Source organism: Eptatretus burgeri, chromosome 11 (genome assembly GCF_056783735.1).
Source record: "Eptatretus burgeri isolate ZD-2024b chromosome 11, Ebu_testis_v1, whole genome shotgun sequence".
Lineage (NCBI taxonomy): Eukaryota > Metazoa > Chordata > Myxini > Myxiniformes > Myxinidae > Eptatretus > Eptatretus burgeri.
In genome coordinates, this window is record NC_140971.1 from 17,999,477 (window position 1) to 18,143,655 (window position 144,179).

The 144,179-nt window shown below is 45.0% G+C and overlaps 2 protein-coding genes and 1 pseudogene across 5 annotated transcripts in view; all 3 read right to left on the bottom strand.

The window, feature by feature from the left end:
- Positions 1-26,743: 26,743 nt before the first annotated feature.
- On the bottom strand, positions 26,744-26,884 carry LOC147016593 (signal recognition particle RNA; annotated as a pseudogene).
- A 16,133-nt stretch (positions 26,885-43,017) lies between these two features.
- LOC147016594 (uncharacterized) lies at positions 43,018-103,481 on the bottom strand. Of its 2 annotated transcripts, XM_085845406.1 has the most exons (21): positions 103,281-103,481; positions 96,315-96,425; positions 94,967-95,077; positions 83,857-84,018; positions 81,901-81,990; positions 78,886-79,047; positions 77,883-77,978; positions 75,303-75,392; positions 73,800-73,961; positions 71,503-71,598; positions 70,035-70,196; positions 67,738-67,833; positions 64,654-64,743; positions 62,810-62,971; positions 60,703-60,798; positions 57,421-57,510; positions 55,666-55,827; positions 52,111-52,206; positions 46,743-46,803; positions 44,416-44,505; positions 43,018-43,060 (listed from the first exon to the last, which is right to left on the bottom strand). In XM_085845406.1, exons 1-19 carry the CDS (start codon positions 103,332-103,334, stop codon positions 46,756-46,758), a joined length of 2,136 nt encoding a protein of 711 aa, XP_085701532.1. In that variant the 5' UTR covers positions 103,335-103,481; the 3' UTR covers positions 43,018-43,060; positions 44,416-44,505; positions 46,743-46,755. The 2 variants fall into 2 exon arrangements, with proteins under 2 accessions (XP_085701532.1, XP_085701533.1); XM_085845407.1 differs by lacking the exon at positions 64,654-64,743.
- Positions 103,482-118,337: 14,856 nt separating this feature from the next.
- Positions 118,338-144,179, bottom strand: part of YDJC (YdjC chitooligosaccharide deacetylase homolog) — a 47,427-nt gene continuing 21,585 nt past the window's right edge. For all 3 annotated transcript variants that reach the window (XM_085845410.1, XM_085845409.1, XM_085845408.1), the window contains 5 exons: positions 136,676-136,850; positions 124,915-125,014; positions 120,666-120,843; positions 120,348-120,475; positions 118,338-120,158 (listed from right to left, as the gene is read on the bottom strand). In XM_085845410.1, coding sequence (XP_085701536.1) covers positions 119,734-120,158; positions 120,348-120,475; positions 120,666-120,843; positions 124,915-125,014; positions 136,676-136,850 — 1,006 coding nt within the window. In that variant the 3' untranslated portion in view covers positions 118,338-119,733. The remainder of the gene's footprint in view (positions 120,159-120,347; positions 120,476-120,665; positions 120,844-124,914; positions 125,015-136,675; positions 136,851-144,179) is intronic.

The window sequence follows — 144,179 nt, forward strand, 5'->3', positions numbered from 1 at the left end:
TTACGTGGGATAGGGTTAATTGCCAACTTCAACTTACCTAAGTACCCACGTGATCCAGCTACCGGGGCACTTCACCCTCGGCGGAACTCGTACGGAAGCGAGCCCGTTCCGTGTGCGATGCCGAGCGGTTTTATTATCGCCGAATTCCGCCGGCCCGATTATCCTGTTACTCCGTTACAGCGGCAATGGCTGCTCACTTTCCCACACGCACGACACACCCAGTCAATGGAGAAATGACACGACGAGCTGAGTACATTTAAACAATTGGGGGTAGTTATTTATAATAGGCAGGGAATGAGGCAAGCACAGAAGAGCAGATTTATACCGACTATCAAGCAATGCACGTATGTACAGGCAAAACACTTATACAATTCACAACTTAACAGACTGGCACCACAAACAGACACATGCACACCCAGACAGAAATGGACCTCCTGGGTCTTTAATGGGACCTCCAGCCCGAAGGACAGTTGGGCTGAGGGTCAGGGTATGACCTGGCCATGAGCGCGCAGCTGGACGTCCCCTGGTCTTGAGACTGGTGTCGCCGTACCAGCCAGGCGGAAGGCGATGACCCGAGGCTCTGGAGCCGGGAGGAGGTCGTTGCAGAAGCCAAAGTGATGAACCGGGCAGAAAAGAAGTGGGAGAAGACAAGCAGGAAACGAACGACGACGAAATCTCCTCAGAACACACCTTATATCAGCCCCCTCCCGCTCAACGAACGCTTCTCTCCTCCCCACTCGCCCTCCCATTGGACCGGAGGCCCCATGTGACTCCTCGTCCGTTCCCGATTGGACAGGCGGTGGGCGGGGCACTGCCTCCCTTGGGCGGAGTCTCTCGGGGGGGGGGGCGTTTGTGGCTCCGCCTACGGCTTCATCTTAGACCGCGTGGTTAATGGCGACGGTGCTGGGTCGGAGGCGGAACGCGGAAGACGCCGGCTCCCCGCCGATTGGCCACGGTGGCGTGGTGACATCACCTGGACCCGCCCCTGGCACAGGAAGCTGAGCAACATATCTCTGCAGGGCTCTGCCAACCCTTAACGTCAGCCAGGGCGAGGTGAAGGAAGCGAGGCGAGGGCGATGCGGTGTTGTCAGCGGCGACGTCGGTGGTGCAGTCAGTGGTGTAAAAATAACGGAAAGAAAACCTGACTATTAAAACAAACAACTTCACAGCGAAGGAACATTGAATTACCCGTTAGACTAGGGTCGGGACCCTAACTGGCAACATGTACTTACCGATATAACTGAACTAAAGGACCTGAATGTTGAGTGCGATAGCTTTCTAAATCCGCAACAATATATACAAATATATAATAATATAATAAAATTATTACAATGTATAACCTGTATACATTTTACTGTATACAACGAATAACATTTTTGTCTTTTCTTTTGCAGGCTCTGAACTGATGACAATAATCATTTAGGAAGATTCTACCAAAAGGACCACCAAGAGGCAGGACACTGACTCTGAAAACAAGAATGGGTGCTTCTTTTGACAGAGCGATTAGTGGATCAAAAAGTGGGATTTCATGACGCGCTCCCAAAAATTCGGTCCAAAACATTAGCAAATATCTACAGCATGACTGTCTCAAGTAAACAGAATGTCCAAAAGACTATTAAAGCAGACCGAAAATTGCTTCAACATCTTTTGAATGCGGTGATTGCAGGTAGAACAGTGGAAATGACAAATATCCTGAAATACAAACTGTCACCAACCCCACTCTCCTTGGAAAACACTGGAGGAGAGATGAATTCAACAAATAAAGCAGAACTGATCAGTGTTTTGATTAACAAAATTGAAACTGCTTCAGAACTTCCAGAATCTGACATGAAGACTTGTTTTCTCATTGATGGTCATGCACTCATCCAAGCTATGGGAAAGCCTCATGGATGTCAGACATTTGGAGACTATGCTGCTGCTTTTACTCGCTCAGTGACACGTTATTTTGGAGATAACACAACATGAGTTGACATTGTGTTTGATCGCTATCTGGGTGGGGATTCAATCAAATCTGGTATCAGAGCAAAACGAGTGAACAAGAAGAAGCCTATTCGAAAGCTGATAGATGGACCAGATGTTCCACTGCCTCAGGTTTGGAGCCAATTTATTGCTATTGATGAAAATAAGGCAGACCTGGCACATTTCCTCTCTGAAATGATCATCCAGAAAACCAAAGATTTTCCAGAAGAATACGAGATGGTAACTGGAGGTGGATTCATGGACCACACTGGGGCAAAATCAACCAGGAGATCCAAAGATAACCTAAAACTTAATGGGAATCATGAAGAAGCAGACGCAAGGTTGGATTCTTCATGCCTCTGAAGCAGTGGATTTGGGCTATCAACGAATTATTGTGAAGTGCAGAGATACTGATGTCATGCTTATCCTTTTGCACTTCACCACCCCGAAAGAAAGTGAAGTCTGGATGATCTCTGGGACTGCAAAGAAGCAGAAGTGCATTCCCATTAATCAAGTAGCAAAAAAAGTTCCTGATGCAGAGAAGAATAACCTCTTCAGTTTCCACACACTCGCAGGTTGCGACACAACCTCTTCATTCAGTAGATATGGAAAAAAGACCTGCTGGAATTTATTTTTGAAAAACCCACGACTGGTAGAAGGGATTGGCCGTGATGGTGAGCTTGGACCGGTTGAACAGTTTGTTTGTAACCTCTATGGAAGTCCAGGGTTGCAAACAATTGATAGTGCAAGATTGAAAATGTTCAGCAAAGCCAAGACAGGCCTGGAATTGCTTCCTCCAACACATGATGCTTTAGAGCTTCATGTGCAACGCGCCAACTACCAGGCCAAGATTTGGCTTCAGGCAGAGATGGAAACTATTGTTGTGACATTGACCCAAGATGCTTGGAAGAAGGAGTCAGGTTGTCTGAAACCTCAATGGACCAGGCTCCCTCCTGTACCATTGTCCTGCCTCGAACTTGTGACCTGCTCTTGCAAAACTGCGAGATGCACCTGCTTCAAAAACAATATGAAATGTACAAATGCCTGTGGCTGCAATTCTATTGACTGTTGTAATCCATCAGATTAAACACTATTTCTGTCAAATACATATTGCATACACATCAAATTTTTGTTTAAAAATATTGCTACAGTTGTGGAAATTCACAGAACACCAGTCAGGTTCCCCAGAGGTCAGTTATTTCGGTAAGTGTGTGTTCCAGGTTAGAATTCCCCACCCATGTATAACGGGATTTGTTCGTGTGCCGGGCTGTGAATCTTTGAGTTAGCCGTTATTCTTTTCTATCTTTATTTTAAAACAAACACATCGTGACGACACCCACGGCCGCATTTGACGGTGATTTCCAACACGGCCGCGTTTGACGGTGATTCAGCCTGGGTGAAGGTTCAAAGGTGAAAAGGGGGAGGGCGCTGATTCGGGTGAAAAAGCCCACGGCGGCTCCTCCCCTTGGGGCGATAAAAAGCCGCGTTCGCTGGCTGAAAAGGCAGTTGGTGTGGGGAGTTCGGAGTCGGTGGGAGTTTGGAGTGGAGAGATGCCCCGTTGAGACCTGGAGAGTTCGGAGGTGGGAGCTGCGTTCGGAGTTCGGAGTGTTGGAGTGCGGGCAGTTGGTTCGCCGGCGCAACCAGGAAGCCGGGGTTGAGACCCGTTCACTCCTCCAGCACGTCGTCGGCTAAGCCAGGCCGCAGTGAAGGCAGGGCGACCAAGGGAGCCAGTCGGAGCTCGGGGGTACGGGCAAAGACACCGAGGGTCGCCGAACAAGAGCCTGTCGAGCTGCCAGGGGCGGCCAGGTAACCTGCCCCAGCCTCTCGGAGCCCCTTCTGTCATCCCGGCTCTGAGAAATAATAAAGGCTTACGAGCCTGTTCTTTCTTTCTTGGGTTTTACATGAAAGTCTGTGGCGCCTTGTCCTTAAGTAATGAATTGTGTAAGTGCATGTACATAATAAATAGACATCGGCTGTAGGCTTTTTGCTCGTGTCTTTTTCCCCATCCCCCCCCATTCATTGCATTGCCTGTATAGAAATGAATGCATATTGTTTGAATGTCAACCCGCTCGTTGCGTCCCTTTCTCCATTAACTGCCATGATGCGTTCAGGGAATTAGCTGGCTGATTATCAAGCCAATAAAACGTATATCTGGTCCGGCAGGACTTGGCGATATAAAACCGCTTGGCAATCGCATACGGAACGAGCTGCTTAAGCGGCTCGTTTCCGTGCAGGCCCCGTCGAGGTATAAACTCCCGGTATCTCTGTGCGCAAATAATTAAGTACATCGACAATTCGGCGATCGACCCTGTAGCGCATGGACAGAGGGATTGGCTGGTTTATGGTGTGTTAAAAACACCTGTAGCTGGGTTTCGGCGTTGATCCGGAAGCTTCGACTAGATTGTGTGTGCAGTGGGTGTGTGCGGCCGCAATTGGGCTAAGTCGGTAGTCCGCACGCCGAACGGGCGGAAATCTACAACAATATATTCATTTGTTCTTATGTGATATTCTAATGCCATTTGTTTTTTTAATAATACGTCAAAAGATGCATCTGTATATATTAATTCTTGGCAATTTATATAAATATTATATAAAAGTAGTAGTATTTTTTTCCTGACTACTTTTCGGTATTCTACAAGGGTGGACTATATGTTATTATACTAGGGTGGACTTTGACCTACATGACCTACTTCTGAGATCAATATTCTGACCTAAAAATAGTACCAAACGCTTTGTCTCTTCCATACCTTTCTTTTGATATATTACATGACTATATTTGGATGACTGAAATTTGACCTTTTTGGGGGCACAAAATGACCTTGAAATGACGTTTAAGGTCAAAATCTTTAGTGGCATCCACCCTAGTATTTCTGTCTGACCTTTGACTGATTGATTTAGCATGGGTGCCGGCTATTAACATTCCATGCAGGTAAAAGTTACAATTTTGGTCCTTGGCTGGTCTACTATAAATGATGACTTGGGCATGAAGAGCAGAGGATGAGCACAAAGGAGGAAGAGACAACAATCAAGCTCGTATTGTGAAAGGAAATTAGTTAGGAAATGAAATTATTGAATTAAATAAGGAAAATAAGAAAAAGGACATTAAATAAGGAAAAGATAATAATTGTTTCATGATATTAGTTAATTGCTGGTGGACAGGAAAATATTCACCTCCTTTGGATGAAGCACCATTTGTTCAGCCACCCTGGTCAAGCATTCACCGAACTCCAATGGGCTGGTGCTGCTGCTCTGCTGCTGTTCCTCTTTGAGTTCACCCAACTCTATTGGGCTGATGCTGCTGCTCTGCTGCTGTTCCTCTTTGTGTTCACCCAACTCCAATGGGCTGGTGCTGCTGCTCTGCTGCTGTTCCTCTTTGTGTTCACCCAACTCCAATGGGCTGGTGCTGCTGCTCTGCTGCTGTTCCTCTTTGTGTTCACCCAACTCCAATGGGCTGGTGCTGCTGCTCTGCTGCTGTTCCTCTTTGTGTTCACCCAACTCCAATGAGCTGGTGCTGCTGCTCTGCTGCTGTTCCTCTTTGTGTTCACCCAACTCCATTGGGCTGATGCTCGGGCTTTGGCTTCTGTTCTGCTGGTGCTCCTGTTTTGCAGAGTCGACATCTGCTTGGTGTTCTACTGGAAATAAAAAACAAAAAAAGAATCTCCTGTAGGAACTAAGTAAACAAAGGACAGAACTCTTTCATGAACCTTATGATGGACACAATAAAATAGTAATAATAAAAATTACCCCCGTGCGGGAGTGACGGTCATCTCTGCGAGAAATAATACCACAAGTTCTCAATGTTCAGTTATGACCGAAGACTACTGCACAGCTCGACTGCACAGCTCCACTGCGCAGCTCGAACTGCGCAGTTTGGTTAAAGATGACTCGGCATTTTGGCGCGCATGCACAAAATTATATTTTGAAAATAAATGCTGACGTTTACATTTCGGGTTTTGAAATTTTTCGGAAAAGCACCTTCGGCGGAAAATGTATAAATATAATATACAAGGTCAGCTACTATGCAATGACACCATTCACTAACTTTTACCATGCCCAGTAGAGAATATATAGCCTCCTGAATGTAGGGCAGTTTTTGCAAAGTTTGAAGTCACGTGACACGAAAACAAAAGTGAAATTCGAAAATCCGGCCCGACCAAATTTAGATATTGTCCCATAGATTCATATGCCACAATCAAATTCAAGATTGCTTGAGAAATGTCGGAGGAGATAGATTTTGAAAATCGTCATTTTCGCATTTTTTGCCAACTTTGAAGTCACGTGACACGAAAACGAAAGCGAATATCGAAAATTCGGCCCGACCAAATTTAGATATTGTCCCATGGATTCAGATGCCACAATCAAATTCAAGATTGTTTGAGAAATGTAGGAGGAGATAGATTTTGAAAACCGTCATTTTCGCATTTTTTGCCAAATTTGAAGTCACGTGACACGAAAACGAAAGAGAATATCGAAAATCCGGTCCGACCAAATTTATATATTGTCCCATAGATTCATATGCCACAATCAAATTCAAGATTGCTTGAGAAATGTAGGAGGAGATAGATTTTGAAAATCGTCATTTTCGCATGGAAATCGTCATTTTCACATTTTTTGCCAACTTTGAAGTCACGTGACACGAAAACGAAAGCGAATATCGAAAATCCGGCCCGATCAAAATTTAGATATTGTCCCATAGATTCATATGCTGCAATCAAATTCAAGATCGCTTGAGAAATGGCGGAGGAGATAGAATTTGAAAATCGTCATTTTCGCAACTTCAAAGGCCTCGTGACCTTGACCTTCGGTGATCTTGAAAGTCATACCATCGTGCACGTCTCGTCGACCTCTATCAGGATCACAAATGACCAGATCTCCCGCTTAAACTTCATTGTGAACGGACGGACGGACGGACCCATATTACCCTTTCTCTCACCAATATTATGAGGTCATTGGAAATGACCTAAAAAGGTCAATATTCTCTCTGAGGTTCACAGCAGTTAATGCACCACCATATCAGGTCAGATTCCAATCCATAAATGCGACCTTTCTCTTCCCATTGAAGGTACTCAACACCTCTTACTTTGAGGTTACCGAGTCCAGCCCTCACCTCACCCAATCTCACTCCATCCCACCCTCCTTCTTCCCCCACTGCAATATGCATTTTAATCTGATGCATTACTCACCTTAGTGTCAGTCAGCTGAAAGGTTTTACAAGCATTTGTGATAATGCAATAATGTAATAAATATTTACCCTGCCCACACAAAGTGAAAAACTGGGTTAAGCTATTGGTTCATGTCCATCCATCTGTCTGTCTGTCTTACCAGTTTACGATCAAGGAACAACTCATTGAAATTGAATGTTCTATTTCGAACACAAATTGGAACAGGAATAGAAAGATATCTGCTGTTTATTGAACTTTGTCTCCGAATTCCTCCCGACTGCACATGTGAAGAGAGGAGTGAGATAATATTTTTACTCTGTCTGCTTGTCTGGCAGTCAAATAAAATTGAAAATAATTCCAAACAGGAATCCTGCTGTTTTTCAGGATGTTAGAAAAGGCACAAACAACAGGCACAAAGAACTAATGTGATGTGTTGGAGAGGGCGATTGAATAGACCCTGGGTAAAAGGGTGATAAAAGCTGGAATCAATATATTTATACGCCATTAAACATCTTCAAACCTTCATTCAAATTGAATTACATACTTGAATACTGCAGAACAGAAATTGTCTTCATAATATTTCCAAGAACCATGTCATTGTTATATAGTGCCAACAGAAAGTCTACACCCCCTTTCAAATTTTTCACCTTTTGTTGCCTTATAGCCTGGAATTAAATTGCATTAAATAAGATTCCCCCCCACCCCCACCTTTATTTACACATCGTAACGCAAAACTTCCAAGTGAAAATCAAATTTCAGAAAATTAATTAAAAATACAAAACAAGAATACATTTGCTGGATAAGTATCCATCCCCCTTTTCATAGCAATTGTAAATGAGCTCAGGTGAACCAATCACCTTCAAAATCACACACCAAGTCAATTGGCCTCCACCTGTGTCCAATTATAGCGTATCTGATTATTTCAGAATAAAACTAGAAGGGCACTTGTTAGAAAGCATACCTCCACCACGTAATGCCTGATCCACGAGAACATATCGGGCCCAATACATCTCGTTTTTTGCCTGATCTCTCAATGGTGAAGAATCACTTAAAAATTCAAGTAGCCGGATCTGGATCCAGATCTTCCCCAAAACCTAATCATTGCGTTCTTGTCACACACCCAACCTGCCCACAAAATTTCATCCAAATCCGTCCACAACTTTTTGCGATATACTACACACAAACAGACAAAGAGACAGACAAGCCGGTAGGCGATGAGGGATTCGCGAGGATTGAAGCGCTGGATACGATCGATGCTTTTCATTCTGACCGATCCACTGACGAAGATTCATTGCCAAGACGTATTTGGTTCACATAAAATTGTTCCTCTGGCTGGCAAGATTTTTCCTATTGCGTATTTTGCCAACTGGCACTCCTCATAAAAAAAAATGACGGTAAATAGACACTATTTTTGAAGGACTACCATTTGAAAAATAATCGGTTTGCTGGTTTGTGCTGTGGAGCCTCGCATTGCAGACACACACACACACACACACACACACACACACACACACACACACACACACACACACACACACACACACACACACACACACACACACACACACACACACACACACACACACCACCAAAACAAGCCAATCACAGTCATCGTACAGTGGGTGTCGTTGTAATGCAATGTAACAAAGAGCGAGTAAATCTATGCGTAGTACGACGAGACATGGAGTGCTGCATGCATTTGGTGGACCAATCTGCAGACAAACTAATTAGTTTTTCGGATGTTAGCTGGAGAAAATTTCGCGAATGTGTCCATCAGTGGAAGGACTTGAATACCAGAGAAGGTGCCATTGCTACCAAAGCTATCCAAAGATTCCATTTGGAGCTCGTGTTGGTGGAAGAACAACTCGATGTTGTCCCTGCTGGCCCTGGCCACTCTGTTGGGTATCATCATGCATGCTATATGCGATTTACTGACAAAACAAAGATCGAGAGAGCCAAGAAAAGACAAGAACGAGAAAATCAAGCTAAAGAGTGCAAGTACTGTTTATTGAGAACGAGAATCCTATTTTGTTTACCTTTTTTGAATGAAATGATTCGGCCCTTTCATCTTTCCCCCCAAGTGTACAATAATGACGACTATTGTCTCTCGCTTGTCCTACGTATTGCAATTTATGTTAGTTGATAATGATAGTTATGCGATTTGCGGTGACAGTATTATAATTGTCTACAAAAATTATTGTATGAACATTTTAATGAACTTATATCCATCTCCACGTCTCATAAGAATCTTCTGACACTATACCGTTGTATTGTATGGTATTATTAATATTATAAATATCATTCCAAGCAAAGGCAATGCCATACACATGATACTCGTGCTTTCTCCATACACACGTGCTTTTCATGTGTATACTCCATACACATGATACTCGATTGCGAGCGGCTTAATCGCCGAGAACCGTCGGTCCAAATTTCCCCCTTTAACGGCAAACCAACGGCTTTCTAACTCCCAACACACGAAATGCTTAGTCAATGAAAGAATCGACGCGACGAGCTGAAAACATTTAACAATTGGGGTATTTATTAATAATAATGGGGAACTAGGGAAGCACGTAAGAGCAGAACTATACCGACTTCCACTCTTACTCTTAATCCTATTTCTGAACAGCAACATTTAAATCTAAAAATGCTAAAACTTTAAAGTTGAGTCTAACTTAGATCTACATCTAAGAACTTAGATCTAGTACTAGTAAAAGGGTCTAGTCAACGAGTATACTACTACCACCAGTAGCAGTTACAGGTCGAGTAACTTGTAGTAGTAGTCCATAGGCCTATACACATTTCATCACGTTTTGATTGTTATGACCATGGAATATTTCATTTTCAAGAGTATACTTATGTTTGTGAGGGAATGAATGACACTAGTTTTAGAAGTATCAAAGACACCAGTATTTTAAGTTTATGAAATGATGGCAGACCAGGAGTTTTAATCTTTCTGGAATTTATGATTCATTCATTTAATATTGTTACGGGCCAGGTGTCAGCCGCCAACCGACCGCTCTGAACGGAGCCGCAAGTCGAATCGGCTCGACCGATCACCCGGAATATAGATCGCCGCCTGGATAAGTCTGAGTCTACGGGTCCTTGTACGAGAACCGAAATACGCTAATGGGCAGATCACGTGGGGTAGGGTCGATTGCCAATCTTCAATGTACCTGAATACCCACGTGATCCAACTACCGGGGTATTCCACCCTCGACGGAACTCGTACGGAACAAACCGCAGAGGCAAGCCTGTCCCGTGTGCGATTCCGAGCGGCTTAATCGCCGAGAACCGTCGGTCCAAATGTCCCCCCTTTTACGGAAAACCAACGGATTTCTAACTACCAACACACAAAATGCTCAGTCAATGAAAGAATCGACGCGACGAGCTGAAAACATTTAACAATTGGGGTATTTATTAATAATAATGGGGAACTAGGGAAGCACGTAAGAGCAGAACTATACCGACTTTACGAAATGCAATGCAAACATTTACAGCACACAAAGCACTTAACAATTTCCTACTTATTAGACGGGCCCACGGACACACGTATGCACACACACACACACCCAAGAAATTGTGGCTGAGGCCTTTAATAACGAGCTCCAGCTCGGAGGACAGGTGAGCTGAAACCCAGAGCCTATCTCGAACCTCTCCACCTCGTGTGGTCTTCAAGTTGTTCGGACCCGGGCTCCAGCGAGAGAGAGCTGGATCCAATCGCCGTGAGCCGCGATCGGTCCCGAGCTCCCGCGAATCCTCCCGCGCTTCTCAACACGTGCTGGTGAGACGAGGCGCCGATCCTTCCCGTCGATGCGTCGCTTCCCCGAGGAACCACCTCCAAGAAGCGGCCGATGAGTCGCACCAAGCCAGGAACCAAACGGAGAACAAAGAGCTCCACGAACGAAGAAGAAGAAGAAGAAGAAGAAGAAGAAGAAGAAGAAGAAGAAGAAGAAGGAGAAGGAGAAGGAGAAGGAGAAGGAGAAGGAGAAGGAGAAGGAGAAGGAGAAGGAGAAGGAGAAGGAGAAGGAGAAGGAGAAGGAGAAGGAGAAGGAGAAGGAGAAGGAGAAGGAGAAGGAGAAGGAGAAGGAGAAGGAGAAGGAGAAGGAGAAGGAGAAGGAGAAGGAGAAGGAGAAGGAGAAGGAGAAGGAGAAGGAGAAGGAGAAGGAGAAGGAGAAGGAGAAGGAGAAGGAGAAGGAGAAGGAGAAGGAGAAGGAGAAGGAGAAGGAGAAGGAGAAGGAGAAGGAGAAGGAGAAGGAGAAGGAGAAGGAGAAGGAGAAGAAGAAGAAGAAGAAGAAGAAACCATTCGCAGCTCGAGCCGAGCAACAGGCTCGACTTTCTTCCAAAACAAAGCAGCTCTCCAAGAAGTCTACCGAGCCAAGCAGAAGCCGAAGACCCACTGAACCACCAAAGCAAAAAGCCTCCAAAAAGCCTCCTCCCGAGCCAGGCCGCAGCCGAAGCTCACTGAGCCAGCCGAAGCAAAAAGCTTCCGAAGGCCTCAACCCTAACCCAAGCCAAACAGGACCCGAAGGTCTGCTGAACGACTACCCTCAACTCCACTCTCCAATTCAGAACACGAACCAAGAAAGGATCTCCTCTTTATCCTTCTCTGCCCCCCTCCTCCGCACCCGGCGTGACTCATGCCCTCGTGATCCATCCCCCGCTCAACCACCGGTGGGACGGAGTTGTTGACATCATGAATCACGGGACGGCAGGGTTCTTCTTCCTCTTCGCAGAAGAGGGGGAGGGACGTCTCCATTGTTTCATTCTCTAACTATTAAATCGATCCGCAGCGCATCTAATCGATTTCTGAACATTTAAACAATGGAAGGTGAGCTATCTAGGGAACAAGCACTTATCGACATATCTGACTAAAGGAACTTGTATGTTGTGTGCAATCGAATTCCAAATTCGTAACACTATCCCCTCCCCTTTTTACAGACTCGTCCCGAGTCAAATTTTCGTGTGACCAGCATGTGTAAGTTTTCCCCTAGTACGTTCTACCTTCGGATCCCTGAGTGCGACATTTCTTTATACGTGTCCCAAAAAATAAATAACCTAATGCGCTGCGTAACTAACTAAACAAACTCTCACAGACTCATTCGGACAACTTAACTAAAACTGCAGGAGCTAAAACAAACATGCAGGCGAGGTTCCAAGTATTTACAATTTTTATTTGACTTATCCATTACTTAACCATGGCCAGGACTTGTGATCTGTGAAAGGGGAGAAGGTAAAAGTCATTTCAAAGTTCATTGATGCAGGGGAATGGATGGAGATGGTCGCAAAACACAAATGAGCATGATGGATGCACGGGCTGCCTGCAGGGCAGTCCTTGCAAAACTGGATGTTCCTGGCGCACAAGGTGATGGATGGACACAGGGGCAAACGCAAACAAGGGCTCGCAGGCATGGGGTCATGGCAGAGGCAGGCAAACTAGGCATGGCAAGGCAAGCCCATGCAGAACAGGCGGCTGCAGCACAACAGGCCAGCAGGTGAAGCTGGCCGGCCTCTGGTGTGGTTCCATCAGGTCTGGAGGGAGTGCGGTGGTGCCGGCCGCTCTGAAGGCGGGCTCAGACCGAGCCTACCGTCTCCCCCCACTCTATTGCCTTTGCCTGTCTCTGTCCATACCCACTCCCTTAATTTGCCACAAAACACAACAAAATTTCGCCCCTCTTTATTTTTATTTCCCATTTATAATCGGCTCCCTCAACCCCTTTATCGTCATTGTCCGGCTCACCTATCATGTCCACCGAGCCTACTCCCAACCCCTACTTTCCCTCTCTGGAAGGGAATAGGGAGAGACTAGAGTCCTGTCTTGAGGCCCAACAAAGCCTCAGAATGGCCTACTCAGAGTTCAGCGATCTACCAAGGTGAGTCCAGCGGCCGACAACGAGCGAAGGGATGGATGGTGCGAAGGGGGTACATCTATCTACCCTAACATTCATTAACCTGAAACTACCCCGGGGCTTTCCAAAAACGCCTCACACTTTAAAACTATCGGTTCTAAAAACCATGATTCCCGTCGCCTGTGTTGGTGTCCATTATAAATTTGGGCCTTGCCCTCAAATTTTCATACGTGCCCTCGCACAATTTTCTGGCTGGGCAACGTGGCTCAACAGGCAGGAACTCCCCCTCTGCCGAACTCTAACCATGGCATCCCCAGGCCCGCAGGCTGCCTCCAAGCCAAGCTGCTCCCTATAAACGCGGGGGGGGGGGGGGGGGTTGCCCTCTCTGGCATTGCCCCCCTCCGATGCCCCGGGTCCCTTTCCGAGGGTCGCCCTTGCCCACTACACTATCCCGGCCCCTCTTGGGCCCTTGGCCTACTCTGGCCGACTAGTCCGGTGCCCGGGGTGCCCATTAAACAAAACTCACCTTTCCACAGCCACGCTCCCAGCCGGTCCATGAACTCTTGCACCCCTCCAAACGGGTTTCGTACCTTCTCTCGACACCAACAACGAAACGACCTTTTCGTAAATTTGAATAACCCACTAGCTAACATTAAACTGACCCCGGGGTCACTTGGGTGGGAATCACTCCTCCCCCCCAATCAGTCATCGCACCATGCATACCACATTCGCTCCACTCACACACTTGGGCCTGCTGTCCCACACTCACTCATTCTACACTTTTCATTTCACAACTCACACCAACACTCGAAACTGCCATCCTTCCTAACTAAATTCCCTTAACTAACTCGTGCTCCTCGTCATCCCTTAAAACTCATGCTCGTTCCATTTACTCTACGTAGCTAAGCTACGTCTCCACTACACATTTCCAGTTTGTCCATGTCTCCAAAAATCCAAAAATTCCCATTTCCTATATCTGAAGTAAAATCCCTCCAACGAATCCATTCCACAGGTTCCATGAGGCCTTGTCCCTGCCCCATGAGGCCAGTCTAACTATCACTAACCCATCCCCCTAACTAGTACTTCCTGTGCCCCCTAGCAGGGGGGTCTTCCACCACCTGCCTGGGGCTCGTGTCCACTCGAAGTGGCGAGGCTTGCTCTTTTTTTTCTTCTGCGCACACCAGCGCGGTAATTCGCAACCTGCCCGTGACGTCATGGCAACTGTTCGCGTTTCGCGTCCCTTCCCGGACGGTAACGCCCGGCAGGGATTCCCTTCTGCCGGATTCCAACTATTCGTGCAGCCACGACGTCACTGCTTATCCCAAGCAAGCCTCGCGTTTCGAGGGGTTCCCCACGCGAGCACATGTGCTCTGCCTGTCCGTAACCCGTGCCGCGGAATCTCCGATGACGTCATTCGCACCCCGAACATGCGCGATCTCTCGTGCAAGCCGGGGTAAGCTCAGCGCATCGGGGAAACCGTTTCGCACGCTCTGCGAACAGAACGCACGGCGCAGGCCACATGGAGCTTTACAAACACACTCGCCCGGAGAACCCGTCCGAATCAAATTCACATTTCCAGCCTAACTTTTGTCCGTCTGCGGGGTCGGCTTGTATCCACCGCGGATGTTTCCGGACCGGATTTCACTAGTGCAGGCGCGCACGTGGCAGCCTCGTGCAAAGCACGGCACGGACCCCGTGCACACTGCTGTGCCAATCCGGCACGGTCCTCAAAACCACTACGGCCGTGACACGGCCTTTTGTCCCTCGTCAGGCACCGTCTTTGTCGCACTCCTACGCGCACATTCTCACGTGCTCTGACACTCACACACTCCACCATGGCACTCGGACACGCGGTTGTGCCCTCTCGCATACCAACCGCCATTTATCTTTCATACCGCGACCTCACACACGCGGTTTCTTTCACACACTGCGCTTCTCCCTTAAACACCTTTTCACTCACGCATCGTGCTTCTTCCATACACGGGGTTTCACTCACACATGGGGAATCGCTTACACACACCATAACACTTACACACGGGGTTTCACTCACACAATGCGTGCTTTCCAGCACGCATTTTTGCCACACTCGTAACCACACACACCGGGATGACCACGCTGGAGATTTGCGCTCCCTCCAGCACTCCCGGGCTCTCCATACCCCCCCAAGCTCCGTGTGCACCAATTCACAGCACTCGCCCCCTCTACCTTGCAAGGCTCGACCGGACTCTCCTCGTCGCGATCCGCCTCAAGGGGGCACAGTCCCTCCCCTCGTTCCTGAAGGAGGCCAACCTGCTGCTTGCATCAGGTCCCAACACATTCCTCAATCTCAACTCCATTGTCCTCCACTACCTCCATGTGTTTGTGTTCATCCTTATCGTGTAGTTTCTCCGCGACTGATTCTATCTCCTGCGTGTCTGTTATCTCCATTTCCTGCGTCTCCGTCGTTGTCACCGCTAGCTCCTTTATTATTTCCTTCGCCTCCACGTGTCTCTCCCGACACATCTCAGTCACCCCATTTAATTTTTCCCTCTCTGTCACCGTCACTTTCTCCGTCACCTCCAGGAGTCTCGCCCAACACGTCTCCCTTATTATTGTGACCGCCCGTCTCCATTGCGGGACCGACACAATCCACACTCCCCCCAAGCTCGTTCGCTCCAACACGTGGCGCCGCCGTGAGTCCTCTTATGCCCGTCCATATTGCCTTCAATTCCCCCTTTGTTTCCTGCTGGAGATTCAATCGCATACTCTGCATTTCACCCCTCAGTGTCTGCATATTTGCATCCATTTTGTTTTCCAGTCCATCCATTTTGCCGTTCATGGCTTGTATATCGCCCCTCATCGCTTGCATCATCCGCATCATTTCCCCCAACCGGTTGACCTCACTAAACACCTGGCTCGGCTCGCCTTGGCTGAACATTTTGCATGCTGGGAATAAAATTTATAACGCTCATAATTTGGGGACGGGGACGGGGACGGGGGGGCGGGGGGGTTGCTCCGTATACCCCTGATCCGACTCCGTGAATTTTGCTACGGAGGCGGAGGGGTTCGTATATCCACTCGTGACAACGAATGTTACAGGCTGGGGGCGTCGGCAGCCAACCGACCGCTCTGAACGGAGCCGCAAATCAAGTTGGCCCGACCGATCGCCCGGAATATAGATCGCCGCCCGGATAAGTCCGAGTCGACGAGTCCTTGTACAAGAACCGAAATACGCCAATGGGCAGATCACGTGGGGTAGGGTCGATTGCCAATCTTCAATGTACCTAAATACCCACGTGATCCAACTACTAGGGTATTCCACCCTCGACAGAACTCGTATGGAACAAACCGCCGAGGCGAGCCTGTCCCGTGCGCGATTCCGAGCGGCTTAATTGCCAAGAACCGTCGGTCCAAATGTCCCCCTTTTACGGCAAACCAACGGTTTTATAACTCCCAACACACGAAATGCTCAGACAATGAAAGAATCGACGCGACGAGCTGAAAACATTTAACAATTGGGGTATTTATTAATAATAATGGGGAACTAGGGAAGCACATAAGAGCAGAACTATATCGACTTTACAAAATGCGATGGAAACATTTTACAGCACACAAAGCACTTAACAATTTCCTACTTATTAGACGGGCCCACAGACACACGTACGCACACACACACACACCCAAGAAATTGTGGCTGAGGCCTTTAATAACGAGCTCCAGCTCAGAGGACAGGTGAGCTGAAACCCAGAGCCTATCTCGAACCTCTCCACCTCGTATGGTCTTCAAGTTGTTCGGACCCAGGCTCCAGCGAGAGAGAGCTGGATCCAATCGCCGTGAGCCGCGATCATTCCCGAACTCCCGCGAATCCTCCCGCGCCTTCTCAACACGTGCTGGTGAGACGAGGCGCAGATCCTTCCCGTCGATGCATCGCTTCCCCGAGGAACCACCTCCAAGAAGCGGCCGATGAGTCGCATCAAGCCGGGAACCAAATGGAGAACAAAGAGCTCCACGAACCAAGAAGAAGAAGAAGAAGAAGAAGTCACCATTCGCAGCTCGAGCCGAGCAACTGGCTCGACTTTCTTCCAAAACAAAGCAGCTTTCCAAGAAGTCTACCGAGCCAAGCAGAAGCCGAAGGCCCACTGAACCACCAAAGCAAAAAGCCTCCAAAAAGCCTCCTCCCGAGCCAGGCCGCTGCCGAAACTCACTGAGCCAGCCGAAGCAAAAAGCTTCCAAAGGCCTCAACCCTACCAAGCCAAACAGGACCCGAAGGTCTGCTGAACGACTACCCTCAACTCCCTTCTCCAACTCAGAACACGAACCAAGAAAGGATCTCCTCTTTATCCTTCTCCGCCCCCCTCCCCTGCGCCTGGCATGACTCATGCCCTCGTGATCCATCCCCCGCTCAACCACGGGTGGGAGGGAGTTGTTGACATCATGAATCACGGTACGGCAAGCTTCTTCTTCCTCTTCGCAGAAGAGGGGGAGGGACGTCTCCATTGTTTCGTTTCCTAACTATTAAATCGATCCGCAGCGCATCTAATCGATTTCTGAACATTTAAACAATGGAAGGTGAGCTATCTAGGGAACAAGCACTTATCGACATATCTGACTAAAGGAACTTGTATGTTGTGTGCAATCGAATTCCAAATTCGTAACAATATTATGAAAATCAGCACAACCAGTTTTCTATCCAAGAGAAATCTCATTGTAATAAAAAGTCATAACAGTTAGCAGAGATTTTTTTTTAAAAGCGACAGTAACTGTCTGATTTGAGATGTTCAAACATGAACAGAGACATTGTTTTTTAAGAAATGTGATCAATTCTGTTTTGTGACTTTCATCGTAATGTGTGTTTTCATAATCTTAAAATCTGTTATTGCAACACTGACCATATTGTATACACCTTAGTTTTTAAAAATTATGACACATATAGGTTGCACATGAAGTGCAATTAGCCTGGTGTTGGCACAGTGGTTAGGGCAGTGGCTTGGGACCCAAAAGGTCCTGAGTTCAAGCCCCGTTGGGACACTGAATTAATATATATATATATATATATATATATATATATATATATATATATATATATATATATATATATATATATATATATATATATATATATATATATATATAACCAAGTCGAAAACACCAGGGGGTTGACTAAGCCTGCCATCCTTCCGAGGTCGGCGAAATGAGTACCAGTTGTACTGGGCCCGGTGTATGCCCCGGTTAGAATAGGTGTACCATATCCCTGTGTGTCGTAAGAGGCGACCAGGGTTGCGTCAGGAAGGGCATCCGGCATAAAAACCTATGCCAAATCATTATGCGGAAAACAAAACGAATTTCCATACCGGATCGGTCGAGGCCGGGGTTACCAACGACCGCCACCGGTACCGGTGGTCAGCAGGGTACCAGTGGAAATTGTGCTACTGCTGGGCGAAGGAGGAGAAGGAGACGGGGAAGGCGAGTCCGGAGGCAGTGGGAGAGGGGGAAGGGTAGAAGTGTGGAGGTGAGAGTTGGAACTCTGAATGTTGGGACGATGACTGGCAAAGGGCGAGAGTTGGCTGATATGATGGAGAGAAGAAAGGTGGACATACTGTGTGTACAAGAGACCAAGTGGATTGGGAGTAAAGCTAGGAGCATTGGAGGTGGTTTCAAACTGTTCTACCATGGTGTGGATGGGAGGAGAAATGGTGGCGGGGTAATCCTGAAGGAAGATTATGTCAAGAGGGGGTTGGAGGTGAGGAGAGTGTCTGACTGAGTGATGAGTGTGAAGTTGGAAATTGAAGGGATGATGATGAATGTCATCAGTGCATATGCCCCACATATGGGGTGTGAGATGGAGTATAAAGAAGATTTCTGGAGTGAGTTAGATGAAGTGGTGGAGAGTGTATCCAAGGATGAAAGAGTGGTGATTGGAGCAGATTTCAATGGGCATGTTGGGGAAGGGAAGAAAGAGGATGAGGAGGTGATGGGTAGGTACGGTCTCAACAAGAGAAATGTGGAAGGGCAAATGGTGGTAGAGTTTGCAAAAAGAATGGAAATGGCAGTGGTAAACACGTATTTCAAGAAGGAGGAACACAGGGTGACATACAAGAGTGGAGGAAAGTGCACACAGGTGGATTACATCTTAAGCAGGAGATGCAACCTGAAAGAGATTAGTGACTGTAAGGTGGTGGCAGGGGAGAGTGCAGCTCGACAGCATCGATTGGTGGTCTGTAGGATGACTTTCGAGGTGAGGTTGAGGAAGAGAGAGAGGGCTGAACCAAGGATCAGATGGTGGAAGCTGAAGGAGGAAGACTGTTGCGTGAAATTTAGGGAGGAGGTGAGACAGGCGTTGGATGGTGGTAAAGATGGGTGGGATGATTGGGCAACGACAGCAGAAGTTGTGCGGGAGATAGCTAGGAAGGTACTTGGTGTGACATCTGGACAGAGGAAGGAAGATAAGGAGACTTGGTGGTGGAATGAGGAAGTACAGGAAAGTATAAGGAAGAAGGGGTTGGCGAAAAAGAAGTGGGATAGTCAGAGAGATGAAGAAAGTAGGCAGGAGTACAAGGAGTGGCGGCGAAAGGCAAAAAGAGAGGTGGCAAAGGCCAAGGAAAAGGAATATGACGAGCTGAATGAGAAGTTGGATACAAAAGAAGGGGAAAAGGATTTATACCGATTGGCAAGACAGAGAGACCGAGCTGGGAAGGATGTGCTGCAGGTTAGGGTGATAAAGGACGCAAATGGGAATGTGCTGACAAGCGAGGAGAGTGTGTTGAGAAGGTGGATGGAGTACTTTGAGGAGCTGATGAATGAAGAAAATGAGAGAGAGAAGGTTGGAAGAGGTGGAGATAGTGAATCTGGAAGTGGGGTGGATCAGTAAGGATGAAGTGAGGACTGCTATGAAGAAGATGAAAAGTGGAAAGGCAGTTGGCCCAGATGGCATACCAGTGGAGGCATGGAAGTGCTTTGGAGAGATGACAGTGGGGTTGTTAACCAGATTGTTTAATAAAGTCTTGGAAAGTGAGAGGATGCCGGAGGAGTGGAGATTAAGTGTACTGTTTCCGATTTTCAAGAATAAGGGTGATGTGCAGAGCTGTGGAAATTACAGAGGGATAAAGTTGTTAAGCCACACCATGAAGTTGTGGGAAAGAGTAGTGAAAGTGAGGTTGAGAGGAGAGGTGACGATCTGTGAGCAGCAATATGGGTTTATGCCAGGAAAGAGCACGACTGATGCAATGTTTGCTTTGAGAATGTTGATGGAGAAGTATAGGGAAGGCCAGAAGGAGTTACATTGTGTGTTTGTGGATTTAGAGAAAGCTTATGATAGGGTGCCAAGAGAGGAGTTGTGGCATTGTATGAGGAAGTAGGGAGTGGTGGAGAAGTATGTGAGGATCGTGCAGGATATGTATGAGGACAGTGTGACAGCGGTGAGGTGTGCGGTAGGAATGACGGACCGGTTTAAGGTAAAAGTGGGATTGCACCAAGGATCGACTCTGAGCCCTTGTGTTTGTTTGTTTGCAACAACGACTCTGTTTGCAACGGTGATGGACAGGTTGACGGACGAGATCAGACTGGAGTCCCCATGGACTATGATGTTCGCGGATGACATCATGATCTGTAGGGAGAGTAGGGAGCAGGCTGAGGCGAGCCTCGAGTGGTGGAGGTACACACTGGAGAGAAGGGGAATGATAGTCAGTCGGAGTAAGACGGAGTACATGTGCGTAAATGAGAGGGAGGGTGGTGGTATGGTGCGGTTGCAAGGAGTTGAGGTTGGGAAGGTGGATTGGTTTAAATACTTGGGATCAACTGTCCAAAGTAATGGAGAGTGTGGGAGAGAAGTGAAAAAGAGAGTGCAGGCAGGATGGAGTGGGTGGAGAAGAGTTGCAGGGGTGATTTGTGACAGAAGGGTATCTACAAGAGTGAAGGGGAAAGTATATAAGACGGTAGTGAGACCAGCTATGCTGTATGGTTTGGAGGCGGTGGCGCTAACAAAAAGACAGGAAGCGGAGCTGGAGGTGGCAGAGTTAAAGATGCTGCGATTCTCGTTGGGAGTGACGAGGATGGACAGGATAAGGAATGAGTATATTAGAGGGACAGCGCAGGGAGGACGGTTTGGAGACAAAGTGAGAGAGGCGAGATTGAGATGGTTTGGACATGTGCACAGGAGGGAAGCGGAGTATATCGGGAGAAGGATGTTGAAGATGGAGCCGCCAGGCAGGAGGAGAAGAGGAAGGCCAAAGAAGAGGTTCATGGATACGGTGAGGGCGGACATGCGGGTGGTTGGAGTGTCAATGGAAGATGTGGAGGATAGAGTGAAATGGAGACGGTTGATCCGCTGTGGCCACCCCTAACGGGAGCAAGCCAAAAGAGGAAGAAGAAGAAGAAGAGGTTGCACATTAAGTTTCATTGTATAGTTGTAAAGAGTAGTGATAATGTGATACATGTATGTAATTGCTCCACCCTGTGCTTCAGGATCAACAGTAGGAATAAAACACATATCTTCCGTTGGGACAGTCAAGTCAAGTTTTTAAGATTTGGCATTTCTATTTATTATAGAACAAAGTTATATGTATTCAATCTTTATTTAATGACTTTACATAGCAAATTAGAATTGTATGCTTGTAAAACAATTCACATCATGACATCCTCTTGGAAATAACATGCTAATTTCAGCAATGAAATGACAGTAATATACCTGTAATAGCTTATGCAGCATTTGTGTGGAAGCATTACTTTCACATGTATAAATCATAAAATGTATGTATGATTCCTGTACAGCATAAGATATCAGAAACGACTGAGAAAGTAGTATGCATCAGCAATGAGCTTGTATATAAACGTTACATGAATGGTATCTCTTGAGTAACTTTTGATTATATGTAAGATAGTTTTAGATTAAGACAAACATACATGTAGCTTAAGAGAGAAAAGGGAATGGTAGCAGAGAGTGAGAGATAGAGAGAATAAGATTTTAAAATGAAACCAACAATATATGAGTTGTTTGTATGATTGATGTGTGTGTGTGTGTGTGTGTGTGTGTGTGTGTGTGTGTGTGTGTGTGTGTGTGTGTGTGTGTGTGTGTGTGTGTGTGTGTGTGTGTGTGTGTGTTAAATGTAGCAAAATGTAACAGTCACAAGTAAATAGTGATCTTAAAAATGAAAGAACAAGATCTGTGTGTGTTGGACTGTGTATATATAGTTATGCATTTTATCAAAAAGAGGGAGTGGACTGAACAGACATAATGCAATACTCAGGTGATTAGTACACAATATTTTTTTGGTCATTATAAATATAAGAATATGTGTGGTTGGTAGGGTACGAGGATTACTTGTCCATTCAAAAGTTCTATCTCGAGTCTAAATATTTACCTAACTTACTAAGTGATTCAATTTATGTGTTTCACCAAAAATGGTTGCTCGGGAAATTTTTCTCATAGCAACGACCATCCAAATGGTTTTTTAATATAAAAAAATTCACAGAATTAAATCTTCTATCATTTGGTGATCTGCACAATTACCAGTTTGCTTGACCATTCAATTTTAGTTCTCAAGAAAACGATTAAGAAGAATGAATATCGCCGTTGCTAGGGAAAGGAAAGTCCTTAACAACGGGATTTAACTTTTCCTTTGTTTTGAACATTCCTAATGTAATGTGCAAATTTCAAACGTGGGAACACGTAATTTATGTTTAATACACACCTATTTAACATACCTAACACACTTGTAAGTACTTCTCAGGTGTAGATCACGGAACTCAAAAACTAAGCATAATTTTTGGGCTTGGCCCATGGTCTAAAAGTTATGGAAAGACACCAATCAAGGGATAGGTAAAAAAAAACATATTTCAAAGGCCTTGAATATCCCTTGGAGCACAGTCAGGACAATCATTAAGAAGTGGAAGGCGTATCGAACCACCAAGACCCTGCCTAGATCAGGCAGTCCCTCCAAACTGGATGACGAAGAAAGGAAACTGATCAGAAAGGCCACCAAGAGGCGAATGGCAACTTCAAAAGAGATACAGGCATTTATGGCAAAGACTGGTCACTGTCTGCATGTGACAAGAATATCCTGAGCACTCCACAAGTCTGGCCGATACAATAGGGTGGCAAAAAGGAAGCCATTACTCAAAAAAGCCCATCTTCAGTCCCGTTTGAGGTATGTGAAAAAACACTCCGAAGATTCTGAAACCATGTGTCAAAAAAGTTTTGTAGTCTGATGAAACCAAGATGGAACTTTTTGGCCTATATGCAAAATGTTACGTTTGGCGCAAACCCAATACAACACATAATCCAAAGAACACCATCCCTACTGTGAAGCATGGTGGTGGCAGCATCATATTATGGGGATGTTTCACATCAGCAGGGACTGTGGCACTTGTCAGGATAGAAGGGAAAATGGATGAAGCAAAATACAGAAAAATCCGAGAGGAAATCCTGCTGCCCTCTGCAAGAAAGCTGAAATTGGGATAGAAGTTCACCTTTCAGCATGACAACGACCCAAAGCGCACGACGAAAGCTACACTGGAGTGGCCAAGGAACAAAAAGATAAATGTCCTTGAGTGGCCCAGTTTGAGCCCCGAGCTAAATCCAATCAAAAATCTGTGGCATGACTTGAAGATTGCTATCCATCAACGCTCCCCATGCAACTTGACTGAGCTTGATCAGTTTTGTGCAGAAGAATGGGAAAATATTGCCCAATCATGGTGTGCAAGTTGGTAGACACCTATCCCAACAGACTCACAGCTGTAATTGCTGTCAAAGGTGCTTCCACCAAGTATTAATTAACTCAGAGGGGTGGACACATCTTATCCAACCAAGATATTCGAGTTTTGCGTTTTCAAGTAATTTTGTAAAATTTGTGGAATTTCTTTTTCACTTGGAAGTTGTGGGTTACGATGTGTAAATAAAGGTAGAAAAAAAAGTCTGATTTAATGCAATTATATTCCAGACTAAAAGGCGACAAAAGGTTAAAATTTTGATAGGGGGTGTAGACTTTCTGTAGGCGCTGTACAGCATGTGAGGGCATAGCATGCGAGAAGGTACAGTATCCGGGTGAAGATGAGCCCACCAACATGGCTATGTACGATGCCAATTAATGCTGCTTCTATCGCGATCAATAATTCCTTTATCATCGTCATCCATCACAGGACAGTGTACAAGGGTGATGTATAAGACTGCTTTAGTGGCATTAAAATTACGGATTTTTAAAACGGTATTCAAAATCATTCTTTTATTAAAATTGAAGTATTTACTTGAACAATGCATGGGGTATCATGTTCTATGAACTCTCTGAAGGTAATGTGAACAGTTTAAGGAACAAATCTGTTCATCCTGCAGGACTCGACTGGAAACAAATCGGCCAAAGCAAAATAAGTTTGATGGCGTAATACCTGCTTAGCTGAAGATCCTCTCTGCATTCAACATTGTTTACAATGCGTTTGTATTGTAACAACTTCTGTCACAAAAGGTTTTGATAAAATTATGTGAAATTAAAAAACTGCTTCAGTGACAAAATAAAGAATCTCACTTTTACTGAAATTGGTGCAAAGTTTGTGACTTGACATCTCAGTTTATCTTTCACCTCAAAAGTCCTGTGCTGTGAAGACAAACTAACAACTTGGCCACCATTATCCCAACTTTTCTTATGGCATGAGCTGGGGGAAGCTTCGCCCAAGTCTTCATCAACTGGATGGCTACGCCTGACATTCGATTATTCTGGCAGGAATTGGGAATTTGGCCGTGGTGCCGACGATAGCTCACCGACTCTTTGCGAAGAACATCATGGAATCTTTAACATCCATCAATGAATGCTGGCAGACGGGATGCCTGTTTAACGTCTATCCGAGGGACGGCACACACATTGATGAATCACGCTTCCTATAAAACACTGAACTGAATTTTTAGCTAGGTCGGGAATCGAACCCAAGCTAGACAACTTGGAGGTGAGTGTGCGTACCTCTAGGCCTTCCATTCAGCCTTAATAAAAGAAAATAAAATTGCATTATTGAAGATGTTCTTACCTTTCTTATCCGAGCAGCTCAGATCTTCCATCATGGTTAGCAATGAATGCTGCAGAAGGAACACACAATGACAAAATCATGACAATAATGTTTTTTTTTACAGAAAAAGAGAAAGTACATTGCTTCAATCTCTTAAGTGCATGAAGGATGGTGAAAATAAGAAACAAAAATGAAAAAAGGCAAAATATTTCAAAGGAAGATTATGTGTTGATGTGAAAAGATTGAAATTTTAATGGATCACCATGGAGGTTAATGGTGTCTGTTTTGAGCAAAAAAATGATTTTTATCAACCAAAAGTTTGCATTTGATTTATCTATATACAAGCTCAGAGAAGAGCATGGTGACCAAGGAGAAAAAGGCAAGGTACGAACAATGGAGCAATGAGTCAACAGGAGGACCCTATAAGCAAGAGGATGAATTAACCAGAAAAGAGGACACAGATAAGTAGAGGAAACTCTTTAAGCTGAAAGGGAAAAGGTTGCATGGGTTTTGGTGGGTTAATGGGGAAGATCGGTTCAGAAGTTGGGATGAAGGAAGACATGAGATGGTGCTGTACCACTTGCTCGATTCCCTGGAGGGAAGAGTGCAGTTCAACCATATCCGGAAGTCAGTTTCACAAACGTGTGAAAAGAGTCACAAAAGAAGTGAGATGGGCTGAAAGCCTTGATTTTGGGGAGATTAAAGTGGAGAGTGTTCCTGGGAGAATGTGTGCATCACAGAGGAGCTGGGAGGAGTCGTATGGCAAAGCGATGGAATACTGCAGATGAAGCTGGAGCACAAGCGAAGCAATAAAAAAAAAATAGAGGCCACCAACCTGTTTGCAACGTGAGAGAAACAGACCTTGTGCTTTTGCCTCATCATAAGAGATGCTAATATGTTGAAAGCTTCAGAATTCCACAGAATCCAGGAGAAGAAGATGGGATGATAGGGCCCCAACCCACGTGAGACAGTAGTACTTTGATGAGCTATGCCTAAACAGCTTTGTGAGGTGTGGGTAGTTCTCATCTTTCAAGGAAAGACTTGGAAGAACAGAAGACACTGTTTTTACTGCTCATACGAGAGGCCAGGATTCCTCATACATTTGACTTTGGCGAGGTCATAGTTGACGGTGCCAAATTGAACTGAAAGAGAATGAACCTCTTCCAGTGTATGATGTTTGTAATTGATGGGTGGAAAGATAGGAAAGATAGGAAAGGTAGATAGGTTGTTACCATTGTTTGTATGAAGCAAGTGGCTGTAGGTTAAACAAGTGCACTGCAGTGCCACTGATACAGCACCCCCCATAGGTGAGAACAGGAACTTGAATTTAGACAGGTTTAAGGCGAAAGCTCGCCTCATCATTCACAAAGGAGAGTCCATCAACGAATGCTGTCAGACGGGTCACCTAGTTTAATGTCAATCTGAGGGACAGCACACAAACTGATGCCTTGCCCTGCCTGTAAAACACCAGCTTGACAACGCATAGCTTGGGCCGAGTTTGAACACCCATGCAATACAGATCAGAGCCGAGTATGCATCCCTAGAGGCTATCCACCAGCCCAGGTAGAAAGGTAGAAATAAACAAACTAAATTGGACAAGGCAGATCATGGAACACGAAAATCTTTTATGATCCTTGTGGAACGACAGAATGAAACAGATTTTCTGGGATTAAAGAACGTTGTTGTTCTTCTTTCGGCTGCTCCCGTTAGTGGTCGCTACAGCGGATCATCCGTTATGATCCGCATACTGATTTGGCACAGGTTTTACGCCGGATGGCGTAATGGCACAGGTTTACAGAACAAAACAGATAAGGATTGGGTTTCGCCATGATTCCAGGCTGCCCTACACCCTCTCATAGCACGGCCCAGTACAGAGCACCCGTCATCAAGCGATCCTCCAACCCAAGCCTCCGAGTAGCTGGATTACAGGCGCACGCCACTACGCCCGGTATTTTCTGGGATTAAAGAATATGTTCCAATTTTAGATAAGCATCTGATGACGTCTTGTTGAGCATAAAGAGATGCAGCAACTGCCTGCCAATCATTGGGATGTGGTACCATGAAGCACACAGTGGATTCGTGTGCTTACCAAATGTATGGATTAAATTGATAAGGCACCACCATAATTTTAAGGAAGAAGAATGGCTAATTGCTCATCTTTGAAATCAGGAACATTATGTTTTCTGGCTTCCTGAAGGATGGGCACATTTGTTGTGAGCCACACACCAAAAGTTACCCTCAATGAAAATGTCCTTGCATGTTGAAAAATAAGCTGCTCCACTGTTATGGCCTCCCCACAAGTTTAAGTGTACCATTTCCAAGAGGATGTATAGCATAGCCGAAGAAAGGTGGGATAAACAGGTGCATGAGAGAGAGAAGGCTTTTGTGACAGTATTAGCAGATGGAATAATAAATGTCAAATTCTGTGGAAATGGCAGCTCAATCATTTTGTCAGAGGGCAGAATGTAGTTCCCGATAGTTGTCCTGTGCAAACAGCCATCTTCTGTGGCATTGGGCTAGCCTTCCAATAGCTACAGATATTGGCTTTGACAGGAACATGGTCAGATGAGTCACAATTTGGAGAGGAGGAAAGATGGGCAGAGAAGGAATAGCTGAGAGAATGGATGTACAGTGAGGCTTGACCTGGTCAAGGAGGAAGGATGTACTTGTTGAAGAAATCCATGATGAGAAGTTTACAAGACCATTTGAATATGCTAACTGATACATGGAATGAGGTGTGGTTGACATTTTGATTGCCAGGTCGTGGTCAAAGCAAATTAGCTCTGAACTTCGGCTCATGCTCAAAATTAAAGTCGCATGTAATTTCCCACGACATTAAACATATTCCTATCAACTAAACTTTGATAAAAAATATTTTATTTATCTTTTCCGGTGATACAGACTGAAATGATAGCTTTCAGAGAACAGAATTGTGGTGTGTTGTGATAAAAATGTACATACCATTGCAAACTTTTTGTTGGCATTGTTGAAATGTTCGATGGACTTTTTATAAAGAGCATGAAGAACCTCTTCCTGATCCTTGATGTCCGTTTTGTGCTGCAAAGCAACGTCATATGTAAACTATATGTAAACAGTGCATACTGCTTTGGCACAAATGGCGGCGTAATGGTCAGAGTGGACGCTCAGTGTCTGGGAGTTTGATGGTTCGAATCAAGGACAAGTCACACAAAACATTTACAAACTGGTACGTGCTGATATATTGCTTGTCGGTCAGCAATTAAAAAGGGTAGAGGATGGACAACCACAGGTTGGCAATCATAGCACAGGCTTTGATGGGCCCAATGGCCTCCTCATGCATTGAAGTTACTCGTCAGGGAACTTGCATTATTATTAAGAATATTTTTGTTGTTGTTATGACAACAGTGAGTGTTGAAGACTGCAGTTGGTGGAATTGTTTTGGAATCATCTCCTTTTGTTTGATATTTGTGGTGAAAATAATATCAACAGATTTTAGGATTTAACACATTAATATTTTTAGTGAATCTTTGGGTTGCCTCCTTTGGTGTTTCCCCCTCATCACAGAGGACATGACGTTGTTACCCCCTGATTCAAATCCAATACACTCGATTTGACCATTGTCTATCCATGTGCTTTGTGTCATGGTAAAGGTAGAAGCACCTATGAGCCTTCGTGATTGTTTAATTAAAAGTATAAATTGACAAACTAATAAAATCTTTTCACAGAAATAAAAATTTGCAAAAAGAAAAATACAAAAACATACATTTACTCGTCACATTCAACAGTCTGGTTCTCTCATGCTCGTTCACTTTACCTTGACATCCATTTTGCCACTGTTTTTATCCACCGTCGAAAGAGCCTCCTTTTTCAAAGCTTCTTTGTGCCTCAGCATCACCAAATGGGAATAATTCTGCAATGTAAACATGCTTTATATAAACCAACAGCACTGCATGGTTAAGCATCAACAAAAAATGATTGCTTAAGCATTATATTCAAACAAAAACAGAACAAGGGATTTTGAATTTTGCCAGGGTGACGGTGATAACTCGTCTGCTCTTCACGAACACATTCTGGAATCTTTAACGTGCACAAAATAAAGCCAGGATGCAAAGACGGTCTATACAGAGTTAGTTTAACGTCTATCCGAGGGATGGAACACATTAATGCCTCACCCTGCTGGTGAAACAACAGGACGACAGTTCATAGCTGGGATGATACAACATCATCACAGAAGTGGTAAACAATAGTTACATCATTGCCACTTCAGGAAGCAACATAACTTTAGGAACTAAATCTACAGTTTCAGAATGAAGAAAGGGTGTTCACAACAGCTCATAACTCTGTATTTAAAGATAATGTGGGATCATATGCAGTATATCAAATAGAGAACGCCAGATGACAAATCCCCAGGTTAACATCCATCCAAGAGGACAGTGAACTTCCTGATGCAACACCCTGCTTGGGAAGCACCATTCCGACGGTTGAACGAGAATCAAACCCTGACAAGACAGTACAAAGAACAGTATGATAATGCTGCACCACCTTTTGAACTGACAATTACCAGTGAACAGGATATTAATAAACAAATCAACAAGCAAAAATAAATTACAAATGGAGAACAAACCGTTTTGAATGACAAATTAATTTTCCAATAAACTATCTAATTTAATTATCGTCCCCACAAGTGTTACATGTAAATGTCAATGTCGGGCCTCACAAGGCAGAGGTTCATCCAATTATATTTGAAGATTCCTCCAAGAGTGAAAAGAGAAACCACATTCTCTTCACATGCAGAGCAAATAATAAAAGGAATACCTGTCTCCTTTGACTGACGGTGTCGTCAATGACTTCAAAGCCCGTGTATAAGATGCCAGTGTTTCCTGACAGCGTTGCAGAAACTGATTTTTTTCTGGATGCTTCCACATCCTTTTCAAATGCTCTCTTCTTCTCCTGTCTAGAGCCCTTTGAGGAAGCATGCTGTAGGAGCATATTAACATAATCAAACAGGTGGACAAACCAAGAAAGCTGGATTAAAAAGGAAATATCAGGGAAACCTTCATTCATAGCACTACAAACAAGAATATACAAGATGTCAATAATAAAGGCCTCCTTGTCTTTTTCTCCAAAACAGGGAAAGAAATGAAACAGAGTGAAGATTGTTGTTCATATCAGTATTTGTTATGATGAATGTGTAGTCGTTAACATAATCACAACTGCGGTCCGCACATTTCTCCTTACGTTCAAGTAGTTTTGTGATGCTGTCACGATATAAGTCTGTGTCCTGCTGACTAAAACGGCGCTTCACAGCAGCCCTCACATCGTCGCCACAAGAAAACGTACACAAAGATGTTCCTTAAGCTTGGGAAGAGATGAGAATCTGACAGAGCCAAGTTAGGGCTGAGGATCCTTTGTAGCGGAACTCCATTGCCCGCTCTTCCTGGCAGGATCATTATGGTGCACCCAATTTTCATCTGCAGTAATCTCATCTCCAGTCAATCACCAAAACAGTCAACTTCAGCACAAAGCTTAACACCCAGTGGGAGGAAGAAGTAATATGTGAACTGTGCTTTGTTTAATTTGAATAACTTTACCAGTATTGGAAAAAAACAAGAGGAAGCATGACATTTTCAACATGCCCCATACATTTGCAAGTTGATTTTGAGAAATCCTGTCTTCCCAAAGAACCTCAAACTCGAAACATATAATTAAAAGGAACAGCTGAAGTGTGGAAAATAGCTGTTCATGGATTATTTTGGAAGGATTATATTTTGTTCATGGATTTCAATTGCCTTTGTCTCACTGTTGCCTTCGATCCTCGGTAAGATTGTGAATATGCTGCCCTCTGTCATTTCTCTCCTCCATAAATCGAGATTTCAGCACAAAACTAGAACGGCACTCAGTGCAGCGCATGCATTCCTGCAGCAGGCTGAACAGTTTACCTTTTCTATCCCACCGAGAGGCCGGATCTGCATTCACACCTTAACCAAAATCTAATCGGCTTGTTCTTGTCACCTCCACAACTCATCCAGCAAGGTTTGTCTGAATCTGTCCCCAACTTTTTGAGATATCGTGTTTGGTCATCTCTTAATGTTGAAGAATCACTTCAAAAATTATCGTAACTGGATCCGGATCCAGATCTTCAACAAAATCGAATCAATTAGTCCTCATCACACACCCAACCTGTGCACTCAGTTTCGTACGAATCAGTCCATAACTTTTTGCAATATCCAGCTCAAAGAGAGAGAGGGGGAAAAAAAAAGAGACAGACAGAAGGGGATGAAAAAACAACTTCCGTCCACCTTTGGTGGCAGAGGAAAAATGGTAGTTTTAACTCACCTGAGTTCCTCCATATTTTTTTGAATCCATTATGTTGTTTCTCTTCCAGTAGTCATTATACTCGTTGAACCTGGTTAAAGCACAAGGGACCTGAAATGAAGGAGGTTCCAAAACTGTCAGGGAACATGCACATTTACTCTGAATTCATATTGAAACACTTACACCAAATACTGTTGCATTCTCAGTGTTGTAATTATTCTGGGAGAGTGATGTTACTCATCATCTCAGCAAGGTTGAGGTATTCACCTTCTTGGTACAACTACCCAAAGTGTCATCAGAGACCATGAGCATCTGGGGCCACACCAACCTTTGGGGAAAGCCCTCTGGCTGGCTGGAACTAAAATGCCCAGCAACGATTGGAAACCATTTCATAAAGACACTAAAAGGGCAAAGACACCTCCTCGGAGACTGAGACCGAAGACCTTGCAACAACACCGAGCAGCCAGAATAAAAACAGTATCTTCGCCAGTGAGGAAGAAGATCTCAACATTATCAGAAGACAAAGTTCCAACTGAAGCGAGAAGTGAAGAAGTGCTGTCTAGCCAAAAACAAAAAAGAAATTTGCTCCAGATGAATACAATGAGAAGAACTGGAGCATCGGCGAGAGGGCGACCATCCTCCACAGCAAAGCGTATTCTATGGATGAGGCACCGGGGACGCACAAAAAAGGAGAATGTTTCAGGAAGTTACTGAAGAAGTCCTGCAAAAGCTATTTCAAAGGATTATTTGGGGCTATTCTCAAATTTAACCCCGTGGAGGCAGGCACACAATGAGTAATACTCTTTCTCTTTAGAACGTCTCTTTCTTCTTCAGAACGTCTCTTTCTTCTTCAGAACGTCTCTCTATCTCTTCAGAACGTATCTCTTTCTCTTGAGAGCGTTATCTCTTTCTCTTGAGAACGTTATCTCTTTCTCTTGAGAACGTTATCTCTTTCTCTTGAGAACGTATCTCATTCTCTTCAGAACGTACCTCTTTCTCTTCAGAACGTACCTCTTTCTCTTCAGAACGTATCTCTTTCTCTTCAGAACGTATCTCTATCTCTTCAGAACGTATCTCTTTCTCTTCAGAAACTATCTCTTTCTCTTCAGAACGTATCACTTTATCTTCAGAACGTGTCTCTTTCTCTTCAGAACGTATCTCTTTCTCTTCAGAACGTATCTCTTTCTCTTCAGAACGTATCTCTTTCTCTTCAGAACGTATCTCTTTCTCTTCAGAACGTATCTCTTTCTCTTCAGAACGTATCTCTTTCTCTTCAGAAACTATCTCTTTCTCTTCAGAACGTATCACTTTATCTTCAGAACGTGTCTCTTTCTCTTCAGAACGTATCTCTTTCTCTTCAGAACGTGTCTCTTTCTCTTCAGAACGCATCACTTTCTCTTCAGAATGTGTCTCTTTCTCTTGAAAACGTATCTCTTTCTCTTCAGAACGTGTCTCTTTCTTCTTCAGAACGTATCTCTTTCTCTTCAGAATGTATTGTTACGAATTCGCGCCTGCCGACGTGCGATCGGTCACGTAACTCAAATAGCGACCGCGTCGCTCACCGGACGGACAATTCAGTCGTGACCCTCCTGGAACTACCGCCAGGAGGCAGTCACGGGTGGGAGTTTAACCTCACCACAACCCAGTCCGCATTATTCCCACGCAAAATATGGTGAATCGCCGAATGTCGATATACCTAAGTACCCACGCGGGTAGCGTACCGAGGAGTTGTACCACGCCGCAGGTCGTCTCCGGACACGAACCGCTCAAGCGGCTCATTCCGTGCTTAGGGGATAACCGAGCGGAGTTATCGCCGACCTCGACGGTTCAGATTACTTACTGGGTGTCTAAACCCACTACCAATTCCTTCTGTGATGCAAGATGGAACTTTCAAACAGGAAAAAGACGACGAACGGGATACATTTCACACAAGGACATTTATTATACAACACGTAAGCAGGCAAATAGGAACAACAGGCAAGCACGTATACAGGCAAATAGAAACAAAAGCAGGCAAACAAAAGCAAGGGAAAGCACTCTGACCTAATATAATTCATAAATGTACAGTCACTTAAGCAGTTTTATTTGACAGGACGGCGCCACGCCAACAATCATTCAAAAACCCAAAAGAAACACAAGAAAAGACCCCCTCACAGACAAGGGGGTCAGGCTGGACCACTTGGGTCTTTATGACATGGGACCTGGGAGACCGAACGGGTCCCGCGAGACCGTAGCAACTTACCTGCACCCTCGAGGTGCGATGGTCGGCGAGCTCTCTCCGGCACTCTCCTCTGGTGCGCGCCTCGACCCTGGACCACCACTTGCAACCCTCACGACTTGGTGCCCAGAGGGAGAAGACGACCTCGACTATCCAGAGAGAGAACCCGAGTTCGACCTCGACCACCAAGAGATGAAGGAGCGCGAACCTCCGACAACCACCAAGAGAAGAGGAAGCGCGAACGTCGAGAGCGAGTCCGAGTTCGACCTCGACCACCAAAAGAGAGCAGATGACGTCGACGAAGAGGAAGCAGAGCAATCCAGCACGAAGAAGAGAGAGCGAGCCCCGCGTGTGGTCCGCCTTTTTTGGCACGGGGCTCCGCCCCTTCGCTCCACCCCCTTTTCGGCTCTGCCTCCCTTCAAGCTCTTTCGAGAAGCTCCTCGAAAAGGGGCGTTCCCCCTCCCGACAACCTCACACCCCGTGTCCACCAATCGCGAGCGAGTTCTTCGCCGCTTCTCATGCCAGCGTTGGCAGCACAAACCAGTGGGAAAACTCGCGCGTTGCTGCAGGTCTTCCACGGGGCCTTCGTTCGACGGTTTCGGACGGTCCAAAATAACGATCGCGAAAGAAAAACGGCCAACTCAAAGGACCACAGCCCTGTGAACACGGAAATTCCCTCTAAACAACGGTGGGGAAATCTAACTACACAATTACTTATCGTCATAACTGATCTAAGGATCCTTTATGGTGTATTGCGAATTTCCACAGCCGTAACACTACCCCCTCCCCTTTTTACAGACTCGTCTCGAGTCACCGAATTTTCGTGTGCCATCATGTGTAAGTTCTCCCATAGTACGTTTTATTTTTGGATCCCTGAGTGCGACATTCATGGTATTCGTGTCCCCAAACTAAATAACCTACGGGCTGAGTAACTAACTAAACAAACCCACTCATACGGACGACTTAAATAAATTGCCGGTGCAAAGACTTACAAGCCGGGGGCGCACTCATATACAATACACAACTTAACAACATAACCTTATAATTCACACTATTTCATGGCCCAGGATCGATGGACTCTGCAAGAAAAACAACAGTCACAAGCAGGGGGCCAGGCTGTTTCAGCACAGTCCAAGGCCTCCCCCTTCTTAAAATGAATGCAGTGAACAAACAAACGGTGCACAGGCCGCCAGTGCAGTCCCGTGTTGCAGCTGCCCACAGGGCAGTCCCTGCAATTTGCACGAGGATCCTGGTGCACATGGCAATGAACAAGGGGGGGGGGGAATGCAAAACAGAACGGGGCTGGTGGACATGGGCAGCAGGCAGGATGGCAAAGGTGGTCAGGCAAGGCATGGCAAAACAGGGCTGTTGCAGCAAAAAGCCAGCAGATGATCGACCGGCACAGGCCTTGAAGCAAAAACAGCCGACAGACGATCCGACCGGCACAGGCCTTGCAGTAAACAGCCGGCAGACGATCCGGCCGGCACAGGCCTTGCAGCAAACACCAGCAGACAATCCGGCCGGCACAGGCCTTGCAGTAACACAGCCAGCCGATGAAGTTGGCCAGCCTTTGCCTTTCAGTGGAGGTTGGTGGGGGGAGTGCTGTGGTGCTGGCCACTCAGAGGGCGGGCTCGGACCTACCCTACTGTCTCCATCCCAACCTCTCGCCTTTGCCTGTATCTGTCCATACCCACCCCCTGAATTTGTCAAAACCAATTTCGCCCCAACTTATTTTTTTGTGTTTTTATTTTTATTTTCTACCTCCCCCACTATAATTTCGTCTCCAAACCCCCTTTATCGTCCTTGTTCGACTAACCTATCGTCTCCTACCTACTCCCAACCCCTACGTTCCCATCCTGGAGGGGAATATATGGAGAGCTCGCGTCCTGTGTCGAGGCCCAACTCAAGCCTCAGGATGGCCTCCTCGGAGTTCAGCGATGTAACCCAAGGTGGGTCCAGCGGCCCACAACGAGAGCGAAGGGATGGATGGTGCGGAGGGGTACACTTCCTAATCTACCCTATCCATTTCACTTTTGAACTACCCCGGGGCTTTCAACAAGCGCCTCTCGCTTATCTACTGGTTCTATCAACCCAGATTCCCGTTATCTGTGTTGGTGTACTCGCAAATTCCGGGCCATGCCCTCAAGTTTTGCTCCCGTGCCCTCACACGTTCTCACGGCTGGGACGTGTGGCTCCCTTGGCAGGCACTACCCTCTGCCGATTCTGTAACGATGGCATCTCCAGGCACTACACTGCCTAAGAGCCTACCAGCTCCCTAAACACCGGGGAGTGCCCTCCCTGGCGACTCCCCTGAAACGCTCACGTAGCAGGCTGGCACCCCGGGCCCGTTTCCGAGGGTCACCCGTGCCCACGACACTGCCCACGCGGCCAATGGCGCCCCGGGCCCCCGCATCATGCGGGGGCACCCGTGCCCACGACACTATCCCGGCCCCCCCATGGGGCCTTGACCTACCGCGGCTGACTAGCCCGGTGCCCGAGGTACCCACTCAGCGATACTCACCTTTCGCAGCCACGCTCCCAGCCAGTCAACAGGGCTCCTGCACCCCTCCAAATGGGTATCGAGCCTACTTTCCAACCAACAACAAAACGACCTCCATTTTTGTCAATTTAACTAACCCAGCTAACTCACTCGACACTGACCCCGGGGTCCCTTGGGCGGGAGTCACTCCTCCCCCCAATCGCTCATCGCACCATGCATTCCACAATTGCTCCATGCACACAGACCCGCTGGCCTCACTCACTCATGTCTCCACCTCACAACTCTTCAACACACACCGCTGAATTCTGCCATCCTGCTCACTACATCCCCTAACTACCTCGTGCTCCCACGTCGTCCCTTAAACTACAGCACGTTCCTTTTAATCTACGTAGCTAAGCTACTTCCACACTGCACATCCACAAGTCTGTCTCTGTCTCCAAATAATCCCATTTCCCATCTTCCATCCTTAATCTAAACTGCATCCCTCTACCTAATCCATTCCACGGGCTACATGAGGACTTTCCCCTGCCCCATGAAGCCGGTCAAGCTATCACGAACCCATCTCCCTAACTAGTGTTCATCCTGTGCACAGGACAGGGAGGTTTCTCACCTCCTGCCTCGAGAATCCTGTTCACCCGAAAGCGAGGCTTGCTTTTGTTTTTGTTTTTTTTCAAATGCGCGTGCACCAGCGCGGAAACTCGCAACCTGCGCTCTTCCCCCGTGACGTCATGGCAGCTGTTCTCGTAACTCGTCCCTTCTCGGACGGTACCATCCGGCAGGGATTCACCCTCCTGCCGGATTCCAACCCTACGTGCAGCCATGACGTCACACTGTGCATCAAAAAAACAAGCCTCGCGTTTTGAGGGGTTCCCCACACGAACACATGTGCTCTGCCCATTGGAGCTTAACACACACTCGTGTGGAGAACCCGTCCGGTCCAAATCCGTAATCCAGCCGAGCTTCTGTCCGTCCGCGGGATCGGCAACATCCACCGCTGGCGTTTATGGACTGGGCTTCACTCCCACAAGCGCGCACGTGGCGGCCTCGTGCGCTGCACGGCACGAACCCCGCGCTCGCTGCTGGGTAAACCCGGCGCGGTCCCCATTACAGCTACGGCCGCTACTCGGCCTTTGTCCTTCTATCACCGTCGTCATCGCCATTCGACCCACGCACACCTGTGCGTCACGACGCTCACACATCTTACCATTACACTCACGCCGGGAGACACGGCTGCATGTTCACTCATGCCCACCGTCATCTCCCTTACATACCACTCTCTCACACACATGGTCTCCCTTGCACTCGGCCGTTCACTCACGCATGCCATTTCCCTCGCACACGTGGTTCCACTCACACACAGTGTGCTGGGAGGCACGCACTTTGGCCCACTCGCAACCTCGCACATCATTTTACTCACACACGCGGTTTCCTTTACACACAACCTTTCACCCACGCCATGCGCGCGTTGCAGCACACATTTCGCCTCACTCCTGAACACACACACCGGGACATTCGCACTGGGGATTAGCGCCACCACTATGGGTTCCGGGGCCTTCAAACCCCCCAAGCTGTGTGTGCACCTGTCCACAGCACTCGCCCCCTCAACTCTGCTTGGCACGACTGAACCCACCTGGTCGCGATCAGCTTCAAGGGAGCATCGCGTCTCCCTCCGTTCCCGAAGGAGGCTATCCAGCTGCTCGCACCGGGTCCCTAAACAGTCCGCCAGCTCACCCTCATGGTCCTCCACTACCTCAATGTGTGTGTGCTCGTCCCCAACCCCGCCTTTATCGTGCAGTCTCTCCTCTTTTTTCTGTTTCTTTCTGGCTCCTTTTTCCTTCCCATCTGAGTCGTTCTTCCTCTCTGAGCCCCATTAGCTGTTCGTTCTCCCTCCAGAGCTCCTCAATCTCCGCTGACTCCAATCTTGCTCTCTGTTTTAGTTGTTCAATTTCAAACTCACATTGTTCTTGTTTTCTATCCCACAGTTTCTCCTGCTCTTCATTCTCCAACCTCATCGTTTCTTTCAATTGGCTCATTTCCTTCCTGTGTTTCATTCGCTGTTCTCTCACGACTCTTCCTTGTTTACTCTCCTGTCCTTCCTTCTCCAGTTTCATGGTTTCCTTCATTTGGTTAATTTCCCTTTTGTGTTTCATTCGCTGTTCTTTGTCTATCTCCTCGCACTCCAGCCTTGCCTTTTCTTCCAATTGGTCAACCTCGGCTTCATGTTCTTTTTTTTTCTATCCCATTGTTCCTCTCGTTCTTCCCTCTCCAATCTCGTTGTCTCCTTCAATTGACTGATTTCTCCTTCCTGCTTCATTCCTTCCTCCTTCACTTTCTCCTCGTACTCCAACCTATTTTCTCTCCTTTTCTTGTTCAGTTTCAAATTCATACTCTTTCAGTTTTTTATTCCACTGTCTCTCTTGTTCCTCATTCTGCAATCTCGTTATTTCCTTCAATTGGCTGATTTCCTTCTCCTGTCTCATTTGTTCTTCTTTTTGTTTTTTATTTCACCGTCTTTCTTGTTCCTCATTATTTAGTCTGGCCTTCGCTTCCAGCTGTTCGATCTGTACAGTGTGGTTCCTTAACGTTTCATCCTCCATTATCGTTCTTTCCTCTCTTAACATCCTCAGTTCTTTTTGTAGTTCCCTCTCTTTGTTTTGGTGTTCACGTAACTCAAAAGTTTTCCCATTTTTCCTCTCTCTGCCTCTCTTCCTCCTCACTCATTTCATCCCTTTCCTTGCGCATCTCATCCCTTTTCCTCCTCATCTCATCATACTCCAAGCTTGCTATTTCTTTCAATTGTTCCCTATCTTCCTGTTCTCTTTTTACCTCTTCTTCTAGTCTTCTTCTGTCTCGAACGCCTTGTTGCTTTACTTCCAAATTGTGTTCGCATTCTCTTTCTTCCAACTTATGGATACTCAATTCTATTTTCCCCATTTTTCCCTTTAGTTCTTCGAACTGTCTTGACTTTTCCAACCATTCTTCTTCCCTCTGCTCCAGATGTTCCTCTCCTCTTTTTATGGTCTCTTCTCGGATTTCTATTATCTTTTTGCCTGCTTCCACCTCTTTCTTTAGTTTTTTTAAATTCCCAATCGTATTCGCATTTTTCCTTTTCTAGCTTTGTTTGCCTTTGTTCTTCCTCCCTCCTATCTTCCTCTACATCGGCCCATCGTTGTGACTCCGTTCGCACGTAATCCTCATGAACCCTGTCTCGGCGCCACCGTGCCTCGTCCAACTCAAAGGAAAACGAGTGTAATTCCCCTATACAAATGTCACCATTCCTCCACCATTGCAAGGACTTCAACACTTGTCTCCGAAGCCCGTCAATGCATGCTCTGGCCTCCTGCCACGCCTGCCATGACCCCATGGTTTGAAACAGTTGTTGGGAGTGCTCGCCTCATGTCGTGCCGTTCGTAGCGCCATTAATAGCGGCCTGCTCACGCCTCGTGCCGCGCTGATGTGCAGCCGCGCCGCCATCTTGCGACTCTGTTTGCCGGCAAAGTTCGTGCTCAGAATATGAGGGTGAGCTCCCCCACGGATTGTAATTAGTGGTGGAGTTATAAAAAGAACCATCCCGGGCCATGGATTCTACATTACTACACATATACATTTCTACCCCCAGCACCCGCTTGCCTTGAAACTCCATCTTATTTCTCGGAAGAGAATTAATTTAGATTTGCTCGTAATTTGGAGGGAACGGGGGTGGGGGGGGGGGGGTTGCTTCGCACACCCCTGGTCCGATCCCCATAAATTTAGTTGGAGACTGAGGTGGATTTGAATCCCACTCCTGACACCAGTGTTACGAATTCGCGCCCGCCGGTGTGCGATCGGTCACGTAACTCAAATCGCCCACCGGACGGACAATTCAGTCGTGACCCTCCTGGAACTACCGCCAGGAGCCAGTCACGGGTGGGGGTTTAACCGCAATACAACCCAGTCCGCATTCTACCCGCGCGAAATAGGGTGAATCGTCGAATGTCGATATACCTAGGTACGCGCGTGGGTAGCGTACCGAGGAGTTGTACCACGCCGCAGGTCGGATCCGGACACCAACCGCTCAAGCAGCTCGTTCCGTGCTAAGGGGATAACCGAGCGGAGTTATTGCCGACCTCGACGGTTCAGATTACTTACTGGGTGTCTAAACACACTACCAATTCCTTCCGTGATGCAAGATGGAACTTTCAAACGGGAAAAAGACGACGAACGGGATACATTTCGCACAAGGACATTTATTATACAACACGTAAGCAGGCAAATAGGAACAACAGGCAAGCACGTATACAGGCAAATAGAAACAAAAGCAAGGGAAAGCACTACGACCAAATATAATTCATAAATGTACAGTCACTTAAGCAGTTTTACTTGACAGGACGGCGCCACGACAACATTCATTCCAAAACCCAAAGGAAACACAAGAAAATAACCCCTCACAGACAAGGGGGTCAGGCTGGACCACTTGGTTCTTGAAACACGGGACGTGGGAGACCGAAAGGGTCCCGCGAGACCGTAGCAGGTTACCTGCACCCTCGAGGTGCGACGGTCGGCGAGCCCTCTCCAGCACTCTCCACTCGTGTGCTCCTCGACCCTGGACCACTGCTCGCAACCCTCACGACTTGGCGCCCAGAGGGAGAAGACGACCTCGACGATCCAGAGAGAGAACCCGAATTCGACCTCGACCACCAAGAGACGAGGAAGCGCGAACCTCCGACGACCACCAAGAGAAGAGGAAGCGCGAACCTCCGATGAACATCAAGAGAAGAGGAAGCGCGAACGTCAAGAGCGAGTCTGAGTTCGACCTCGACCACCAGAAGAGAGCGGATGACGTCGACGAAGAAGCAGAGAGCGTCGACGAAGAGGAAGAAGAGCAATCCAGCACGAAGAAGAAGAGAGAGCAAGCCCCGCGTGCGGTCCGCCTTATATAGCGCGGGGCTCCGCCCCTTCGCTCCACCCCTTCGCTCCACCCCCTTTTCGGCTCTGCCTCCCTTCGAGCTCTTTCGAGAAGCTCCTCGAAAAGGGGCGTTCCCCCTCCGGACCGCCTCACGCCCCGTGTCCACCAATCATGAGCGAGCTCTTCGCCGCATCTCATACCAGCGTTGGTGGCGCAAAACGGCGGGAAAACTCGCGCGTTGCTGCAGGTCTTCCACGGGGCCTTCGTTCCACGTTTTCGGACGGTCCAAAATAACGATAGCGAAAGAAAAACGTCAAACTCAAAGGATCACAACCCTGTGAACACGGAAATTCCCTCAAAACAACGGTGGGGAAATCTAACTACACAATTACTTATCGTCATCACTGGTCTGAGGACCCTTTATGGTGTATTGCGAATTTCCACAGCCGTAACAGTATCTTTCTCTGCAGAACGTATTGCTTTCTCTTCAGAATGTATCTTTCTCTTCAGAACGTATCGCTTTCTCTCCAGAATGTATCTCTTTCTCTTCAGAACGTATTGCTTTCTCTTCAGAATGTATCTTTCTCTTCAGAACGTATCGCTTTCTCTTCAGAAAATATCTCTTTCTTCTTCAGAATTATGATTATTTTTGTTGTTGTTATGACAACAGTGAGTGTTTAAGACTGCAGTTGGTGGAATCGTTTTCGAATCATCTCCTTTTGTTTGATATTTGTGGTGAAAATAATATCAACAGATTTTAGGATTTAACACATGAATATTTTTACTGAATCTTTGGGTTGCCTCCTTTGGTGTTTCCACCTCATCACAGAGGATATGACGTTGCTACCCCCTGGTTCAACATCAATATACTCAATTTGACCATTGTCAATCCACGTGCTTTGTGTCATGGTAAAGGTAGAAGCACCTATTTGCCTTCGTGAATGTTTAATTAAAAGTATAAATATGACAAACGAATTAAATCTTTTCACAGAAATAAAAATATGCAAAAAGAAAAATACAAAAACATACATTTACTCGTCACATTCAACAGTCTGGGTCTCTCAAACTCGTTCACTTTACCTGAACATCCATTTTGCCCCTGTTTTTATCCACTGTCGAAAGAGCCTCCTTTTTCAAAGCTTCTTTGTGCCTCATCATCACCAAACGGGAATAATTCTGCAATGCAAACATGCTTTATATAAACCAACAGCACCGCATGGTTAAGCATCAACAAAAAATGATTGCTTAAGCAATATATTCAAACAAAAACAGAACAAGGGATTTTGAATTTTGCCAGGGTGCCGGTGATAACTCGTCGGCTCTTCACGAACACATTGTGGAATCTTTAACGTGCACAAAATAAAGCCATGTATGCAAGGACGGTCTATACCGAGTTAGTTTAACGTCCATCCGAGGGACGAAACACGCGAATGCCTCACCCTGCTTGTGAAACAACAGGACGACAGTTCATAGCTGGGATGATACAACATAATCACAGAAGTGGTAAACAATAGTTACATCATTTCCACTTCAGGTAGCTACATAACGTTTGTAACTAAATAAAGAAAGGGTGTTAACAACAGCTTATAACTCTGTATTTAAAGATATCGTGGGATCATATGCAGTATATCAAATATAGAATGCCAGCAGACAAATCCCCAGGTTAACATCCATCCAAGAGGACAGTGCACTTCCTGATGCAACACCCTGCTTGGGAAGCACCATTCCGACAGTTGAACGAGAATCAAACCCGGACAAGACAGTACAAAGAACAGTGTGATAATGCTGCACCACCTTTTGAACTGACAATTACCAGTGAACAGGATATTAATAAACAAATCAACAATCAAAAACAAATTACAAATGGAAAACAAACCGTTTTGTATGACAAATTAATTTTCCAATAAACTATCCAATTTAATTATCGTCCCCACAAGTGTCACGTGTAAATGTCAATGTCGGGCCTCACAAGGCAGAGTTTCATCCAATTATACTTGAAGATGCCTCCAAGAGTGAAAAGAGAAACCACATTCTCTTCACATGCAGAGCAAATAATAAAAGGAATACCTGTCTCCTTTGACTGACGGTGTCGCCACTGACTTCAAAGCCCGTGTATAAAATGCCAGTGTTTCCTGACAGCTTTGCAGAAACTGATTTTTTTCTGGATGCTTCCACATCCTTTTCAAATGCTGTCTGCTTCTCCCGTGCAGAGCCTTTTGAGGAAGCATGCTGTTGGAGCATATTAACATAATCAAACAGGTGAACAAACTGTGCAAGCTGGATTAAAAAGGAATTATCAGGGAAACCTACATTCATAGCACTACAAACACAGCTATTCAAGATGTCAATAAGAAAGGCCTCCTTGTCTTTTTCTCCAAGACAGGGAAAGAAATGAAAGAAATATTGATATGAACAACAATCTTTACTCTGTTATGATGCATGTGTAGTCCTCAACATAATCACGACTGCGGTCCGTACATTTCTCCCAACATTCAAGTAGTTTTGTGATGCTGTCACGATCTAAGTCTATATCCTGCTGACTTAAACAGCACTTCACAGCAGCCCTCACATCGTCGCAAGAAGAAAACGTCCACAAAGATGTTCCTTAAGTTTGGGAAGAGAGGAGAATCTGACAGAACCAAGTTAGGGCCTAGGATCCTTTGTAGCGGAACTCCATTGACCCTCTCTTCCTGGCAGGATCATTATGGTGCACCCAATTTTCATCTGCATTTATCTCATCTCCAGTCAATCACCAAAACAGTCAACTTCAGCACAAAGCTTAACACCCAGTGGGAGGAAGAAGTGCTATGTGAACTGTGCTTTGTTTAATTTGAAAAACTTTACCAGTATTGGAAAAAAAACAAGAGGAAGCATGACATTTTCAACATGCCCCCATACATTTGCGAGTTGATTTTTAGAAATCCTGTCTTCCCAAAGAACCTCGAATTCCAAACATAGAATTAAAAGGAACAGCTGAAGTGTGGAAAATAGCTGTTCATGGATTATTTTGGAAGAATTATATTTTGTTCATGGATTTCAATTGCCTTTGTCTCGGTGTTGCCTTCGATCCTCGGTAAGATTGTGAATATGCTGCCCTCTGTCATTTCTCTCCTCCATAAATAGAGATTTCAGCACAAAACTAGAAAGGCACTCAGTGCAGCGCATGCATTCCTCCAGCAGGCTGAACAGTTTACCTTTTCTATCCCACCGATAGGCCGGATCTGCATTCACACCCTAACTAAAATCTAATCGGCTTGTTCTTGTCACCTCCACAACTCATCCACCAAGTTTTGTCTTAATCTATCCATAACTTTTTGAGATATCGTGTTTGGTCATCTCTTAATGTTGAAGAATCACTTCAAAAATTATCTTATCTGGATCCGGATCCAGATCTTCACCAAAATCGAATCAATTAGTCCTCGTCACACACCCAACCTGTGCACTCAGTTTCGTACGAATCAGTCCTTAACTTTTTGCAATATCCAGCTCAAAGAGAGGGGGGGGAAGAGACAGACAGAAGGGGATGAAAAAACAACTTCCGTCCACCGTCGGTGGCAGAGGTAACAATGGTAGTTTTAACTCACCTTAGTTCCTCCATATTTTTTTGAATCAATTATGTTGTTTCTCTTCCAGTAGTCATTATACTCGTTGAACCTGGTTAAAGCACAAGGGACCTGAAATGAAGGAGGTTCCAAAACTGTCAGGGAACATGCACATTTACTCTGAATTCATATTGCAACACTTACACCAAATACTGTTGCATTCCCAGTGTTGTAATTATTCTGGGAGAGTGATGTTACTAATCATCTCAGCAAGGTTGAGGTATTCACCTTCTTGGTACAACTACCCAAAGTGTCATCAGCGACCCTGAGCATCTGGGGCCACACCAACCTTTGGGGAAAAGCCCTCTGGCTGGCTGGAACTAAAATGCCCAGCAACGATTGGAAACCATTTCATAAAGACACTAAAAGGGCAAAGACACCTCCTCGTAGACTGATACCTAAGACTTTGCAACAACACCGAGCAGCCAGAATACAGACTGCATCTTCGCCAGTGAGGAAGATCTCAACATTATCAAAAGACAAAGCTCTAAACTGAAGCAAGAAGTTGAAGAAGTGCTGTCTGGCCAAAAACAAAAAAGAAATGAGCTCCAGATGAATACAATGAGGAGAACTGGAGCATCAGGGAGAGGGCGACCATCCTCTACAGCAATGATTCTCAACCAGGGGGTGGGGAGATTTTTTTCGGGGATCGCGGGAAGGTTGTCAAAACAAATAAACAAAGAAATATATAATTAAGAAATTCATAAATATTTTTTGAAAATGATTTTTCAATTAAATCTCCCATACCAATGTTATATGTTGTCATTATGAAACAGATTTGAGCAGCAAGTGAAAAGTGTGTGTGTGTGTGTGTGTGTGTGTGTGTGTGTGTGTGTGTGTGTGTGTGTGTGTGTGTGTGTGTGTGTGTGTGTGTGTGTGTGTGTGTGTGTGTGTGTGTGTGAGAGTGAGAGTGAGAGCACGCGTGCAGCACAGTGGCGCGTACTGAAAGTCAATGTTAGCGCTAGCTAACGACTGCAAGGTGGCTGAATATGGATCGGTGGCTTGTCAAAAAACGTCTGCCAGCTCAAGATGCGGACCAAGACGAGACATGTGAAGGTGGGGCCAACTGTTACGAGTTCAACTGAAAAACGTAAGGCGCCGGCAGCAGATATGGCCGCCAACAAGCGTCGGAAACATCAGACTGACTTTCTGCAGTATGGAATCACATGCCGAGCCAAAAATGAAGTGGAATATCCACAGCGTGTTCTGTGTTCAGAAGTGCTTGCTCACGAAAGCTTGAAACCAGTGAATTTGAAGAGACATTTACAAACCAAAACACCCATTCTACATTGACAAACCATTAGATTTTTTTCGTCGTAAGGAGGGAGAACTACAGAGCCAAAAGATGACTGTATGTGAGCACTCTACAATCCCTGTCAAAGCCCTGTTGGCTTCATATGAAGTGGCATACCTGGTTGCTCAATCCAAAAGCCCCATGCTATTGCAGAGAGCCTGATCCACCCAGCAGAGATTGCAATGACCAGAGCTATGCATGGTGAAAAAACAGCTGGCACACTTGAGACTATTCCACTGTCTAATGACACAATGGCGAGGCACATTGGTGAAATGGCCAACGACATTAAAGAGCAGCTCATTGAACGAGTGAAAAAAAGTGGAAGATTTTCCCTCCAAATTGACGAAACAACGGATGTTTCCAGTGATGCACAGTTACTTGTTTTTGCAAGATACAGCTACGAGGGGAAAATGTACGAGGATATGTTGTTTTGCTCGACACTTGAAGGAACTTGCACTGGTCGTGACATTTTTCACAAACTGGACAGTAAACTGCGCAAGGAGGGGCTAAGTTGGGAAAATTGCATCTCTGTGTGTACAGATGGAGCTGGTGGCATGCAGGGGACAAGAAGGGGACTGAAAGGTAAAGTTTTGGAAGTGGTAGTTTTGGTAGTTTTTGTTTTGTCGTTTTGTTTTTTGTATATTTTTGGTCAGTAATGCAAGGTTTGTGTACGTCTGGTAGCTGTCATGTGTGATAGTAACTTCTGTCTGCAGCAGAGGGTCGCTCAATCTTCCAGTCTGTGTCCCATGCATAAATAGGCTACATACCGCTCTTTGCAATTACAGAAGCCTTTGTTATGAATGTGGCTGGCTGTTTTTACTGTGTTATACATCACAGTGTAAATAATTAATTTGTGATGCCAGTTTAGTTTAGTTCTGTTTAGTTTTAACAGCTGGTAGTACCTAGGCGTTGACCAATGTGCTCCAGGCACTGGGGATTTTTTTATGCGCTCTGTGACATCACTGCAGTGTGTTTCAAGTGTGAATCGGGAGGGAGGTCGCGAACCCAAACTTACATTTTTTGGGGGGTCACGGCTCCAAAAGCTTGAGGACCACTGCTCTACAGCAAAGCGTATTCTATGGATGGAGGCACGGGGGACACACAAAAAAGGAGAATGTTTCATGAAGAAACTGAAGAAGTCCTGTAAAAGCTATATAAAAGGAATATTTGGGGCTATTCTCAAATTTAACCCTGTGGAGGCAGGCACACAAAGCATAATACTCTTTCTTCCTCTTCAGAACGTATCTCTTTCTTCCTCTTCAGAACGTATCTCTTTCTTCCTCTTCAGAACGCATCTCTTTATCTACAGAACGTCTCTTTTTATCGACAGAATGTATCTCTTTCTCTTCAGAACGCATCACTTTCTTCTTCAGAACGCATCTCTTTCATCTTCCGAACGTATCACTTTCTTCTTCAGAACGTATCTCTTTCTTCTTCAGAACGTATCTCTTTCTTCTTCAGAACGTATCTCTTTCTTCCTCTTCAGAACATATCGCTTTCTCTTAAGAACGCATCTTTTTATTGACAGAACGTATCTCTTTCATCTTCCGAATGTATCACTTTCTTCTTCAGAACGTATCTCTTTCATCTTCCGAACGTATCTCTTTCTCTTCAGAACGTATCTCTTCTTCCGAACGTATCTCTTTCATCTTCCGAACGTATCTCTTTCTCTTCAGAACGTATCTCTTCTTCCGAACGTATCTCTTTCTCTTCAGAACGTGTCTATTTCTTCTTCAGAATGCATCTCTTTCTTCTTCAGAACGTATCTCTTTCTTCTTCAGAACGTATCTCTTTCTTCTTCAGAACGTGTCTATTTCTTCTTCAGAATGTATCTCTTTCTTCTTCAGAACGTGTCTATTTCTTCTTCAGAACGTGTCTATTTCTTCTTCAGAACGTATCTCTTTCTTCTTCAGAACGTGTCTATTTCTCCTTCAGAATGTATCTCTTTCTTCTTCAGAATGCATCTCTTTCTTCTTCAGAACGTGTCTATTTCTTCTTCAGAATGTATCTCTTTCTCTTCAGAACGTGTCTATTTCTTCTTCAGAATATATTTCTTTCTCTTCAGAACGTGTCTCTTTCTCTTCAGAACGTATCTCTTTCTCTTCAAAACATACCTCTTTCTTCTTCAAAACATACCTCTTTCTTCTTCAAAACATACCTCTTTCTCTTCAGAACGTGTCTCTTTCTCTTCAAAACATACCTCTTTCTTCTTCAAAACATACCTCTTTCTTCTTCAAAACATACCTCTTTCTTCTTCAAAACATACCTCTTTCTTCTTCAAAACATACCTCTTTCTTCTTCAAAACATACCTCTTTCTTCTTCAGAACATACCTCTTTCTTCTTCAAAACGTACCTCTTTCTTCTTCAGAATGTACCTCTTTCTTCTTCAGAACGAACCTCTTTCTCTTCAGAACGTACCTCTTTCTTCTTCAGAACGTATCTATTTCTTCTTCAGAATGTATTTCTTTCTCTTCAGAACGTGTCTCTTTCTCTTCAGAACGTCTCTTTCTCTTCAAAACATACCTCTTTCTTCTTCAAAACGTACCTCTTTCTTCTTCAAAACATACCTCTTTCTTCTTCAAAACATACCTCTTTCTTCTTCAGAACGAACCTCTTTCTCTTCAGAACGTACCTCTTTCTTCTTCAGAACGTATCTATTTCTTCTTCAGAATGTATTTCTTTCTCTTCAGAACGTGTCTCTTTCTCTTCAGAACGTCTCTTTCTCTTCAAAACGTACCTCTTTCTTCTTCAAAACGTACCTCTTTCTTCTTCAGAATGTATCTCTTTCTCTTCAGAACGTACCTCTTTCTCTTCAGAACGTACCTCTTTCTCTTCAAAACGTACCTCTTTCTCTTCAGAACGTACCTCTTTCTTCTTCAGAACGTATCTCTTTCTCCTTCAGAACGTATCTCTTTCTCTTCAGAACGTACCTCTTTCTCTTCAGAACGTATCTCTTTCTCTTCAAAACGTACCTCTTTCTCTTCAGAACGTACCTCTTTCTCTTCAGAACGTACCTCTTTCTTCTTCAGAACGTATCTCTTTCTCCTTCAGAACGTACCTCTTTCTTCTTCAGAACGTACCTCTTTCTCTTCAGAACATACCTCTTTCTTCTTCTTCAAAACATACCTCTTTCTTCTTCAGAACGTCCCTCTTTCTTCTTCAGAACGTATCTCTTTCTCTTCAGAACGTATCTCTTTCTTCTTCAGAACGTACCTCTTTCTTCTTCAGAACGTACCTCTTTTTCTTCAAAACGTACCTCTTTCTTCTTCAGAACGTATCTCTTTCTCTTCAGAACATATCTTTCTCTTCAAAACGTACCTCTTTCTTCTTCAGAACGTATCTCTTTCTCTTCAGAACGTACCTCTTTCTCTTCAAAACGTACCTCTTTCTCTTCAGAACGTACCTCTTTCTTCTTCAGAACGTATCTCTTTCTCTTCAGAACGTACCTCTTTCTCTTCAGAACGTACCTCTTTCTTCTTCAGAACGTACCTCTTTCTCTTCAGAACGTACCTCTTTCTCTTCAGAACGTACCTCTTTCTCTTCAGAACGTACCTCTTTCTTCTTCAGAACGTACCTCTTTCTCTTCAGAACGTACCTCTTTCTTCTTCAGAACGTATCTCTTTCTTCTTCTGAACGTGTCTATTTCTTCTTCAGAATGTATTTCTTTCTCTTCAGAACGTACCTCTTTCTCCTTCAGAACGTACCTCTTTCTTCTTCAGAACGTACCTCTTTCTTCTTCAGAATGTACCTCTTTCTTCTTCAGAACGTACCTCTTTCTTCTTCAGAACGTGTCTCTTTCTCTTCAGAACGTATCTCTTTCTCTTCAGAACGTACCTCTTTCTTCTTCAGAACGTCCCTCTTTCTTCTTCAGAACGTACCTCTTTTTCTTCAAAACGTACCTCTTTCTTCTTCAGAACGTATCTCTTTCTCTTCAGAACATATCTTTCTCTTCAAAACGTACCTCTTTCTTCTTCAGAACGTATCTCTTTCTCTTCAAAACGTACCTCTTTCTTCTTCAGAACGTCCCTCTTTCTTCTTCAGAACGTATCTCTTTCTCTTCAGAACGTACCTCTTTCTCTTCAGAACGTATCTCTTTCTTCGTCAGAACGTACCTCTTTCTTCTTCAGAACGTATCTCTTTCTTCGTCAAAACTTATCTCTTTCTTCTTCAGAATGTACCTCTTTCTCTTCAGAACGTATCTCTTTCTTCGTCAGAACGTACCTCTTTCTCTTCAGAACGTACCTCTTTCTTCTTCAGAACGTACCTCTTTTTCTTCAAAACGTACCTCATTCTTCTTCAGAACGTATCTCTTTCTCTTCAGAACGTATCTTTCTCTTCAAAACGTACCTCTTTCTTCTTCAGAACGTACCTCTTTCTTCTTCAGAACGTATCTCTTTCTCTTCAGAACATATCTTTCTCTTCAAAACGTACCTCTTTCTTCTTCAGAACGTATCTCTTTCTCTTCAGAACGTACCTCTTTCTTCGTCAGAACGTACCTCTTTCTTCTTCAGAACGTTTCTCTTTCTTCTTCAGAACGTATCTCTTTCTCTTCAGAACGTATCTCTTTCTCTTCAGAACGTATCTCTTTCTCTTCAGAACGTATCTCTTTCTCTTCAGAACGTATCTCTTTCTCTTCAGAACGTATCTCTTTCTCTTCAGAACGTATCTCTTTCTCTTCAGAACGTATCTCTTTCTTCTACAGAAAGTATCTATTTCTTCTTCAGAAAGTATCTATTTCTTCTTCAGAATTATGATTATTATAATGATTATTTTTGTTCTTGTTATGACAACAGAAAGTGTTTAAGACTGTCGTTGGTGGAATTGTTTTGGAATCATCTCCTTTTATTCGATACTTGTGGTGAAAATAATATCAACAGATTTAAGCATTTAACACATTAATATTTTAAGTGAATCTTTGGGTTGCCAACTTTGGTGTTTCCACCTCATCACGGAGGACATGAAGTTGTTACACCCTGGTTAAAATTAGTGGCGCAGATAACAGCAATTTTTGAGAGGAATCGTGCAAATGATGATACAAGCATCAAATTAGGCACAAGTTCTCCAGGGGATTCGAATCAAATCTGCTTGATTGGCCATTTTAAAATCCAAATTTTGCAAAATTTAAAAAAAAAAGAAAACTTCAAAAAAGTCAAGATCACGAATCAATGTTAGATGCTGGCTGAGATTGGTGAATGTTTCAGAAACCTAATCAAAGACGTTCCAAATCTGCCATGCAGTTTTCTTCCTTTTACCGTGGAAGCAGACACAATGTCACATCCAGTGAACGCATGGAAGTATGGGATCCCTCGAGCTTTCTCAGGCCCTATTGAAGAAACTACCTCATGGACTGGAATCCATCGCACCTTGGCTCCTTGCCCAAAGGCAATCCACATGTTCTCAAGACCTCGTTCCTGTCAGGATGGCAGTCCAGATATTGCTATGACTAGTACATCCATGTCACTCGCCTTCAAGAAAATGGACTTGCTACCATCCATCGTTGCATCCCTGGCAGGTACAAATATTCTTGTGTAAACTTCTTCATGGCAACATGGAGACACTGCATCCAGTGACTACCTTGTGTTGATAATGGCATCTTCTCCTTTTGTGACAATGACTGTGCTTGTCTGTGCTTCACACATATTTCCCGCAAGGAAGTGAAACAGCTCAGTCTTGTTACTATCATCTCGAAGAAAGTATCTCCAGTTACTTGGGGTCTTACTGGTGCCTGTCACACTTCTTCTGGTTCCTTGCCAACTTTTCGACCTTGCCTCAGACTTCAGACTTGACTTCTTGTACACATCAAACACGACGTCCACCCTCTCGTAGCTGGCACCATAGGATTCCACCTTTGGGATGATGTCTTCTTTAGAATAGTCATCAAATATCTTTGAAGTGAGTGGAGGTAGGGCATTGATAAGTGCTGAGCCATCAATGATGACTGCATCTCCCCTTGGTTCTCTGTCTGGGATGTTCACTTGCACTTCAAGAATTTCAGCCAGCTTTGATTTCAACTTTTTTTTGAAGTTTTTTTCTCTTTTTTCAAAATTTGGATTTTCAAATGGCCAATCGGGCAGATTTGATTAAAAAGCCCTGCAGAACAGAAATGCCAAATTTGATGCTTGTATCATAATTTGCACGACTTTTCTACCATGTACTACACTAAATCCAATATACTCGATTTGACCATTGTCTATCCACGTGCTTTGTGTCATGGTAAAGGTAGAAGCACCTATTTGCCTTCGTGATTGTTCAATTAAAAGTACAAATATGACAAACTAATAAAATCTTTTCACAGAAATAAAAATTTGCAAACAGAAAAATACAAAAACATACATTTACTCGTCACATTCAACAGTCTGGCTCTCATGCTCGTGAACTTTACCTTGACATCCATTTTGCCCCTGTTTTTATCCACCGCTGAAAGAACCTTCTTTTTGAAAGCTTCTTTGTTCCTCATAATCAGCAAACGGGAATAATTCTGCAATGTAAACATGCTTTATATAAACCAACAGCAATGCATGGTTAAGCATGAACAAAAAATGATTGCGTAAGCATTATATTCCGACAAATATACCATCAGAGATGGGGAATCCCCCGCCATTGAAAAATAATTGAAATCAGAAAAGCAGTTTTCCATTTATTACAAAAAACATTTTTTTCAAGATGTCCGCCATCTTGGATGTGGCCAATCCCAAAATCAACAGGGTTCTTCCTTTTCAGGTGTAAGATGTGTGACCCAAATTTCAAATCGATATGGCGAACAGTTTATGAGTTATCGCACTCACAGCTATAAATGTTGACGCCCAGCCAGCCAGCCGGACTGACGGACCGCCCCAGTCGGCCATCTTGGATCCGGCCACGCCCAAAATCAATAAGGTTCTTCATGTTCAGGTGGTACATGTGTGACCCAAATTTCAAATTGATATGACAAACAGTTTATGAGTTATCGCACTTACAGCTATAAATGTTGACGCCATAAATGTTGACGCCCAGCCAGCCAGCCGGCCGGACGGACCGCCCCAGTCGGCCATCTTGGATCGAGCCACGCCCAACATCAATAGGCTTCTTCCTGTTCAGGTGGTACATGTGTGACCCAAATTTCAAATCGATATGGCAAAAAAAATTATGTTCAAGATGGCCGCCCCAGTTGGCCATATTGGATCTGGCCATGCCCAATATCAATAGGGTTCTTCCTTTTCAGGTGGTACATGTGTGACTCAAATTTCAAATTGACATGGCGAAAAAAATTATGTTCAAGATGGCCGCCCCAGTTGGCCATATTGGATCCGACCATGCCCAAAATCAATAGGCTTCTTCCTTTTCAGATGGAACTTGTGTGACCCAAATTTCAAATCGATATGGCGAACAGTTTATGAGTTATCGCACTCACAGCTATAAATGTTGACGCCATGCCAGCCAGCCGGATGGACGGACGACCACCCCAGTCGGCCATCTTGGATCTGGCCACACCAAAAATCAATAGGGTTCTTCCTTTTCAGGTGGTACATGTGTGACCCAAATTTCAAATCGATATGGCGAACAGTTTATGAGTTATCACACTCACAGCTATAAAAGTTGACGCCCAGCCAGCCGGACGACCCGGGTGATAACAATATCCCCCTTCCGCCATGCGGCGCGGGATAAAAACAGAACAAGGGATTTTGAATTTTGCCAGGGTGGCGGTGATAACTCGTCTGCTCTTCACGAACACATAGTGGAATCTTTAACGTGCACAAAATAAAGCCAGTATGGAAGGACGGTCTATACCGAGTTAGTTTAGCGTCCATCCGAGGGATGGAACACATTAATGCCTCACCCTGCTGGTGAACCAACAGGACGACAGTTCATAGCTGGGGTGATACAACATAATCACAGAAGTGGTGAAAAATAGTAACATCATTGCCACTTTAGGTAGCTACTTTATGTAACGAAATCTACAGTTTCTGAATAAAGAAAGGGTGTTAACAACAGCTCATAACTCTGTATTTAAAGATATCGTGGGATCATATGCAGTATATAAAATAGAGAATGCCAGCAGACAAATCCCCAGGTTAACATTCATCCAAGAGGACAGTGCACTTCCTGATGCAACACCCTGCTTGGGAAGCACGATTCCGACGGTTGAACGAGAATCAAACCCGGACAAGACAGTACAAAGAACAGTGTGATAATGCTGCACCACCCTTTTGAACTGACAATTACCAGTGAACAGGATATTAATAAACAAATCAACAAGCAAAAACAAATTACAAATGGAGAACAAACCATTTTGTATGACAAATTAATTTTCCAAAAAAATATCCAATTTAATTATCGTCCCCACAAGTGTCACGTGTAAATGTCAATGTCGGGCCTCACAAGGCAGAGGTTCATCCAATTATCTATCTATATCTATAATTCCAGCAATCTGTGTGTGTGTGTGTGTGTGCATCTGCGACCGCCGTTTCTCGAAGACCGCCGGTCCGATTGAAACTTGCTAGGAATATTGCCCGGGCCCCGCAGATGTGCCTTTTCGAGGTTTGATGTCAATCGGACGAGCGGTTCCCAAGTTACGACCGTTTTATTGTTTTTTTCAGTGTTGAAAAGGTGTATATATGGCAGCTGAAGTGTCGTTCCACCTTATCATGCTATTTTTTCTCAGAATAATGACAACAGACAATAATAATAATAATAATAATAGCACAATAATTGGCAGTGCACAATAATTGAATAAAAAGAATAACGTGATTCAATGACCAATGTCTATCAACCAATAACGACCTTTATATTGTCTGTCAACCAGACAGGACACGGTGCTATGACGTCACAAATGACGCCACGATGCTTCCGCTTTGGATTGAAACTTGCCAGGAATATTGCCGGGGCACCGCGGATGTGCCTTTGAGGTTTGATATCAATCGGACGAGCGGTTCCCAAGTTACGGCCATTTATCTGTCGACCAATGACATGACACGGTGCTATGACGTCACAATTAATGTTTATTTATTTATGTTTTTTAATTTTTTTTTTTTGCACGATTGATGGTCCGATCTGATTGAAACTTGCCGGGAATATTGCTGGGGACCTGCGGATATGCCTTTTCGAGGTTTGATATTAATTGGACGAGCGGTTCCCAAGTTACGGCCATTTATCTGTCGAGCAATATCTGCGAGAGAGGGGGATGGGAGAGGGGGGGATGAGAGTGGGGGCGTGAGAGAGGGGCGAGCGAGGAGGGGGAGAGAGGAAGGGCGAGACTAGGGGGGAGAGGGGGCAAGAGAGGGGGAGAGAGAGGGGTGGGAGTGGGGACGAGAGAGAGCGAGAGAGGGGTACAGGAGAGGGGGTGTGACAGGGGGTGAGAGGGGGTGGGCGTGGGGGCGAGAGAGAAGGGTGAGAGAGGAGGGGGAGAGAGGAGGGAGAGAGGGGAGAGAGGGGTTAGAGAGGGGGGAGAGAGAGAGGGAAGAGAGGAGGGGTGAGAGAGGGGTGGAGAGAGTGGAGGGAGAGAGAGGGGGAGGGGGCAAGAGAGGGGTGAGAGAGGGGAGGGAGAGAGGGGGAGAGAGGGGGGTGAGAGAGGGGGTGAGAGAGGGGTGCGTCACAATTCAAGAGAGGGGAGAGAAGAGGGGGCGGGAGAGGGGCGTGAGAGTGGGGGCGAGAGAGGAGGGGGGAGAGAGGAGGAGCGAGACAAGGGGGAAGCGAGGGGGGGCGAGAGAGAGGGGGCATCACAATTCTTCTTCGTTTGATATGACGTCACAATTGACGCTGGGGACCTGAGTATGTTTCCCAGGTGTTTCCCAAGTTATGGCCATTTATGATACGGTTGGTCCAATATAATTGAAATGATGCCCCAATCCAGTCGTCGCTTACGCACCTACGGGCCCGTACTAGTACTTGAAGATTCCTCCAAGAGTGAAAAGAGAAACCACATTCTCTTCACATGCAAAGCAAATAATAAAAGGAATACCTGTCTCCTTTGACTGACGGTGTCGCCACTGACTTCAAAGCCCGTGTATAAGATGCCAGTGTTTCCTGACAGCTTTGCAGAAACTGATTTTTTTCTGGATGCTTCCACATCCTTTTCAAATGCTGTCTGCTTCTCCTGTGCAGAGTCTTTTGAGGAAGCATGCTGTTGGAGCATATTAACATAATCAACAGGTGAACAAACTGAGCAAGCTGGATTAAAAAGGAATTATCAGGGAAAACTACATTCATATCACAACAAACTCAGATATATAAGATGTCAATAAGAAAGGCCTCCTTGTCTTTTTCTCCAAAACAGGGAAAGAAATGAAAGAAATACTGATATGAACAACAATCTTTACTCTGTTATGATGCATGTGTAGTCCTCAACATAATCACGACTGCGGTCCGCACATTTCTCCCAACGTTCAAGTAGTTTTGTGATGCTGTTACGATATAAGTCCGTGTCCTGCTGACTTCAACAGCGCTTCACAGCAGCCCTCACATCGTCGTCACAAGAAAACGTCCACAAAGATGTTCCTTAAGTTTGGGAAGAGATGAGAATCTGACGGAGTGAAGTTTGGGCCGAGGATCCTTTGTAGCGGAACTTCATTGACCCTCTCTTCCTGTCAGGATCATTATGGTGAACCCAATTTTCATCTGCAGTAATCTCATCTACAGTCAATCACCAAAACCATCAACTTCAGCACAAAGCTCAACACCCAGTGGGAGGAAGAAGTAATATGTGAACTGTGCTTTCTTTAATTTGAACAACTTTACCAGTATTGGAGAAAAAACAAGAGGAAGCATGACATTTTGAACATGCCCCCCTACATTTGTGAGCTGATTTTTCGAAATCTTGTATTAACAAAGAACCTCAAATTCGAAACATTGAATTAAAAGGAACAGCTGAAGTGTGGAAAATAGCTGTTTATGGATTATTTTGGAAGATTTCAATTGTCTTTGTTTCACTGTGATGTGTTTTTGATGTCTCGCTGTGATGTGTTTTTAATTTGAATAACTTTACCAGTGTTGGAGAAAAACAAGAGGAAGCATGACATTTTCAACATGCCCCCATACATTTGCAGCTGATTTGTAGAAATCCTGTCTCACCAAAGAACCTCAAATTCTAAACATGGAATTAAAAGGAACAGCTGAAGTGTGGAAAATAGCTGTTCGTGGATTATTTTGGAAGATTTCAATTGTCTTTGTCTCGCTGTTCGCCTTCGATCCTCGGTAAGATTGTGAATATGCTGCCCTCTGTCATTTCTCTCCTCCATAAATCGAGATTTCAGCACAAAACTGGAACGGCACTCAGTACAGCGCATACATACCTGCACCAGGCTGAACAGTTTACCTTTTCTATCCCACCGATTGGCCGGATCTGCATTCACACCTTAACCAAAATCTAACCGGCTTGTTCTTGTCACATCCACAACTCATCCACCAAGTTTTGTCTTAATCTGTCCCCAACTTTTTGAGATATCGTTTTTGGTCATCTCTTAATGTTGAAGAATCACTTGAAAAATTATCGTATCTGGATCCGGATCCAGATCTTCACCAAAATCGAATCAATTAGTCCTCGTCACACACCCAATCTGTGCACTCAGTTTCGTATGAATCAGTCCATAACTTTTTGCAATATCCAGCTCAAAGAGAGATGGGGGGGCGGGGGGGAATAGAGACAGACAGAAGGAGATGAAAACACAACTTCCGTCCACCTTCGGTGGCAGAGGTAACAATGGTAGTTTTAACTCACTTTAGTTCCTCCACATTTTTTTGAATCCATTATGTTGTTTCTCTTCCAGAAGTCATTATACTCGTTGAAGTTGGTTAAAGCACAAGGGACCTGAAATGGAGGTTCCAAAACTGTCAGGGAACATGCACATTTACTATAAATTCATATTGCAATACTTACACCAAATACTGTTGCATTCCCAGTGTTGTAATTATTCTGGGAGAGTGATGTTACAAATCATCTCAGCAAGGTTGAGGTATTCACCTTCTTGGTACAACGACCCAAAGTTTCATTAGCAACCCTGAGCATCTGGGGCCAAACCAACCTTTGGGGAAAAGCCCTCTGGCTGGCTGGAACTAAAATGCCCAGCAACGATTGGAAACCATTTCATAAAGACACTAAAAGAGCAAAGACACATCCTCATAGACTAAGACCGAAGACGTTGCAACAACACCGAGCAGCCAGAATAAAGACTGCATCTTTGCCAGTGAGGAAGAAGATCTCAACATTATCAGAAGACAAAGCTCTAAACTGAAGCGAGAAGTTGAAGAAGTGCTGTCTCGCCAAAAACAAAAAAGAAATGAGCTCCAGATGAATACAATGAGGAGAACTGGAGCATCGGGGAGAGGGCGACCATCCTCGACAGCAAAGCGTATTCTATGGATGAGGCACGGCGGACACACAAAAAAGGAGAATGTTTCATGAAGTCACTGAAGAAGTCCTGTAAAAGCTATTTCAAAGGAATATTTGGGGCGATTCTCAAATGTAACCCCGTGGAGGCAGGCACACAATGAGTAATACTCTTTCTCTTGAGAACGTATCTCTTTCTTATTCAGAACGTGTCTCTTTCTCTTCAGAAAATATCTCTTTCTCTTCAAAACGTATCTCTTTCTTATTAAGAACGTTTCTCTTTCTCTTCAAAACGTATCTCTTTCTTATTAAGAACGTGTCTCTTTCTCTTCCGAACATATCTCTTTCTCTTCAGAACGTATCTCTTTCTCTTCAGAACGTATCTCTTTCTTATTCAGAACGTATCTCTTTCTCTTCAGAACGTATCTCTTTCTCTTCAGAACGTATCTCTTTCTCTTCAAAACGTATCTCTTTCTCTTCAAAACGTATCTTTCTCTTCAGAACGTATCTCTTTCTCTTCAGAACGTATCTCTTTCTTATTCAGAACGTATCTCTTTCTCTTCAGAACGTTTCTCTTTCTCTTCAGAACATATCGCTTTCTCTTCAGAACGTTTCTGTTTCTCTTCAGAACGTATCTCTTTATCTTCAGAACGTATCTCTTTCTCTTCAGAACGTTTCTCTTTATCTTCAGAACGTATCTCTTTCTCTTCAGAACGTATCTCTTTCTCTTCAGAACGTATCTCTTTATCTTCAGAACGTTTCTCTTTCTCTTCAGAACGTTTCTCTTTCTCTTCAGAACGTATCGCTTTCTCTTCAGAACGTTTCTGTTTCTCTTCAGAACGTATCGCTTTCTCTTCAGAACGTTTCTCTTTCTCTTCAGAACGTATCGCTTTCTCTTTCTCTTGAGAACGTTTCTCTTTCTCTTCAGAACGTATCTCTTTCTCTTCAGAGTTATGATTATTATTATGATTATTTTTGTTCTTGTTATGACAACAGTGTTATGTTATGACAAGTTCTCCAGTGGATTCTAATCAAATCTGCCTGATTGGCCATTTGAAAAATTTGAAAAAACAAAACAAAAAAAAAAAAACTTGAAAAAAAAGTCAAGATCACGAATCAATTTGAGATGCTGGCTGAGATGAGTGAATGTTTCAGAAACATCATCAGGGACGTTCCAAATCTGCCAGGCAGTTTTCTTCCTTTTACCGCGGAAGGCAAACACGACGTCACATCCAGTGAACGCATGGAAGTATGGGATCCCTCGAACTTTCTCAGGCCCTATTGAAGAAACTACCTCATGGACTGGAATCCATCGCACCTTGGCTCCTTGGCCTAAGGCAATCCACATGTTCTCAAGACCTAGTTCCTGTAAGGATGGCAGTACAGATATTGCGATGACTCGTACGTCCGTGTCACTGGCCTTAATGATAATGGACTTGCCACCATCCGTCGTTGCATCCCTGGCGTGTACAAATATTCGAGTGTCAGCTTCTTCATGACAACATGGAGACACAGCATCCAGTGACTTCCTTGTGTTGCTGATGGCATCTTCTCCTTTTGTGACAATGACTGTGCTTGTCGTCTGTGCTTCACACATATTTTCCGCAAGCAAGTGAAACAGCTCAGTCATTTTGCTGTCATCTCGAAGAAAGCTTCTCCAGTAAGTTGGGGTTTTATTGGTTCCTGTCACTCTTCTTCTGATTCCTTGCCTCCTTTTCGACCTTGACTCGGACTTCAGACTTGACTTCTTGTACACATCAAACACTACGTCCACCCTCTCGTACCTGGCACCATAGGATTCCACCTTTGGGATGATGTCTTCTTTGGCATAGTCATCTAATATCTTTGAAGTGAGTGGAGGTTGGGCATTGATAAGTGCTGAGCCATCAATGATGACTGCATCTCCCCTTGGTTCTCTGTCTGGGATGTTCACTTGCGCTTCAAGAATTTCAGCCAGCTGTGACTAAATTTTTTGAACTTTTTTTTTTCTTTCAAATTTTTTAAAATTTGGATTTTCAAATGTCCAATCGGGCAGATTTGATGAGAAAGCCCTGCAGAACAGAAATGTCAAATTTGATGCTTGTATCATAATTTGCACGATTTTTCTACTATCGACTACACTAAATCCAATATACTCGATTTGACCATTGTCTATCCATGTGTTTGTATCATGGTAAAGGTAGAAGCACCGATGAGCCTTCGTGATTGTTTAATTAAAAGTATAAATAAAATAAAAATGACCGTTTTTACAGCCATTTTTCCCTGCTGTGCAGGGGTTTGGCTTTTTCTTGAGGCAATGCTTTATGGCCGGATGCCCTTCCTGACGCCAACCCTGGTCGCCTCTTACGACACACAGGGATATGGTACACCTATTCTAACCGGGGCATACACCGGGACCAGTACACTGGCACTCATTTCGCCGACCTCGGAAGGATGACAGGCTGAGTCAACCCCCTGGTGTTAATTCAGCAGCCAACGGGGCTTGAACTCAGGACCCTTGGATCCCAAGCCGCCACCCTAACCACGAAGCCAACACCAGGCTTTAAAAGTATAAATATGACAAACTAAAAAAATCTTTTCACAGAAATAAAAATTTGCAAACAGAAAAATACAAAAACATACATTTACTCGTCACATTCAACAGTCTGGTTCTCTCATGCTCGTTCACTTTACCTTGACATCCATTTTGCCCCTGTTTTTATCCACCGCCGAAAGAGCCTTCTTTTTGAAAGCTTCTTTGTTCCTCATCATCAGCAAACGGGAATAATTCTGCAATGTAAACATGCTTTATATAAACCAACAGCACTGCATGGTTATGCATCAACAAAAAATGATTGCTTAAGCATTATATTCTGACAAATATACCATCAGAGATGGGGAATCCCCCACCATTGAAAAATAATTGAAATCAGATAAGCAGTTTTCCATTTATTACAAAAAAAAATTTTTTCAAGATGCACGCCCCAGTCGGCCATCTTGGATGTGGCCATGCCCAAAATCAATAGGGTTCTTCCTTTTCAGGTGGTGCATGTGTGACCCAAATTTGAAATCGATATGGCGAACAGTTTATGAGTTATCGCACTCAAAGCTATAAATGTTGACGCCATAAATGTTGACGCCCAGCCAGTTAGCCGGCCGGACGGACCGCCCCAGTTGGCCATCTTGGATCCGGCCACGCCCAAAATCAATCGTGTTCTTCCTTTTCAGGTGGTACATGTTTTAGTGTCGTGGCAGAGGTGCGAACAGGCAAACACGAGCCAGAGGGTAACACAACTCCGCTTTATTGCCTCGAGCGAGAGGGTGGGCGGAGGATGCCCGTAGCTCCGCTTTATTGCGCACTCGATGCACTCTTCAGGCACACGACCTACAAGACACCACTAATGATACCACATGCTGCTACTGACGCTACTGGTGCTACAAGTCCGTTGTGGGCGAGTCGGGACATATGAAGCCACAACCACGTGACCACCACCATCCGTGACTCGGGGCTCCGCCCATACAATGTATGCTCCGCACACACACCACACATGTGTGACCCAAATTTCAAATCGATTTGGCGAAAAAACATTTTGTTCAAGATGGCAGCCCCAGTCGGCCATCTTGGATCTGGCCACGCCCAAAATCAATAGGGTTCTTCATTTTCAGGTGGTACATGTGTGACCCAAATCGCAAATCGACATGGCGAACGGTTTTTGAGTTATTGCACTCACAGCTATAAATGTTGACGCCGTGCCAGCCAGACGGACGACCGCTCCAGTGGGCCATCTTGGATCCGGCCACGCCCAAAATCAATAGGGTTCTTACTTTTCAGGTGGTACATGTCTGACCTAAATTTCAAATCGATATGGCGAACAGTTTATGAGATATCGCACTCACAGCTATAAATGTTGACGCCCAGCCAACCGGACGGACGGACGGACGACCCGGGTGAAAACAATATCCCCCTTCCGCCGTGCGGCGCGGGATAAAAACAGAACAAGGGATTTTGAATTTTGCCAGGGTGCTGGTGATAACTCGTCTGCTCTTCAGGAACACATCGTGGAATCTTTCACGTGCACAAAATAAAGCCAGTATGCAAGAACGGTCTATACCGAGTTACTTTAAAGTCCATCCGAGGGATGGAACACATTAATGCCTCACGCTGCTGGTGAAACAACAGGACGACAGTTCATAGCTGGGATGATACAACATAATCACAGAAGTGGTAAACAATAGTAACATCATTGCCACTTCAGGTTGCTACTTTATGTAACTAAGTCTACAGTTTCTGAATAAAGAAAGGGTGTTAACAACAGCTCATAACTCTGTATTTAAGAAAATCATGGGATCTTATGCAGTATATAAAATAGAGAATGCCAGCAGACAAATCCCCAGGTGAACATCCATCCAAGAGGACAGTGCACTTCCCGATGCAACACCCTGCTTGGGAAGCACGATTCCGAAGGTTGAACGAGAATCAAACCCGGACAAGACAGTACAAAGAACAGTGTGATAATGCTGCACCACCCTTTTGAACTGACAATTACCAGTGAACAGGATATTAATAAACAAATCAACAAGCAAAAACAAATTACAAATGGAGAACAAACAGTTTTGTATGACAAATTAATTTTCCAATAAACTATCCAATTTAATTATCGTCCCCACAAGTGTCACACGTAAATGTCAATATCGGGCCTCACAAGGCAGAGGTTCATCCAATTATACTTGAAAATTCCTCCAAGAGTGAAAAGAGAAACCACATTCTCTTCACATGCAGAGTAAATAATAAAAGGCATACCTGTCTCCTTTGACTGACGGTGTCGCCACTGACTTCAAAGCCCGTGTGTAAGCTGCCAGTGTTTCCTGACAGCTTTGCAGAAACTGATTTTTTTCTGGATGCTTCCACATCCTTTTCAAATGCTGTCTGCTTCTCCTGTGCAGAGTCTTTTGAGGAAGCATGCTGTTGGAGCATATTAACATAATCAACAGGTGAACAAACTGAGCAAGCTGGATTAAAAAGGAATTATCAGGGAAACCTACATTCATATCACCACAAACTCAGATATACAAGATGTCAATAAGAAAGGCCTACTTGTCTTTTTCTCCAAAACAGGGAAAGAAATGAAAGAAATACTGATATGAACAACAATCTTTACTCTGTTATGATGCATGTGTAGTCCTCAACATAATCACGACTGCGGTCCGCACATTTCTCCCAACGTTCAAGTAGTTTTGTGATGCTGTTACGATATAAGTCCGTGTCCTGCTGACTTCAACAGCGCTTCACAGCAGCCCTCACATCGTCGTCACAAGAAAACGTCCACAAAGATGTTCCTTAAGTTTGGGAAGAGATGAGAATCTGACGGAGTCAAGTTTGGGCCGAGGATCCTTTGTAGCGGAACTTCATTGACCCTCTCTTCCTGTCAGGATCATTATGCTGCATCCAATTTTCATCTGCAGTAATCTCATCTCCAGTCAATCACCAAAACCATCAACTTCAGCACAAAGCTCAACACCCAGTGGGAGGAAGAAGTAATATGTGAACTGTGCTTTGTTCAATTTGAATAACTTTACCAGTATTGGAGAAAAACAAGAGGAAGCATGACATTTTGAACATGCCCCCCTACATTTGTGAGCTGATTTTTCGAAATCCTGTCTTACCAAAGAACCTCAAATTCGAAACATTGAATTAAAAGGAACAGCTGAAGTGTGGAAAATAGCTGTTTATGGATTATTTTGGAAGATTTCAATTGTCTTTGTTTCACTGTGATGTGTTTTTGATGTCTCGCTGTGATGTGTTTTTATGATGATGTCTCGCTGATGTCTTTTGTCATTCTGATGTCTTTTATGTCTCGATGATGTCTTTTATGATGTCTCGCTGTGATGTGTTTTTAATTTGAATAACTTTACCAGTGTTGGAGAAAAACAAGCGGATGCAAGACATTTTCAACATGCCCCCATACATTTGCAGCTGATTTGTAGAAATCCTGTCTTACCAAAGAACCTCAAATTCTAAACATGGAATTAAAAGGAACAGCTGAAGTGTGGAAAATAGCTGTTCATGGATTCTTTTGGAAGATTTCAATTGTCTTTGTCTCGCTGTTCGCCTTCGATCCTCGGTAAGATTGTGAATATGCTGCCCTCTGTCATTTCTCTCCTCCATAAATCGAGATTTCAGCACAAAACTAGAACGGCACTCAGTACAGCGCATACATACCTGCACCAGGCTGAACAGTTTACCTTTTCTATCCCACCGATAGGCTGGATCTGCATTGACACCTTAACCAAAATCTAACTGGCTTGTTCTTGTCACCTCCACAACTCATCCACCAAGTTTTGTCTTAATCTGTCCCCAACTTTTTGAGATATCGTTTTTGGTCATTTCTTAATGTTGAAGAATCACTTCAAAAATTATCGTATCTGGATCCGGATCCAGATCTTCACCAAAATCGAATCAATTAGTCCTCGTCACACACCCAACCTGTGCACTCAGTTTCGTACGAATCAGTCCATAACTTTTTGCAATATCCAGCTCAAAGGGAGAGCGGGGGGGGGGGGGGAATAGAGACAGACAGAAGGAGATGAAAACACAACTTCCGTCCACCTTCGGTGGCAGAGTTAACAATGGTAGTTTTGACTCACTTTCGTTCCTCCACATTTTTTTGAATCAATTATGTTGTTTCTCTTCCAGAAGTCATTATACTCGTTGAACTTGGTTAAAGCACAAGGGACCTGAAATGAAGGAGGTTCCAAAACTGACAGCGAACATGCACATTTACTCTAAATTCATATTGCAACACTCACACCAAATACTGTTGCATTCCCAGTGTTGTAATTATTCTGGGAGAGTGATGTTACAAATCATCTCAGCAAGGTTGAGGTATTCACCTTCTTGGTACAACTACCCAAAGTGTCATTAGCAACCCTGAGCATCTGGGGCCAAACCAATCTTTGGGGAAAAGCCCTCTGGCTGGCTGGAACTAAAATGCCCAGCAACGATTGGAAACCATTTCATAAAGACACTAAAAGAGCAAAGACACATCCTCATAGACTGAGACCTAAGACGTTGCAACAACACCGAGCAGCCAGAATAAAGACTGCATCTTCGCCAGTGAGGAAGAAGATCTCAACATTATCAGAAGACAAAGCTCTAAACTGAAGCGAGAAGTTGAAGAAGTGCTGTCTCGCCAAAAACAAAAAAGAAATGAGCTCCAGATGAATACAATGAGGAGAACTGGAGCATCGGGGAGAGGGCGACCATCCTCGACAGAAAAGCGTATTCTATGGATGAGGCACGGGGGACACACAAAAAAGGAGAATGTTTCATGAAGTCACTGAAGAAGTCCTGTAAAAGCTATTTCAAAGGAATATTTGGGGCGATTCTCAAATGGAACCCCGTGGAGGCAGGCACACAATGAGTAATACTCTTTCTCTTTAGAACGTATCTCTTTCTCTTCAGAACGTATCTCTTTCTCTTCAAAAGGTATCTCTTTCTTATTCAGAACGTGTCTCTTTCTCTTCCGAACGTATCTCTTTCTTAGTCAGAACGTATCTCTTTCTTATTCAGAACGTATATCTCTCTTCAGAACGTGTCTCTTTCTCTTCAGAACGTATCTGTTTCTCTTCAGAACATTTCTGTTTCTCTTCAGAACGTTTCTCTTTCTCTTCAGATCGTTTCTTTTTCTCTTCAGAACGTATCTCTTTCTCTTCAGAACGTTTCTCTTTCTCTTCAGAACGTATCTCTTTCTCTTCAGAGTTATGATTATTATTATGATTATTTTTGTTCTTGTAATGACAACAGTGAGTGTTGAAGACTGCAGTTGTTGGAATTGTTTTGGAATCATCTCCTTTTGTTTGATATTTGTGGTGAAAATAATATCAACAGATTTAAGGATTTAACACATTAATATTTTTAGTGAATCTTTGGGCTGCCTACTTTGGTGTTTCTACCTCATCACGGAGGACATGATGTTGTTACCCCCTGGTTCAAATTAGTGGGGCAGATAACAGCAATTTTTGAGAGGAATCGTGTTAATGATGATACAAGCATCAAATTAGGCACAAGTTCTCCAGTGGATTCTAATCAAATCTGCCTGATTGGCCATTTGAAAAATTTGAAAAAAAAAACAAAAAAAAAAAACTTGAAAAAAAAGTCAAGATCACGAATCAATTTGAGATGCTGGCTGAGACGAGTGAATGTTTCAGAAACAACATCAGGGATGTTCCAAATCTGACAGGCAGTTTTCTTCCTTTTACCGCAGAAGGCAGACACGACGTCACATCCAGTGAACGCATGGAAGTATGGGATCCCTCGAACTTTCTCAGGCCCTATTGAAGAAACTACCTCATGGACTGGAATCCATCGCACATTGGCTCCTTGGCCTAAGGCAATCCACATGTTCTCAAGACCTAGTTCCTGTAAGGATGGCAGAACAGATATTGCGATGACTCGTACGTCCGTGTCACTGGCCTTAATGATAATGGACTTGCCACCATCCGTCGATGCATCCCTGGCGTGTACAAATATTCGAGTGTCAGCTTCTTCATGACAACATGGAGACACAGCATCCAGTGACTTCCTTGTGTTGCTGATGGCATCTTCTCCTTTTGTGACAATGACTGTGCTTGTCGTCTGTGCTTCACACATATTTTCCGCAAGCAAGTGAAACAGCTCAGTCATTTTGCTGTCATCTCTAAGAAAGCTTCTCCAGTAAGTTGGGGTTTTATTGGTTCCTGTCACTCTTCTTCTGATTCCTTGCCCCCTTTTCGACCTTGACTTGGACTTCAGACTTGACTTCTTGTACACATCAAACACTACGTCCACCCTCTCGTACCTGGCACCATAGGATTCCACCTTTGGGATGATGTCTTCTTTGGCATAGTCATCTAATATCTTTGAAGTGAGTGGAGGTCGGGCATTGATAAGTGCTGAGCCATCAATGATGACTGCATCTCCCCTTGGTTCTCTGTCTGGGATGTTCACTTGCGCTTCAAGAATTTAAGCCAGCTGTGACCAAATTTTTTTGAACTTTCTTTTTTTTCTTTCAAATTTTTTTAAATTTGGATTTTCAAATGGCCAATCGGGCAGATTTGATGAGAAAGCCCTGCAGAACAGAAATGCCAAATTTGATGCTTGTATCATAATTTGCACGATTTTTCTACGATCGACTGCACTAAATCCAATATACTCGATTGGACCATTGTCTATCCATGTGTTTGTATCATGGTAAAGGTAGAAGCACCTATGAGCCTTCGTGATTGTTTAATTAAAAGTATAAATAGAATAAAAATGACCGTTTTTACAGCCATTTTACCCTGCTGTGCAGGGGTTGGCTTTTTCTTGAGGCAATGTTTTATGGCCGGATGCCCTTCCTGACGCCAACCCTGGTCGCCTCTTACGACACACAGGGATATGGTACACCTATTCTAACCGGGGCATACACCGGGACCAGTACACTGGCACTAATTTTGCCGACCTCGGAAGGTTGACAGACTGAGTCAACCCCCTGGTGTTAATTCAGCACCCAACGGGGCTTGAACTCAGGACCCTTGGATCCCAAGCCGCCACCCTTACCACTAAGCCAACACCAGGCTTTAAAAGTATAAATATGACAAACTAAAAAAATCTTTTCACAGAAATAAAAATTTGCAAAAAGAAAAATACAAAAAACATACATTAACTCGTCACATTCAACAGTATGGCTCTCTCATGCTCGTTCACTTTACCTTGACATCCATTTTGCCCGTGTTTTTATCCACCGTCGAAAGAGCCACCTTTTTCAAAGCTTCTTTGTGCCTCATCATCACCAAATTGGAATAATTCTGCAATGTAAACATGCTTTATATAAACCAACAGCACTGCATGGTTATGCATCAACAAAAAATGATTGCTTAAGCATTATATTCCGACAAATATACAATCAGAGATTGGGAATCCCCCGCCATTGAAAAATAATTGAAATCAGATCAGCAGTTTTCCATTTATTACAAAAAACATTTTTTTCAAGATGGCCGCCCCAGTCGGCCATCTTGGATGTGGCCATGCCCAAAATCAATAGGGTTCTTCCTTTTCAGGTGGTGCATGTGTGACCCAAATTTTAAATCGACATGGCGAACAGTTTATGAGTTATCGCACTCAAAGCTATTAATGTTGACGCCATAAATGTTGACGCCCAGCCAGGCAGCCGGCCGGACGGACCGCCCCAGTTGGCCATCTTGGATCCGGCCACGCCCAACATCAATAGGCCTCTTCCTTTTCAGGTGGTACATGTGTGACCGAAATTTCAAATCGATATGGTGAACAGTTTATGAGTTATCGCACTTACAGCGACAAATGTTGACGCCATAAATGTTGACGCCCAGCCAGCCGGAGGACGGACCGCCCCAGTCGGCCATCTTGGATCCGGCCACACCCAAAATCAATCGTGTTCTTCCTTTTCAGGTGGTACATGTTGTAGTGTCGTGGCAGAGGTGCGAACAGGCAAACACGAGCCGGAGGGTAACACAACTCCGCTTTATTGCCTCGAGCGAGAGGGTGGGTGTAGGATGCCCGTAGCTCCGCTTTATTGCGCACTCGATGCACTCTACAGGCACACGACCTACAAGACACTACTAATGATACCACATGCTGCAACTGACGCTACTGGTGCTACAAGTCCCTTGTGGCCGAGTCGGGACATATGAAGCCACAACCACGTGACCACCACCATCCGTGACTCGGGGCTCCGCCCATACAATGCATGCTCCGCCCATACACCACCACATGTGTGACCCAAATTTCAAATCGATATGGCGAAAAAACATTTTGTTCAAGATGGCAGCCCCAGTCGGCCATCTTGGATCTGGCCACGCCTAAAATCAATAGGGTTCTTCATTTTCAGGTGGTACATGTGTGACCCAAATCGCAAATCGACATGGCGAACGGTTTTTGAGTTTTCGCACTCACAGCTATAAATGTTGACGCCATGCCAACCAGACGGACGGACGGACGACCGCCCCAGTCGGCCATCTTGGATCCGGCCACGCCCAAAATCAATAGGGTTCTTCCTTTTCAGGTGGTACATGTCTGACCTAAATTTCAAATCGATATAGCGAACAGTTTATGAGATATCGCACTCACAGCTATAAATGTTGATGCCCATCCAACCAGACGTACGGACGGACGACCCGGGTGATAACAATATCCCCCTTCCGCCGTGCGGCGCGGGATAAAAACAGAACAAGGGATTTTGAATTTCGCCAGGGTGCTGGTGATAACTCGTCTGCTCTTCATGAACACATCGTGGAATCTTTAACGTGCACAAAATAAAGCCAGTATGCAAGGACGGTCTATACCGAGTTAGTTTAAAGTCCATCCGAGGGATGGAACACTTTAATGCCTCACTCTGCTGGTGAAACAACAGGACGACAGTTCATAGCTGGGGTGATACAACATAATCACAGAAGTGGTGAACAATAGTAACATCATTGCCACTTCAGGTAGCTACTTTATGTAACTAAATGTACAGTTTCTGAATAAAGAAAGGGTGTTAACAACAGCTCATAACTCTGTATTTAAAGATATCGTGGGATCATATGTAGTATATAAAATAGAGAATGCCAGCAGACAAATCCCCAGGTTAACATCCATCCAAGAGGACAGTGAACTTCCTGATGCAACACCCTGCTTGGGAAGCACCATTCCGACAGTTGAACGAGAATCAAACCCGGACAAGACAGTACAAAGAACAGTGTGATAATGCTGCACCACCCTTTTGAACTGACAATTACTAGTGGAAAGGATATTAATAAACAAATCAACAAGCAAAAACAAATTACAAATGGAGAACAAACAGTTTTGTGTGACAAATTAATTTTCCAATAAACTATCCAATTTAATTATCGTCCCCACAAGTGTCACACGTAAATGTCAATGTCGGGCCTCACAAGGCAGAGGTTCATCCAATTATACTTGAAGATTCCTCCAAGAGTGAAAAGAGAAACCACATTCTCTTCACATGCAGAGTAAATAATAAAAGGCATACCTGTCTCCTTTGACTGACGGTGTCGCCACTGACTTCAAAGCCCGTGTGTAAGTTGCCAGTGTTTCCTGACAGCTTTGCAGAAACTGATTTTTTTCTGGATGCTTCCACATCCTTTTCAAATGTTGTCTCCTTCTCCTGTGCAGAGTCTTTTGAGGAAGCATGCTGTTGGAGCATATTAACAATCAAACAGGTGAACAAACTGAGCATGCTGGATTAAAAAGGAATTATCAGGGAAACCTACATTCATATCACCACAAACTCAGATATACAAGATGTCAATAAGAAAGGCCTACTTGTCTTTTTCTCCAAAACAGGGAAAGAAATGAAAGAAATACTGATATGAACAACAATCTTTACTCTGTTATGATGCATGTGTAGTCCTCAACATAATCATGACTGCGGTCCGCACATTTCTCCCAATGTTCAAGTAGTTTTGTGATGCTGTTACGATATAAGTCCGTGTCCTGCTGACTTCAACAGCGCTTCACAGCAGCCCTCACATCGTCGTCACAAGAAAACGTCCACAAAGATGTTCCTTAAGTTTGGGAAGAGATGAGAATCTGACGGAGTCAAGTTTGGGCCGAGGATCCTTTGTAGCGGAACTTCATTGACCCTCTCTTCCTGTCAGGATCATTATGCTGCATCCAATTTTCATCTGCAGTAATCTCATCTCCAGTCAATCACCAAAACCATCAACTTCAGCCCAAAGCTCAACACCCAGTGGGAGGAAGAAGTAATATGTGAACTGTGCTTTGTTCAATTTGAATAACTTTACCAGTATTGGAGAAAAACAAGAGGAAGCATGACATTTTGAACATGCCCCCCTACATTTGTGAGCTGATTTTTCGAAATCCTGTCTTACCAAAGAACCTCAAATTCGAAACATTGAATTAAAAGGAACAGCTGAAGTGTGGAAAATAGCTGTTTATGGATTATTTTGGAAGATTTCAATTGACTTTGTTTCACTGTGATGTGTTTTTGATGTCTTGCTGTGATTTTCAGGTGGTACATGTGTGACCCAAATCGCAAATCGACATGGCGAACGGTTTTTGAGTTTTCGCACTCACAGCTATAAATGTTGACGCCATGCCAACCAGACGGACGGACGGATGACCGCCCCAGTCGGCCATCTTGGATCCGGCCACGCCCAAAATCAATAGGGTTCTTCCTTTTCAGGTGGTACATGTCTGACCTAAATTTCCTCGGAAGGATGACAGACCTCGGAAGGATGACAGACTGAGTCAACCCCCTGGTGTTAATTCAGCACCCAACGGGGCTTGAACTCAGGACCCTTGGATCCCAAGCCGCCACCCTTACCACTAAGCCAACACCAGGCTTTAAAAGTATAAATATGACAAACTAAAAAAATCTTTTCACAGAAATAAAAATTTGCAAAAAGAAAAATACAAAAACATACATTAACTCGTCACATTCAACAGTATGGCTCTCTCATGCTCGTTCACTTTACCTTGACATCCATTTTGCCCGTGTTTTTATCCATCGTCGAAAGAGCCACCTTTTTCAAAGCTTCTTTGTGCCTCATCATCACCAAATTGGAATAATTCTGCAATGTAAACATGCTTTATATAAACCAACAGCACTGCATGGTTATGCATCAACAAAAAATGATTGCTTAAGCATTATATTCCGACAAATATACCATCAGAGATTGGGAATCCCCCGCCATTGAAAAATAATTGAAATCAGATCAGCAGTTTTCCATTTATTACAAAAAACATTTTTTTCAAGATGGCCGCCCCAGTCGGCCATCTTGGATGTGGCCATGCCCAAAATCAATAGGGTTCTTCCTTTTCAGGTGGTGCATGTGTGACCCAAATTTTAAATCGACATGGCGAACAGTTTATGAGTTATCGCACTCAAAGCTATTAATGTTGACGCCATAAATGTTGACGCCCAGCCAGGCAGCCGGCCGGACGGACCGCCTCAGTTGGCCATCTTGGATCCGGCCACGCCCAACATCAATAGGCCTCTTCCTTTTCAGGTGGTACATGTGTGACCGAAATTTCAAATCGATATGGTGAACAGTTTATGAGTTATCGCACTTACAGCGACAAATGTTGACGCCATAAATGTTGACGCCCAGCCAGCCGGAGGACGGACCGCCCCAGTCGGCCATCTTGGATCCGGCCACACCCAAAATCAATCGTGTTCTTCCTTTTCAGGTGGTACATGTTGTAGTGTCGTGGCAGAGGTGCGAACAGGCAAACACGAGCCGGAGGGTAACACAACTCCGCTTTATTGCCTCGAGCGAGAGGGTGGGTGTAGGATGCCCGTAGCTCCGCTTTATTGCGCACTCGATGCACTCTACAGGCACACGACCTACAAGACACTACTAATGATACCACATGCTGCAACTGACGCTACTGGTGCTACAAGTCCCTTGTGGGCGAGTCAGGACATATGAAGCCACAACCACGTGACCACCACCATCCGTGACTCGGGGCTCCGCCCATACAATGCATGCTCCGCCCATACACCACCACATGTGTGACCCAAATTTCAAATCGATATGGCGAAAAAACATTTTGTTCAAGATGGCAGCCCCAGTCGGCCATCTTGGATCTGGCCACGCCCAAAATCAATAGGGTTCTTCATTTTCAGGTGGTACATGTGTGACCCAAATCGCAAATCGACATGGCGAACGGTTTTTGAGTTTTCGCACTCACAGCTATAAATGTTGACGCCATGCCAACCAGACGGACGGACGGATGACCGCCCCAGTCGGCCATCTTGGATCCGGCCATGCCCAAAATCAATAGGGTTCTTCCTTTTCAGGTGGTACATGTCTGACCTAAATTTCAAATCGATATAGCGAACAGTTTATGAGATATCGCACTCATAGCTATAAATGTTGATGCCCATCCAACCGGACGTAGGGACGGACGACCCGGGTGATAACAATATCCCCCTTCCGCCGTGCGGCGCGGGATAAAAACAGAACAAGGGATTTTGAATTTCGCCAGGGTGCTGGTGATAACTCGTCTGCTCTTCAGGAACACATCGTGGAATCTTTAACGTGCACAAAATAAAGCCAGTATGCAAGGACGGTTTATATCGAGTTAGTTTAAAGTCCATCCGAGGGATGGAACACTTTAATGCCTCACGCTGCTGGTGAAACAACAGGACGACAGTTCATAGCTGGGGTGATACAACATAATCACAGAAGTGGTGAACAATAGTAACATCATTGCCACTTCAGGTAGCTACTTTATGTAACTAAATGTACAGTTTCTGAATAAAGAAAGGGTGTTAACAACAGCTCATAACTCTGTATTTAAAGATATCGTGGGATCATATGTAGTATATAAAATAGAGAATGCCAGCAGACAAATCCCCAGGTTAACATCCATCCAAGAGGACAGTGAACTTCCTGATGCAACACCCTGCTTGGGAAGCATCATTCCGACAGTTGAACGAGAATCAAACCCGGACAAGACAGTACAAAGAACAGTGTGATAATGCTGCACCACCCTTTTGAACTGACAATTACCAGTGAACAGGATATTAATAAACAAATCAACAAGCAAAAACAAATTACAAATGGAGAACAAACAGTTTTGTGTGACAAATTAATTTTCCAATAAACTATCCAATTTAATTATCGTCCCCACAAGTGTCACACGTAAATGTCAATGTCGGGCCTCACAAGGCAGAGGTTCATCCAATTATACTTGAAGATTCCTCCAAGAGTGAAAAGAGAAACCACATTCTCTTCACATGCAGAGTAAATAATAAAAGGCATACCTGTCTCCTTTGACTGACGGTGTCGCCACTGACTTCAAAGCCCGTGTGTAAGTTGCCAGTGTTTCCTGACAGCTTTGCAGAAACTGATTTTTTTCTGGATGCTTCCACATCCTTTTCAAATGTTGTCTGCTTCTCCTGTGCAGAGTCTTTTGAGGAAGCATGCTGTTGGAGCATATTAACAATCAAACAGGTGAACAAACTGAGCAAGCTGGATTAAAAAGGAATTATCAGGGAAACCTACATTCATATCACCACAAACTCAGATATACAAGATGTCAATAAGAAAGGCCTACTTGTCTTTTTCTCCAAAACAGGGAAAGAAATGAAAGAAATACTGATATGAACAACAATCTTTACTCTGTTATGATGCATGTGTAGTCCTCAACATAATCACGACTGCGGTCCGCACATTTCTCCCAACGTTCAAGTAGTTTTGTGATGCTGTTACGATATAAGTCCGTGTCCTGCTGACTTCAACAGCGCTTCACAGCAGCCCTCACATCGTCGTCACAAGAAAACGTCCACAAAGATGTTCCTTAAGTTTGGGAAGAGATGAGAATCTGACGGAGTCAAGTTTGGGCCGAGGATCCATTGTAGCGGAACTTCATTGACCCTCTCTTCCTGTCAGGATCATTATGCTGCATCCAATTTTCATCTGCAGTAATCTCATCTCCAGTCAATCACCAAAACCATCAACTTCAGCACAAAGCTCAACACCCAGTGGGAGGAAGAAGTAATATGTGAACTGTGCTTTGTTTAATTTGAATAACTTTACCAGTATTGGAGAAAAACAAGAGGAAGCATGACATTTTCAACATGCCCCCATACATTTGCGAGCTGATTTGTAGAAATCCTGTCTTACCAAAGAACCTCAAATTCTAAAAACATGGAATTAAAAGGAACAGCTGAAGTGTGGAAAATAGCTGTTCATGGATTATTTTGGAAGATTGAAATTGTCTTTGTCTCGCTGTTCGCCTTCGATCCTTGGTAAGATTGTGAATATGCTGCCCTCTGTCATTTCTCTCTTCCATAAATCGAGATTTCAGCACAAAACTAGAATGGCACTCAGTACAGCGCATACATACCTGCACCAGGTTAAACAGTTTACCTTTTCTATCCCACCGATAGGCCGGATCTGCATTCACACCTTAACCAAAATCTAACCGACTTGTTCTTGTCACCTCCACCACTCATCCACCAAGTTTTGTCTTAATCTGTCCCCAACTTTTTGAGATATCGTTTTTGGTCATCTCTTAATGTTGAAGAATCACTTCAAAAATTATCGTGTCTGGATCCGGATCCAGATCTTCACCAAAATCGAATCAATTAGTCCTCATCACACACCCATCCTGTGCACTCAGTTTCGTACAAATCAGTCCATAACTTTTTGCAATATCCAGCTCAAAGAGAGAGGGGGGGGGAATAGAGACAGACAGAAGGAGATGAAAACACAACTTCCGTCCACCTTCGGTGGCAGAGGTAACAATGGTAGTTTTAACTCACTTTAGTTCCTCCACATTTTTTTGAATCAATTATGTTGTTTCTCTTCCAGTAGTCATTATACTCGTTGAACTTGGTTAAAGCACATGGGACCTGAAATGAAGGAGGTTCCAAAACTGTCAGGGAACATGCACATTTACTCTGAATTCATATTGCAACACTTACACCAAATACTGTTGCATTCCCAGTGTTGTAATTATTCTGGGAGAGTGATGTTACAAATCATCTCAGCAAGGTTGAGGTATTCACCTTCTTGGTACAACGACCCAAAGTGTCATTAGCAACCCTGAGCATCTGGGGCCAAACCAACCTTTGGGGAAAAGCCCTCTGGCTGGCTGGAACTAAAATGCCCAGCAACGATGGGAAACCATTTCATAAAGACACTAAAAGAGCAAAGACACCCCCTCATAGACTGAGACCTAAGACGTTGCAACAACACTGAGCAGCCAGAATAAAGACTGCATCTTCGCCAATGAGGAAGAAGATCTCAACATTATCAGAAGACAAAGCTCGAAACTGAAGCAAGAAGTTGAAGAAGTGCTGTCTCGCCAAAAACAAAAAAAGAAATGAGCTCCAGATGAATACAATGAGGAGAACTGGAGCATCGGGGAGAGGGCGACCATCCTCGAAAGCAAAGCGTATTCTATGGATGAGGCACGGGGGACACACAAAAAAGGAGAATGTTTCATGAAGTCACTGAAGAAGTCCTGTAAAAGCTATTTCAAAGGAATATTTGGGGCGATTCTCAAATGCAACCCCGTGGAGGCAGGCACACAATGAGTAATACTCTTTCTCTTCAGAACGTATCTCTTTCTTATTCAGAACGTGTCTCTTTCTCTTCAGAACGTTTCTCTTTCTCTTCAGAACGTTTCTCTTTCTCTTCAGAACGTTTCTCTTTCTCTTCAGAACGTTTCTCTTTCTCTTCAGAACGTTTCTCTTTTTCTCTTCAGAGTTATGATTATTATTATGATTATTTTTGTTGTTGTTATGACAACAGTGAGTGTTGAAGACTGCAGTTGGTGGAATTGTTTTGGAATCATCTCCTTTTGTTTGATATTTGTGGTGAAAATAATATCAACAGATTTAAGGATTTAACACATTAATATTTTAGTGAATCTTTGGGCTGCCTTCTTTGGTGTTTCCACCTCATCACGGAGGACATGACGTTGTTACCCCCTGGTTCAAATTAGTGGGGCAGATAACAGCAATTTTGAGAGGAATCGTGCAAATGATGATACAAGCATCAAATTTGGCTCATTTGTTCTCCAGTGGATTCTAATCAAATCTGCCTGATTGGCCATTTGAAAAATTTGACAAAAAAAAACAAAAAAACTTAAAAAAAAAGTCAAGATCACGAATCAATGTGAGATGCTGGCTGAGATGAGTGAATGTTTCAGAAACATCATCAGGGACGTTCCAAATCTGCCAGGCAGTTTTCTTCCTTTTACCGTGGAAGGCAGAAATGACGTCACATCCAGTGAGCGCATGGAAGTATGGGATCACTCGAGCTTTCTCAGGCCCTATTGAAGAAACTACCTCATGGACTGGAATCCATCGCACCTTGGCTCCTTGGCCGAAGGCAATCCACATGTTCTTAAGACCTAGTTCCTGTAAGGATGGCAGTACAGATATTGCGATGACTCGTACGTCCGTGTCACTGGCCTTAATGATAATGGACTTGCCACCATCCGTCGTTGCATCCCTGGCGTGTACAAATATTCGAGTGTCAGCTTCTTCATGACAACATGGAGACACAGCATCCAGTGACTTCCTTGTGTTGCTGATGGCATCTTCTCCTTTTGTGACAATGACTGTGCTTGTCGTCTGTGCTTCACACATATTTTCCGCAAGCAAGTGAAACAGCTCAGTCATTTTGCTGTCATCTCGAAGAAAGCTTCTCCAGTAAGTTGGGGTTTTATTGGTTCCAGTCTTCTTCTGATTCCTTGCCGCCTTTTCGACCTTGACTCGGACTTCAGACTTGACTTCTTGTACACATCAAACACTTCGTCCACCCTCTCGTACCTGGCACCATAGGATTCCACCTTTGGGATGATGTCTTCTTTGGCATAGTCATCTAATATCTTTGAAGTGAGTGGAGGTCGGGCATTGATAAGTGCTGAGCCATCAATGATGACTGCATCTCCCCTTGGTTCTCTGTCTGGGATGTTCACTTGCGCTTCAAGAATTTCAGCCAGCTGTGACCAAATTTTTTTGAACTTTTTTTTTTCTTTCAAATTTTTTAACATTTGGATTTTCAAATGGCCAATCGGGCAGATTTGATGAGAAAGCCCTGCAGAACAGAAATGCCAAATTTGATGCTTGTATCATAATTTGCACGATTTTTCTACTATCGACAACACTAAATCCAATACACTCGATTTGACCATTGTCCATCCATATGTTTGTATCATGGTAAAGGTCGAAACACCGATGAGCCTTCGTGATTGTTTAATTAAAAGTATAAATATGACAAACTTATAAAATCTTTTCACAGAAATAAAAATTTGCAAAAAGAAAAATACAAAAACATGCATTTCCTCGTCACATTCAACAGTCTGGTTGTCTCATGCTCGTTCACTTTACCTTGACATCCATTTTGCCCCTGTTTTTATCCATCGCCGAAAGAACCTTCTTTTTGAAAGCTTCTTTGTTCCTCATCATCAGCAAACGGGAATAATTCTGCAATGTAAACATGCTTTATATAAACCGACAGCACTGCATGGTTAAGCATCAACAAAAAATGATTGCTTAAGCATTACTTTCAAACAAAAGCAGAACAAGGGATTTTGAATTTTGCCAGGGTGCCAGTGATAACTTTTCTGCTCTTCACGAACACATCGGGGAATCTTTAACGTGCACAAAATAAAGCCAGTATGCAAGGACGGTCTATACCGAGTTAGTTTAACGTCCATCTGAGGGATGGAACACGTTAATACCTCACCCTGCTCGTGAAACAACAGGACGACAGTTCATTGCTGAGATGATACAACATAATCACAGAAGTGGTAAACAATCATTACATCATTGCCACTTCAGGTAGCTGCATAACTTTAGTAACTAAATCTACAGTTTCTGAATAAAGAAAGGGTGTTAACAACAGCTCATAACTCTGTATTTAAAAGATATCGTGGGATCATATGCAGTATATCAAATAGAGAATGCCAGCAGACAAATCCCCAGGTTAACATCCATCCAAGAGGACAGTGCACTTCCTGATGCAACACCCAGCTTGGGAAGCACCATTCCGACAGTTGAACGGGAATCGAACACGGACAAGAGAGTACAAAGAACAGTGTGATAATGCTGCACCACCCTTTTGAACTGACAATTACCAGTGAACAGGATATTAATAAACAAATCAACAAGCAAAAACAAATTACAAATGGAGAACAAACCGTTTTGTATGACAAATTAATTTTCCAATAAACTATCCAATTTAATTATCGTCCCCACAAGTGTCACGTGTAAATGTCAGTGTTGGGCCCCACAAGGCACAGGTTCATCCAATTGTACTTGAAGATTCCTCCAAGAGTGAAAAGAGAAACCACATTCTCTTCACATGCAGAGCAAATAATAAAAGGAATACCTGTCTCCTTTGACTGACGGTGTCGCCACTGACTTCAAAGCCCGTGTATAAGATGCCAGTGTTTCCTGACAGCTTTGCAGAAACTGATTTTTTTCTGAATGCTTCCACATCCTTTTCAAATGCTGTCTGCTTCTCCTGTGCAGAGCCTTTTGAGGAAGCATGCTGTTGGAGCATATTAACATAATCAAACAGGTGAACAAACTGAGCAAGCTGGATTAAAAAGGAATTATCAGGGAAACCAACATTCATTGCACTACTAACACAGATATACAAGATGTCAATAAGAAAGGCCTCCTTGTCTTTTTCTCCAAAACAGGGAAAGAAATGAAAGAAATACTGATATGAACAACAATCTATACTCTGTTATGATGCATGTGTAGTCCTCAACATAATCACGACTGCGGTCCGCACATTTCTCCCAACGTTTAAGTAGTTTTGTGATGCTGTCACGATATAAGTCTGTGTCCTGCTGACTTAAACAGCGCTTCACAGCAGCCCTCACATCGTCGCCACAAGAAAACGTACACAAAAATGTTCTTTAAGTTTGGGAAGAGATGAGTATCTGACGGAGCCAAGTTAGGGCCGAGGATCCTTTGTAGCGGAACTTCATTGACCCTCTCTTCCTGGCAGGATCATTATGGTGCACCCAATTTTCATCTGCACTAATCTCATCTCCAGTCAATCACCAAAACCATCAACTTCAGCACAAAGCTCAACAGCCAGTGGGAGGAAGAAGTAATATGTGAACTGTGCTTTGTTTAATTTGAATAACTTTACCAGTATTGGAGAAAAACAAGAGGAAGCATGACATTTTCAACATGCCCCCATACATTTGCGAGCTGATTGTTAGAAATCCTGTCTTACCAAAGAACCTCAAATTCCAAACATAGAATTAAAAGGAACAACTGAAGTGTGGAAAATAGCTGTTCATGGATTATTTTGGAAGATTTCAATTGTCTTTGTCTCGCAGTTCGCCTTCGATCCTCGGGAAGATTGTGAATATGCTGCCCTCTGTCATTTCTCTCCTCCATGAACCGAGATTTCAGCACAAAACTAGAACGCACTCAGTGCAGCACATACATATGTGCACCAGGCTGAACAGTTTACCTTTTCTATCCCACCGATAGGCCGGATCTGCAATCACACCTTCACCAAAATCTCACCGGCTTGTTCTTGTTACCTCCACAACTCATCCACCAAGTTTTGTCTTAATCTGTCCACAACTTTTTGAGATATCGTGTTTGGTCATCTCTTCAGGCATTGTCACACCTTGACGATTTTGCCAGCGTATGCAGACTAATGAAAAATTTGTCTAACACGCTGGCACACGTCGAATACGTTATGGGTAAGTTTTGATAACATTAAGAGCACGCTGAAAAACACTGCCATACGTCGTAGTACGCTGGCTTTCATCATTGTACTTTGCGGTTGTCCTCAAATTTTAGCATGCTTGAAATTTTACGACGTTTGCCAGTGTATGACTCACACGTTCTGCGACACTAGCCATAAGTTGTAGGCACATTATGCGATCGTTGACACACGTTACTTGTAAGTTACTCATAAGTCGAAACACGTCGAGGTAATGCTTAGCGTACCCAAAACTTATTTCTAACCTATGAGTAACGTGCTTTGAACCTATGTGTAACATACCTCCAACGCACATTGACGTATTTGATTGACGCCTTCCGGACGACCACAGAACTTACTGAACGTGTTTCTAATTTACAGCTACCATATAATGGCGTATTGGCAGCGTTTAAAAAAAAAGAAAAAACAACAACAACTTCCGATATTTCGTCACGTGCCGTTCCGTCACGTCCGATTGCCTCTTCAGTTTGCTCATGTCTTATTCTTTGTTCCTCCTCTGTGAATATTTTCTGTTTGAGGATATTGTCACGTCGCCGTCGAAACTTAAAAGCAAATGTCCGAATATATTTTAAAATTCGTGATAGACTAAAAAAAAAAAATAATAATAAAAAACAACAACAACAACAACAACTTCAGATATTTCGTCACGTGCCTTCACGGAGCCAAGGAGAAAAAAAGAAAATGTGCCTTGACGGAGAAAATAGGTTTCAGGTATGCTAAACATTACCTCGACGTGTTTGGACTTATGAGTAACTTACAAGGAACTTGTGTCGACGCGTGTCAACGATCGCATATCGTGACTACAACCTATTACAAGCGTATGCGGAACTTGTGAGCCATACGTCGAGTACGTCGTAAAGTTTTCAGCATGCTTGAAATTTCACGACGTACCACGAAATATGACAGCGTACTTCATCGTTTTTCAGCGTGCTCTTAACGTATACACAACTTACCCATACCGTATTCGACGTGTGCCAGCTTGGTTCAGCAAATTTTTCATAGGTCGGCATACGCTGGCTAAATCGTCAAGGTGTGACTGCGTGGTTGACACTTCCAATTTTCAGGCGGTTACGATTTCAATCGGCGTGCGGCAGGTTTTTAACAGGCTACGCCACCAGTTCATCGGCGATACGTGCAGCGCGCTAAGCCTAAGTTAAACTATCATTGGGCATAGGTTGTGATCGCCGACAACAGGCTAAGCATTCGTTGGTATAAGTTATCTATAAGACAATGAAACGTTCTGTGCCCGTTACTAATATGTTATGCGTATGACCAACACGTTATGAATACGACCAAAACTTAAAAAAACATCAAAATTTCAGCGTACGCCAACGTTTTACATACATTTTTATACGTTGCCATTGCTGGCTAAAACGACAAGGTGTGACAGCGCCTTTAATGTTGAAGAATCACTTCAAAAATTATCGTATCTGGATCCGGATCCAGATCTTCACCAAAATCGAATCAATTAGTCCTCGTAACACACCCAACCTGTGCACTCAGTTTCGTACGAATCAGTCCATAACTTTTTGCAATATCCAGCTCAAAGACAGAGGGGGGGGGGAAATTGAGACAGACAGAAGGGGATGAAAACACAACTTCTGTCCACCTTTGGTGGCAGAGGTAATAATGGCAGTTTTAACTCACCTTAGTTCCTCCACATTTTTTTGAATCAATTATTTTGATTCTCTTCAAGTATTCATTATACTCGTTGAACTTGGCTATAGAACAATGGACCTGAAATGAAGGAGGTTCCAAAACTGTCAGGGAACATGCACATTTACTCTGAATTCATATTGCAAAACTCACACCAAATACTGTTGCATTCCCAGTGTAATTATTCTGGGAGAGTGATGTTACAAATCATCTCAGCAAGGTTGGGGCAATCAACTTCTTGGTACAACTACCCAGAGTGTCATGAGCGACCCTGAGCATCTGGGGCCACACCAACCTTTTGGGAAAAGCCTTCTGGCTGGCTGGAACTAAAATGCCCAGCAACGATTGGAAACCATTTCATAAAGACACTAAAAGGGCAAAGACACTTCCTCGTAGACTGAGACCGAAGACCTTGGAACAACACCGAGCAGCCAGAATAAAGACTGCATCTTCGCCAGTGAGGAAGACAAAGCTCTAAACTGAAGCAAAAAGTTGAAGAAGTGCTGTTTGGCCAAAAACAAAAAAAGATACGAGCTCCAGATGAATACAATGAGGAGAACTGGAGCATAGGGGAGAGGGCGGCCATCCTCAACAGCAAACCGTATTCTATGGATGAGGCACGTGGGACACACAAAAAAGGAGAACGTTTCGTGAAGTAACGGAAGAGGTCCTGTAAAAGCTATGTAAAAGGAATATTTGGGGCAGTTCTCAAATTTAACCCCGTGGAGGCAGGCACACAATGCGTGGGAGGCAAACTTGCCCGGCGCGGGCACTTCCCCGCACGGCGCGAATTTCAATGCCTAATATTGTCGTGCTTACAAACCCCCAACAGAAGCAGCTTAACCACCGTCGGATAAAGAGCCGACATGCCGGGGCTCGAGCCTGTGAATGACCAATGAGTTACTCTAACCACAAACTGGTAGCGAGCGACGTTCTATCGATCCATGCTTCAGCATAATCCAAACCACGCCGGCAACTAAATAAGATTATCTTTAATTTCTTCCTTCCCCAGTCAATCTGATGAGGCCCGAATGCTACTTGGCAAAATTCTGGTAAACAAACAGGAATGCAGCTCTTCAAAATAATAGTTTATGGAGATAAAATTACATCAAAGAATGCACCTTTGGGATGGAAATACACAATAAGAGCAACACAACAAAGTAAAACCTGCTCATGGCCACGACAAGCCATTCGCAACCATGCACACTGACACGAACGAATAAGTTTTCGGAAATGAGGCTTGAGTGAGGGCAGGGTGAACACGTGAGCAGGCAGGTTCGGAGCTGCAGGGCACGAACAAGCCTGTGGGCCCATTGAGAATGAGCTCTCTCCCTGTGCGATCATGGACGTCATGAACGAGCTCCATCTTCCAAGCCAACAACCGCTCTTATCTTCAGGGGGTGAGGGGGAGGGGGGTTTGATTGTGGAGAGTGGAGTCCAGCATCTCCTCCTTGGCATGTCTCTGTACCGGCAAATCATCGGACGTCAACGAGACGACAACCAGCCATTCCGCACCCTGAAATGGATGTCCCTGTAACCAAGGGAATGCAAATGTACCCCTGGCCAATCACGGCGAAGGACTAGGTCTGCAATGTTACCTAAATGTGTGCTGCGTGCGCACTACTATGATGCCACACAAACCTTCATTATTTCCCATTCAGACAACAAGGAAAAACAGGATAAGATCATTATGCTGAACTAAAATCTAAACAGACAACGTCATCACCTCTGAATTTATAAATAACTTTACACGAACAAATCCAGTGCCAAGGCGTTCTTTCCAATAACTGATACCAAACAATCTGCTCCCTCTCCTCCCCCCCCCCAAACCCCATAAATATAACGCCGATTCCAAAAGTCTGGAAATGTAAACTGCAATTCACATGACGTAATAGTACATTCCTGTTGGTGCAGGGAAGTGGGGGTGGGGAGTGAATGTTATTCCACCTGGTTATCTGTTGTTATATAACCTTCCTTTTTCAAGAAATTTAGCCGATGAGGATTCTTGAAATAATTTTTAAGACTTGGATCATGCAACAGGTTGTACTCCGGCTTCATCAACAACATGTTGGGATCCTCGAGGTTGAAGTCTTTCACAGGCTTGTCAAGCTGTAAAGTGTGGAAGAGGTACAATTAAAATTATTCACATTTAAATTACTCTACTGCATAAGAGACGATGTTTTTCTTTATCATTATAAGTCAACAAATACAAGCTGGAAGGTCAATGAAATGTTTAATAACCTTGGTTGAAGATTCAATTTCCAAATGGTTGTTTTGCATTTGTGATGGCCAATAAATATTTGTTGTGCATAGATGATACAAAACGGAGAACATGCATCAGACACGTAATTCTTCCCCTGATCTGCGTTTCAGTCACGGCCCTAATATTGTCAACTTGGCACAGAATCTCATCATTGCTTTTTCACCCGTCCATCTTGATGCAATTCCTTTTATTCAGAAAATAAATTACAAAAGTGATCTTCAACTGAAAGTTTTGAAAAAGTGAAAACTCATCCTCAATGTTGTGAATGAGTGATCATGAGGTTGGCAATCTTGCTGACGAATTAATGACGTAGGAGGAAAATACAAAAACAAAAGAACGAGTGTTCATTCTCAATTTTCAAACTTCGACACCTCCCCCAACAAAGAAGCAATAAACACCATTATGTCATATCCTGATGAAGGGAACACCATTGTTCTATTTAGACAAAGGAAAGGAAAAACTTTCCCCATTCCCACCATACATGATAAACATAATTGCAAAAGATTAGTTACCACAGGATCAGTTTCTTTTAAAATAATAAAAAAAAAAAAAAATAAATAAAACAATCAAATCATTGCAGTGGTCACAAAAGGAAAAGGATGCAAAGAAACTTTTTTTGCTTTTCATCCAATCCATCAACACTGAGCTCATCTCTTTTGTGGATGATAAACCCCCCCCCCCCCAAACCAACTATTCCTTCTTTTGACTTATTTGCACACTCATGTGATAAATCAGTGAGATTTTGCCTCCCATTTCATATCTCCTCTGTTCTGAATTTATGTAAAAAAAAAAAGTATATATTGCTACAGCTGTGGAAATTCGCATTACACCATAAAGGGCCCTCAGGTGAGATATCTCCATAGGTACATGTGTAGTTAGCCCAAACCCGTTGTATAGAGGGAATTTATGTTATCATCCGGGCTGCGACGCTTTGAGTAAGTAGTTTTTCTTTCTCTATCTTTTATTTCAAACAAACAGCATCTCAACAACCACGCCATCCCCACAACGATGCCACACCACCAGCTTCGCCTTTACCTTCACAACTTCATCCCACATCATCGCTTCTACGGCCATTCCCGCACCACCTGTGAACACTGAACGTCAAGCTGTCTCGGGCCCGTTCGACGATTGGTGCCAAACGCATCGAGCCGCGAGTGCGAATGGCGGCCTTTCCGAGGGGAAATTCGGATCAGGAATGCTTCACGCCCACTTCTCCTCCGTCCAATGGGAAAGCGCGAGGCGGCTTGGCCCTGCCTCCAGGCGCGTGGAGGTGAATTCCGTCTAGGTCCGTCTATGCAAATTTTAGGATCAGGGGAGGTTCACGCCCATTTTTGCCCGACCAATGGCTGACCGGGGGGGGGCGGTGTTGGCCCCCCTCCAATCGTGTCCTGATCCGGGAATTTGCATATCGGCGCCTCCTGAGCGCTATAAAGGTGCAAGCGGAGGGCGACTCGCGCGCTGGAGTTGAGCGAGGAGGAGAGTGTGTCGTCGAGGAGTTGCTTTTTGGAGACAAGGAGCGTCGCGTTGGTGGGGTTGAGTCGAGTGCGCGCGGAGGAGCTGCGGGCGGCTGGTCGGGGCAAGGAAGCTCGGGTCCGAGGCAAGGAGGACGGTGGTCGGCGACGAGGTTGCGGTGTGGGGGACGCTCGTCTCGTCGCGGGACCCAATTCAGCCAGCCACTCCCCGCCCCCAGGGCATCAACAATTTCCCCTTCCCCCGCTCTGAGATAGTGCAAAAGGGGGCCCCGTTCCTCCCCCACCCCAAACGTGGTGCCAACAAGCACGCCAGGGACCCGGAGTCGGGGCACAGTGGCGCGGGCACTTTGTGGCTTGCCCGCCAACGCGTCACGAGGACCTCCCCGGTCTTGAGGACCCCGCCGCTCCTCTAGGTCCCGCGCACATTTGGCCTACAGGCCTGTCTGCCTCCTTGTCCGTGAGGGTGGCTTCTTTCTTTTGCTTTTGTGTAAATGTGTGTTGGCGCCGTCTGTGAAGTAAAACTGTGTCAGTGTTGCCGTGTGTCCGCGTTAGTCGGTTGTATTACATTTGCTTTTTGTGTATGGCTGTATATACGTGCTTTCCGTGTGTCGCGTAATAAAGTGCTTGCATGTTGAACTGTGCCCGTTTCGCTTCGTCTCCTTCCTTTTAATTGACTCTCCATCCTGCTTCACGCAAGGGGTTCGTAGTGGGTGCAACATCCCGGTAATTAATCTGAACCGTCCAGGTCGACGATAACACCGCTCAGTTATCCCGATAGTACGGAACGGGCCGCCCAAGCGGCTCCTGTCCGGAGTCGACCTGTGGCGAGGAACGATCGCCCGGTTTACCACCCGCGTGGGTACTTAGGTAGGTCGAGTTTGGCGAACAACCCTATCCTAAGCGGGTGGCCGATTGGCACGATTGGGGTGAGGTCGAAAGGCCCACCCGTGACTCGCTCCCGACGTTGGTCCGAGAGGGTCACGACAGAATTGTCCGTCCGGTGGGCGACGCGCCGCGTTTCGAGTTACGTGGCCATTCGCACACCGGCGGGCGCGAATTCTCAACAATATTGTTGCGGTGCCGGATACCGAGACATCAGCTTGTCACTCCGGGGGATTAATCCCCGGTTGTCCTCGGTGGAGCCGGACCTGGGGCCACTGCTCACAATTAACGTTCTGGTATGGTGGGATGATTTAGAACCACGAACGCCACCCAGTTCCAGTGTCCGCCGTCTAATTATTCCGTTTAAATTGAGGTCACGTGGTTATCTGAGCGGGGAGCACGCCCTCGGCAAAGCACCAATGTTATCTGTTTAGATTGTAATTCGGGCGGCCGAGCGTTTTAACCACTGATGCGTGCCGACAATTTTTTGGTGAAATCTGTGGTAATTACCTCCCAGTCTATCTCAGTTCGAACAATGCGAAATCAATGGAAGGAAAGGACAAACACGGACAGGTTGGAAATTGACAAATAATATAATTAATAATAAAATATATAAATAAAGAGAACTTTTTATTTGCTGGGGTAAATAAAGAATTTCAAAGCAAAATCAATCAAAATGCCAAGAAAGAGACAAAGAGCAGAAGCTTAACGGGGGTTGATGTACTTACAGCAAAACACAGACAAGGGTACACAATGGATCATTCAGGGGGAGGGGAGGGGGAGAAAATCGGCTCTCTTAACAGAAAGTCGTCCATGAAGCAAAAACGTTCTGAAAAGCGTGCGTGCGTGTCACGTCCATCGCCATCACCCAGCTTTGTCGTAGAGCCTCTTGTGGGGCAGCCTTGAACGCCAGTCCACACGCTCGCTTGCCGAAGCTCTGGGCAGGACGAACCGTCTCGCTGTTGGCGCTGACCAGACACCCACACGCGCACTTCCTTATCCTCTTTTGCACGCCTACACCCGCTTCTTGCTCAGTTCTCTCTCGTACCTCTTTCGTTCACGCTTTTTTATTATCTCATAATGTATCTCTTTCTTCTTCAGAACGCATCTTTCTCTTCAGAACGTATCGCTTTCGCTTTTTCCCCACTCTCAAAACGTATCTCCTCATAGAACGTCACTCTCACTTCAGAACGTCCCTCTTTTGCCTTTTCCTCTCCCAACGTCTCTCCTCACAGAACGTCTTTTTATATCTTCTGGGCGTCTCTATGGGGTGCTGTCCACCCCAAGCTCACCCACCCCACTGGGGCATGGTTACCATGACGACCCGTGCGCTCTCAAAAAAGGCGGGCATCGGAGCTCGCAAAGAAATGTTGCTGAGGAAAAACGAGGGCGGGCCCTATCCACAGGACGCTCAAGGTCTGCCAACAATCCCCTTCTGGTAAAACTACCAAAATCAAGAATCACTGCGAAGAAGAAGAAGAAGAATCACTGCGAAGAAGAAGAAGAAGAATCACTGCGAAGAAGAAGAAGAAGAATCACTGCGAAGAAGAAGAAGAAGAATCAGAAGAAGAAGAAGAATCACTGCGAAGAAGAAGAAGAAGAATCAGAAGAAGAAGAAGAATCACTGCGAAGAAGAAGAAGAAGAATCAGAAGAAGAAGAAGAATCACTGCGAAGAAGAATAAGAAGAAGAAGAATAAGAATAAGAATAAGAAGAAGAAGAAGAAGAAGAAGAAGAATCACTGCGAAGAAGAAGAAGAAGAAGAAGAAGAAGAAGAAGAAGAAGAATCACTGCGAAGAAGAATAAGAAGAAGAAGAAGAAGAAGAAGAAGAAGAAGAATCACTGCGAAGAAGAATAAGAAGAAGAAGAAGAAGAAGAAGAAGAAGAAGAAGAATCACTGCGAAGAAGAATCACTGCGAAGAAGAATAAGAAGAAGAAGAAGAAGAAGAAGAATCACTGCGAAGAAGAATAAGAAGAAGAAGAAGAAGAAGAAGAAGAAGAAGAAGAATCACTGCGAAGAAGAAGAAGAAGAAGAAGAAGAAGAAGAATCACTGCGAAGAAGAAGAAGAAGAAGAAGAAGAAGAAGAAGAAGAAAAAGAATCACTGCGAAGAAGAAGAAGAAGAAGAAGAAGAAGAAAAAGAATCACTGCGAAGAAGAAGAAGAAGAAGAAGAAGAAGAAGAAGAAGAAGAAAAAGAATCACTGCGAAGAAGAAGAAGAAGAAGAAGAAGAAGAAGAAGAAGAAGAAGAAGAAGAATCACTGCGAAGAAGAAGAAGAAGAAGAAGAAGAATCACTGCGAAGAAGAAGAAGAAGAAGTAGAAGAAGAATCACTGCGAAGAAGAAGAAGAAGAAGAAGAAGAAGAAGAAGAATCACTGCGAAGAAGAAGAAGAAGAAGAAGAAGAAGAATCACTGCGAAGAAGAAGAAGAAGAAGAAGAAGAAGAATCACTGCGAAGAAGAAGAAGAAGAAGAAGAAGAAGAAGAAGAAGAAGAAGAAGAAGAAGAAGAAGAAGAAGAAGAAGAAGAAGAAGAAGAAGAAGAATCACTGCGAAGAAGAAGAAGAAGAAGAAGAAGAAGAAGAAGAAGAAGAAGAAGAATCACTGCGAAGAAGAAGAATCACTGCGAAGAAGAAGAAGAAGAAGAAGAAGAAGAAGAAGAAGAATCACTGCGAAGAAGAAGAAGAAGAAGAAGAAGAAGAAGAAGAAGAAGAATCACTGCGAAGAAGAAGAAGAAGAAGAATCACTGCGAAGAAGAAGAAGAAGAAGAAGAAGAATCACTGCGAAGAAGAAGAAGAAGAAGAAGAAGAAGAAGAAGAAGAAGAAGAAGAAGAAGAAGAAGAAGAAGAAGAAGAAGAAGAAGAAGAAGAAGAAGAAGAAGAAGAAGAAGAAGAAGAAGAAGAAGAAGAAGAAAAAGAATCACTGCGAAGAAGAAGAATCACTGCGAAGAAGAAGAAGAAGAAGAAGAAGAAGAAGAAGAAGAAGAAGAAGAAGAAGAAGAAGAAGAAGAAGAAGAAGAAGAAGAAGAAGAAGAAGAAGAAGAAGAATCACTGCGAAGAAGAAGAAGAAGAAGAAGAAGAAGGAGAAGAAGAAGAATCACTGCGAAGAAGAAGAATCACTGCGAAGAAGAAGAAGAAGAATCACTGCGAAGAAGAAGAAGAAGAAGAAGAAGAAGAAGAAGAAGAAGAATCACTGCGAAGAAGAAGAAGAAGAAGAATCACTGCGAAGAAGAAGAAGAAGAAGAAGAAGAAGAAGAAGAAGAATCACTGCGAAGAAGAAGAAGAAGAAGAAGAAGAAGAAGAATCACTGCGAAGAAGAAGAATCACTGCGAAGAAGAAGAAGAAGAAGAAGAAGAAGAATCACTGCGAAGAAGAAGAAGAAGAAGAAGAAGAAGAAGAATCACTGCGAAGAAGAAGAAGAAGAAGAAGAAGAAGAAGAAGAAGAAGAATCACTGCGAAGAAGAAGAAGAAGAAGAAGAAGAATCACTGCGAAGAAGAAGAAGAAGAAGAATCACTGCGAAGAAGAAGAAGAAGAAGAAGAAGAAGAAGAATCACTGCGAAGAAGAAGAAGAAGAAGAAGAAGAAGAAGAAGAAGAAGAAGAAGAAGAATCACTGCGAAGAAGAAGAATCACTGCGAAGAAGAAGAAGAAGAAGAAGAAGAAGAAGAAGAAGAAGAAGAAGAAGAAGAATCACTGCGAAGAAGAAGAAGAAGAAGAAGAAGAATCACTGCGAAGAAGAAGAAGAAGAAGAAGAAGAATCACTGCGAAGAAGAAGAAGAAGAAGAAGAAGAATCACTGCGAAGAAGAAGAAGAAGAAGAAGAAGAATCACTGCGAAGAAGAAGAAGAAGAAGAAGAAGAATCACTGCGAAGAAGAAGAATCACAAGAAGAAGAAGAAGAAGAAGAAGAATCACTGCGAAGAAGAAGAAGAAGAAGAAGAAGAAGAATCACTGCGAAGAAGAAGAAGAAGAAGAAGAAGAATCACTGCGAAGAAGAAGAAGAAGAAGAAGAAGAAGAATCACTGCAAAGAAGAAGAAGAAGTAGAAGAATGACTGCGAAGAAGAAGAAGAATCACGAAGAAGAAGAAGAATCACGAAGAAGAAGAAGAATCACGAAGAAGAAGGAAGAATCACGAAGAAGAAGAAGAAGGAAGAATCACGAAGAAGAAGAAGGAAGAAGAAGGAAGAATCACGAAGAAGGAGAAGGAAGAAGAAGGAAGAATCACGAAGAAGGAAGAAGGAAGAATCACGAAGAAGGAAGAAGAAGAAGGAAGAATCAAGAAGAAGGAAGAAGAAGAAGAAGGAAGAAGAAGAAGAAGGAAGAAGAAGAAGAAGGAAGAAGAAGAAGAAGGAAGAAGAAGAAGAAGGAAGAAGAAGAAGAAGGAAGAAGAAGAAGAAGGAAGAAGAAGAAGAATCACTGCAAAGAAGAAGAAGAAGAAGAAGAAGAAGAAGAATGACTGCGAAGAAGAAGAAGAATGACTGCGAAGAAGAAGAAGAATGACTGCGAAGAAGAAGAAGAATGACTGCGAAGAAGAAGAATCACGAAGAAGAAGGAAGAATCACGAAGAAGAAGGAGAAGGAAGAAGAAGGAAGAATCACGAAGAAGGAAGAAGGAAGAATCACGAAGAAGGAAGAAGGAAGAATCACGAAGAAGGAAGAATCACGAAGAAGGAAGAAGGAAGAATCAGAAGAAGGAAGAAGAAGAAGAAGGAAGAAGAAGAAGAAGGAAGAAGAAGAAGAAGGAAGAAGAAAGAAGAAGGAAGAAGAAGAAAGAAGAAGGAAGAAGAAGAAAGAAGAAGAAATAAGAAGAAAGAAGAAGAAAGAAGAAGAAAGAAGAAGAAAGAAGAAGAAGGAAGAAGAAGAAGAAGAAGAAGGAAGAATCACGAAGAAGGAAGAAGGAAGAATCAAGAAGGAAGAAGCAAGAAGAAGGAAGAACGAAGAAGAACAAGAAGGAAGAAGAAGAAGAAGGAAGAAGAAGAAGAAGGAAGAAGAAGAAGAAGAAGGAAGAAGAAGAAGAAGGAAGAAGAAGAAGAAGAAGGAAGAAGAAGAAGAAGGAAGAAGAAGAAGAAGAAGGAAGAAGAAGAAGAAGGAAGAAGAAGAAGAAGAAGGAAGAAGAAGAAGAAGAAGGAAGAAGAAGAAAGAAGAAGAAGGAAGAAGTAGGTCGAAGAAGACGAATCACTGCAATGAAGAAGAAGAAGAGGAAGAAGAATGACTGCGAAGAAGAAGAAGAATGACTGCGAAGAAGAAGAAGAATGACTGCGAAGAAGAAGAAGAATGACTGCGAAGAAGAAGAATCACGAAGAAGAAGGAAGAATCACGAAGAAGAAGGAGAAGGAAGAAGAAGGAAGAATCACGAAGAAGGAAGAAGGAAGAATCACGAAGAAGGAAGAAGGAAGAATCACGAAGAAGGAAGAAGGAAGAATCACGAAGAAGGAAGAAGGAAGAATCAGAAGAAGGAAGAAGAAGAAGAAGGAAGAAGAAGAAGAAGGAAGAAGAAGAAGAAGGAACAAGAAGAAACAAGAAGAAAGAAGAAGAAAAAAGAAGAAAGAAGAAGAAAGAAGAAGAAAGAAGAAGAAAGAAGAAGAAAGAAGAAGAAAGAAGAAGAAAGAAGAAGGAAGAATCACGAAGAAGGAAGAAGGAAGAATCAAGAAGGAAGAAGGAAGAAGAAGAAGAAGAAGGAAGAAGAAGAAGAAGGAAGAAGAAGAAGAAGGAAGAAGAAGAAGAAGAAGGAAGAAGAAGAAGAAGGAAGAAAAAAAATAAGAAGGAATAAGAAGAAGAAGGAAGAAGAAGAAGAAGAAGGAAGAAGAAGAAGAAGGAAGAAGAAGAAGAAGAAGGAAGAAGAAGAAGAAGAAGGAAGAAGAAGGAAGAAGAAGAAGGAAGAAGAAGGAAGAAGAAGAAGGAAGAAGAAGAAGAAGGAAGAAGAAGAAGAAGGAAGAAGAAGAAGGAAGAAGAAGGAAGAAGAAGAAAGAAGAAAGAAGGAAGAAGGAAGAAGGAAGAAGAAAGAAGGAAGAAGGAAGAAGGAAGAAGAAGAAGAAGAAGGAAGAAGAAGAAGAAGAAGGAAGAAGAAAGAAGAAGAAGAAGAAGGAAGAAGAAGAAGAAGGAAGAAGAAGAAGAAGAAGGAAGAAGAAGAAGAAGAAGGAAGAAGAAGGAAGAAGAAGAAGGAAGAAGAAGGAAGAAGAAGAAGGAAGAAGGAAGAAGGAAGAAGGAGGAGAAGAAGGAAGAAGGAAGAAGGAAGAAGGAAGAAGGAGGAGAAGAAGAAGAAGAAGAAGAAGAAGAAGAAGAAGAAGAAGAAGAAGAAGAAGAAGAAGAAGAAGAAGAAGAAGAAGAAGAAGAAGAAGAAGAAGAAGAAGAAGAAGAAGAAGAAGAAGAAGAAGAAGAAGAAGAAGAAGAAGAAGACTCTGTTCAATCCCATTCTTCCCTCCAGGCCTTCAAAACAGCTGTTCACCACCACCTCTTATCGTCCCCCATCCAAATCCTTGATCTTTTCTACCCCCATTAATCTACCCCAAACCCACCTCCTTCAAATTCCCTGCAATCCTTCCTGAAAGTCCCTGTAATGTCTATCTTGTCGAGCCAGTGTTCCCCGCCCCATCCCTCTCCCTTCCACAGATCTCGTGGTGTCTCTGTCCCCCACTGTTTTGTCCATCCCACTCCCACCCCTCCTGTCTCATGCCCCCACCCCCCATCCCCCCCCACCACACTTGCTGTGTGTTATGTGTTAGCTCTCATATGAGTCTCGACAAGGTAAACAAAAACAAAAAAATAATAATAAAAAACAGCACCAGGCAGCTACAAGTAAAGCAAACAGGGTTTTGGGTTGTATTCTGAGAGGGATAAAATATACATCAAAAGGAGGTGGTTTTAGCATTGTTGAGGAATTTTTTGAGGCTACATCTCGAATATTGTGTGCAGTTTGGGTCACCACAACCTAAGGAGGACATAGTTGCCGCAGAGAGGGTTCAGCACAAGGCTACTAGATTGATTCCGGGCATAGCTGGACTCAGCTATAAGAGCGGCTGAAGGAGACGGAGCTTTATATACGAGAAAGGAGGCGGTTTCGAGGAGATAGGATAGACATGTTTAAGATCATGAAGGGTGTCGAACAAATTGGTGCAGAAGAATTACTCAGCAGAGTAGACAGTGAGAGGACCAGGGGCCATAGCCTGAGAGTAAAGAAGGGGAGGAGAGTAAAGATGGTAGTAGGGCAGGGGACTTTCACTCAGAGAGTAGTTAATGCACGGAATGGTCTCCCTGGAAAGGTCGTGGCAGCAGAAACAGTGGATAAGTTTAAATTGGAATTAGATAGGTACCTGGACATATTGAAGAAAGAGGGGTATGGGGATGTTGATCGGAATTTAGGTAGCTGGAGCATTGATCGGTGATTGTGTGTATGTGTACAGAGTGATGTTGGTGGGAGTCTCGTCAAGGGGTGTTATGCGGTTGATGCTGTGTGTTTTTTTGTTACCCAAGGCCATCGACGCCCATACCCCATTCCCTGGAAATAAATATAAATTAAAAAAAACTACAAAAAAACAAAACAACAACAAAAAACTTTAACAAAGAACCATTTTGCATTTCTCTTGTTTTGGTCTCGCATTGATAAATTGGTGTGGTGTTGATGTGGTGCAGGCATGATGGGCCGAATGGCCTCCAGCTGCGTGTAATTTCCTTGTGTGTAACATGTGGGTGAAGTTTCCCCTCAATCTGTCAAGCCACTCTGGAGAAAGACATTTAAAGGTACAGTATATTCTTCAAAAAGTCAAAGCTGTCGAACCATGTGACCTGTGATGTCATCAGGTGGAGAACTTTTTGTTCCCCATCAGTAGGTGATCATACCTGTCAAGTTTTGCCTCGATCTCTTCAACAGTTTGAGAAGAAAATTTTAAAGGTTTTTATGTTTAAAAAAAAAAAATATATATATATATATATATATATATATATATATATATATATATATATATACATATATATATATAAAACTGCTGAACCACGTGACCGATGACAACAATTTTTTTCCTTCCCATAAAATTTAGCATTAGATTATCCTCAAAAAATTTTCATGCTGATCGGATAAAGTGTTCGACGTATGCAATTATGATGTCATCATGAAGCCACCTCCGAGATCATCCAAAAAATAAAAATGACTAATTTCCCATGGGGAGTACTTGACAAGTGCCAAGTTCTAATTTTTTTTTTCCATAGAGAGGTTTCAGGGATGGAGGTCCAAAGTTTTTCCTTTTCTCCAAAATGGCTGCCACACCACATGACCGATGATGTCATCATTATCATTCGAACATTCTATAATAAGTTATCACATATCTGGTGAAAATTGTGTGTCAATTGGATAAGCTGTTTCAGAGAAAACAGAAAATTAGCACGTATGTACGTACAACCCAAAAACAATGCTTCCAGCGACGTCAGCAGAGGCATGTAATGAAAATGTACTTTACCTTTTGTGATAAACTAGTTCGACAGAATGTTGGCTCCCATGACGGCTTCACCGACAGCTTCGCACCTATCGGCCGCTCGTCCAATGCTGATAAAAAACACATTGGTTGTTTCTGCACGGCACACAGGGGATTTAACACGACGTCAATGGGACAATGATCATCACCTTCAAGCAGTTCATCAAGTACTCTTTCTTACCGATGAGCTACGTATTTCACACAATATGAGGGACTGGATATTAAAATTGCCAAAAATGGGTGACAGCAATGAAATACAATGTGAGGAAAATATCGTTATTACAAGCAGCAGAACAATCACCATTGATCAGCATTCACTCCCTGACAATATGGGTCACATGTCAGCACCAATTTTGATGCTGCATCGTGGGTTTTGGTCATTCCGTCACCAATGTGGCTGCTGGTTTAGGTGACAAGACAACGGAAAATTGCATTCAACACATCTTCTGATAATAAATGGCAACTTGTCATAGTTGCTTGAAATTCTCAGTCCCCTTTCATGCCATTATGAATGCTTGACTATCGAAATACCAAGCTGTGCACTTCAAGTGGTAAGGCTTAACTGACAGAAGCATGTAGCGTTGAGAGGAGGGTGGAGCGAGTGCTGGTGTTGTGAGCGGAGGCAGTGGTGAGAACCTGGATAGGATTCGGGTCTTGGCTACGACTCCTCTACCTTCAAATCCATGCAGGTAGAGCCAAGTGAGCCTTACAAAAATAATTTAAGTTGTCTGTGGACAGACAGATAAAGAACAAGAACGGCACTCGACAGAGCACACGCCTCCGCCAGGCTGAACAGTATAAATTTTGTATCCAACCGATAGGCCGGATCTGCATCTGGACCTGAACCAAAATCTAATTGGCTTGTTCTTGTCACCTAACCAACTCATCCATCTAGTTTTGGCATAACTCATCCACACCTTTTTGAGACGGCTTTTATAAATCTTTTATAAATATATAATATAAATCTTTTATAAATCACTTTTGGCCCTATCTCTCAATGGTGAAGAATCACCTAAAATTTTTAAAACGGTCGAATCTTCACAACATTTGAATCCAACTTGAATGTCCTCGTCACACACCCAACCTGTCCACCAAGTTTCGTCCAAGTTCGTCCACAACTATTTGAGATATCCTGTTCACAGATAAACAGATGAATAGAAGACGGGGGTGAAAATGTAACCTCTGTCCACCTTCGGTGGTGGAGGTAAAGAGGGAAAATAAAAGGAAACATAACATAAAAGAGAGGAAAATGAAGAAAAAGAAGCACCCTGTGTGGTTTCCTTTCACCACAAGCCTTGACGTGTATGGAGGAGAAAAAGAGAAGGAGTATTACCTTTGCAGAGATGTGAGGACGAGAAGATTTACTCCGTGACCGTTGCTCCACGTGTCCACTCTCAATTATTTGCTCATCGCCAATTGAAGGAAGGAAATAATTTGAATCTCTCTGTACAGCAAGAGCAACATAACAATTGGTCAGTGGGGCGAAGATCAAATTAAATCATCATTACAGAAATGGCCAATCCACACAATAAGGAGAGAGAAAACAAGAGAGCATGGAAAGCAACACCAAGTACTCGAACCAATGGATGACACACTGTCACAGCTGGGATTTTAAGTTCTCATTGTCTATCCCAGGTCAATGAACCACTTCATTGTGGGAGAATAAGCATGCCATCGGTTCACAACATTCACCTGCAGTATTCGCTCAGAGGCAGCAGGGCCTCCCTGTCACCGTCGCGGCGGAGGTTTTGGCGTTATCGATCCTCATTGTGGTGGCTCGTTTAGGGGACAAGACAACTATCTCACACATTAATCTCCCAGCGGCAACAGCAAGTACAAGGACACAACCACCAGCACTTCCACCACATGGATTCCTTGTGCACCGAATAACGGACGAGCACGAGACGCCAACATTAGGGAACTGGCAATGACATACCAAAGTGCACTTCGACATGGTGACAATCAATGAGATATTTACCATCTCCTAAAGGATGGTTGGTATCCATTAAACGTTGTGACAGCGAATACACGATGGGGGTTGCAGACACACTATGGGGGTTGCAGATCGGTTTTGATTTTGAAAAATTGATGGTGTTCGCATGATAGTGTAGCAGCATAGCAAACCTGTTGTGCATTTTGTGATACAAGCACCAAATTTGGCACAAATGTACATGAATATGTTGCGAACATTTTCAGATATTAGGCCACTTGAAATTCTCTCTTTATGTCCGCCATATTGGATTTCAAAATGGCCGACACTTGAAATCGACATTTGCTATTATCTCTGGACGTAATGCAGCTATTGACTTGATTATGGTATCTAAATGTATGTTTTTGGGGGCAAGGAATCCAATGGTACCATTTTCAACTAAATATTATCAATCACAGTCTGTTATATAATTTGTACATCATTTGCATCCCATGTCTTGCAAACACGAAGAGCACCTCAAGTGACTGCAGCAGCACTGTACATCCTGCAACACCGTGCCTACAACCACTACTGTCTGGGAGAAACCAGGGATGCAGAGGACCTTCCGGAGTTTGAAGACTGGTGTTGCCAGAGAGGAGAAGACATCCCCCAGTTTCACTACTGGGCAACCGTGCTGGAACTAGAACTGTTGGTTCTAGTGTATGTGCGTTCTCTCAGGCAGGGATCGTTAATGATGTACCTCGATGCTCTGACAGAGCTGGTCCCCTGGTTCCATGCACTGAATCACACCCACTATGCTAGGTGGATACCAGTGCACCTGAAGGACATGGCCGAACTCACCATCAAACACCCAGATGTAGCCAGGAAATTCAGGGAAAGCCACTTCACCGTTCAGAAAACACAGAGGGTGTTCTCTTCAATCCCGATTGACCAGGCACATGAGCAGAATAATGCCTGCATCAAAGGAGACTGTGGAGCAGTTGGGCTCACTGACAACCCTAGTGCCCTACGTCGCTGGATGGTTGCGGGACCAGAAGTTGCCAGGGTGATCGAAGAATTCCAGGATGGGAACCAACACTGGAGATGGCAAACAGAAGACACACGTCATCATGATCAGACGCCAAGTGTACAGGCCTCATTTGTGAAAGATGTTCGCTCTCTCGTCGGTGTCATGGAGGAGATGGGCAACCCATTCGAGGAGGAGAGTCAGGATGTAGTCAAACTGGACACAAAGGAGATCGCAGATCCTGCTGCTGTGGAGACCGTGATGAATGCCAAGAGGATTGGCCAACAGCAGTTCGAGGCTTTCACCAGAGAGTGTCTGTTGGACAGAACAATGACAGTGGACGCAGCCATTCCTCATAACAAGCTGAAGGTGTTCAGCACTTCCACTCCAAGAAGCCAGAGCATAGGTCAGCAACAGCTCGCCTCCATCAAGAATGACCATGAACTCTTCGCACGCCTGTACATTGGCTGCCAGACGAGGGATGGAAACCTTGAGGAGTTCTTTTGTCATGAGAATCAGGCATGTCCTCCTGCATTGTCTGATGGTGGAAGCCTCTGCACTGGTACCAAGAGTGATCTCCTCACATGCTTGGAAGAAGTCTCCGACGCGAAGACAGAGACACCTGTCACGACCTGTATTGTGCTTGATGGAGCAGCGATCGTCCAGATGCTGAAGCCGGCTGCATCAAAGACCTTTGAAGAGTATGCACAACAGATCTTCATCCCATATATGTCCACGAAGCTGCAAACAGTGTCACGCCTGGATCTGGTCTGGGATACTTACCTTGCTGATTCACTGAAAGGTAGTACATGTGCAAAGCGGGGACGAGGTGTGCGGAGACGTGTGGTGGCTGCCGCAGCCATACCAGGAGACTGGCAGAACTTCCCACGAGTGGACAGCAACAAGACCAAGCTGTTCAGGTTCCTCTCAGCAGCTCTCATGGAATGGTTTGACCAGGAAGACAAGCAACTCGTCATTACTGATGGAGAGGCAGTGCTCAGCAAGCCACTACTGCCAGATCTGACCTCACTCGCCCCATGTAACCATGAAGAAGCTGACAGTCGGATGTTGCTGCATGCATCTCACGCAGTCCAGCATGGACACCATGCAATACTCATCCGGACTGTAGACACCGATGTTGTGGTGCTGGCAGTGTCTCTGGCACAGGAGTTGCAAGCAGAAGACAAACTGTGGCTGGCATTCGGAACAGGCCAGAGTTTCCGATACCTAGCAGCACACGAAATAGCACCTGGATTGGGACGAGAGAAGGCTCGTGCACTGCCAATGTTCCACACTCTAACTGGATGCGACACTGTGTCTAGTTTTCATAGACATGGCAAGAAGACTGCGTGGGCAGTCTGGACGGTACTGCCAGAACTCACTGAGGCGCTGCTGCTGCTGTCCTCTGCACCTCGTGACATACCAGACGATGCAATGCGCATCATCGAGAGGTTCGTGATCCTGTTGTATGATCGAACCAGCAAATGCACAGACATTGACAAGGCCAGGAGGAAACTCTTCGCAAGGAAGAACAATGTGCAGCTCATCCCTCCAATACTGCTGATACTGTCAGCAGTATTGGTCAGATACTGCTGCCAGCACCAGAGCTCCCTCCACCAACCAACTAGGGTTGGTTAAGGACTGGAGAAGGACAGTACACACCTTACTGGACCAGGCTAACTGAGGCAGCTCACAGCTGCATTGAGCTGGTTTCTTGCAAGTGCAAGAAAGGGTGTATGAGGCGCTGCAAGTGCAAAAAGGCTGCCCTTCAGTACACAGCCCTCTGTGTGTGAAGGGGACTGCACATGACGATGAGTCAACAACATACATGTACTTGTGGCAATGCTGAACTTGTTAACATGACACTGTTTATGTACACGTATCTTCAGTACCGGTATATACCTAGCCTCAAATACTAGACCATGTAGCATGTCAGAACTAAGACATTCTTTTCAAAGTATTGTGTTGAATCCAATATTTGCCTAGATAATTTCCAAATAAAATTATATAACAGACTGTGATAGATAATATTAAGTTGAAAATGGTACCATTAGATTCCTTGCCCCCATAAACATACATTTAGATCCCAGAATCAAGTCAATAGCTGCATTACGTCCAGAGATAATAGCAAATGCAGATTTCAAGTGGCAGCCATTTTGAAATCCAATATGGTGGACATAAAGAGAGAATTTCAAGTGGCCCAATATCTGAAAATGTTCACAACATATTCATGTACATTTGTGCCAAATTTGGTGCTTGTATCACAAAATGCACAATTTTTTTTGAATATTTGGGCTAAGCCACCCCACTGAGGCATAATCTGTGTAAATCGAAGCACAGAGGTCATGAACGTTACAGATATGATCAATCTTTCCTCATTCTTTTTTATTTTTATTTTTTGTATACCTTGGTCGAGGCTCGTATGAGAGCTAACACACAACTCACAGCAAGGAGGCATGAGACAAGAGGGGCGGGAGTGGAAGGGACAAAACAGTGGGGAACAGACACATTAGGTGAACTGTGGAAGGAAGAGGGATGGGGATTCCCCACAATTATTCCCACAGGATCTTACTGCAGCGAGCAAGCAGAAGTACACATTCACACCTTACATTTACAAGAACGTGTTGTAATTACAACGACTGTAATTATATACCACCAGTACCCGGTGAAAAATTAACTTTCACCCTTTAAAAATCATGCCAATAAATTATTCAAATATTAGCTGCTTTTCTTTTGTTTCCTTTTCTCACCTGTGTTTCAAGTCGAGCCAAAGGTGGTGTATAAACAGATCTACTGTTTGATCGGGCGATATATTAATGTCATGTCAATAAAATGGGAATGTTGAAAAAGAAGTCTTGAATAGAGCAAATGTTTCCTGAATGTAACCGATCCGAGAAAACGCGATTGAATGAGACTTTCCATGATTGTAAATGAAGGAGGAAGAGTTTTTGTTTTCATGGAAATTGAACCAGCCCCATCTATCCTCACCTGACTCAACGAAATCATACTGTTTGCAACCGGTCCATCTATCCTCACCTTACTCAACTATATGATACTGTTTGCAACCGGTCCATCTATCCTCACCTTACTCAACGAAATCATACTGTTTGTAACCGGTCCATCTATCCTCACCTTACTCAACTATATGATACTGTTTGCAACCGGTCCATCTATCCTCACCTTACTCAACGAAATCATACTGTTTGTAACCGGCCCATCTATCCTCACCTTACTCAACGAAATCATACTGTTTGTAACCGGCCCATCTATCCTCACCTTACTCAACTATATGATACTGTTTGCAACCGGTCCATCTATCCTCACCTTACTCAACGAAATCATACTGTTTGTAACCGGCCCATCTATCCTCACCTTACTCAACTATATGATACTGTTTGCAACCGGTCCATCTATCCTCACCTTACTCAACGAAATCATACTGTTTGTAACCGGCCCATCTATCCTCACCTTACTCAACGAAATCATACTGTTTGCAACCGGTCCATCTATCCTCACCTTACTCAACGAAATCATACTGTTTGTAACCGGTCCATCTATACTCACCTTACTCAACGAAATCATACTGTTTGTAACCGGTCCATCTATCCTCACCTTACTCAACGAAATCATACTGTTTGTAACAGGCCCATCTATCCTCACCTTACTCAACGAAATCATACTGTTTGTAACCGGTCCATCTATCCTCACCTAACTCGACTATACTAAACTGTTTGAAACTGCCCTATCTATATCATACAGTTTGAAACCGGCTCCAGGCAGGGATAGACACAGGCGGGGACGGACACACACACACACACACACGCACAAATGCACACAGGTGGGGATGGAGGTAGGGACGGGCGACCGCAGGGAGGGACGGACAGACGGACAAACACAGGCAGGCACAGAAGGACGCTGGGACGCCAAGAGTGATCTGCTTTTATATCAGTAAAGATCTTTGAAGCCACACCGACACACCGACTCAACGACACACCGACTCACCGACACACCAACACACCGACACACCGACTCACCGACACACCGACACACCGACACACCGACTCACCGACACACCGACTCACCGACACACCGACACACCGACACACCGACTCACCGACACACCGACTCACCGACACACCGACACACCGACTCACCGACACACCGACACACCGACTCACCGACTCACCGACACACCGACTCACCGACTCACCGACTCACCGACTCACCGACACACCGACTCACCGACTCACCGACACACCGACTCACCGACTCACCGACACACCGACACACCGACTCACCGACACACCGACACACCGACACACCGACTCACCGACACACCGACACACCGACTCACCGACACACCGACTCACCGACACACCGACTCACCGACACACCGACACACCGACTCACCGACACACCGACTCACCGACTCACCGACTCACCGACTCACCGACACACCGACACACCGACACACCGACACACCGACACACCGACTCACCGACTCACCGACTCACCGACACACTGACTCACCGACACACCGACACACCGACTCACCGACACACCGACTCACCGACACACCGACACACCGACTCACCGACTCACCGACACACCGACACACCGACTCACCGACACACCGACTCACCGACACACCGACACACCGACACACCGACACACCGACACACCGACTCACCGACACACCGACACACCGACTCACCGACACACCGACTCACCGACACACCGACTCCATGGTAGTCGTGGTTAAAAGTTGTGCTCCGAGTGCGGGAGATCTGCGGTTGGAACCACGGCCGAGTCATTCCAAACACTTGAACAATTAATGGGACGTGCTTCTTCCTCTCTTGTCGCTCAACATTGAAAAAGGATGGAACACGGAGAAAGAAACAACCACATTCAAACATGGCGCAGGTTTTCATGGGCCTCCATTGTCACGACCTCCTCCTCCTCCTGCATTGAAGTTCATTGTCCGTTGTGAGGGAACTTGTGGTATTTTGACGGTAAACTCGAGTAATTTGACTGCGCACAGTCGACGGGTATGAACCTCCGTCCTCCCCTCACACAAACACCTGAGTATTTGGACATATATTGCAAAAATCCTTCATAGTAAAATATGTCCGATGCCTGGAAAATGTTCGTATTTCGTTTGTAACATTTTGGATCTCGTATCCGACCCAAAATCTAATCAGTTTGTTGCCCGAAATAACTTCACCCTTTAACTAAGTTTGATCGAATTCTGTGAAAAGTTTTATTGAGTTTTCATCGCGTAAACGAGAATACGGACGTTCGGACGTTCGGACGTTCGGACGGACAGAAAAACCGGGAAACAATAAAAAAAAAACCAAACTCACATTCGCTTGCTGAGGTACACGACCTTCCATCATGGCGAAACGACGAGTTGCCATGTTAAATGGATTAAAAAAAAAAAACAATCAAATCACAGACGTTTTGGCAGAACGACAAATCGTGCTTTTCCTCACGGAACGTCGTCTTGCACTCCGTGACCGATTCCACCTTGGCCGACTCTCGCAGTTGCCCGTCTCCCTTGGTTACAAAGGGCGCGCGCGCCACTGTGACGCAACAGAACACAAAAAGTTGCCCCGCCCACACAACACTAAATCGTCGATATTATATTGAGGTAAAAAGGTGAAAAATAAATGAAATATTTGCCATTCAAAAATGACATTTGTGGATTGAAAAAAATGAATAAATTCTTCAGTTGTTAGAATTTGACCCTTTTTTTTTTTTTGCTTTGTTCGGACCCCCACGATCGCGGTGTATTTACTTCTGATTTTTTTTTTTAACATTCTCATACTACTGTATGTGTAAAATTACGCCTTTAATGATAATGCAGTTAATTTCCCGAATTTACCAGACACAATTTACCAAAGAGAAGGGATTCGGTTGGTGCGCTGTTTCATTGGAAACTGCAGCTTGGTATGTGTTTTTTCTTCTTCTTCCAATTGGTACATTTTCTGTCGACATGATGAAGTAGTTCGCGGTAGTATTTTAAAGATTTTTTTTTTTTTTAGTCCGGTCAGTTTGGGTCAAAAAATTTACAGACTGGACAAAACAACCAAACTTGGCGAGAAGGTAGATTAGAGTCCAGAGATTAATTTTTAAAAAGGAGACGGCGACGATCGATTCTCTGTTCAGCACCAAACGGGCCGAAACTTGGCCCAGATCGATGGGCGTGACGTCAGAGTATCTGTGTGGAGGAACGCGCCAATTTGACGACCCCCCCTAATTATACGGTGCTCCGCGCGGAGGGACCATGGAACATCAATAATGGCGGCAGTAAGTTGTGCTCTGAATTCATGTCATTCTTTCGCGTTAGAAAATCCATTTTCTGGGTAGAAAAGGTCGCGTTATGACATCCAATATGATTTTACTAGTCCATACATCCGAATGGTGTAGTAGAGAGGGTGTTCCATATCAAGTGTACACATTTTTCAGCGAAATTTTGACATCGTCTCAGATTTCACTCTTTTTTGTGTGCAAGTGCTTGAATCCACGGTAAAACATTATGTGCCAATTTTCAGACCTGGGGGCCCATCAGGCCCACTTTAGGGCCCCCCAAGGCCCCCCCCCAATTTGGGTGGCCCTGGTTGACCCACAATCTTCCAGTGGCCATATCACAGGTTGTAGTTGTCCGATTTGGATGACCTTGGTGTCAAAATGCTCGTAAAAGCGAGATCTTTCAAATCGCGTAAAGTAAAATCACTCCGAAATAGTAATTCAAAAAGTTATAAGTTTGGGGTGCCCTTTGACCTTGGGCCCCCGCCCCCCAGCCAAACCGATGATCCCGATTTTTTTCGTGTGAGAAAACCTCTTCATATACTCCAACACCTCAGCATAAATAAAAATGGGATCTCAATGGGTTCAAGTGTGATAATGGTTTTATTGTTCGGGGTCCACATATCATTAATTCTTGATTCGACATTGGGCGACATTTGCCGTCATCGTTCCAATGACGTCACCTGCCGGCAGGAGACTTTATGTCTGAAATTGACAATCATCATCTCTGGACTAATATATATATATATATATATATATATATATATATATATATATATATATATATATATATATATATATATATATCATCATTTGCAAAAAATTATTCTGCCTATTGATTTTTAAGTGTACATTTTTTGTATAACCATCATCGAATTAAGTTATAAATGGGCTAATCTCAGTTTTTGAATATTTTGCAGTAAGCATGGCGACTGAAGATCGAAAGGAGTTCCGAAAATACTGTTGAGATCCGTTCAGCTGCCATAAAACGAAACAACGAAAAGATCTTCACAATGTGTCAAATGATATGTTGATGAAATTTTCTTCAAAGGTGAAAAAAGATGACAGACTTTGTACTTCGTGCAGAAAAAAAAACTTTCTCAGTTGTCACCAGAGCATATTGAAGAATCATCTTCGACCGGTTCGAAATTATCATCAGAAGGTACTATCGAAGGCATTGCAGAATCTATTTTGACAGATGAGGACGAGGAGGTTTTTAAGCGAGAAGCAGAAGTTGACCTATTAAACCAGTCGTTATCAATGATAGGCAAAAGCCCATTCGACAAACAAAAGGCGGAAAGGAACCCAGGGTACGTTCCTGAAAAGCGAAGTAAAGTGAAAGATTCTGTGCGAAAGAAATTAGAACTAGTTGCTGGACCAAGCACTGCGGAGAAAACACAAAATGCAGCGTCAAAATGTGATGAAAACTGCATGCCAGAGGTAATCAAAAGCCTGAAAGAAAAATACGTTGTTTCGAGCCGTTCAGAGCAAATACGTATACTGACAATATTTGCTACTGTAGGTATATGAGCATCAGAGGGATGATGAGTGAATTCAGTTGCTCCCAAAGAATGGTTGTGCAAGCCAAAAATTTTAGAGAAAGAAAATGGTATGTTATCATCTCCAAATCCCAAACAGGGTAAAATATTGCCTGACGAAGTGAAATCCGCTGCAACCGAATTTTACCGAAGTGATGAAGTCAGCCGAATAATGCCTTGAAAAAAGGACCGTGTGGTGGTCAGGAATGAACATGGAAAAGACAAAATTCAAAAGTGCCTGATACTAAACAATCTCAAGGAACTGTTTCAGAAATTCAAAGAGAAGAACCCTGGCTTGAAAGTTGGATTCGCAAAGTTCGCCATGCTCCGTCCCTCGGAGTGTGTCGTGGCCGGTTCAGGCGGTACACACAGTGTATACTGTATGTACGATACATCAAAATGTGAAACTCAAGATGTTTGGTTCCAAAATGCCACAGATAGTCGAACTTCCAAGCTATCATCATGTGATAGCATAGTTTGTAACCCAGCACAACCGGCATGTTATTTCAGAACTTGTGAAAGTTGCCCATCAATTGAAGACTCCAAAACCGAGCTACTGAGTGCTTATGAACTAGAGGATATTGATGAAATTCAGTTTAAATGGTGGACATCCACCGACATATCTGAACTGAGCTCCATGGTCCTGCCTTTGGAAGAATTCATTAATAAATTCTGTGAACGCGCGGTGAAATTATTGAGACACGACTTCATTGCCAAGGCCCAATCGCAGTTTCTGAAAAATAAGAAAGACGAAATCGGTGAAGGAGAATTTGTCATTATTGGAGACTTCTCAGAGAACTAATCGTTTGTCGTACAGGATGCGGCCAAAGGATTCCATTGGAACTGCTCTCAAGCGACAATTCACCCCTGGGTTTACTCTTTCAAATTGGACGATGGCAAATTAAACCACGATTCGTTCACGATTATATCAGAATGCAATATTTACGACATTGTCTCAGTCCACCTCTTCCAAAGAATGCTCATTGAACACTTGAAATCCAGCTTTGGAAATGTAAAGAAACTTTACTATTTCTCAGACGGTTGCGCTGGCCAATATAAGAATTGCAAAGCCTTCATAAACCTATGTCGTCACAAATCAGAGTAGGGTATTGATGCAGAATGGCATTTTTTTGCCACAAGTCATGGCAAGGGCCCTTCAGATGGTGTGGAAGGTACAGTCAAACGAGAAGCAACACGTGAGATCCTGCGTAGACCTTACGACAGTCAAATTATTTCTCCCAAAGATCTTTGCGCCTTTGCTGAAAATGGTTTGAATGAAATGAAGTTCGGTTACGGGATACAAGAGACGTATGACGAGGAAGAACAAAATCTGGAAGAAAGGTTAAAAACGGCCAAAACCATAGATGGAACTCAAAAACTTCATGCTTTCATCCCTATTTCTGAAAAAGCTCTTCAAGTACGTGAATTCAGCCTTAGCGAGGAACACCGTATCGAGGTAGCTATTTCAAAATCAACACCAACTTTTAAGGGGAAACTCTCAGGTTACGTCACAGTGCACTATGATGGAAAATGGTGGCTTGCCGGCATCATGGAAGCCTTTCAGGACACTCATGAAGTGAAAGTGAATTTTCGTCATCGAAACGGGCCCACAAATAGTTTCTCTTTTCTTGGCATTGAAGATCACTGCATTTTAGACATTTCTGATGTACTTCTTTCCGTAGAACCAAAAACTGCTACAGGTAGAACCTACACAATCAGTAAAAAAGAAACACAGCTGTCAAATAAAACATTGGTTGGCAAAAAATCTCGACTATAATATGCTAGGAAAAACTCTTACTCATCCTAGTATCGCTTCCAGTTCCTGCATGTGCATGTGGAAAATTTATGTACAATATACTGATATAGTGTATTGGAAATCTTGCGTTCAAATATTGTGCTATGTATTGTGGCGTATTGTGTGTCCAGCACCCGATTCCCCGAACAATAAAAGAATCATCACACTTGAACCCAATGAGATCCCATTTTCATTTATGCTGAGGTGTTGGAGTATATGAAAGGGTATTCTCACACGAAAAAATCTGGACCATCGGTTTGGCTGGGGAGCAGGGCCCAAGGTCAAAGGGTGCCCCAAACTATAACTTTTTGAATTACTGTTTCGGAGTGATTTTACTTTACGCGATTCGAAAGATCTTGCTTTTACGAGCATTTTGATACCAAGATCAGCCAAATCGGACCACTACAACCTGTGATATGGCCTCTGGAAGATTGTGGAGCAGCCGGGGGCACCCAAATTGGGGGGAGGGGGGCTGAAATGGGCCCCGATGGGCCCATAGGTCTAAAATTTGGTATTTTGAGTTTTTTCACCCAAGTGAATAAATGACCAACATATGGGGAGAAAATGAGGTATTAGTATCAGGAGGGTGTGTACACTTGACATGGAATGTCCCAGACGCGTGTTGTTCGTTTGTAGTTGTGCAAAACAATGGCAATTTTTACGAAGCCAGCCACCAGCCGGAAAAATGATTTTCAATGATAGCCCAACATTACATGCCAGATCTGTTGCCTCACCCACAGCAGAGTTATTGCCCCCCTCCCCCCCAAACAAGCTCAAATGAGCTAAGATCCTCAGCCTCTTAATGATGATGTCATACAAACGAATATGACGTCATTGTGATGTATCAGGTTTGCGATAAATTATCTGTGCTAATGCCCGGATTGATTGCCGCAGACAAAATTCAAAAAGCTTGCCGAGTTTCGGAGATAATTTTTTAGGCGATTTCCATTAGCGGAGATATTTTGACGTCATCACTTTTTATCTAGGAGGAATTTTCAAAATCGGAGATGGTTACCGTCTGCGCAGGGTATTTTTACATGTATATGCCAAGTTTCAGGAAGTTTCGATGAAAACTGTAGGCTGTGAAACAAAAAAGTCCACAAGAAGAAGATGAAGAACAACAACGTGAGTAAGACTGAGAGATCCTCCACAAGGATCTAAAAATGTGACCTTGCAATCTGACTACCCTGCCCTATTATTGGCTGGCTTTATTGGAATGAAGACATGGCTGGTTTTGAGGCCTGTACCAGTGGTTTTATTGCCAGCTCTCATACTGAGCAATAATACCTGCACTAAGTATTGAGGGATATTCCTTCTTTTAAATTTCTAATATGATTATGGATAACAGGATGAAAATAATGTTACGGCTGTGGAAATTCGCATAACACCATAAAGGACCCTCAGGTGAGATATCTTCATAGGTTCATGTGTAGTTTGGCCAAACCCGTTTTATAGAGGGAATTTATGTGATCCATCCGGGCTGCGACGCTTTGAGTTAGTCGTTTTTCTTTTTCTATCTTTTATTTCAAACAAACAGCATGACTACAACCACGCCACCACCACCATCTACGCTACCACATCTTCGCCACTACGTCCGCTTCCGAACAGCAAACAAGGGCTGCGAGGACGCGCGGGTTTTCCCGCCTGTTTTTCCCGCCATTTTTCCCCGCGCTTGGTGTGAAGGAAGGGGGGAGGGCAGCTCGCCGCCGATTGGTGGATGACCAGCGTGAGGCGGTCGGGGAGAGGGAACGCCCCTCCTCGAGAACCCTCTCGAAGGAGGGTGGAGCCGAAAACGGGGGCGGAGTGAAGGGCGGAGCCCCGGGCTATAAAAGTCGGACACGGGCGGAGCGCTTTTGCTCTTGCTCTCTTCATCTTCTTCTCTCTCTTCCTCTTCGTCTCCTCTTCGTGGTGGCCGCTGGCCTGGTCTTCTGTGGTGCAGTCCCGAGACCCCGCTGGCGGGACGGAGCGTCTGCCATTCCCCACACCACGACCTCGAGCAACAACGTTTCCCCCCCCCCCTTTCTATCCACGCTGAGATAGCGCCGGAAACCCCGTCCATGGCGTCGAGCGGCCAACACGTGCCAGCGCGAGGCACGCTGGAGAGGACTCGCCTACCACGCCAGGGATCGGAGTCGCGGCCAGGCGCAACCACGCCGACGGACGTGGGAGAGGGACTCGACGGCCCAAAGGGAAGTCACCATTTTCTTTTCGGGGTTTTTGTATGGATCTTGTGGCACCGTGTCTCGTAAAGTACAACTGTTTAAGTGTTGCCGTGTGTACGCGTATTCGGTTGTAGCTCTGCATTGTTACTTTTGTTTTGGCTGTTATATGTGCATTTTGATTATTGTATGGCTGTATATACGTGCTTTGTGTCTGTGGCTATGAATAAAATGCTTGCTTGTTGAACTGTGCCCGTTTCGCTTCGTCTTTTCTTTATTGACCCTCCATCTTGCATCACGTAAGGGGTTCGTAGTGGGTGCAACATCCCGGTAATTAATCTGAACCGTCCAGGTCGACGATAACACCGCTCGGTTATCCCGATAGTACGGAACGGGCCGCACAAGTGGCTCGTGTCCAGAGTCGACCTGCGGCGAGGTACGATCGTCTGGTTTACCATCCGCGTGGGTACTTCGGTAGGTCGAGTTTGGTGAACAACCCTATCCTACGCGGGTGGCCGATTGGCACGATTGTGGTGAGGTTGAAAGGCCCACCCGTGACTAGCTCCCGGTGTTGGTCCAAGAGGGTCACGACAGAATTGTCCGTCTGGTGGGTGACATGCTGCGATTTGAGTTTCGTGGCCGTTCGCATGCCGGCGGGCGCGAATTCGCAACACTGGTGTCAGGTCGTGGGATACAAACCCATCCCCCTCCTCGCAACACTAGCGTCAGGTCGTGGGAAACGAACCCATCCCCCTATTCGCAACACTGGTGTCCGGGAGTGGGAAACGAACTCTCCCGTCTCCAGGCTAAATTCATGGGGATCGGACCAGGGGTGTGCGAGGCGACCCCCCCCCACCCCCGTTCCCCCCAAATTACGAGCAAAACTAAATTAATCTCTTACGAGAAATAAGATGGAGTCTCAAGGCGGGCGGGAGCCGGGGGTAGAGATGGATTTAGAATTGGTAGAATCCATGGTCCAGGATGAAATCCCCGTGCAGGACATTCCCATTGTAATGCAGGAACAATTTTCCCCCCAACTGAACCTAGAGCCTGAAATGGGCGCGGCGGCGGCTGCGGTGTATGACACCTCCCCTCCCCCTCTCCACCAAAACCCCCCGATTCTGGCCGAATCCGACATGTACATCCGAGTGTACCCGACATGGCCCAGCTCTGCGCCATGCTGGCAGGAGTAAACGCGACCATGCAGCAAATGGTGAAGAAATAAAAGACAACATGGAAGCGAATACGCAAACACTGCGGGGTGAGATGCAGCGAATAGACCGTGGCCTGCAAGCAGGCATAATGGCAATGGCGAGGAGCGAAATGCGGGCAGTGGAGCTCAAAATGGCGACGCCACGTGCTGGAACGAACGATCTCGGGGGGAGTGCAACGGTTGTCAGGCCCGCAATGGAGGCGGGTGAGGGTAAAATAATTTGGGAGACGTGTTGGGCGAGACGCGTGGAGGTGACGGAAAAAGTGACGGTGACCGAGAAGGAAAAACTAAATGGGGTGACTGAAACGTGTGAGACGAGACATGAGGTGACGACGGAAAGAAGTAAAGAAATAATAGTGGAGACGAGGGAGGTAAAGGGTGAAGAGGTGACTGAGTTGGCAGAGACACGGGATAAAGAGGGTGAATTGGACGGGGTTGAAGACGAGCACACACAGACGGAGGTAGTGGAGGACCATGAGGGGGAGCTGGTGGACTGTTTTGTGGCCCGGTGCGAGCAGCTGGATGGCCTCCTCCAGGAACGAGGGGAGGGAGTATGCCCCCTTGAAGCGATTCACGACCAGGTGGGTCCGGTCGAGCCTTGCGGGGTAGAGGGGATGAGTGAGGCGAACGGGTGCATGGAGAGCTTGGGGGGTATAGAGACCCCAGAACCCCTTGTGGTGGCACTAATCCCCAGTGTGATTGTTCCGGTGTGTGTGGTTACGAGTGTTGTCCCGGTGTGTGTGGTGAAATGTGTGAGTGAGACCCCGTGTGCGACAGAGGCCCCGTGTGTAACAGAAACCCCGTGTATGGGTGAGACCCCGTGTGCGAGTGGTGTGGTCGCGAATGTGCCGGAGAGCGTGCTTCCCAGCACGCTGTGTGTGAAAGGGGCACCGCAGGTGGAAGAGACCACGTGCGCACCGGAAACGGCACGCGTGTGCGAAGCACGGTGGGTCAGTGGAACCACTTGCGCGCAGGAAACGGCACGCGTGTGCGAACAGCAGTGTGGGAGTGAGGCACAGTGTGTAAGTGAAACACCGCGGGTGAATGCCCCCGCGGGTGTGAGTGAGGCACGGTGTGTGAGTGAGCGGCCGAGTGTGAGGGAGACCGTGTGTGTGAGGTTGCTGTATGTGAGGGAGATGACGGTCGCCATGCGGGAGCACGCAGCCGCGTCTCCGGGTGTGAATGTGATGGAGTGGAGTGTGAGCGTCGTAACACGCAGGTGTGCGTGGGTTGAATGGCGACGGCGACAGACAAAAGCCGGGTAGCGGCCGTAGCGATTTTGAGCAGCGCACCGGGTTTGCACGGCAGCGAGCGCGAGGTCCGTGCTGTGCAACGCACGAGGCCGCCACGTGCTCGCTTGCGGGAGTGAAACCCGGTCCGGAAACGCCAGCGGTGGATTTGCCAATCCCGCGACTGACAAAGTTTAGGCAGGATTTCGGATTTGGACCGGACGGGTTCTCCACGCGGGCGTGTGTGTGAAGCTCCAACAGGCAGAGCACATGTGTTCGCGTGGGGAACCCCTCGAAGCGCGAGGCTTGGGTTTTTTTTTAATGCGCACGGTGACGTCATGGCTGCACGCCTGCTTGAAATCCGGCAGGAGGGGTTGAATCTCTGTCGAATGGTGCCGTCCGGAGGGACGAGGAACACGTGCAGCTGCCATGACGTCACGCCAAAGGGGCGCGGCTGTGAATTGCTGCGCTAGTGCGCAGGTTGCGAGTTGCCGCGCTGGTGCTGCGCGAAGAAAAAAAATAAAAAAACAGCAACCCTCGCTTTCGGGTAAACAGGATCCCCGGGCAAGGGGTGGAAGACCCCCTGTGGTCACGGCACAGGATGGACACTAGTTAGGGGGAAGGGTTAGCTTAGCTCAACCGGCTTCATGGGGCAGGGGTAAGACCTCATGGGACCCGTGGAATGGATTAGGTGGAGGGATTGCAGCCAGATTTAGGAGGGAAATTATTTTCGATGATTTGGAGACAGAGACACACTTTGGATGTGTAGTGGGGACGTAGTTCAGCTACGTAGTGTTAAAAGGAACGTGCTATAGTGTAAGGGACGACGTGGGAGCACGAGTTAGATTGGGGATGTAATGAGCAGGATGGCAGAGATTCAGCGGTGAGTTGTGAAGTGTGAGTGGAAAATGTACTTGGTGAGTGAGTGAGGCCAGCGGGTCTGAGTGTATGGAGTGATTGTGGAATGCATGGTGCGATGAGTGATTGGGGGGAGGAGTGACTCCCGCCCAAGGGACCCCGGGGTCAGTGTAAAGTGAGTTAGCTGGGTGAATTAAATTGACAAAATGGAGGTCGTTTTGTTGTTGGTGGGAAAGTAGGCTCGAAACCCGTTTGGAGGGGTGCAGGAGCCCTGTTGATGGACTGGGAGCGTGGCTGCGAAAGGTGAGTATCGCTGAGTGGGTACCCTGGGCACCGGGATAGTTGGCCGTGGTAGGCCAAGGGCCCATAGGGGGCCGGGATAGCGTAGTGGGCATGGGGGCGCCGTTGGCCGCGTGGGCAGTGCACCGGGCACGGGCACCCAGGGAAGGGGCCCGGGGCGCCAGCCTGCCACGTGATCGTTTCAGGGGAGTCGCCATGGAGGGCACTCCCCGGTGTTTAGGGAGCTGGTAGGCTCGGAGGCAGTGTAGTGCCCGGGGGTGCCATAGCTGGAGAATCGGCAGAGGGTAGTGCCTGCCAAGGGAGCCACGTGTCCCAGCCATGAGACCGTTTGAGGGCACGGAAAGAAAATTGGGGGGCGAGGCCCGAAATTGTGAGGACACCAACACAGGCGACGGGAATCTGGGTTGATAGAACCAATAGTTTAAGCGAGAGGCACTTGTTGAAAGCCCCGGGGTAGTTTAACAGTTAAATGGATCGGGTAGATTCGGAAGTGTACCCCACCGCACCATCCATCCCTTCGCTCGCGTTGTGAGCCGCTGGACCCACTTTGGGTTAGATCGCTGAAACCTGGGGAGGCCATCCTGAGGCTTCGTTGGGCCTCGACACAGGACGCGAGCCTTCCCTCATTCCCCTCCGGGAAGGGAACCTAGGGGTTGGGAGTAGGCTAGTAGACGATAGGTTAGCCGAACAAGGACAGTAAAGGGGGTTAGGGGACGATTTACAGTGGGGAAGTAAAAAAACAAAAAAAAATTAATTGGGGCTAAATTGGGTTTTTACAAATTAAGGGAGTGGGTATTGACAGTGACAGGCAAAGGCGATAGGTGGGAGGGAGACAGGTAGGTAGGTCTGAGCCCGCCTTTCGAGTGGCTAGCACCACCGCACTCCCTCCACCAACCTGCACTGCATGGCGAGAGGCCGGCCAACTTCCTCTGCGGCTGTGCTTCAAGGCCTGAGCCGGTCGGATCGTCCGCTGGCTGTGTTCGCCTGCAGCGGCCCTGTTCTGCTGGCTTTGTATGCCTGCTGCATTTGCCATGCCATGCCCACTGCCCTCATCTACTTTTTGCCCCCGTTCTGTTTTGATCCCCCCCCCCCCCTTGTTCATTGCCATGTGCGCTAGGATCGTCACAAGCTGCAAGAACTGCTCTGATGGCAGCTGCAACACAGGACTGCACCAGCAGCCCGTGCGCCGTGTTTTGTTTCCGTCCATCCATCCGTTGTGCTCATTGCGTGTGCCACTTGGGCTGGCACGGAGACTGCGTTTGTGCAGCCCATGCACCGTTGTTGTTCGCTGCGCCCATTTAAAACGGGGAGGCCTTGGACTGCGTGCGAGTAGCCGGCCACGTTCCCTGTCACCTGCATTGCTTGAGCCAGAGACTGCATGCGAGCAGCCTGGCTCCCTGCTAACTGCTTTTCTCTTTGCAGAGTCCATTGATCCTGGGCCATGGTTTAGTGTAAAATTGGTAAGTTAAGGTTAAGATGTCCTGTACATATGAGTGCGCCCCCGGCATGTCTGTCTAGCGCCGGCAATTTTATTTAAGTCGTCTGAATGAGTGTGTTTGTTAGTTAGTTCCTCAGCCCTCAGGTTATTTATTTTGGGGACACAAATACCATGAATGTCGCACTCAGGGATCCGAAGGTAAAACGTACTCGGGGAGAACTACACATGATGGCACACGAGAATTTGACGACTCGGGACGAGTCTGTAAAAAGGGGAGGGGGTAGTGTTACGGCTGTGGAAATTCACATTACACCACAAAGGACCCTCAGGTGAGATATCTTCATAGGTACATGTGTAGTTTGCCCAAACCCGTTGTATAGAGGGAATTTATGTGATCCATCCGGGCTGCGACGCTTTGAGTTAGTCGTTTTTCTTTTTCTATCTTTTATTTCAAACAAACAGCATCACTACAACCACGCCACCACCACCATCTACGCTACCACATCTTCGCCACTACGTCCGCTTCCGAACGCCAAACGGGCACCAAGGAAGGAGCTGCGAGGACGCGCGGGTTTTCCCGCCTGTTTTTCCCACCATTTTTCCCCGCGCTTGGTGTGAAGGAAGGGAGGAGGGCAGCTCGCCGCCGATTGGTGGATGACCAGCGTGAGGCGGTCGGGGAGAGGGAACGCCCCTCTTCGAGAACCCTCTCGAAGGAGGGTGGAGCCGAAAACGGGGACGGACTGAAGGGCGGAGCCCCGGGCTATAAAAGTCGGACACGGGCGGAGCGCTTTTGCTCTTGCTCTCTTTGTCTTCTTCTCTCTCTTCTGGCTCGCTCTTCCTCTTCGTCTCCTCTTCGTGGTGGCTGCTGGCCTGGTCTTCTGTGGCGAGGTCCCGAGACCCGCCGGCAGGACGGAGCGTCTGCCATTCCCCACACCACGACCTCGAGCAACAACGTTTCCCCCCCCCCCCCTTTCTATCCGCACTGAGATAGCGCCGGAAACCCCGTCCGTGGCGTCGAGCAGCCAACACGTGCCGGCGCGAGGAACGCCGGAGAGGACTCGCCTACCACGCCAGGGATCGGAGTCGCGGCCAGGCGCGACCACGCCGACGGACGTGGGAGAGGGACTCGACGGCCCAAAGGGAAGTCACCATTTTCTTTTCGGGGTTTTTGTATGGATCTTGTGGCGCCGTGTCTCGTAAAGTAGAACTGTTTAAGTGTTGCCGTGTACGTGTATTCGGTTGTAGATCTGCATTGTTACTTTTGTTTTGGCTGTTATATGTGCATTTTGATTATTGCATGGCTGTATATACGTGCTTTGTGTCTGTGGCTATGAATAAAATGCTTGCTTGTTGAACTGTGCCCGTTTCGCTTCGTCTTTTCTTTATTGACCCTTCATCTTGAATCACGTAAGGGGTTCGTAGTGGGTGCAACATCTCGGTAATTAATCTGAACCGTCCAGGTCGACGATAACACCGCTCGGTTATCCCGAGAGTACGGAACGGGCCGCGCAAGCGGCTCGTGTCTGGAGTCGACCTGCGGCGAGGTACGATCGCCCGGTTTACCATCCGCGTGGGTACTTAGGTAGGTCGAGTTTGGCGAACAACCCTATCCTACGCGGGTGGCCGATTGGCATGATTGTGGTGAGGTTGAAAGGCCCACCCGTGACTAGCTCCTGGCGTTGGTCTGAGAGGGTCACGACAGAATTGTCCGTCCGGTGGGCGACGTGCCGCGATTCGAGTTACGTGGCCGTTTGCACGCCGGTGGGCGCAAATTCGCAACAATAACATCTCAATGATGTGATCAGACAATGAATGTTGTGATGATCAATGATAATTATTGACTCTGGACAGCTGAGCTTAGTGGGCCCCACCCCCAACCCACTTGCCATTATAACATACTTATACAGACCACATCATCAGGCAGTCAGCATCTATCTTCATTGGTTCGCGGGCGCCAGCAGTGACCACTATTTTCATTTCGTTGCGTCTGTGTGTCTGTCTGTTTGTGACTCTCTCCAGAGCATAGCTCCGTGACGTTTGATGCAATCTTGATGAAACTTGGACACAAGCTCGATATCATGGTCTGGTTGGGTCTTTTTGTATGAGGAGCGTCCCACGCCCCTTGTGAGTGGAGCCACGCCCACTTTAACTTTTTTTCTCGATTTTTTTTTTCACAATTTCATTTCCTAAAAGCTGTGTGCCATGTCCATAAGTACAACATATAAAAAATCCGAGTTGATCAATTTGGATGGAAGAGATAGGTTTTTACAGTTGGGCTTCCTCAAAAGCTTCCACTAACTCAATTGTACCTATCGTGGCATTGTTCAATAATGCCCGCGAACCATCGTCGTCTCCCGGCTTGTCCTTATTTATATCTGATTCTGATGACTGATTTCTGAGATTTGTTTCTGGCCTATCAAATCTTGTGGTCTTTTCATTCATATGAATGTCATTCAATTCTTTTGTATGGTTCCTTTTTTTGTCATTCTCATCAAACTGGCATATAAGGGCTTTGTTTGCAATTACAACTCGCGAAGTCTTCTTTTTTTGTTGAATCAATTGTTTTTGTTAACCGAGGGATAACTATTAAACTGTTTACTATCTGTTGAGTCCCCCAAGAGGCCATAAAAAGCTTGAAATGTCAGTTTTGAAACAGTGACCTGGTTGATAACACTGCAACTTTTGCCATGATTATGTCATTCTCTTTCACCCGGTAGACACGTATTGCAGTTTGAGTTCTTTTGCCTAATGCTTATCAGACCCATGTACTCACTGCCTTTTATATACACAATTCCTTATATTCATTTCTTTGTAAGACCTATAACCTAATGTTTTATCCTCTCTCACCAAGGCCAGCTATAGGTCATCATGCTCTCTCTTTGTTCCCCCACTCCTCCACAGCATATATATATATATATATATATATATATATATATATATATATATATATATATATATATATATATATATATATATATATATATATATATATATATATATATATCAGGAAATGTAAGCTTAGTTGAGTACAAATCATTGTGGATGTGTACCATCTCAGTGTTTTGGACTCCATGGTACCATGAAATAAATGTTCTCTGATTAAATGTACTTTTCGTTGTGGACAGTGAATTAATTGTTTCTACAAATTGAGTAACAGGATTTACACCAGGTCAGTTAATAGAACAAATCAGAAAATTCCACAACAGCAGTAACAACACAGAGGACATGGAGGTCAAAGGTGACAGCGAGTCTGAGTTGGAAGTAGAAAGAATTGATGGATTATTGAGAGATTCAGATGGCGAAGCATGTAATTGAAGACTCAGAATCAGAGGAGGAAGACTGGGATTACTGATAGGAGACCACTCTAGAGAATTTCAATTTGTTTGAATGAATGGCTGACATCTGCTTGTGGTCATTCATATGGGCTATACAGTACCGTATTATGCTGAACATTTTCAGTCACTTTCATCGGGATTGGTAACTCATGAGCTCAGATCTAGTTCTGTATTTTGGAGTTGGGGAGGGGGTTCCAGGTGTCTGGCAGGCATACTCCACCACAGAAAATGTCAAGTGGTCATTCATTATTTTTTTCTTTCTTTCTTTGCCTCATTCGAAGGACTTTATTGTTTCATCATATGATAATCACATTGCAAAACAGAAATGTACAGATAAATGAAATCAAATTATGTACCGTAGCATGTCAAACAATCTTTCTACCTGGCTTCTGTCATTTCTTTCGTTTGGTTTACTGTTAAAAAAAAATCTGTTCATATTTCAACTCGTGCAAAAGAGCTCTGGCATGCGTTTTAGTACCAAAGCTCATCTTTGTGTTTTAGTACCACAGCTCATCGTTGTTGCCAAAGTTTAAATACATCAGGTTTATCTTTTTTTTCTCTCTTTCCAATCAATGAGTAGAAGTGTTTTGTTTTCATGTTTAAAACATTGATAGCATCTACTGCAATTGACGTTTCTATAAATTGTTCCCCTGATTAATCCATACCTGTTTCAGCAGTACGCAATTTATCCAACCATAATCTTGGAAATGCTTTCTTTAATTTTACGAACTTATAGGGAAATAATAGTTTCGGCAATGTATTACATTTAACAGATAACGTCAGCGTCTTTACAACACCCACGACAAATGACGTGTTATACCTTAGAAATCCCTTCTTTTCCCATGACTTGAAATAAAACATCTGATTTTCAAGTTATGTTGCTGTTATTCCATTGTATTTTATTCTCAATGTTATTCTCATCAGGTTAAATCACAAGCTGATCTCGCTCAATTTTGGGGTGGTGGCATTCAGGGGTGTCTGGCGGGCTCACCCCACCACTGAAAATGTCTGGCACTGGCTATTCATGATACCTTGGACTATGCCAAACCATTTCCTGTAGATTTCATCGGGTTAACTCACGAGCTGATCAAGTTCAATTTTGGAGGTGGGGGGCATTCGGGTGTTTCTGGCAGGCACACCCCACCACTGAAAATGTCTGGCAGTGGTCATACATGATATTCAGGACCATGCGGAACATTTTCCAGCAGGTTTCATCAGGTTAACTCACGAGCTGATCTCGCTCAATTTTGGGGTTCCGGTGATGTAATCTGGCAGGCACACCCCACCACTGAAAATGTCTGGTCGTGGCCATTCATGGTACCCCGGACTATGCCGAACATTTTCCACTAGGTTTCATCAGGTAAACTCACAGAGATGATCTAGCTCCATTTTGGGGTCCCTTTGTAATGGCCCTTTTGACCACACCCACCGTGCCCGGCAGATGTCCATTTCCTTATATGGGACATGCACATGGACCATTGCTATGTACATGAAAATTGGTTAACTTTCCAGCTAGGCTGACCCCCCTGGGCTCCCGGTATATAAAGAAATAGCTAACAGACTCTGCGTGTCACCGAGGGGCAGACAAACGAATAAAGAAAAAAAAAACATACAATCGATCGTCGAACATTTCTGTCCCCATTTATATTATTTCCTCATTTTTCCCATCTTCAACATCCGCACCCATAATCTTCAAACCCAGCTTTTCTAAAAGGTTCTGAAAGTCCAGTGAGACGAGCACGCGAAGCTCAAACTCACGTTCTGGAGAACAGCAGAAACCATCGTGCAAATAGCCAGCCATGTATTTGGCTGAACACTTTGCCTGGCTCAACGAATATCCATCTTCAGCATGTGAACAAGCAAGACCAGGGTGGACCATCAGTTCCAGACATAGACCGTGACTCATCTTACAGTCTTCCATCCCGATGATGCTCGATTGAGTGTCAACCCTGCATGGAGTCATTTCTTGCATCCAATTTCCTTCACTCGTTTGACCCCAGCGGTCGTGTCTTGTCTTGGTACCACTCAGTGCTGTGATGTCCTCACAACGGGTGGTCATTTCTTTTCCTGACAAAGGTACGATTTCATTTTGGTTCAACTACTTCTGTTCAAATTAATTTTACAATGATTCATGTTATGATAAAAGCAGCACCAATGGAATATGAACAAGTATACATGCAACCATAGCATTTTATTGTTAGAATCCATTATTTTACTGCTCCAAGTAGAATTTGCTCGATTCATCATGAATATTACCATGCAGCTTGCAACTGGGTAGGTTTCCATTCTTAACCGCTGTCAACGCAGTGCGTAAAACGGAGCCCAGCAAGTCAACGTCCATTCCGGCACCCGTGGTGCTTAAGCCCACAAAGGCATCTGCCCATCTATCAACACAAATGGTGTGGTTAGATGGTGAGCCAGCAGAGATTAAAGCCTTCTTCTATCTAAATAGGCTTTGAAATTGGAGGAAACATTCAACACCAACACATTTAAAATACATGTGTAAACATAACTAAATATGGAAAAATAAGGTAAAATAATTAAAATTAACCAAGAGTAAAAATGTGCAAATACCGCAGTCCATATTCTTTGAAAATTGGAGCAGAAAGAATAGCTTGCACAGACACCTGTGCAAAGAACTTCTTCCTTGTGGGGTCCAGCCAGGAGCAGCTGTTGACGTCCACCTCGACAGGAAGGCGTGTACGCAATATTCCATGGTCGTGCAGTACACGTGCAAACACGCTATTGACGCCTGCAAGGCAAACAAGGCAAGCAAGGCTCTGTTACATCGTGCAATGTTTACATGTGAGTTAAGTAGGCAAAAGGCTGTTTTCCCAATGTATTCCTAACACAGTCGGATTTGGGGGGGGGGGGGGGTGTTAAAGAAGCTTAAAGCTGTGTTCACACAGATCATCAGTATCATTTTGTGTGTGCTGGTTTGCATCATTGTTCGGGGGGCGTGGCAGTGCCGCTAATGCAGTGCCCCCTGCAACTTAGAGCAGGAATTTTGAATTTGTTTCATGGTGCTCGCCTATTCTTCATGAAGGAGACCGTGGAGCATTTAGCTTTCACAAACTAACGGCGACAGACAGGCTGCAAATTTTAACATTGATTCAAGGGACGGCAAACATATTGATGAATCGCCCTTCGTGAAAGACATCATGATCACAGTGTATAGCTGGGCCAGGATTTGAACAAAGGATAGACAGCTTAAGGTGAGTGTGTATACCTCGAGTCAATCCTGCCAGCTGCTTCACAATACTCCAGAGATCATCAAGCTCACAGTCACCTCAAGTGGCTATTGCCTGGTGTCATGTAGGACTACAGTTGTAACAACTCTCCAAATTTGCAAAAATTTTGCTACAGATTAAAATGACTGTGTTGAGATCCATCCATCCATTGTGACCACACTCTGTACAGAGCACTGGTGCTGCCAAAGCGGTCTCCTGGGCTAATGGGCACAATCCTGGACAAGTCGAGACTCCGACACAGGATACTCAAATGGCTAAATCATCCCAGCAAGCTGGTACTCATTTTGCCGACCTCAGAAGGATGACAGGCTGAGTCATCCCCACCTGGTATTCATTCAACAGCTGAGTGGGATTTTAACTCAGGACCTTGGGATCCCAAGTCTTCCACCCTCACCATGAAGCCAACACCAGACAAGTGTTGAGATTAAATTATTTAATGTGCCTAAGAATGAATTAGTTGGCATCATGAAAAGGCATAATGGTGGATCATGTAATGACTATTGTTATGATAATTGCTCCACACAGTGTCCTCAGATGGTGAGCGAGGGTGAACCCGTGAACCAAATGATTGCGGCATGTTCACACAACTTTAGTCCGAACTAATAAGCCATGGTCCCAAACAGATCAACTCATCCGAGGTGAAGTAAATCCATAAACATCAGTGAAGACATATGGCAGTGCTCCCACAGTTTAAGACATACCAATACAATAAACATAAAGCAACACACTGCACAGCAAGTACACTGTGGAATCACCACTGGTCCAAAACATTTTTCTTCACGCCTCAAAAAATGAAATCAAAGAAAGAATGAAAATTCATCATCATCAGAAAGATCAGAAAGTTTCATCAGAAAGAAAATAATCAAGTTTAGCATCTCAGCCAATCTTGGAGCAGCACGATGTGATGATGGTAATGTCAGTGCTCAATTTCAAAGCATTGTGCAGTTGGTGAAGGTGTGCAAGAATGTTAATTTTTCACTAAACAAAAGCAGAATTTTTTCTTTTCATTAGCACCCACTGGACTCGGTCTGAAACGGGGGCTTATGGATTGGGTCTCGCCCGTTCTTAAGTCCGTCCGTCTGCAGCCATGTCTCAGACATGTATTGACCGATTTAGTTCAAAATTGACACGAAGACAACGCATGATGGTATACATATGCACATAATTTTCTTTCGCAATTCGATCAAAGATGGCCGACTGGCAGCCATTTTGTTGTAAAACCCGATATTGAACATGTCCGAAACCATTCCTCAGACATGTAATTACCGATCTTGTTCAAACTTGGCACCCAGTTAATGAATAATGGCTTACGTATGCATGTCATTTTTTTAAAGATCAGATCGAAGATGGCCGACTGGTGGCCATTTTGTTACTTAAACGTGTCCCAGCAATCATTTCTCGGATATGCATTGTCCGATTTTGTTCACACTTGACACAAGCACAGTACATGGTAGCATACACGTGCACCTCACTTTATTTTGTGGTATGATGAAAGATGGCCAACTGGTAGACTGGTGGTTATTTTACTTGTTAAAAAATGAAAAAGAAATTTTCGCCTCCTCCTCATGGATACCGAGATACCGATCATGCCAAGTGCAAATCTAGATTGAGCAGAATATTGATCATGGTGTGCTTAAGGTTGTGCATCATGAGTGCGTGATGATATGACTAACGGGGTTGTCTGAGCTCAATCCTCCAAATGCTGAGTCCCAAGCAAGGAAACAGCATATACCATTTTTAAAGTATTTGATACGACTCAATCTGGGTTAGAAGCAAACCACCGACCTCCCTGACTCAGAACAGGCGCTCCAACCATTTTGCCACCTGGTCTGGTAATAAACGTGCCAGTAATCAGTGATATTTGTGGTAAAACCAATGTTAAGGATATTATTTCCATCAAACTTCCTGGTTAAAAATTTCCATAATCGAGTGGAGATTGCATACCTCAACTCTATTGTTCTTCACCTCTCCTGTATGTGGCGCTCCTTCCTGAGAATGTGCTATCCCATCCTTCCTGCCAGGACCTAAGCAGGCAGTGCACTGCCACCTCAAATCTTTCTTACCCCCATTAACCTTTCCTAACCCAACACTTTGATTTGCAGTGTTTCTTCTACTCCTTTTTTCCCGTGTGTTTCGTTTTTTCCATTCTGTTGCATATTGCATCCTAGAATGGCCATGAAGCCCTGTTGTCAGTTCATACCGTCACCTCACGATTCAATGAGCTTCAGTCGTGGATGGGAATAAAAACCTTTTGCCCAGTCTCTCACCATCATCCGCGTCTTGCTGCAACGTGCATAATGGTCTGTTCAGTCACGATGGCAAAAAGTGGTGACCACTTTACGAGTGGTGTACAACTTAAAGCAATGTTGACATTAGTTAAAATTTTCAGGTTTACTCTGTACAGTTTATCCATACATTCACACACAGTATGTTAATGTTTAACATAACCATCTATCTATACATAGGGACTTCAAGAAAGTTGCACATTGCGAGTAAATTTGGTAGATTGTCAAAGTTCGAGGTAATGTGAGGATGGTTTGGTTGAGATTTACACTATTTTATGGACATTAAATATTGTCATTCCATCCATCCATACATTGGGACCAGACTCTGTGCAGAGCGTTGGTGCTGCCTAAGCAGTCTCCTTGGCTATTGACACAATCCTGGATGGGTCGCCACTCCAACACACGATACGAGCAAGCTGGCACTCATTTTGCCGACCTCGGAAGGATGACAGACAGTCAACCCCACCTGGTATGAATTCAACAGCAAAGGGGGATTTGAACTCAGGATGCTCAGATTCCAAGCCCACCACCCTAACCATTGAGCCAACACCAGGCATATAGTCATTCACTACTGTACTTTGTAGCAACATGATGTGGTGATGGTGGACAAAGGCTGAATTAACAAGTACTGACAGCTCTTGATGGTCTCCAGCTGCGGCCTTGGTACGCACGATAAGCACTCCGCGGCTCGGTTTCGGGAAACTGCTCGAGCAATGCTTTCATAAATTAACTCTTTGTATATCCCTGTATGTATATTGTTGTAGTTTCCCGCCCGTTGGCGTGCGAACCACCGCGTCTAACCAATAGCGGTCGCTTTGCCCACCGAACGGACAATCCAGTATGTTGTGTGCAATCAAATTCCCAAATTCGTAACAATATATAGTGGGGGTGTGAGTGCTGTTTGGGGAGAAGGGAACCATATAGATTTGGATGATTCCCTTTTCCTGCATGTGTGTTCTTATTAAACAGTTGTATTCTGAGCGGTCTCCTGGTCCTACCTGGGAAGAGGAACACACCAAGTCAACAATAAACACAAGGAACATTGCTTGATATAACGATCAATCAATAAAATTAAAAAACCCATACAGTGTATATATTCCAAAAATCAAAACTGCCAAAAATAAAAGAACAATTTAAATCAACCAATCAGTTAATGTTCTGCCCTTAAAATAGAAACATTTTTGGCAGTTAAGAATTTTGTGGTAAATTGTCTGAGGTACCGTTGAGGTACAATCTCTCGGTAACCTACCCGCGCTGGAAATGCCTCCCAATTAAAGTTGGGAATACCTGGAAGTATGTGGAAGTGTTGGTGACCATCAACATGCTTTGGATGACCCCCAACCAAGAGCACAAAACGCAGAATCTGAGCTTCGATCTCTTTCTCCACCTGGGGCCATGGGAGAATGAGGGTATGCTAGTAGGCATTATTCTGTATTATAATACTGTATACTTTGATTATCATTTATTTTCATTTGATATTAAGTTCGGGTGGTTGGCATATCATCCATTATTCAAAAAAAAAAAAAAAAAACAAAGGAAGAAAAATACAGTAAACCAACAACTTGTGTCCATCAATTTTGGAGCAACCAGGAAATAACTAACTTGACCTAAGGCAATGTTTCATCCTTAACCCATGGATTTCCTTTGGCCAAAGTTCTAATTCTCGCATAAGACTTGTTTTTTTTTATTTTTTATTTTTATTCCTTTTGCAACTGTATTCCAGTTGATACCAGTGCAAGGAATCAAAAGAGCATCAAACCTTAAGCAAGTCATGATCAATATTCTGCTCAATCTAGGTTTGCACTTGGCATGATCTTATGTTTAATTATAGGCATGAGCTCAGCTGTGTTAAAAACGTTCTCTTCCTTCCCAGGGACGTGTTTGAGGCATGCTGGCTAACTGTTCATGTCATTTCTGGAGCGAGCAGGCATGGTTTGCATATGTACAGTGCGTATACTAACTTTCTATCAAGGCCCTGAGGAATGTTCTACAGGCACTGTGCATATGCAAACCATACTGCCTGCTCACTCCAAAAATGACATGAACAGTTTGCCAGAAGCACCTTTGACACCCCCCCCTTCAAATTTTTCACCTTTTGTCGCCTGTTAGCCGAGAATTAAATTACATTAAATCAGACTTTTCCACCTTTATTTACACATCGTAACCGACAACTTCCAAGTGAAAAACAAAATTCTACAAATTTCAGAAAATTAATTAAAAATACAAAACGAGAATATTGTTACGAATTTCGGTCCGCCCGGCGTGCGATCGGCCACGTAACTCAAATCGCGACCACGTCGCCCACCGGAACGGACAATTCAGTCGTGACCCTCCTTAGAACTACCGCCAGGAGCTAGTCACGGGTGGGTCTTTCGACCCCACCACAATCGTGCCAATCGGCCACCCGCGCAGGATAGGGTTGTTCGTCAAACTCGACCTACCTAAGTACCTGCGCGGGTAGTTAACTGGGCGATCGTACCTCGCCGCTGGCCGGCCTAGGACACGAACTGCTTAAGCGGTCCGTTCCATGCTTCAGTGATAACCGAGCAGTGTTATCGCCGGCCCCGACGGACGTGATTAGTTACCGGGTGCTTACACCCTTCTACCAATTCCTTCCGTGATGCAAGATTGAACTTTCAAACAAAGGAAAGGACGCAATGAAACGGGGAACAGTTCGACAAGCACATTTATTGAAACCACATGTATGCAGGCAAAGCAATGAATAACAGTCATGCACGTATGTACAGCACACAAATAGAAATGTAAAGAAAGAATTACTACCGACTAAAGCAATGTACATACATGCACAGTCACTTAGGCAGTTCTAACTTGTTGGACACGGCGCCACAGCATGCATACAAAAACCCAAAGAAATAAGTGGAAGAGAAAGGACTTCCCTTTTTGGGGCCGGTGAGTCCCTCTCCCACGACCGTCAGCGTGGTCGCGCCTGGCCCCGACCTCTCTCGCGGCCGGCGAACCCTCTCCCGCACTCCTCGTCCGGACGCGCAGGTCCACCACACAACCGGCGCTGCCGCGTCTCCCGTCCGTACCTCCATTGACAGGCCGCTCGCCAAGCCGCGAGCGCAGGACCTCTTCCACCGACAAGACAAGACCCCTTCCACCGACAAGACACCAGCGCCAAGAAGAAGACAACGACCAGCCCAGAAGCTCAAAAAACCAGAAGAACACAGGAACTCTCGAAGACAAGGAGACAGGAAGACTAATCAAGGTCCGTGCTGTCCGCCTTTTGTAGCGCGGGGCTCCGCCCTTCGCTCCGCCCTGTTTTTGGCCCCGCCTCCCTTGAGCTTCTTGGCGAAGCCTCTCTAAGGGGGGCGTGCCCTCTCGCTCTCCCTCCACCCCGCCCCGTGCAGGGGCCGGGGGAGTCAGTTTTGGCTCAGGGCCAGGGAATTATTCCCCCAAAAAGAAGCCCCCACCTTTTCTCACCTTTGACCCCCGGCTCGGATCGCACTTCCACCACACCGAGCGTGGGGAAAATCTGAGGCGGGAGAATTTAGGCGGGAGAAACAGGCGGGAAAAGTCCGTGCAGGCTCCGCAAGAGCTTTTATTCTGGCAATCCTGCGTGCGTTCTTGGACGGTTTTTACCACGGAAATCGTAGCCGCGTGGTCCGTGGAGGACGGCGTTCGTAAACGCGGATAGTGGTGAAGAAGGTGGTGGTTGTTGTGGTGAGGATTTGAGCGTGGTTGATTCGTGGTTGTAGTTGGTGGCGATGGTTGGCGTTGTGGTTAAGGTGATTGTTGTGTGTTGTAGTTGTTTGGGGGCGTTGTTGGTGGTGGCGATTTGGTTCTTGGGGGATGATTGGTCCAAAATAATGATAGAGAAAAGAAAAACGGCTATCTCAAAGGATCGCAGCCCTGTGAACATGGAAATTCCCTCGAAACAACGGTGGGGAAATCTAGCTACACAATTACTTATCGTCATAACTGATCAAAGGACCCTTTATGGTGTATTGCGAATTTCCACAGCCGTAACAATATCTTGGTTGGATAAGTGTCCACCCCCCTGAGTTAATACTTGGTGGAAGCACCTTTGGCAACAATTCCAGCTGTGAGTCTGTTGGGATAGGTCTCCACCAACTTTGCCCACCTTGATTGGGCAATATTTTCCCATTCTTCTGCACAAAACTGTTGAAGTTCAGTCAAATTGGGTGAGGAGTGTTGATGGACAGCAATCTTCAAGTCATGCCACAGATTTTCATTTGGATTTTGGTTGGGGCTCTGACTGGGCCACTGAAGGACATTTACTTTTTTTCCTTAGCCACTCCATTGTAGCTGTTGCTGTGTGCTTTGGATTGTTGTCGTGCTGAAAGGTGAACTTCAGTCTCAATTTTAGCTTTCTTGTCAAGGGCAGCAGGTTTTCCTGTATGATATTTCTGTATTTTGCTCCATCCATTTTCCCTTCTATCCTGACAAGTGCTCCAGTCCCTGCTGATGAGAATCATTTCCATAACATGATGCTGCCAACACCATGCTTCACAGTAGGGATGGTGTTCTTTGGGTGATGTGCTGTGTTGGGTTTGCACCAAGCTAACGTTTTGCATCTCGGCCAAAAAGTTTCATCTTGGTTTCGTCAGACCACAAAACTTTTTGTCACATGCCTTCAGAATCTCCAAAGTGGTTTTTTTTTTTTGCATACCTCAAATGGAACTCAAGGTGGGCTTTTTTGAGTAATGGCTTCCATCTTGACACCCTTCTGTACAGGCCAGATTTGTCGAGCGCTTGAGATATTGTTGTCACATGCACACAGTGACCAGTCTTTGACATAAAGGCATGTAGCTCTTTCAAAGCTGCCATTGGCCTCTCTGATCAGTCTCCTCCTTGCTTGGTCATCCTGTTTGGAGGGGCAGCCTGATCTATGCAGGGTCTTGGTGGTACCATATGCCTTACATTTCTTAATGATTGTCTTGATTGTGCTCCAAGGGATATTCAAGGCCTTTGAAATATTTTTATACCCATCCCCTGATCTGTGCCTTTCCACAACTTTAGCCTGGAGATCTTTTTAAAGCTCCTTGGTGTTCATGGTTGTGTTTTTGCTGTGAAATGCCCGACCCAGCAGAGGAAACCGACGGGAACAACTGATTTTATTCTGAAATAATCAGAATCACTGCAGTTCAACACAGGTGGAGGACAATTAACTTGGAGTGTGATTTTTGAAGGTGAGTGGTTACACCTGAGCTAACTTGTAATTGTTTTTATAAAGGGGGGTGGACACTTATCCAAGCAAGATATTCTCGTTTTGTATTCTTAATTAATTTTCTGAAATTTGTAGAATTTGTTTTTCATTTGGAAGTTGTGGGTTACAATGTGTAAATAAAGGTGGAAAAAAAAATCTGATTTAATGCAATTTAATTCCAGGTTATAAGGCAACAAAAGGTGAAAATTTTGAAAGGGGGTGTGGACTTCCGATAGGCACTGTACGGATGTGGCATTATTGGGCAGGATACTTGAAATATTTGGCAACGAAGCATGCAAGAATGGTGTGGTAGGATTTTGAAAAACACAATTCGTAGCATCATAGTAAAAGACTAGATTCCAACTGGTAACAAAAGACTCAGATGCCAAATGGTAACAAAAGGGAAAATAGTTAGACTGCAGTTGTCGACATCACGTGTGTTTCTAGAGCTGTATAACTTCTTCCCTCAAAGTGTTTAAGGTAGGGGATCTAATAAATGTTTCCTACAAAGCAGACGAGATTGTGCTTGTAGAGATAGCTAGGTTAAGGCATCTTGTCGATTTGTTCTTCTCTGTAAAATCGGGTGAGGCCAGACAGGGTGGGGGGGTGACACATCATCTTCTTCCCACCAAAAGAGGGAAATAACTCTCCACCACAGCTGTCCATTGATGTGTGGCAGGTGGGGATTTGTTATTTGCTGAGGCTGGCATAGGTGGAACCACTGGAGGCAGAGACTCACGGAGGCCTTCGGACAGGGAGTAGTAAGACCCTCAGGACCTTGATTGTTTAAACCCATGATGACTGATCATGGAACTCCTGGAGGAAGAAATCCTTATGGCTCAGGATTGGTTGGCACGGGGAGGAGGATCGGGAGGAGTATTTTGGCTGCTACAAGACCCCCGACTCTGACCCTCTGGAGCTCTCTCTGCCTCATCTAGCCCGCTGACCAACACTCTGGCTCCAGCTCTTGCCCTGGTTGAAACAAAATAGCACCATGTGTGTTCTACTCCAGTTTTGTGCCCCATGATGTTCTCCAGTTTAGGGCCCCAGCTACATTGCTAATTACCACATGCTTTCCCTTCAACAATTCCCAGTTCTTGTGGCTGCTCGTGTGTGTGTGTGTGTGTGTGTGTGTGTGTGTGTGTGTGTGTGTGTGTGTGTGTGTGTGTGTGTGTGTGTGTGTGTGTGTGTGTGTGTGTGTGTGTGTGTGTGTGTGTGTGTGTGTGTGTGTGTGTGTGTGTGTGTGTGTGTGTGTGTGTGTGTGTGTGTGTGTGTGTGTGTGTGTGTGTAGCACTGGGGATATGGAGGGCGGATATTTTGGCATCTTGTGGTTTTGTCTTTCAGAATTTGTGTTCATACTGTATTTTGTGAAATAAATTATTTATCTCTTCACAATCTTCTTGAAGAAGTTCAGTCATTCAAACTCCTGAGCATTGACAAAACTTTGGGAAGAAAAACATCTTCGAAAGTATTTACAAATGAACTTTGGGAATGCAATATGGTGACACCACTGTCTCTGAAATAAGCTCATAGAGTGGTCCAGGTGTCCGGTCATCCATAAACATCTGACTAAAACATCTTCTCACAAACTACCTGACCGATATGGACCAAATTTGGTAGGATGCATCAGGACAGCAAGGTCTCTCGGAATTGTGATCACCATCTGGATATGACCCCGAAAAAGGGCGTGAAAGGGGGGTTTGCCTCAAATGTTGATATTTTCTTTCAAAGTCTTTTCAGAAACTGCCAGACAGATCCAGACCAAACTCGCCACGAGACATCGGGACCATACCCAAACCTTAAGTTGTGCTCCTCATAGCCATACCTCCCCCGGAAAGGGGGTCATGGCCCCCTCTCCGAATATCTCATTTTCACGAAAACATCTTCACAACTACCTGAGTGATACGGACCAAATTTGGTACAATGCATCAGAACAGTAAGGTCTCATGGCGTCCGGATCCACCCCTATAAGAGGTTAAAAGGAGGGTTTCGGCTCAAATTGAGGTATTTATTTTAAAATGTTCTCAGAAACTGACAGCCAGATTCAGACCAAGAACTCATCATTAAACATAAGGACTCTTCATTAACCTTGCATTCGGGACCAGGGACCTTCACTGTTCACCCGAGCTACGGCATGCATTGTTCAAAGGTAAACCATGCAGGTCGTACCATCTTGCCCAGTGCACCCATTGGCTCTCGACCTGCAAGCGCACTTCTGGCTGCAAGGGTTGACGGAATTGCCTCCTTTGAAGCACCTGTACTATGGTGTTCTGCAGTGATCGATGTGGGTCACCTTCTCTTAATTCATGGTCCAGCTACCTTCGTCTTTCAGCGGCAATTCTTTGGATACACTGCTCAGGATATCACCTGTGCTGCCAGAAACACTTTGGATATGCTCCCCTCTGCACACCTTGTGACATTCTCGAGAGACCGGTACCACACAGTACACAACACAGACACTACCCTGAGAAACTTCCAAAGTCGTGATGCAATCTGCATACCTGTCACTAGACTGCAGAGTTAAAGTGTTGTCCCTAAGAAAAAGGAATGGAAGTTAAGGATCATGGATAAGGTGAGTTAAGGATAAGGTTTGAAATGCTTGACTACAATGTTGCTTATTTTCATTCATTTGTTTCTCACTTCCATGTGCAATTAAAGCCATTTATTTTCGCAATCAACTGTGTTGTGTGATCTGTGGCCACATGTCTATTTTGCTTGAAAATTCACATCAGGATAATTTGGTTAACCACCTTGGCCAGAGAAGGCCCTCAATCGGGTGTGTAGCACCTGTGCAGGTGCTTGGTTTTGCCGTGCCCTTCTGCAGGACGTGCTGTAGCCTTCCAAACGTCCGGTGGGCCATCTTTACTCCCAGTATGTTTCGACATATTGGATTCTCCATAAGAGCAGAAAAACGAATGAGTGAGAAGCCTCACCAAATGAGCAACTCCATGTTGAGCACAATTCACATTTTATTGGTCAGCTTAAACCCAGAAATGCTTTTAAGAAGTTAGTTGCTTCGTGTTGCTGCAATTTTGATGCACAAACAACCAGGTTCATTTGGGATCCCTGGAGGGTAAAAAATTATTGTAATCTTGTTTTATAACTGGCATGGAAGTCTTCTTCTTCTTCTTTCGGCTGCTCCCATTCGGGGTCGCCACAGCGGATCATCCGTATGATCCGCATCATGATTTGGCACATGTTTTACGCCGGATGCCCTTCCTGACGCAACCCTGATCACCTCTTATGACACAGGGATATGGTACACCTATTTTAACCGGGGTATACACCGGCCCAGTGCACTGGTACTCATTTCGCTGACCTCGGAAGGATGACAGGCTGAGTCAACCCCTCTTCTTCTTCTTCCTCTTTCAGCTTGCTCCCGTTAGGGGTCGCCACAGCGGACCAACCGTCTCCATTTCGCTCTATCCTCCACATCTTCCATTGACACTCCAACCACCCGCATGTCCGCCCTCACCGCATCCATGAACCTCTTCTTTGGCCTTCCTCTTCTCCTCCTGCCTGGCAGCTCCATCTTCAACATCCTTCTCCCGATATACTCCGTTTCCCTCCTGTGCACATGTCCAAACCATCTCAATCTCGCCTCTCTCACTTTGTTTCCAAACCGTCCTACCTGCGCTGTCCCTCTAATATACTCATTTCTTATCCTATCCATCCTCGTCACTCCCAACGAGAATCGCAGCATCTTTAACTCTGCCACCTCCAGCTCTGCTTCCTGTCTTTTTGTTAGTGCCACCGCCTCCAAACCATACAACATTGCTGGTCTCACTACCGTCTTGTATACTTTCCCCTTCACTCTTGCAGCTACCCTTCTGTCACAAATCACTCCTGCAACTCTTCTCCACCCACTCCATCCTGCCTGCACTCTCTTTTTCACTTCTCTCCCACACTCTCCGTTACTTTGGACAGTTGATCCCAAGTATTTAAACCCATCCACCTTCCCCACCTCAACTCCTTGCAACCGCACCATACCACCACCCTCCCTCCCTCTCATTTACGCACATGTACTCCGTCTTACTCCTACTGACTATCATTCCCCTTCTCTCCAGTGCGTACCTCCACCTCTCAAGGCTCGCCTCAGCCTGCTCCCTACTCTCCCTACAGATCATGATGTCATCCGCGAACATCATAGTCCATGGAGACTCCAGTCTGATCTCGTCCGTCAACCTGTCCATCACCATTGCAAACAGGAAAGGGCTCAGAGTCGATCCTTGGTGCAATCCCACTTTAACCTTAAACCGGTCCGTCATTCCTACCGCACACCTCACCGCTGTCACACTGTCCTCATACATATCCTGCACGATCCTCACATACTTCTCCACCACTCCCGACTTCCTCATACAATACCACAACTCCTCTCTTGGCACCCTATCATAAGCTTTCTCTAAATCCACAAACACACAATGTAACTCTTTCTGGCCTTCCCTATACTTCTCCATCAACATTCTCAAAGCAAACATTGCATCAGTCGTGCTCTTTCCTGGCATAAACCCATATTGCTGCTCACAGATCGTCACCTCTCCTCTCAACCGAGCTTCCACTACTCTTTCCCACAACTTCATGGTGTGGCTTAACAACTTTATCCCTCTGTAATTTCCACAGCTCTGCACATCACCCTTATTCTTGAAAATCGGAACCAGTACACTTAATCTCCACTCCTCCGGCATCCTCTCACTTTCCAAGACTTTATTAAACAATCTGGTTAACAACCCCACTGCCATCTCTCCTAAGCACTTCCATGCCTCCACTGGTATACCATCTGGGCCAACCGCCTTTCCACTTTTCATCTTCTTCATAGCAGTCCTCACTTCATCCTTACTGATCCATCCCACTTCCAGATTCACTATCTCCATCTCTTCCAACCTTCTCTCTCTCTCATTTTCTTCATTCATCAGCTCCTCAAAGTACTCCATCCACCTTCTCAACACACTCTCCTCGCTCGTCAGCACATTCCCATTTGCATCCTGGGTCAACTGAGTCAACCCCCTGGTGTATTAATTCAGTGGCCCAACGGGGCTTGAACTCGGGACCTTTTGGATCCCAAGCCGCTGCCCTAACCACTGCGCCAACACCAGGCTTTATAACTGGCATGGAAGTAAACCCCATTAAATCGCAGACCGGCAAACAGCACTGTGCCACATTGTGAGAAAGTGATAGGTCAGCCATCTTTGAAATCCCAGCTCGTATGTGGTTGCATCCTATCTGGAGGCTTCCATCCACGCGACATTAATTTTAATCACTACAGGTGTATCAATGTTTGATGTACGACGTGCAAAAAGCCGACTGATGGTGTACCTGGTGGAAATGTTGTGCTTGGGTTTGGGCTTTTCTATTATCAAGTTGGAGAGTGAGGCCCATTTTCCTTGGCCTCTGCTTCACCGCCATCTCGGATGAGCCCTTTTTTGGGAGGACTGAGGATCATGCAGTCTGGGGCAGTTGAGTCACTGTTTGTTTGCACTCGTGAAGCAAAAATCAGGGTTAAGCAATTGGTGTATTTTTCTCTGTCTGTCTACAAACATCAGTTTAGGAACGAGGAACAACTTAATTTCAATTGATTGTTTATATTGAACAAATCGGAAAACGAACCTGTAGCTTGGCAGTACTTTTGTTCTGAATTTTACCAGATGGCACAAGCACAGGGAGGAGTGGGAATGTTTTTACTCTGTCTGCCTGTCTGGCAGTCACACAAAGTTGAAAATCATTCCAAATGGGAAACTCCCTGTTTTAAAGGATGTTATAAAGGAAACAAACAACAAGCATGAAGAACTAATGTGATGTGTTAAGGCCTAGGTCACATTTGCCACGGCGGCCGTGGGTCTCCAAAATCAACGGCCACTAGCAATTATACGGCGGCGGCAGTATTTCCACGGTCACACAATGTAGCAGTCACATATGTTTTTATTTTTCGGGGAGCTGCACGGCGTATTTATAAATTGTGGAGACCGAAAACGTGGGGTTGCCGTACAGTCTTTGATTTGATGTCGCACGGTGACCTTAGGGCGTTCCTGCGGCGGCCATATAATTTTCAAGGCAGACGCAAGGTGACCGCAGGGTGACCGCAGGGGTTCGCCCTAAGGCGAACGTGCGGCCAGACGGACGGTAACGAATGGGTTAATTTTTTTAATTTTTTTTTTACCATTTTTTTTTTTTTTTCGGCTTGTCGAATTGCTACGGCGAACGTAGAAATGAAAAAAAGTTATAACTCCGCGTTATAATTCCACGGCCACCTTACGACCTGTAAAATATAGCCATATGGCATAGGGCCACCCTGAGGCCACCTCAGAAACTCTGAGGCCACCGCACGTTTCTGTCAATTCAGAGGGTGTACGGCCGCCGTATCCCCCCCGTAGAGCAAATGTGACTTAGGCCTTCGGTCTTACAAATTGTGGAGACCGAAAAGGTGGGGTTGCCGTACGGTCTTTGATTTGATGTCGCACGGTGACCTTAAGGGGGCTCTGCGGCGGCCATAGAATTGAAGGCAGACGCAAGGTAGCCTCAAGGTGCCCACAAGGCGACCGCAGGGGGCCGCAAGGCGAACGTGCGGCCAGACGGACGGTAACGAATGGGTTAATTTTTTTTTTTTTTTACCAGTTTTTTTTTTTTTTCGGTTTGTCAAATTGCTACGGCGAACGTAGAAATTAAAAAAGTTATAACTCCGCGTTATAATTCCACGGCCACCTTACAACCTGTAAAATATAGCCATATGGCATAGGGCCACCCTGAGGCCACCTCAGAAACTCTGAGGCCGCCGCACGTTTCTGTCAATTCAGAGGGCGTACGGCTGCCGTATCCTCACCGTAGAGCAAATGTGACTTAGGCCCAAATAAGCTGGTGTAAAATATACTGCATAAATGGTGGAAAACTTCTGAACTTTTAAAAAATCTCGATATATGACTAAAACTCTCGTCTTGTATGTCTGTATGTACGTATGTATGTTCCCGAAATACACCCAAAACGGTACACGATAGCACAAAAATTTTCAGCCCACCTTACTCACCATTCTCCTGTGGTGTGCAGTCACAAGTTTCGTTGAAATCGGGCAACGTAAAAATTATTTAAAAAATCAATTCCCGATTCAGTCAAGTACTCTTTGGGAGAATTTGATCAATGCAAATAACCTCAGCAGTAGAGTTTGCTGGAGCTATCTTTTTTTTTTTTTTTTTTCTTGAAATGATTTTTTTAATCAACCGCTGTCACAACGGGAACCCAACGGGTTCACGGGTCATCTAGTGGCCTTTAAAATCTTCACTTTATTTCATTTGAATTACATACTTGAACACTGGAGAACACAAATCGCCTTTTTGGTTCAAAACCGTTCCGTTTAGCAGCAATTGAACAAAATATTACACCATTTTACATCATATTGACCAATCAAATTTGCTGCCCACAGACCCCATCCATCTCCTTTTTTCTCCATGGGATAAGGTGTTCTCCGAACTCTCTTGTTTTTTGATTTACATTTGGGCAACCACTGTGCTACAAATACACTGAATCACAACTGTCTCCCATGTTTTTGTAGTTCCCATCTTTTCTACGCGACAAGTCATGTAATTGCCACTTCCATTTTAAGCTCGTGTGCTTCTCTGAATGCTCACTACTGAATGTTTTTGCCTTTTTAAAGGGTTAGGATGGAGTGATATGGTAAAATAAAAATGGTTCAAGATAAGTTGACATCCACTCGATAGGTAGACACATATGTGAGACAGTCCATTTGGTTATCTTATCCAGACACACAACCTGTTCAGGACTGCTCCTTCACAATTCAATATAGATAGGACAGGAAGCAAAAAACACATACTCTTCCCAAAGACAAAGGAGGAATCAAAGTTGAAATGTTACCTCATCAAGGTCGATGCCACCTTCCTCAAGTCTTTGTCTGAAACCATGTTTTCCAAGGAAGGTTCCATCAGGACCAAGTAGGGATGGTACTCTGCTGTCATGCTTGAGTTGTTCAAGATCAGCCACTGGCTTGCCTTCTGTGACGTTTACATGAAGGCCAAGGGGCAAACCTACGCTACAGAGAAAGAGTAATAGAGGGAAGGAAGTAAGAGAGGGATGGAAGACAGTAAGAGAGGGTCTGGAGATGTATATTCAAAGATCAGACAGGTTCAAAACACAGTAAGCACCTTCGTAAAAACGGCACAATGTGGTGTTAAATAAAAACTCTTGAAAAGTTGATCTATTAGTATCCACACAAAAAAACACTTTAAATCCCAAGCAAATTGTTATGCACATAATAACTAGAGTTCATAGAACGCCTTACCCCATGCAGTCTTGAGAAAAAGGACATGGGAAGGGTCTTTTCAACTCTTGCTTTGCATTTCCGACCACGACCTATGTTTCCTACGAGACGCGATTTTGTCTGATTCTCAATATTACCCAACAATGAGAGTGCAAGCGGAAAATTTGATTGGTTGAGATGGCGTAAAGTGGTGCAATATTTATTTTATCCAAGTACTGCTAACCTGGAGGTTTTTGGAAGTGCCAGCATGGCGATTTGTCTTCTCGAATGTTCAAGTACATAATTCATAATAAAATATGCAATTTGGTGTCTCTCTGTTTTTTTTTTGACTGTGATACATTCAGTCGTTACTTTTCCAATCTGAACTAAACTTGACAGAAAGACGAAGGGTTGGATGGAGGTTGGAGGTTGGAGGTTGGAGCGACTTAATTCCCGTCCCCCCTCCCCCCCAAGGAGGTGTTCCACCTTGGGTGAAGTCCGTGCTGAGGTGTATGATAGGTTATCATGGTGTTTAATGGGGAACGCCTTCCGGACGTAAAAATTATTAGGACAAACGATTCAGTCAATTATATCCGACGTACAGTTACATTTTTAAACAGTCGCTATTAAACTGGAAGAAGTTTGGAGGAAACTCGACGTGCTTAAGGCATTCTATACTTATCACGTCAACCTCAGACAAACAGATCAGAGCCATCTCGACTTGCTCGGCCTCTAGGGAAGCGGCAATGAATTTTAGTTAACAAAACTGCTTGCACTAATCTTCACGCATAAATGATGAATTCCATTGCCTATCCAATTTTTCTAGCCATAACATTATATGTGGACGGTAGATGGATTGTTTAACATATCTTGGGGCCTCATATGTGATTTTCTCCTGGCCATGGTTTCAAGTGTGATGTGCGATATTGCCACTGACACCCTTATGGCCCAATTGCAACCTTTATTTGATGCATAGCCATATTCCTAAGGTTCGTTAGCATTTTGATACTCGCCAGAGGGAAATTTGGGGAAAATTTGACGTACTTACGCATAGGAGGTGTATCGGCTTACAGTTGATGGTCGACACACCGATCACATTATAACCACTTATCCAGTTCCGTCAAGTAGTGGCCAATTTCTGGTGACATTCGTGATCAGATGTCTCCAAACATCCCAATCCTGCACTGTTTTCCGAAGCTCTGGCAGAGACAGCTTGGTCGCAGCATTTACTCAATATTGGGGGTGAGTTTCCTTACCAATCAGCTTGCAAAGCCAGCCGTTCCTTATCAAACATTTTGTTGGAATGCTTGCTGGAGTGCTTAAAATGAAGCAAGCCAATTGGCGAGTGCTCCACAAGCTCATTGGTAATTGAATACACACCTTCTGAACACGTTGATTTTCTCAGTTGACAAGATTTTGATTTTTTTTTTTTTTTGGTTTAAATAAAGACTAGCTTTTCACTTTCCTTCCTCACTCTCTGCAGCAGTTTCAAGTCCTCTCTACTTTCTGCTAACAGAGGGAGTAGTATCATCAGTATCCTTCAAGTTGTTGATATATCTTCCTCTAATCCCGACTCCAGCCTCTATGTCATCCAATTTTTATTTTTCGTCAAAATTATTATAACCGAAAATTAATCGGCCAATTCCATCCAATGATAATGGCATAATGATAATAATACTAACACGGGGATGGCAGGATGGCCTTGAGCTTTGCACACTCTTCTCTAAGCTGTCCAGCCTGGGCTCGAATCCCAACCCAGCTGTCATGTCGACGTTTCATCAATGTCTGTGCCATTCCTCAGATGGATGTTAAACTAGCATCCTGTCTGCCAGTATTGGTTGGTGGACTTCAAAGATCCCACAGTGTCCTTCATGAAGAGTAAATGAGCTACCAGCAGCACTCTGAACAAATTATAAATTTCTGCGTTAACTTTAATTGAACGTCAGGCCTGGCTAGCCAGTTCGTGAAATTTCCCCCAAAATTTCCTCAGAAACAAACAAGGGTCAAACTTCCCCCAACCAACCTCATAATAATGTGGGAATAATGGTGGCCATTAATAAGGATATTGTTACGGTATTTTGGAAACATACCCCAGGGGGAGAGGATACACGGATACTTAGGACACCCAAGGAAGTGTTATTTCTTTAGTCGATGTGTAGATAGACCTTTGCCCCTCGTCCAGGGGTTTGGAGGGGGTCATGCATTGAGGTTAGTTTGTATCTCCCCGATGTGATGTCTTCCCCCCCCCCACCCTGCTCCTTTTAATCTTTCCCCCTTCACCCCATCAGTAGATTACCCCCATCCCCCTCCACACACCCTCTGATCCTTTCAGCAATCCCTCCTTCACACCATCAGTCTGTTCCCCCCTTTGCCTTTCTCAATCTAACAATAATCCCCTTCACCAAACCTCATTTAGACAATCCCTCATTCACCCCATCGGTCTTAACTTCAACTCCGCAGTCGTCCCTTCTGCCCTCGATCCATCTGCATCCCTCTCCATTAGCACATTGTTTAATTGGGCACATTTGGTCCGTCTGTGGTCATTAATCCTTCGGACCGATCGGATTACCTTCACTGCATGGGACTGTATCCCTTATCACGTGCATGTTCGTGGCACAAAGTGCAACGCCTTTCCCATACCATACCCTTTCCCATAGCACATCTCGCAGGCAGGATAGAGTGGCACACTGTACAATGAACACTTGTGGACGAGGGGCTGGGGGCTCTTGTCGTGGCCTTGGCCGCATGAAAGAAGAGGCTGGGACTGCATTGAAATTTCCTTCAGAAAAAGCAGCGTTTCCCACAAGCTGCATCCTGAACCGGCCCACATCAGATGTGGATCATTGGGGAGAAAACTTGCATGAGCCGTGCCGGAACAAAGTGAGATTAAGAGACAAGGAAGAAGTTAAGGCAGTGGATAGAGAGGGATGCCAAAAAGCTTGTCCAGCAAGGAGCTGAGAGTGTTCAGAGTGTGTGAAGAGAGGGAGGGAGCCCATAGTGCGAAGTAGGGTAGTATAAAAAGCCCAGAACACGGTTTGTTTCGTGGGAAGCTGCTGGAAAATGGGAGCCCAGCAGAAATGGAGCTAGCCAGTTTCCGTCGGATATCTTACACTTGCCCACTAGGTCAGGACGCCTCAGAAATGCAGCTGCATGTCCCATCACCCATCTTTTCCTTCGCAATCCACTGTATATTTGGACTGGAGCAGTCCCGTTGGGCTGTGTGAGGTGAGGGAAAAAGTCGACCCTACTTTTCTTTTCTCAGTACTTTTCTTTTCTTCTCAAGTTATTCTTGTGTTCTTCTTCTCCCCCGATTGAGTGATGGCCATGTGTCAATTGTGTAAATAAGATTGCACAAGAAAGAAAGACTAAGTGTTACAATAAAATCTGCTCTTTCATGCCTTTTGCTTTTTGCCTGTAAGTACTTGCTTTTAAATCATTTCTTGCTTGTGTGTGTGTAATAAGTACTTGTTTGTTGTTATTTCCAATCCATATCGGTTGTCCTTTCCTTCATTGATCCGACAGTGTACAAGTGTAGTTCGACGGGAAGTTGTATCCCATCTGATTTGCTCTGTTAGCCAGTGCTGCACCTATCTGTTCCGCTCGGCAGAAGATCACCAGGTGTGGCACTGAGGAAGTGGCCTCGAAATGGGTTGTCGTGCCAATAGAAAGGTATCGCGGAAACATCGAAGCGTAACCCTGCAAGGCCGGCAGTCTAAGTCAAGCAGCTACGGCTGTGCAAGAACTACAGCCCATTAGACTGCGGAGTTATCTGTAGTCGGCGGCCTCAGGAACGGATATTTGAGAGAAACTCAACTGCTTTCCTGGTGGCAAGCCCTGAACCTCGGGTCTTAAATTATATATATATATATATATATATATATATATATATATATATATATATATATATATATATATATATATATATATATATATATATATATATTGTTAAGAATCTACGCCCGCCCAGCGTGTGAGTGACCGCGTTAACTAATAACGGCCGCTCGCCCACCGAATGGACAATTCAATCGTGACTTTCTGGAACAACGCCAGAAACCAGTCACTGGTGGGTTTTTAATCCCACCATGGCCCAGTCCGTATTCTACCCATGCGCGACAGGGTCAATCGCCAAATATAGTTATACCTAAGTATTCGCGCGGGTAACCTACTGAGGGACCGTACCTCGGCAAAGGCCTGTTTGGACACGAACCGCTTAAGCGGTTCATTCCGTTCTGGGATAACCGAGCGGGTATTATCGCCAGACCTCGCCGGATCCTATTCTATTATCGGTATTCAAAAACCAATTCGTATTCCGAAAGCAAGATAGCAGTTCAATTGGGGGAAAACGACACGACGAACGGGGTACATTTAAATAAGCACATTTATTATACAGGACATATACAAACAATCGTGCAGTCATGCAGGTAAGCAATGATGGGAAAACACACATGCAGTTGTTTGTTGAAGACTGCGGGATGGGGACAAAGACACGGGCAAGGCGAAAACACTACAACCGACTATTGGTTACCATGTACATTCACTTAACAGGTTTTACTTACGGACTCGGTGCCACATCATGCATTCAAAGAAAAACCCCAGAAAAAAAGACCCCCTCAAAGACAAGGGAGTCAGACTGGGCCCGTGGGCCTTGGTGAGCGAAAGGGCCCCACGAGACCGTTGGAGGTTACCTGCACCCTCGTGGTGCCTTGATGGGACGAGTCACGACGTCCCGTCCCCACGGCAGCTAGCGTAGCCGCGGTTGCGCCTAGGCCTTGCCAAGCGGCAGGCGAGCTCTCTCTGGCTCTCCCCACACGCACGTGCAGGTTCACGCGACACAGCAGCACTGCGCCTCCAGCCCGCGTCTCCCTCGTGACGCCCGGACCTCCACCGACCGACCGCTCCAAGCTCCTGACTCGGACACGAGCCCAGATCTTCAGGCAGCTCCGGTAGAAGCAGCCCAGGTCCTTCCGCGGCGTCCAGCGGCAGCGACAACTCCAGCGACGACAGAGAGAGATTCTCCTCAGCACAACTCCAGAGAGAGATTCAGCGACGACCGAGAGAGCTTCAGCAACGACAGCGAGAGAGCGGCAGCATCCCCAGAGAGATTCAGCGACGACCAAGAGAGCTTCAGCAATGCCCAAGAGAGAACGAACGCTCCGTGCGTCCTTTTTATTACCCCCGCTCCGCCCCTCCGCTCTCGCCCCGCCCTCCTTCAAGAACATGCAGGAACCTTCTCAGAGGAAGCGTTTTCCTGCCAAATCGGGGATGCTCCCTCACCGCTGTATTTGTCTTCTTCTACAGCAGGGTGGAATTCACCATGGAGACGCCAGTCATCCGGGGGAGGGGGGGGGGAGGGGGGGCCGCCTGCTTTCGCTCGACGAAGGCCAGACCTCTGGCAACCGTGTGCCGAGGTGGAAACACGGTGGTGTGGTTATGAGGGTTGTGGGAAGCGGTTGTTGAGAGCGATGTTGATGGTGTTAGTTGGTGTGAAGCGGTTGTTGAGAGCGATGTTGGTGGTGGTGGTGGTGGTGGTTGGTGTGAGGCGGTTGTTGAGAGCGATGTTGGTGGTGGTGGTGGTGGTGGTGGTGGTTGGTGTGAGGCGGTTGTTGAGAGCGATGTTGGTGGTGGTGGTGGTGGTTGGTGTGAAGCGGTTGGTCCAAAATAACGATAGCAAAGAATAAAGGCTACCTGAAGATTCACAGACCTGTCCACACGAATAATTCCCATTAAACAACGGTGGGGAAATCTAACTGAACATGGACTTAGCTATATAACTGATCTTGGGGATCCTTTATGGTGCTCTGCGAATTTCCACAGCCGTAACAATATATATATATATATATATATATATATATATATATATATATATATATGTATGTATGTATGTATGTATGTGTATGTATATGTATATTGTTGCGGGGCCGGGCGTCGGCCACGAGCACGACCACCAGATGGAGCAGTAAAGTCGGCTCTGCCGATCACCCAGAATTTAGATCGTACCTTTTCAGAAAACTCCGGAAAAGTACGGGTCCCTTATCGGACCGTGAAGCGTCAATATTTCTGTCACGTGGTACAGGGTTATTCGCCAATTTTCAAAATACCTAGAGACCACGTGGCGATTTACCGAGTCTCCACACCCTCGACGGCACCCGTACAGAACGAGCCGCTTAGCGTACTCGAACCGTGTGCGATCCGAGCGGTTTATCGCCGAGGTCCGTCGGTCCCAAATATCCCGTTACAACGGCAACAGCCTGGCTAATTTCCCAACACGCAGCACGCTGAGCCAATGGAGGAAAGGACACGAACGAGCTGAAACATTTAACAATCAGGGTATTTATTCACAATGGGGGAATGAGGGGAGCACATAAGGGCAGAGTTAAACCGATCAAAAGAAATGCACGTATGTACATCACGGCACTAATACAATTCACTACTTAACTGACTGGCGCCACAAACACACATACGCACACACCCAAAGAATCGGATCAAAATGGTCTTTATTGAGGCCTGTCTCGGACCTGTCCGCCTCGTGCGGTCTTCAAGGACCAGGTCCTCGGGGCAGAACTGGACCCCCAGCACGATCCAGATGATCCAGACGATCCAGACTCCCTCACGACCGGGCTCCAGGCGTACAAAATCGGCAGGGCGAAAGCTGGCAGGAGAAGACCCTCCGTTTCCCCGACCACTCCGTGCGCAGACGCTTTTGCACTCCACCACCTTGCGCGCAGATGTTCACCTCTTGCCAGAACTCTCAGAACGCGCAGATGTTCAATTCCTTGCCAGAACTCTCCGAACCCCCAGAACGCGTAGACCGCACCTATAATTATGCCCCCCTCTTCAGGGGGGAGGGGGCGCCTCCTCGCGACCCTCACTCTCTCACTGGCTGGTTTTGGCACACAAATCGCTCTTTGTCTCTCTCACTGGCCAGTTTTGGCGTGCAAATCGCTCTTCGTCTCTCCCACTGGCCAAAACAGGCGGCAAGCTCCTTGATTGGCCCGGGGGCGTGGTGACATCATGCGGAGCCCTTTCTTCCTGTCGCAGGATCTAATTGACTGGGCGACAGTCACCTCACTTGTTGCACGCTGATTGGTCGAGGGCCGCCGCGCAGCTCCTCCTTGAACTCCA

Coding starts and splice junctions, on each gene's coding strand:
- LOC147016594 (XM_085845406.1), bottom strand. CDS start 103,334: ATGGCAACTCGTCGTTTCGCCATGATGGAAGGTCGTGTACCTCAGCAA. Junction 75,393..77,882: donor GGGGCAAAATGGATGTCAAG/GTAAAGTGAACG, acceptor CCTTCATTTCAG/GTCCCATGTGCTTTAACCAA. Junction 71,599..73,799: donor CCGTCAGTCAAAGGAGACAG/GTATGCCTTTTA, acceptor TTTACATTGCAG/AATTATTCCAATTTGGTGAT.